Source organism: Trematomus bernacchii, unplaced genomic scaffold, assembly GCF_902827165.1.
Source record: "Trematomus bernacchii unplaced genomic scaffold, fTreBer1.1, whole genome shotgun sequence".
Classification (NCBI taxonomy): Eukaryota; Metazoa; Chordata; class Actinopteri; order Perciformes; family Nototheniidae; genus Trematomus; species Trematomus bernacchii.
Window position 1 is genome coordinate 2,463,812 of NW_022987720.1, and position 144,179 is coordinate 2,607,990.

General features: G+C 39.6%; 6 protein-coding genes across 8 annotated transcripts; 4 read left to right on the forward strand and 2 right to left on the reverse strand.

Annotated features, from left to right (window-relative positions):
• The first annotated feature begins 11,843 nt into the window (after window positions 1-11,843).
• Window positions 11,844-18,582, forward strand: eif2b4 (eukaryotic translation initiation factor 2B, subunit 4 delta). Of its 2 annotated transcripts, XM_034144200.1 has the most exons (14): window positions 11,844-11,903; window positions 12,380-12,417; window positions 12,513-12,675; window positions 13,238-13,432; window positions 13,522-13,604; window positions 14,304-14,336; window positions 14,867-14,958; window positions 15,071-15,185; window positions 15,566-15,642; window positions 15,772-15,874; window positions 16,024-16,151; window positions 16,391-16,568; window positions 16,674-16,854; window positions 17,876-18,582. In XM_034144200.1, exons 1-14 carry the CDS (start codon window positions 11,882-11,884, stop codon window positions 18,073-18,075), a joined length of 1,608 nt encoding a protein of 535 aa, XP_034000091.1. In that variant the 5' UTR covers window positions 11,844-11,881; the 3' UTR covers window positions 18,076-18,582. The 2 variants fall into 2 exon arrangements, with proteins under 2 accessions (XP_034000091.1, XP_034000092.1); XM_034144201.1 differs by lacking the exon at window positions 14,304-14,336.
• Window positions 18,583-19,349: 767 nt separating this feature from the next.
• atraid (all-trans retinoic acid-induced differentiation factor) lies at window positions 19,350-22,815 on the reverse strand. Its single transcript, XM_034144202.1, has 7 exons — window positions 22,683-22,815; window positions 22,392-22,525; window positions 22,024-22,092; window positions 20,638-20,709; window positions 20,425-20,546; window positions 20,234-20,334; window positions 19,350-20,148 (listed from the first exon to the last, which is right to left on the reverse strand). Exons 1-7 carry the CDS (start codon window positions 22,779-22,781, stop codon window positions 20,044-20,046), a joined length of 702 nt encoding a protein of 233 aa, XP_034000093.1. The 5' UTR covers window positions 22,782-22,815; the 3' UTR covers window positions 19,350-20,043.
• Window positions 22,816-23,482: 667 nt separating this feature from the next.
• Window positions 23,483-49,763, forward strand: snx17 (sorting nexin 17). The gene is made up of 15 exons (XM_034144203.1): window positions 23,483-24,240; window positions 28,693-28,767; window positions 30,513-30,630; window positions 32,010-32,074; window positions 34,525-34,635; window positions 36,982-37,072; window positions 39,567-39,654; window positions 42,565-42,634; window positions 43,207-43,299; window positions 43,547-43,750; window positions 46,148-46,276; window positions 46,835-46,912; window positions 47,266-47,340; window positions 47,433-47,474; window positions 47,608-49,763. Exons 1-15 carry the CDS (start codon window positions 24,181-24,183, stop codon window positions 47,725-47,727), a joined length of 1,419 nt encoding a protein of 472 aa, XP_034000094.1. The 5' UTR covers window positions 23,483-24,180; the 3' UTR covers window positions 47,728-49,763.
• Window positions 49,764-56,018: 6,255 nt separating this feature from the next.
• On the forward strand, window positions 56,019-60,416 carry batf (basic leucine zipper transcription factor, ATF-like). Its single transcript, XM_034142320.1, has 3 exons — window positions 56,019-56,247; window positions 57,137-57,241; window positions 59,572-60,416. Exons 1-3 carry the CDS (start codon window positions 56,185-56,187, stop codon window positions 59,776-59,778), a joined length of 375 nt encoding a protein of 124 aa, XP_033998211.1. The 5' UTR covers window positions 56,019-56,184; the 3' UTR covers window positions 59,779-60,416.
• Window positions 60,417-60,912: 496 nt separating this feature from the next.
• Window positions 60,913-89,965, forward strand: flvcr2b (FLVCR heme transporter 2b). Of its 2 annotated transcripts, XR_004556962.1 has the most exons (11): window positions 60,913-61,951; window positions 74,271-74,412; window positions 77,807-77,947; window positions 79,644-79,711; window positions 80,247-80,350; window positions 81,380-81,490; window positions 83,438-83,543; window positions 85,024-85,135; window positions 86,127-86,182; window positions 87,509-87,657; window positions 89,108-89,197. XR_004556962.1 is itself a non-coding variant. In XM_034143879.1 (10 exons), exons 1-10 carry the CDS (start codon window positions 61,373-61,375, stop codon window positions 89,171-89,173), a joined length of 1,485 nt encoding a protein of 494 aa, XP_033999770.1. In that variant the 5' UTR covers window positions 60,913-61,372; the 3' UTR covers window positions 89,174-89,965. The 2 variants fall into 2 exon arrangements, 1 of the variants encoding a protein (XP_033999770.1); XM_034143879.1 differs by lacking the exon at window positions 87,509-87,657 and having other exon boundaries at window positions 89,108-89,965.
• A 33,809-nt stretch (window positions 89,966-123,774) lies between these two features.
• On the reverse strand, window positions 123,775-135,026 carry LOC117493459 (transforming growth factor beta-3 proprotein-like). Its single transcript, XM_034144021.1, is given in 8 exon segments — window positions 123,775-126,047; window positions 126,436-126,589; window positions 126,855-126,925; window positions 126,927-127,021; window positions 127,526-127,633; window positions 127,763-127,892; window positions 129,462-129,625; window positions 134,232-135,026. Coding segments are annotated over 8 exon segments (1,227 nt in total). The 5' UTR covers window positions 134,578-135,026; the 3' UTR covers window positions 123,775-125,888.
• Window positions 135,027-144,179: the final 9,153 nt, after the last annotated feature.

Genomic DNA, 144,179 nt, shown 5'->3' on the forward strand with positions numbered 1-144,179 from the left:
TAAGTATAGTGAAATGTAAATGTAGTTAATGGCTGAACATTTGATGAGTAGTTACTCTCTATAAGCTGACAGTCTCTTGGGAGAGACCGCAACACGACAGCTACATGCCGGGAATGTGATCAATGTGAGAGATCAGACATACAGTATGAGTTATAAACAGGGAGCACATTCCAGCAATGCAAAATGGCCACGCCCTTGAAGAGAGGAGGTTGTGAGTGCGTGTGGGGTTTGACATTCAGACAGAGAGAGAATAGGGGGGAAGAAAGGGGGGATGCTTGTCCCACATAGGTCTCTCCCACCTGCCCATGTCATGTGACTTGGGGTGACACCACAGCTGTTACCGCCCATGAGGGGGAGGACAGGGCAAGAGGAGGTGTTGGGCGGGAGAGGGGTTGAATGGATATAGCATTACAACCTATATACAAACTTTGTACTTAATAATGTCTTGTATTATTATAATTAAACACTGTGCAGTTGTTATCAGGAGTGGAAGTACTCGGGTCATTTACTTAAGTTAAAATAGCACAATGTGGAAATAAAAGTTAAACTCTTGTAATAATAATCCCTATTATTATTAGTAGAAGTAGTAGTAGTAGTAGTAGAAGTAGTAGAACTATTATTTATTTGTTTATTATTCATTTTGATGATCTTTTTTGCATAATACATTGATAACAAAAGAAGTGAGGACAAGTACAGGAACATATAACGAGCCAAAAGAGAGTACACAAAATATACTTTATTTATTTAAACAGTTATTTAAATGAAAACATTTGAAAGAGTTACATGTACATGTACATGAAAGAGAAGATACATGTACGTCACATAAAGCTCAACAAGCTCAACATTTTCTAAACACTTTTTTCATCTACAATTGTAAATGTCCCCTCTGTGGGACGAATAAAGTTATTCTGATTCTACTAAACTATGTGTTAAGCTCCTAATGTGGAATTTGAACCTGAAAGTAACTATGCCTTTGACTCTAATGTAGCAAAGCACTACATCCAGATAACAATGTTCCCTGTATTTAACAAATACCCCAGGATGAAATGCCATGACTTTCATAATTTCTCTGTGTGATTTAGACATTTTTGAGCTCCTCTACATCCTTCTTTACTGAAAAAGTTAAAGGAGTTTCAATGTAAAAATGTTTTGAAAATGTATCTAGGAACTTTAAATTCATCAATGCTCCTTTCTCTTCAAATGTAATGTAGATAAAGGATGAGGGATCAAGTTTTAGAGCCTAAAGAGACTAAAGCCATGTCTTGTTGAATGAGTATGAACAGGTTTCAGGATGGAACAGAGACCCTCGTTGATCACGCCTGACTCTTTCTTCAAACATCCTCAGCTGATTCAGCTGATCCCCCGCTCTCTGCCCGCCATAAACCCCATCTCTGGTTTTATATCGCTGTCACTGCTGCTGCTGCTGCTGCTGCTGCTGTTAGCGCTGCCTCCCTGCAGTTGTCGTTCCTTTTGGTGGGAGTCGGGCAGCTGACTGTCGACCCCCCCCACACACACACACACACACACACACATGTGCCTGGGTGTCCGCAGGCTGCTCCACATTCATCCATCCAGCTTCATGGTGAAGGATCATGTAATAATATGTTCCATTCAGTAAAAGAGAGAACATTAAAAAACTATTAAAGATAAGAGAAAAGTTGTATGATATAAAACTGTATTTAGCTTTAATTGATGATAATGTATAAGATATATCTTTTCTCACAAAGGTGTGACCGGAATGTCACCACTTAACAAAACTTTGACTTTATTTTCCTTAGATAGTAACAAATACTTCATATTTAGAAGGACATTTTCTAAGAAATGATCAGGAAAATGACAACCTGTGAGAAAAGAGTCATCACATGTTGTTATATATGATCTTACACAGTAAGACTTTGAGCGGATGGATACAGATTTCCATCCGCTGTGACGTGTCCATCCGCTGTGACGTCATAGCGGCGGCGGACCCACAGAAAGTTGCTATCAGAAACAATGCCTGACGTGTTTTGGACGTAATCTCATCTTTGTTTACATTAGCAAGCCTCGCTAACACTCAGAGCTAACCAGAGGCCTGTACTACGGAGCTGGTTCAACCTAACCTGGATATGTTTGAGTTAGCCGGTTGGCCTAATCCAAAACATACGCGCTGGCGCTAAACTGTACTACGACGCTGGATATCAAGTGGATCGCTCAAGCCGCCGTGTCCTATCTAGTTAGGTGCGCGTTCACATGAAAGGGGTGGTATTTGGAGCATTCGACCAATCTTAAACATGGACAAGCGTACTGACAGCGCAGCGTCATACTTCCTGAATGAAAAGTGAACTTTAATATTAGTCAAATATGAAGAAGTTAAACTTTAAACATCCATGACTTAAACACTTTATCCAGGATAAAAGTCACCTAGCTGCACCTGCAAGGTGAATACAGCTGGTAAAAGAAAAAGTGTTTGAATGCGTACATTAACAGGTTTATGAAATCACTGCCCCGTTAAGACACGAGTGGATCTGACTTTAATTACATTTGACTCGAGTGTTTCGTCAACTTAATGTGTTGCTTAAAATAATACTTCTGCATACAGTATGTGACACTGTAAGTGTTGCACGGCCAGATACGGCTCAAGAAGCTGACTCAAATAAGGAAATATATGATACATTATGATGTGATATGATATGAATGATAATGGGACACATCGACGTCTGCACTCACAGTGCCGCGGACTGTACTTAATGTTACTCTGATCCAGTTACTTATGTTGTGGCAGATATTTAAGTAAGCTTTCTTAACGCTAATGTTATAATAGTCAGATTGCTCTGAAGATGGGAGGGGATATTCTATTAATTTTCACGTTCACACAGTCAGTTGATTTTTGCCGGCCGTCTTTCCTGCAACGGCAGTTTTTCTGTATTTCCTCTATCCTGTAATATGACTTGATCGCTTTAAACTCCGCACACGGAGCTCTGATTGGTCAGCAGGCGGTGCTTTCACTGAGTTGATCTCTTAGCCTGCAACCTAACCTCCTCCCGAGGAGGTTAGCCGCTCAGCATAAGTTACCATGGAGATCTAGCCCGCTAAAAAGAGAACCAGCGTCGTAGGACCGGATACCCAGAGTTTTCCCTGAAGTTAGCCCGCTAAGCGAAAATCCTGCTTCGTAGTACAGGCCTCTGTACTGAAGAGCACATGTGTTTAAAAAGCAGGAAATAAAAAAGAACTCACCTTGTGATAAACCTGCAAGAGAAAAAGCATTTGAGCTCCATACTATTTCAGAAATAATCCTTGACGTGGTTTAAACAGGATGGCGTTTTATCACAACCGAATTTAACTTTATCTCCGGTAGAATTCTGATCAGGCATTAGCTCCGCCTCCTCTTCTTTTCTTTTTTTTCAAGCGAAGGACCCAAAATCTGCGTTTCTCTAACAGGGCTGCAAAAGAGGGGTTTGAGCAGTATGATGGCTACAATGGGTGAACTGTTTGGTATTTTGAAAAAAAAACTTCACAGACATGTTTTATATAGGTATGGCCCTATAATATATTTTTCAAATATAGCATGATAGGTCCACTTTAAGTTAAAGTAAAAATGTCTAATAAAAGATCAAATCAAAATAGAATTCAATAATTTCTATAAACTAAAAAGTTATAATAATATTACATATTAAAGTAGTTTTACAATTTACTCAGTGTTGTATTAGTATACATACATTATTAATGCTGAGTTACATTTTTACAAGGATTAGAATGGATCGACCATTGTTTATAAAAACATAGAGCTTTTGTCCTTGTTTGTGGGCCTGTGGTACCCTTTTGTTCAATTAAGGGAATTATGATTAAACTTGATTCATCATAACATTTAAAACATTCTCTTTCTCATAGATTTTATACAAGGGCTACCTATTTTGTGAGAAAACACACACGTTTGACCTGTATTCTTTGGTTAACAGGGATCCCTCACATTGCATCTCACCTGTCCCCCGGTCACTCAGGGGCCGCCTGACTATTACAACAGGGCCATCTAAAGGGGGACACGGGCCCCTGTGGGACACCCAGAACTCTTTTATGTCCTTAATTGTTTGGTTGGTGAGAAAAAAGTGACGTGTTTCCTGCTGTAACACCTTTAGATGCAAAGTAACAGATCAGAGCCTAACAGGAAATCTATATAAATGAACCCTAAATGTAATCAAGGGGGGTTACCTTTTGTTCAAAATGGCAAATAAGGCTTTACAATGTGTTTTTATCATCATCACAATATCAACTTAAGCGACAAACTTATTTATATTCTGTTTTGTTTTGAGTTAATTGAAAGACAGTATCAGCAGAGACTAATCTAAAAGATGTAAACTTCATTCTTTGTGTACTCATTAGTGCGTTTTGAATTCACTTCAATGTTTAAATTGTCCACAAATTATGTTGGGAATAATTTCCTTGATTGTTTTTATTATACAAGTAGTTTGTTGTATTTGTACAAAATTAAGCAGCAATGAGCACACTTTCAAATCTATTTATTTACCGCACGTAATATTGATTTTGTGATTTTCAACAATGTTTTTGAATATTTTCCTCATATCCTGATGGCCAATGTGGAATTCTATATTAAATAGTTACAAAACATGAAAACAATGTAATCAGATCTGCACTTTATCATTAGAACAATTTGTTTTTACCAGTCTTTCATCCTTAAAAATACTAAACCCCCTCTGACTCCTCTGTGAATCATGGGAGTGAGTCGCCTTCACCTCTCCATCACCTGTTCTCTCTTTTAGCCTAAATGCCTGTGACCTTTGACCTTTGTGCTCTGCTGCCTCACAACACGGGAGCAGGCTCTCTGCAGCAGCTGTGTCAACCCCAGCCCCGACAACTGGCCCAGGGAAGGACAGAGTGGCATTAATGTCCGATCACGTAATGAGTCAGCATCGTGGTATCAGGATCAAGCAGTTTACTTTCACAGGTTGGGTTTTTCATTGAAGCATTGTTTTCATTTAACAGTCTTACATTTTAAAGTTTACTTCTACAAAATACACCTTATACTTTATAATCTACAGTCTCTCTCTCATCGTTTTACCTTTATATTCATTGTTAAACAACTATTCAAAAGCTGAGACATAATGGTGAAAGTATACACTTGAAGTTTATACTCAAGTGAAAGTAGAAATACGACACTTTGGAAGTATTTTTGTTTTGTTAAAGCCCTGCATTAAAAAGTACTCAAAGTATAAAAGTATTGCCATCAAGGTGTACAGTACTTAAATGACAACCAAAAAGTACTATTTGTGCTCAACAGCTAATTTCCGAATAATATATGGTTATGAATTATGCTTAATGATGTCACTTTTATTAACTGGTAAATGAGAAGCTTATTGTTTTACTTAAGGGACCAAAAACATCTATCTTAACCTTCAATATGTTATATTATTTGTTGATGACGTTTTGTATTTTCTTAACTCGAAAGCAATGAGATATATGTGGTGGTATAAAACATTGGCTGTTAATTGTATAGACATACTAAAGTAAAGTATAAATACCTCAAAATTGTACTTAAGTACAGTGATTGCATATAAGGACTTAGTTACCTTTACATCACTGGGAACATAACCTTACCCTCTAACATTTCCAAACTATTTGTCAGTCATACTTCACTTAAAAATCCACCTCAATCAAACAGGATATGTTCTATAATGGACGATTTTACTCAAATTTCAAGTGAAACGTAAGGTTAACTCTCCACTCCCCAGAGGGAGTTTCCTCCCAAGACCAGGGGTTAATCTGCGAGGTTGTCCCATCCTGTGCATGTGCAGGACCTGATCTGGTGTCAGCTGCCGGTTTATTTATACCAATAGACATCCATGCTATCCACTGCTGAAGGAACTGCTCTGGGGTTAGTCAGTCCAACTCCTACCTGCTGTCCCGAGGGAAATTATTTCCTCCTGCCAAGAGAAGTGTGTTGTGACCTCCCCAGAAGCAGTGGGACACTGGCAGCGGGGTAGATGGCTATTGCAGAGGGGAACAAAGTGATTAGCAAACGGGGGCCCCGGTATGTGAACACGGGTTAAAAATAACCCCACTGACCCAATTTGTAGATAACATGCAACACAACCGCTGATCCCCCGCCGTCTTCTTCCCAATTTGGCTTAATTGTTCTTGAAAGTCAACTTTGAAAGGAGTGCAATGTTAACGGTGAATCACATTTATACTCTAGATGTGTTTTGTGAGAGTTTTAACAGGAATCAATATATCTATTGATGACAACCAGATCATGATGATTGTCGCTTAAATACATTAAAGAGGAGGGGTTGACAGATAGGGGAAAAATCACAGAGTAAGAGGAGATCTTCTGCATGACACATGATGAAAGAGAAACAGATGATTAGACTTTGTTTGTCGGCCTCTGAGCCAGTATGTGACAGTGATCAGCTGTCCAGTGAAGAGGAACAGCAGGATTATTATTTAAGTCTTAACCATTGTGTCCGGTGTGAGCGACCAAGAATTCACTCAACAACAAAAGTGCTCGGATATTCCTAGCTCCCCAGATATATCGGGCAGAGACTTGGCGCATAGCTGACATTAGTGGAAATGTTGCATTTGTGATACACTCTGGCTTTGGGCCATGGGAAATATTAAGCAACTGTCGAATTTAGACAACATCCTGTGGCGTAGAGCAAAAACGGGAGCTACAAAGATGCGATGGGGTGGCTATTTGTGGACGGCGAGTGCCTCGAAAATAGCGAGAGTTTTAAGTTTCAATATAAGCCCTCCTCTCTGAGCTGGAGCTTTCTGTGAATGAGGCCCAGGTTCCTATCACACCCAACCCCAGCGCTGGTTTTAGAACACAGGTGTTGACCTTAGAGAGCGGCTTGTGCTTGCAGCAGAGGAAAATGAACCCCTGAGCTCGGCCTGTTTCCCTCTACAGTATCTGTAATCACCGTGGGGCCACACATATAAGGATCTACACATTCTATACGATCATTAAGAAGATAATTAGCAAGTGCGATGAAAAAAAAGCTGAAACTTGTGGTTCATAATGGCTGATGAGAAAGTGTTGCCTTTTAATTTAAAACTTTTAGTTACGTACTCTAGTTAACAATTTCTTTAATTTGGCCTCTTCACAAACACATCTTATATTACATCAGTGTTTTCCTTCTAAGTGTCATGGCGGCAAGATGGTCACCTTGGGGCCACCGGAGAATTTATTGCTTGTTTTATGGTGGCACAAGAGCACCCATAAAACATATTCACACTCCTCACATATCATTACGTGTGCTTCATTATCAGAGGCTTACGTTACAGTTAAAGGACACACCACATTTGGTTGATTTGTCTTGTATTTGCCTCACAAAGGTCATCACATGAAAAATGTAAGAGATGCTTTTGACACAACAGTCACTTTTCCTTCTCTGAAAAGGATACAATGAAACTAGAGGGAAGCGCAGTAACCGAACTGGGATGAAACTCAAGCTAGTGTTCAGCTGTGACCTGCTGTAACTGCTGTTCTGACTGTACCCCCAAACCTAATAAAACACGCCCATCGTGCAGTTGCTTCCTTGTTTCTCTGTATCCCCCTTTCTCCCCTTTTTTTTTTGGTCCATTTTTTTTGAAAAATCGAGGCTGGGTGGGGGGTGGGAGGGGGTGTGTTGGGGGGCTGAACAGAGGAACGGCAGGGGTGTAGGGTGTCTCGAGCCCAGTGCGAACAGCTGAGAGGTGTGATTTCACAGGCTGGCTCCCCCCTGTCAGGGTCCTGATTGGGCCGGACAGGAGGCGCAGGAGAGGCCCGGGCTTCTAAAGGACACCAACAGGTGGGAGGCCGCTTTGGAGGGGGGCGCTCCTGGCGGGATAGAAAAGGCCGGTCTGCCAGGCCTGTAGTGAGCACAATCCACCGGGCCAGATATGGAGGAGGATGGTTGATCGCAGGAGGTGAAGAGAGGCGAAGGCAGTAGGAAGCTCAGGCAGAGATGAGTTTTGGCTTCAAATGGTGGAAAGGGCAGCTTCAGGGACAAGGAGTAAAGTTGGTCTCAGGGTTTGGTGGGTTTTTTTATGTCTTTCTGCTTTTAGTTTTCCTTTTAAACCCAGCTTTTGGACAACTTTTTCTACCAACCTTTACTTTTTTGGTTTAGTGTAAAAGGTTAATATTTGACAGCCACATAATGGATAGTGACATCTGTTGAGTCAAGGGTCTTCCAGATTGAGATGTTGCAGACTTTTTCGTCCTTAGTTTCCATGATCTGCAGCACCATGTGGGTGAAATCAGGCGTCAAAGCAAATGTTTCTTGTAAGATTTACGATAGACTCACGGTGGCAGAGCCTGACACCTCTGTCAGGTTAGGGGAAGCTGAGGTGTGATACAGGAAAGAATCAGGAAATTATCATCACAGTTTAATCAGAGTAGAAGTTTGGCTTTCTAATGGCCATTTTGGTCAGATTGAAATAGCAGCATGTAGATATATTGAGGAAGTCACCAGTAGACAGAGAAGGAGAATCAGGCTGAACCCAAAGTGGCCTCAAGCTCAACTCCAGCTGCAGAAAACCACAAGAGGAGACGCAGCAGAATTAAATAAAGGTGAGTACGAATGCATTTCAAATGTGAGCCATTTTAACATTGCTTTCTTATTATTTATGTTCCTACAAAAGGACTTAATTACACAGTTGTTGGGATCAACATAACTTGGCATGACATAATGTTTTAGGAGATAGCACAGATTTTGACCTTTGCCTGCTGGAAGTCAGAATTTGCTTCACCCTCCAGAGTTATTTAAACACAAGGGAGTTCAGCATCATCGCTTTGGCCTACCCATAAAGGAGATGTGTTATTTAGCAGTATCAATCTAATATATAATACTTTCAGGGACAAACAAAGTAGGTAATATGTCTCTTTCTGTATCAGAAGGTCCTGCTTTTTGCTAGAAGATAACATCTGGAAAATGAACCTTAAATAGGCCACAATTTAACAAAATGTAAAAAGTAATTTTTTGTCAAACCACACTTTGAATGTCTAATAAATCTGTGGCGCAGATGATCGAGTCACGTGTCTGTAGCTCTGTCACAGTTAACCATTGTTAAGCCGGTTGTTCCTGCTACTCTGCAACTGTGACTATATGAAAGGGTGCTTTGTGTCCGAGGAGAATCCAGTTGTTGCCCCTTGTGAGGACATGCTTCCTTATATCGCCATATTCATTCACCACTTATGGAATGTAAGGAAGTGTGTGGTTTCAATGGGACTTGAGCGCCAACCCCACTGAGAAGAAGAGCCACGCTGATTTCATTTTGCACATATTTATTTAAGTGAATGGTAGAAAATGTCAGTTTTCATTCAGCATGAGTGTGCCTTTGTCTGTTTTATGAGATGAGGGAGGGGGGCTGGGGGGTGTCAGAGTTCATGAGCATGTGTGTAAGTGTGTGGCAGGGCAACAGGTGAAAGGCCTTTTCCCTCCTTCAGCTCAGACACATGCTCAGTTAGAATTACTCAGTGCTGATGATCGGGTCTCAGGGACTTCTTGAAAAAATTCCTGCCCTGCCCCAACGGCTGACAGTCAAGGAGGATTGACAGACCACAGCTGTCACCCATTATAGCAACCACAGGACTCTCAAAAAAGGAAGAGGGGAGGGATGTCACTGAGAGTGAAGGTTTGCTCCTGCAGGCTGGATTTGGAAGGAAATGGGGCGCTGTCAGGGTTCCCAAACCTCTAAATACCTATCTGCTCGGTAACACTTGTTTCTGTTGTGTATATTTCAGTGCTAATGATGTTCCTTTTCTCTCTGTTTCATCAGGTAAGGCTGAAGAGAACATGATGACCACGCAGAAGATGTCCAACTTCCATTTCCTCTCCTATCCTTGTATTTCTACGTCTTCGACCCCCTGTGACCTCTCCTCCTGCTCTCACTGCCCTTTGCAGCTGAAGCAACACACCTTGCTGTGGCTGGTCAAACGGAACCAAGTCAGGTGTTTCTGTGAGGTTTGGTCCCCTTCAACCAGCTACTGCGTCGTGAATTCAGTCAGCGTGGAGTCAAAGACAGAGTGTGGTGTATGCTGCTTTTTACAGATGTGGTAGTTTATTGACAGTGATGTTATTTATTTGTTTCTGTAGTTTAGTGTTGGTTGTTCTCTGCATGGTCATTTATGTTTGAAAAAGTAAATAAAGATTTCTGATAACATCAAGTGGTGAATTACAATTTATCCTGAATGTATAAAGTTTTAAAAGTGGTTACCAAATGTGAAATATAGTTTCATAGAGTAAAATGTCCCAATACAAGCCCATTTGAAACTTTTTTTTGTGTATGTTGGTAAGGGTTTTCTTCTGTTTTATTAGTTATAGAGTGGTATAAAATCTGTTGCCTTTGTCCAAGTATTACTACAAATAAGTCATTATGTACAGTCAATGTCTGATAATAACACTCTGCATTGTATACAACATTTCAAATAAAATGTGATTCTTACAGTATTTGCAATTCATTGTTTAGCATAAAAAGCCCCCTCCAAAAAGTGAATGAGACTCAATATTACTTACTGTAATAATACAAATATTGTTAAGAATAGCTAATTTTCTAGCCCTTTTTAAAGGATAGTTTTGGGAGAAGCTGTGGTCGTTGTTATATGTTCTTCAGTATATTCAAAAAGGCAGTAGAAAATAATGGTGTGTTTGTAAATGGAATTGGCAATTATGAAACAGAGCATTCTATAATTTGTTCTCACAACCAAAGAATAAGAATAATTGTTGGTCTGATTATAAATGCTAATTTAGTTTTTGTTAACTTTGCACTAATTTCCAATGATAATCTATGAAACACTTAAGACACATATTCTTTAAAATAATTTATGGTTCTGTGTCATTCTCTTTCAAAATGGCTATTACAACAGAAAATGAATGCTTGCAGGATTCAATAGAATTAGTTAGGACCACTTTCTTTTAGATCTATAGTATCCCCCCACATTTTTAAATATTAACATTTGAACATTTAGACTGAAGGGATGCTTGTAATTACAAAACACATTTTTCATAAGGATTCAATCAACAATAAGAATCAGATGGATTGAGGGGGCATATACTCAAATCCTACTGTAGAAGATGACAACATGGATGTCATGCGTTGCAGCAAGATTTGCTGCTAAATATATAAAGATAATAAATTGTGTAGAATATTGCACATAACTATGTATGGTTTGTGAGAAAAAAATTGCTAAAACATTTAATATAAATATAAGGGGCTGATCTTTGAGCAGATAGTCATTGTGAAAGTGTGCATACTGCTTTCATCCAGTGGTGGACTGTAACTAAGTAGATGTACTCAAGTACTGTAGGTAAACAATTGAGGAACTATTTTCACAGTATGCCACTTTATACTATTTTCTCCACTACATTTATTTTAAAGAAGTAGTTACTAGTACCTTTGGAGATTTAGATTAGTAATACACAATCAGTAATTCAAATAAACCCCACTTTTACCAATTGAATCATTGAAATTATGAACACATTTGGCATCAATAATACATTCATTTGAAATATATGGCGCCTAAATTGGCCCTTCCGCATAACGACTACTTTTACTTTTGGTACTTAAAGTATATTTTGATGCTAATACTTAAATACAATTTTCAATGCAGGATTTTTACTTGTAACAGAGTATTTTGACACTGTATTGCTACTTTTACTTGATTAAATAATCTGAGTACTTCTTCCGTCTCTGCTTTAATCCCTGAGTGAGATACGATAGTCGTTAAAGCTTACAAATAAAAAATCTTTAAAACAAAATAACGAATGTAAAGAAATAAAAAAAGCTAACTATAATAACAAATACATTTACAGGAAACACTTTAGTTAAATGTTTATCCACCAGGGGGCGATACAATATTTCCAGGCGTTAGTTTGTGCAGCAGCAGAGGAAGTTCAGCAGCAGCGTAAACATGGCTGACAGTGGAGTGACAGGTGAGTTCGTGAGAGTGTAACAGCTGGACTTTATAACTGTTCCCAGGTATTTTTGATGACTTTACCGTGGGTGCGACGACAACATGTCTTCCACTTACATTCCACGTTTAAAGGTGTTTTGGTTTGGCTTGTAGCAAAGTTAATTTCCCTCTATGCTAGTGCTGCTAACGTTAGCATTTCAAGCAAGCCAGTTTAACGGTGTTGTGATGATATTGCATCAGCCTCTCATCATGTTATTTTCTAATGAACAGAACAACTTAAATGGCTGTTTTAAGTTGTCATTGTAGCAGGAAATAATAGCCAACCAGTTCTATGACTGAGGTCGTTAGCATAAAGCTAGTGTCTGCTAACAGCATCACCTAAACCAAAGACCTGGTAGAAGGCTGGTGCAGGTATTGGAGCTTCCATGCATTAACGAGTACATAAATACTGATGAACTTATTTAATGTCATCATGTATTGTTCTTTTTTTTACAGATGGAGCTGTCGGAAAAGATGGTATACAACAAGCAAAGGTTAGTATGTTCTCAACATGTGGCACAGTCTAGTTTAAGGCTTCCTAAGATGTAATGTTTTCATGGACTCATTTATTGACATGCTTGCTTTACAGATTGAAGGCAAAGAGCTGACCAAAGACGAGAAGCAGCGGCTGAGGAAAGAGAAGAAACAGCAGAAGAAAAACAAAGAGAAAAATGATGAAAATGCTTCAAAGGAAAGCGAAGAGAAGCCTGTCAGTGCGGCTGCTCCAACTCCAACACAACCCTCACAGAAGGGTAAACATAATGTAGACAGCACCAGAGATTGTTGTAGTCTAAGGCCCCTCAATGTGTTACATGAGGCATGTTTCACTTTGTTCATCTATTGCTAGCAGTTACAAGTGGATAACATCTGAGATATTTGTGAAGGAAATGTTCTTTCAAACTGTGATCTATTGCTATATTTAATCTCAAGATTCAAGGCTTTATTGTCATTTGTACATTAGCTACAGTGTAGATATATCAATGACAAACTTAGGTCACAGGCTCCTCCAACAGTGCAACATATATATATAGGACATAGAACAAATAAAACAGATAAAATAGAATAGAAATAGTGCAAGAAGAGTCTATATACAAGTACATGGAATACGATATATTAGATAAATAATTTGTAAGATGCAAACAGATGAATGTTTATGGATGTTCTTTCCAAAGTTCAGGTGTTTAATAGTCTTATGGCCTGTGGGATCATGAAACTGTCCCTGAGTCTGGTGGTTTTTAGACCTGACTGTTTGTTGCTGGGGCGATCGGGGGGGGTCTTTTGTTCTCCACCCTGACCCCACTGCTTCTCCCTCAGCTCCTTCAGCAGTGCCCGCTCCTGCATCACTTCCTGTGCCTGCCTCAGAACCTCAGCCCGCTAAGAGTAAAGCAGACATGAAAGCTGGGAGGAGAGCAAGGCAAGAGTCTGAGAGGGCGTCCAAAAAGAAGGGAGATGCGGGTCAGCCGGCTGCTACGGGTAAAGCTAAAGCAGCACCCAGTGAGCTGCAGCCAGGTACTGTAGCGGCCCGGAGGTCAGCATGTGTGGTGACCATCTGAAGTTATACCTTTTAAACAAATGTCACGCTTTTTATGTTTTTCCAGTGGTGAAGAGGCTCCCAGAACATGTCCAAGTGGACAACCCAGATGTTTTAAAGAAACTGGCAAAGAAGTTGGAGAAACAACAGGTTAGAAACGTTATGCTTCATCTCTAAAAACCATGACTGATAAGCCTGTTTGAAATAATGAGCATAAGTGTTAGCTTTTTAGTTAAATCTTGAGCATTAACTACTAAATAAAAGAGTTGACAAAATGTACAACACACAAAATGTATCAAGGAATACGGTTGACTAAATGAATACAGCCACCTGTTGCAAATAACATACTATATCATGTATTTATTTTATTATTTAAACTTCAAGATTTGGTTATTTATTTTGACTGATCAATAATAACAAGCATTATATTATTTTGTATATACTATTCATAAACTAAATATTGCTTATTCTGGATTTTATGCTGTTTTAGTCCAGTTTTATAGGTCTTCGTAGGTATCTAGACTTTACAGAGGAACTCCTAAAACAGAAAGGTTCAGCTAAGAAAATAAGTAAAATACAATATGATGTCTGCTGCAGGCGTTTTGTGAAAGTGATCTATTCAGTTACATTTAATAATGCCTGAGTCATCTAGTAACTTTTCATTACAGATTGCCTCATGTTAGGATATCTTACAACAATAACTGTTTTTGGAGCATCACCAACAACAACCCTAAAACAACCCTAAAATACTCTTCATAAATATTGCAGTGTGTGCTCATCCTGTTCCATCACTCGTTGCATGAGATAATAACTATAACTGCATGTGATCATACCTAACTTTTCTTTCAGACGCCAGGGTGCAATGCTGCTGCAAATTTTGAGGTCTGCCTTCCTTACATGTGAATGCGTGACATTGACATTTGTCTAGTTTTGTTTGCTAACCTGTAATCGTTTTCGTACACCAGCACCGCTCAGAAATGAAAGATGAAACGTATTGTATGATCCGTTAAGACAGAGGTCTTTGGGATACGTTTGTTTGAAAATGTGTTACATGTTAATGTACATTTTGTTCTTGTGTGTTTAACTCAACACCGAGCTGTTTGCTGTGCTGGATTGTGGTTGTGCTGCTCTGTTTGTTTGGAGAGTATTTAAAAAAACGTACATAACACAAAGATGTTTGTCTGTTGCCAAGGTCAAACACGAACATGTCTCAGTACATTTTATTTGAAAGTAACCTCCCATTAATATGAAATACATTTTGCTCTAAAGCAACTTTAGTTTTTTCCTCTGGTCAACTGAGTTTGATTGTTTATGTATGTGTGCTGTGACTCCGTTATAACCTTATGATCTCAGATGTAACCTCTAAATGACTGGAGAACAAAGCCAATGCTTTTTAATCTGTTTTATTTCAGATCCCCCTCCGGTTAGACTACGGCCACAAAGTCAGCCTGTTTTCTCATCTCCACCAGTACAGTCGCAGAGCCCCTCTAACACAGCAAATTGGGTAAGCTGAAAATATACCTTTTATAGTCGTTTGATTTTAATCGCGGCAATTTGTTTTAATCCCTTTACAATTACTTTAAATCTCATGTATTGACTGTTGTTGTGTGTTGCAGCATTCCCTCCACAGTGATTCATCCTGCTATTGTCCGCCTGGGTCTCCAGTACTCACAGGGCATTGTGGCGGGGTCCAACGCCCGCTCTGTGGCCCTGCTGCATGCTTTCAAACAGGTACAGAGCACACTCTTTAGTCTTTACCATCCCATTGTCGTTCCTATACAGCATTTTAGACCATAACAGCTACAAAAAGCAAGGCTTCACTCGTTCGGTTCTGTTGGTTCAGACACACTCCTCCTCGCCTAAATGTTGTTGCACTGATGCTGTAACTGATTCATACTCCATCCACTGATCCTCATGCAAAGCTAAACCAGCAATAGAGTTCAGTTTCCATCTTATCACTCAATACAATTTAGCATTCGACTCCCAGGATCAGGTTTTCAGGAGCGAGCAATCCAGCTTCTTCAGAAATGACCTTCTTCTTTGATGATTGTTATTACTAAGGACCAAATAAATGTCAACAACTAAAGGCAATGTTTGTTCCTCTGCTTTAGGTAATAAGGGACTATACAACACCTCCAAATGAAGAGCTATCTAGAGACTTGGTCAACAAGTTGAAACCTTATATCAGGTATGAAAACGCATATCAGATTTTGTTTATCATCGGTATAAGTTTTATAACTAACTCTTTTCTTAATGTCTTAAATTAAAATATACAGCTTTGCACATATATAATGTTCCTCCCCTATTTTCCTTGCAGTTTTCTGAATCAATGTCGCCCCCTGTCAGCCAGCATGGGTAATGCGATCAAATACATCAAGAAAGAGATCTCCAATATTCCTAGTCAATGCAGAGAAGAAGAAGTAAGTGTCACATGATGCAATCCTCATACAATGTAGCCAGAGACCATTAGCTTAAGCCTTAAGTTGTTGTAGCAAACATATTCCACAAAGACAGAAGCGTTAATGTGACTGATTTACCGTTATCCTTCTTTTCCACATTTCCTCTTTAGGCGAAGAGCAAGCTGCTGAGCTGTATCGAGCGTTACATCGATGAGAATATCATCCTCGCTGCTAAAGCTATCGCTAAGTCCTCCATAGAAAAGATCAGTGATGGAGACGTCATCCTAGTTTATGGATGGTAAGCCTCTCAAAGCTTACTTGAAGGAAAACAAATTGGGTGTCTGGTTTAGTGTGAGAATCTGCAGTTTCCTGTTTCCAAGCATTGCTTAATTGGTTGTCAAGCAAAATGAATGCAACACTCACGTATCCAACCCTAAGTCCTGCTTTTCACACTTTCTCTTCCTTTTTTCTGTCTTGCCCATTACACTCCCGACTTCCTTCCACATTTTCCCTCAAACTACTTATTTCCTCGCTCAGCTCGTCGCTGGTCAACCACATCTTGTGCGAGGCCTTTGAGAAGAAGAGGAAGTTCCGTGTGATCGTGGTGGACAGCCGGCCTCGTCTGGAGGGCCGCGAGGCTCTGAGGCGCCTCGTCCAGAGAGGCATCAGCTGCACCTACGTCCTCATCTCCGCTGTCTCCTACATTCTCCCAGAGGTACATTCACACTTTCCAGCTTCCATAGATAATAAATCAATGAGTAGCCAAAGCATCTCAAATGTATTAACTCTGTCTTTATGCCTTGAACGTGGCCTTCCGCAGGTATCGAAGGTGTTCCTCGGTGCTCACGCTCTGCTGGCCAACGGTTACGTGATGTCTCGCGTGGGGACGTCACAGATCGCTCTGGTGGCCAAAGCCTTCAACGTGCCTGTGCTGGTGTGTTGTGAGACATACAAGTTCTGTGAGAGGGTGCAGACAGACTCCTTCGTGTCCAATGAACTAGGTATGGAAGCCAGTGGATTGCTAAAATGTACCATAAGTGTTTGTTTATTTTAAGTTATTTTATTTGTGTTCCTGTCACTTCAAATTTAGAGGTTTTAATCACAAATGTCATCATAATAATCAAATCAAGTTTTATTTATAAAGCACATTTAAAAGCGATTTTTGGTCGAGGCAAAGTGCTGTACATGTAATAAAAACACATTACTACAATCACAATAATTTACAACAGAAATATAAAAAACAAAAACACAGGGAATAGTCAGGTGTCATGCTCCGCTCTGACTAGAAGGCCAGAGAGAAGAAGTGTGTTTTTAGTGAGGATTTAATGTCTGGGCCGACCTCACATGGAGGGGCAGACTATTCCAGAGCCTAGGGCCAGCTGCTGCGAAGGCTCGGTGCCCTCGGGTTTTGAGCCTGGTCTTGGGCACTACCAGCAGCAGCTGGTCAGCAGACCTTAAAGCTCTGGCTGGGGTGTAGCGATGGAGGAGTTCGGCTATATAGGCCGGAGCCAGCCCATTTAGGGCTTTGAAAACAAATAATAGGATTTTAAAATCAATTCGGAACTGATTTGGAAGCCAGTGTAATAATAATACACTGTCACATCAATCGTTTTGGTAACTATACCATATTTGCTGATATCAAAAGTCTACTTTAATTCAATTCAAGGGATTGCAACAGATAGGAGACGTGTCATGACCATTTTACACAGTGACGTTCAATCCAACTAACACGTATAAAATATGATTTTAAAACTGTATTGCTGGGCTCTTTCAGACATTTAAATGCAAAACAATATATTCATTTGAATAGAAATAATAAAAAAATACCTTGTTTCTATAAAGTGCCCCATTTCTCGTTTTTATTAAATAAAAAAGAGGAATGCAGATAATATTTCCTCTTTGATCATTGAATCAATATCAATAGATCTATGTATATTGATAACCTTACTTAAATAGCTACTGTCTCATTGATTGAAATTCCTTCCAAACATTAGATAATTTATCTTCTTCTGTGCTTTCCAGATGACCCTGACGACCTCATTGTGACGCGTAAGGGGAGGACCCAGCTGGAGCACTGGCAGGAAGTGCCCTCTCTCGGCCTGCTGAACCTGGTGTACGACGTGACGCCGCCTGACTTCGTGGACTTGGTCATCACAGATCTGGGAATGATCCCTTGCACCTCGGTCCCTGTGGTGCTGCGAGTGAAGAACGTGGACCAGTGAACGACAGTCTGAGCTCAGAGGCTGTTTCTCTGTGTTCTCCATGGTTTGAGCTTGAATGCTTGCACACAACACAAAACACCATGCTCTGAGCATGCAATAAATATATATGAAATGGCATATGCTTTTTAAACAGAGTCCATGTGTGTTTTATGAATGAATTGGATAACTACCAGGGTTTGTTTCCCTTTAGGAGGGTAGTTCTGTTTTAGTTTTTTTTATACATTTGGTATAGGCAAGATGTTTACATGGATCCACGTTGAGAATGGTTTATTTACAACAGAACATTTAATTGCCAGTATTTGGAGCAGAACCGTTCCAATGCGGTTGAAAACATGCACTCGTTGTCAACCACAGCATGCCATTTCAAACCAGCCAGAAATGGTTCCCTAATTACAGTCGGAGCTGCAGTATCTGTGAAGAGTTTGTGAGCCATAAAATCCCTCTGCCTAGTTTTTAATGACCATCGATTCATTGAACAGAATAAAAAGAGTGAGACATAAACTAGGATTTCTTGGCAAAGGAACTGAGTTTGTTTATTGTTATGTCCAGAAATTCAACGCATGACACTAGCGTGCGTCAAATCTCATATTGACTTGGTATTTTATGGGACCTATCATGCAAAATGCACTTTTGTACGTCTTTTATACATGAATATGTGTCCCCGGTGTTCCAGGGAACTCACCAAGTGTCAGAAAACACAACCCTCTCTATTTTCCTCCATACCCAAATCTCTAAAAAAGGGGCTGCAACGGATCTGATCAAAACTGATCCAGATTTGAACACTGTCCTGACGTCAGGACGGTGGCGCTACGGCTATTGGGCCAACTCCACCAATCAGGAGGAGACAACCACAGCATTGCCGTTCGAAAGCGCTGGAGACGCTGTAGTACATATGCCAGGCCTGTAGGTGGTGCTGTTGCTCACAGAATCAACCCTTGCTAAAACAGATCTAAAAAATGTCAAATTGAGCAAAATGAGGCATGGCTAAAATGCATGATGTTTGGTATTTAGAAAAAAAAAAAGTATAAATATGCCTTGTATAGGTATGGTCCTACACTATATTATTCAAATATAGCATGATAGGTCCACTTTAAGGAGGGAATCCAAAGTTATAATAAGCTGCATTTTATTCCCAACTAACATGGTCCTTTTCTACTATTAATTCCATTTATGCAATAGTTTATATTCAGTCATCTTCTGGCTCTTTATTTATTAACTTCTACGAGTACTTATGGCAATTACATGATAAATAATAATTTCATCCAAGCAATATGTACTGTTCTTAATATTTTATTAGAACTTTATATTAAAACTCTCAATCTCATTGTGAAGAAGCATCAAAACCACTTTCCCATCAACATATTTCACATTTGACTAAACACATTTGATCAGATACATTCAGATGTGTTCAGATTAAGATGTGCTAAAAGCAGGTGAAGACTAGATAGTGTGCTGTAGTAGTTCAACTCAATGACTCACTTTTAAAATGTAACTTTATACAGTAAAAAAATCGAAACATTTTTGATCAGGACTTGGTTTTGCTGTGAGTGAAGCACATGTTCAACATGCAGCAACACTTTGTGAAATTAGTAGTTCCATCGTGTAAACTCACACACATTCAGTGCACGTTCGGCACAGATAATATCAAGCAAAGCCTCAGAATGCTCTTTAATATAACTTGCTCATTAATATCTTGAGTCATTTAAAAAATATAATTAAATTGGTAACATTGGTATTATTGACAAAAGGTAGAAATATTTAAAATGTTCAATTTACTTTCTTCCTAAAATTGCACTGATGAAAATGTCAGTTTTTAAAATGTACGTAAATTAAATAAAGCTGACACGCAGTAATACAAAATGTCGTTTTAAAAAAAAAGCCTGGGGTCACCTCAGACTTTGTGTCAGCATTTTCCCTTTCGACTATAGCTCAGTAGATCATCAGGGATTAAAGAAAGTTGAGTGCAGTTCAGAGTGGCTCGGCCTTACGTCTCTGGGTGAGCCACAGCAGGAGAGAGATGACAAATGTAGACACTCCAAGAGGCGCAAACACCTGCAGAAGAGGGAACTCCCCCTGTAGAAAATAATAAATAAATACTTAGCTGTAAAAAATGAAGTACCAAACGAAATTATTCAGATAAAGCTGCTCCAAAACATACCTCTCGCAGACACTTGTATCCATGATAGGCGTCAGCACAGCTACACTCGAAGAAGCTCGGGCCGTAGGGCGCGCAGAGGGAGTTCTCCGGGCAGTTCATGGCTGAGGATTGTTAATAATTATAAGACAGTTGTCATATTTTACCAGAAAGCTACTGCAGGTTTATGTGAAGTGTATTAGATGGTAACTTACACAGCTGTCCGGTCTGGTTGCACGTATCTTTTTGGCCTTCACAGAAACGATTTCCCTCTTTGACCTCTACCTTTTCCCAAGAAGTGTTGCCCCCTGGGCAAAATATGTCTTGTGGTAAAATCCTATAGACTCACAAAAATAGAGTTATGAAGAATTAAAATGTTATACTCGTGAGCTGCTGTCATATTTGAGTTTCTGTAACAGAATACTTACATGTAATTTAACTCAATAAATCCTTGGAAGGCTGCTTCACTGATGTTGACAATTGGATTGAGTGAGAGGTCTCTGAAAAGCAACAGTTTGTAGGCCTATGGTGAAAAATCGTTTAAAAGACAAATGGTTCCATAAAAATACAAGTGAATAAGACGTGCATTCATAAGTCGAGTTTGGTTCCTTGCTAGAATGAAAGCTAGGATTAAAAAAAGTTCACGTCTCCTACTGCCTTAGAATTGTATCAATATTACAAATATATAGAGCATTTGCCCATGTACATTTCTATGTGTGTGGCAATTGTAAATAACAATTTATAATGCGGAACGTGCATCATGTGTGAAAATGATCATGCAGAATCAACATGTTCCTCAGTGATGTAACTTCTTCTTTGCATTAAGAATAACCATGGACTTCACTATGGAAGTGTCCAACAAAGTACATTACATTACATTGCATTTAGCTGACGCTTTTATCCAAAGCGACTTACAATAAATGCATTCGACCAAGAAGATACAAACTTGAAGAAAACAGAATCATATAAGTATTGAGTTATTTTATCTGTACCCTATATCAGGGGTTCCCAACCTTTTTTCCCAAGAGCCCCCCCAAATGACTCCTGTTGGAAGGTGCGCCCCCCCCCCCCCCCCCACACACACACAAGGGGGTGGGGGGGAATGGTGGGGGGCGCACAGCAGTAATTAAAGTTTAAAAGTCTCAAAAATGCTACAACTACTGTCCCAAACTGGATGAATGTGAAGTATTTTGTTAAAGGAGGATGAAAGCGTAATTAAGGAGCACTATTGGAGTGACTTTGATGGTTATTGGACTCAGGATTAATTCATTTGGATTCCCGCTGTATGAAGAAATTAAAGGACGGCGCAAGTGGAAACAATTCACATGCTCAAAGTAAGCCGGATTTTGCCGATGTGTTTATGTGGATTCAAAAGTCGTAAATAATCTACAAAATGGAGGAGACCGATCTGATCGGAGCAACTGTGACAAATAATCTGAAACCGGCATGGACAATGACTGTTTTAAAAATGCGCTTATCCAGAAAAGCCTGGTTTGGACACTTTACGGGCAGAAGAAACATTTCTATTAAAGAAAGAATTATACATTTCTGTCTTGTTATGCCTATAATAGCTACTAGCTTGAATTTTTATTCAAATTAATTAATCAATTATTTTTATTTTTTTATTGTAATGTAGAGACAAGGCTTTTAGTGACAATCATGTATTGCGTTACAATTATATGTAAAAAAAAGTCTAAATATGATATTTGGCCTCAAATCATCTGAGGCCTGGCGCCCCCCCCTGCGATCTTTGGCGCCCCCCAGGTTGGGAACCACTGCCCTATATTGTATGACATTGTAGTAACTGTACATACATCATTAATGCTGTTGATGCTCTCTGGAGATCCTCCACATGAGTTAGTGAACAATTGGACAGATCCAACCTGACACAAACAAAAAACATGGTTGAAACATTTACAAAACAAACATTATTTTGTAAATCTAACTTTTAAGTGTGGAAGCAGAGTAAAGTTCATATTTTTCAACTGGGGGAAAAGGATACATCATTAGCACTGGCAGCTTTTATTAAAGACTGTTGTTTACAAAGTTTAACTTATCTATTTATACTAGTCTCCTGTTACTCCTGTATAATATTTGTCTTCCTCCACTTTCAACATACGTCATTTATAACTGAAATCTTCACATTTCCGACGGACCCTGAGGGCGACATAAAAAGTCCTACCCGATGATGTGTTCAGGGTCACTTGTGTTGTCATTTCTCAAGCAGCATCGTCCTTCTATCCGACCAGCGGATGAGGAGCAGAACCGGCCCACTGCAGTGCCATTAAGGACAGCACCGCTGCAGAGCTCACATACCTGCAGTTACAGATCATGAGGAAGGAGAAAACAGGTTGTAAACAACAACATTCCCGGTCACCCTCCCTGGCACCAACAGCTAAGTTACATTAAACACGCTGTTGTGTGGTTACCGGTAACAAACTGCAGATATTACAATATCAAATCCAAGTCTTACCTGCAGATCGGTTACTTGATAACTTCCATAAAAACATAAATTAAAGACCAAAATAAGCACTGCAGGTTTAAGCTGGCTGCACCCAGCTTTCATTTTCATCGACTAAAGTCATATGATCCTACTGTAGCGTACACGTGACAGGAAGCTGGTCCAACACTTTATCCACAAATCCAACTTCATTTTGCGCTAAAATTGCGCATACACTCAATTTGCAGCAATTCGTGTACAATAATAGAATACACAGCAGCTACTGAATACATAAAGGAAACATCTGTTTTATTTTATTTTTGCTGAACAATTTAAACGTATTCAAAGAATATTTTTTGTAGGTAAAAAAGCCTTCGCTTTAATTTAATTGTATTGCAAGTTATAAATTATGTATATAATACCTTCTAAACCTTCGACCATTGTACCTTCATTTTAAGTCTACAACAAGTCAATATAGATTATAATATTAACAGACCTATTTCATTACATTTCTCAAATTGTTGACAAAATGTAGACGCATTTTTTCTGACTAATGAATTTTGACTGCGCTTTCACTGTCACTTTGGGATGCACCAAATACAATTGGGACTTCTAGTAAGAATATTTTTACGAGATTCAAAATAAATAATAAAACATGTTTTTTATATTTAAAACGTTATATTATACAGGTATTTCATCAATTGTAAAATATGTGTTGGAAATTATGCTAGTGTGCTCTTTATTCCTTACCCGCGTAATATGAACCACCCCCGGCTGAAACCGAGATGGTTTCGCCCATAAGGATTGTTGCAATGCCTCTTGATGGGCCACTAGATACACTGAACACATAATGGCTTGACGGCCCTGGTACATCTGCTTTCTCTGCGATTTTATCACATTTTATCTATGAGTTTCCTCCCTCGTCGCATTGATTTTTCATCAGCAAATATAGGAGGCAGAAAAAGCAAGCCAAACCACAAAAGTGCAACTGTCTCCCCTCATATTTGGAGAGGTTTTGCCATCGGCTCTGCGACGCTGTGAGGTTTGCAGGAAGCAACTGCACCTTTTATCCCGAAACTTCATCTGGTTACGCTCATGAAAACAGTTACCTGTACACGTTGAAACTCAAATATTACAGTAGGTGGTTTTAAGCTATCAAACATTTTTTTTAAACTAGGGAAGAGGATATTTTAACGCCAAAAACGGAGGTGCAATTACTTAACACTTGCAACATGGCTGCTGCGGGGACAGCAGTGGGAAAAGTTTGACACTGACGTGGGAGAAGTTTTATGCGAATGCTAGTTGGTACATGAGTTGTTGGACAGATATTAACTCAGCAGCCTCCTCCAGCCTGGCAGCTCTTTACGGACTTACAAACAAGTGGATAAACCGTGTGAAGCCTCCTCCTCCTCTGTAGTCACCGCCGACAGTCACTGCAGAGACTTTGTGGGGAACTGTGGTGTCTTCTTCTCCATCGGAAAGCTGCAGTGGCGTTCAAGGACTCAGGCAGCAGGCTGTGTTTCGAGCTAAAATGCATTTTTCCATACCCGAAACGGAGGTTCGCTCGGGAGAAAATGGATCAACCTATGTGGTGAGCATGATAATATGTGGTTTTGTTTTACCTGCTTTCACCTAGCTGTAAACGCTGGCCACAGGTTGGGCTAATGTCAATGCAGCAAGAGTGCTGATGTTTACTGTTGTAAAATATATCATAGTATCAACACTGGTGCATCACCACCGGCCAAACCACTGCCAGTGTCTAATGCAGTAAAAACATGATTTCCCTTTTAAATCATCTATAGTTAGACTACAAAATGCTTATTTGTTTCATAAATACAATTACTGTGTTTCATAAGTATACTCCCCAGACACTTGTTTTAGAGATTTAAAGGGAAAGGGTTTTAAAAGAAGTTGAGTAAAAGTATTTTCCACCTCTTATACATTCTTCCTAGATGAAATGTGATTATGTGAGGCCATTGAATGTATCATTAGGACAGTAACCCCTGTTCTTCATCATGATTCAACACTATTGTTGGTATTTATCTGGTTGATGTTGTAATGTGGCTCCATAATGTTGATTGCTATGTTGTTGGCCATAATTGACATGTTGTCATTTAGTTTCAAAACCACCTGAAGAGACTCTGGTTCATCACCTCAGACACAAGAGTCCTTTTTTTTTTTTACAGGTTTGAGTCATGATAAATCCTCTCAGAGATTTGACAAATGCCCCCATTACATCATATCATAACCTCCTTCTTGTTTACTGCCACAATTCTTTAACATTATTGTCAAGTCCCCAAACTAACAGCATAGAGTTGTTGCGCAGCAGGCTCCCATTGTGTGTTTCTTTCATTTGATTCTCTTGCCATTGTGTTTAAAAGGTCCTAGTTTCATTGCCTTGGGACATTGGCAGACATGCCTTGTTATGTTCTGAGAGTATAAGTTATTAAGGTTGTGTAATGATTGCTGTGGTGAAGCATCATAGATCTAAAACAGTGTAAAGTTGTGTTTATCTATCTAACAGATATAACACTTTAATACCAGTCACAGTAAGTCAGGATCTTTTTACAGTCTACGGTCAGGATAAACTGCCCATGCTTGGCATTCTTTTTTAAAACAATTTCTCACAAGTCAAAATATTATCTTATTTTCTTGTGTTGCTTGAATGTTAGCTCAGTTGTTCTAAACCTTAGGTCAGAGGACCCCCATGACTTATTTGAAGAGTTCCAGGGGTCCCTAGAAAATAGACAATCATTGATTTTCTTTATTTAATGCCCTATAGAAGTGAGGAGAGTGACTTTTGTGGTCGTAGGTTTTCACTCAACTGTAGTTAATGCTGATCAAGCAAGTTAAGCTAAATATAGAACTCTGGTCTTAATCATATCTAACAAACAAAGTCTTTTCACATGGCGGTCTCTAAAGCTTAATCTTATCAAATCCAGGTCTGTGGCGCTAAAAAGTTGGTGTCCGTGTGTATATTCCTATAAACTAGACCTGAACAAAAGTCATTACGTTGCCAGGAAACAGCTTGGACGGCTTGGGATCAAGTGCATTTCCTGTCAATTATTGATATAATATGAACAACCACTACAAAAACAAATCATCTTAGATCCGTTTTTGAATATAAGGTCCACAATTACATTAAAAAATCAATTGTATCAGAGGTTTTATAGAATGCACAAACTCTGATATTCACCAGATGGTTTGAAATAACATCTGTAGCATCTGATTTCCATGTGACATCACACAGGCTGCTCTCAGTTTGCTCTAAAGAGGAAACTAAAATTTGAATTATTATTGAACGTGTCGGTGTGTTCAGTGTCCCTGCTGCTTCACGAAAGTCAAAATTAGCTTTGGATAAAAACAAAGTTATATCTATTGTCTCGAAGTATTAAAAAAACAGATTTTATATCCCAAAATATAATTTAAAGTAATATAATTCATGTTTCATCCATACTGTATTGTTCTGCAAAAAAACAAAAACATTTGTATTTAAAATCTCAACTAATAGATGCCAAAATTAAAATGTCATGGTGCCATTTTCTACATGTTGACCCTGTGCCGCAGTGGGAACTTAAAATCAAAACAATTTGTGTTCACCTCTGCTGGCAGCCCTGTGACTCTCACAGCGACCTTCCTGTCCCCAGCAGACAGGAAGGGACTTTGCTTGATTATAATGCTGAGAGATGGGATATGTACCTTGGAACCAGTAAGCCACAGAATCTGCCGAGTTTGCACACTGCCTTTTTGCAATAACAAGTGCTGCAGATTTTTTAAACATGGTGCAAGCACAGACATATCTTTTAAATGTTTCAGTGCTCATACTTCCTCTTGTATCTTCCTCTGTGGTTCACATAGTGTTTGTGGGTGTGTAAAATAGACTTTGGTGCAGCTTGAAGTGGTCATGACTCATTTACTTTGGACGAGGAGCAGGTCAGGACTCAGATTAACAAGTTTATTTGCCCCCTTTTAAATGTTTGTAATATTTGGAGTTTATACTCAACAGCATGCGATATAAACTGAGTGACTCAGAGGTTATTCTTAAAAAGTGTCAAATAAACATGTATTAGAATTCCTTTGACTGAAATAGCTTTCCCCCACACGTACCGTATGTTGTTATATTTTGTGAAAGGCACTAGTGTAGACACTTGCAATCACGAAAAGAGTAAGGCTTGTGAAGTAACTCCAGACTACAAAGCTAGAAGTAGACCTATTGAATATCTTTATCAGGTCAAAAACGTAAAGCCCTGTTGAATTCTAGTTTTGTTTTTCAATAAAAAATGTCTTTGGCCTCACAAAGAGATTTAGACTGGGATTAAAAAGTGTACGAAAGAGCAATAGATAATAGTGTTTGTATTGTCCCTGAGCTAAACTGCTTGCGATTCACAAAAAACGTAGGGATATTTTGTTCTGTTATCAAAGAGAGCCAAAAACATTCTGCATACTCATTCTTCCTTCCTGCCTGGATACTGCCTACACACACATCTTTCAGTGAATTTGTTGGCCTCCCTCCAGATCCTTCAGCTATCCTCTTTCCCTCTAGAAGTTTCACTTTGCACTTTGTTTAGCTGCCGATTGGTTTTGTAGGTCAGCAACAGCAAGTGCCTGCAACAGTTTGTTCAGTAATGTTTCTCAGGAAGCTGATGTCTCTGGAAATGAAAGAGCAAGTATTATTGTAAATAACAAAATAGCAGTTTTATTTACTGTAGCCGGAGGCACTATGTTTTCTGATTGTCCGTACGTTCTTCCCATTCTTGTGAACCCTATCACTTAGGAACGCATGCAGGGAATTTCTTCACATTTTTTTTACCACTTGGACTTTAGGAAGAACCTAAATAAGGTCACTGTGACCTCGCATCCATCTTATTCTTGTGAAGATAATATATCAGAAGTGCCTTGTTGGAATTTCCTTACATCTGGCACATTTATTTTGGACGGACACGGATGTAAACTGCAACTGAATGCTTGTCAGAGCCTTACAACCACAAGACAATATTAGTTTATTTCTATTTCTTCCATAAAAAAATCAGCAATATGTACTTATAACAAGCAAAAAGAAGAAAATAGGATTAATCATCTTCAGGAGGCGATAGCAGCCACTGATTGTTTTCAATCACAATATGTTTACCGAAGCCCTCTTGGCAGGCTTTCTGCATGAGTTATCGTCAATAGATTCTGCGGTGGAGGCATTTCTGTTTCATGTTTCTTTTTAGGGATTTTATCAGAAAAAGGGAAGAGGAATAACAGTTAACAGGCTTGTGGTACCTTGTGAAACTCACAACATTCTTTTAGAGTTCAAGAGTTCTGTTCTGTAAGCGATCCTGTGTTTGGGGATATTTCTCTCTTCCCGAGGACATAACTGAAGTATCACTTTGTTATTTGTGTAGGATAGTATCATTTTCAGAGCTTATTGAGGCATCTGACGTTGGAAACACAATGGCAAGCAGATATTTCAACTCCTGATTCGAAGTAGTGGTTTTTGGCGGAGGACTTTTCAGAGATTTCCGCTTTCTCTGTCTGTAAAAACAAACAAAGGGGTGTCTAAGGGAAAGGATTAAAGATTCCCCATGTGATCTTCGCTCAGCGTCTGCAGTATGAAGAGAAACTGTTTTGATTGTAAAGTCAGTAGGGTTTAATATAATCCTATTCACACTTCATTTATTAGCTCAATGAAATGATAAATTGAAAAAGGAAGAGTGAGAAAACAGAGAGATGAAATGGATTAAGATTGAGTTGTGAGGGAACTTATCTTGTGTTCAAGGTATAGGAAGTTAACTGTTTTATGGTTGGTTTTATTTCTGCAATGACTTTATAACCTGGGAAATGCCTCTGAATAAAGTACAGTCACTTTGGCGTGATGCAATGACAAGTTTTATATTTATTTAACCCCATATTCAAAGACAATGTAATATCTATATTTCCTTTTTAAGTCAATCAACGCCTATCTCTATATAGTTTATTGTTTTGCCAAGCTTTTCAGACGGGTCGACACCAGATTTTTGTCCAGTCTCTCTTCTCACATTTGACTTTCTCTATCCCACAGGCCTACAACATCCATGTGAACGGCGTGCTGCACTGTCGGGTACGCTACAGTCAACTTCTGGGCCTCCACGAACAGGTAAGGCCTCAGCCATCACAAGAAACCCAGCGATGTTAGTGTGCGTCAGACCAGAAGAGACTAGTCTGCTTGTGTGGACGCTGTTTAAATGCCAACACATCCACCCTGTGTGACCTTTCTCTCGTCTTTTGTAGCGCTCGGTCGATACTCCGGCCTCCCGTCACTTTGAATCACGACCACGGTGGCTTGAAGTCTTTTGCTGTTATTACTTGGGTCCAAACTATTGCATGTAAATAGGCAGCATTGTGGAAGGAGGTTAGAGGGGGCGGGCGACATGGAAGGAATGTCCCTGGCCTTTCTCTTGGTTCACCTGCTCGGAAAAGCAACTTAATCTGAGAGAGAAATGTTGTTGGACAGTGTTGAGTTGCCTGCTCTGAAGCATTTTATAGTCTCTGCCTCAGGGAAGCCTCACAGAGAGCTGGAGCTATTTGTCAGTGCTGTTATTCATCAAGGAGTTCAGCATCCACTTGTTGTGTGTAATGCTTTAATTGAAAATTGACTGACTTGTGAAATTGCTTGACTTGAGAGAAATATTCACATTTCTGTAAGAGATGGATTTATTTGCTGGACTTCTAGCTGACTTCCTGTGAGCTCTCTGTATGCCACAGCATATACTGCATTATAGAAGTGCCCAGTGTCCTGTTTTCATACATTAATAAATAAGCAAAGGCCAAACTTTGCTATCTCTGTCCTCAAGTCGTTGCTATCTAGTCTGACAGTTGCCGTTGCCTGGCAACAGGGTGGTAAGAAGTCACACTCAAATCGACCCAGGGGGGCTTCCTGTGGAGCACGCAAGACCCCAAAACTATCTGGTGATTACCCAGTTAATGCTGAAAAGAATTGAATGTAGATTGTTGTAACTGTTGTTTTCTGTTATATAAAGATCTGTAACAAGGTCACACTTCTACCAGAGCTTAAAAGAAACAGTGAAAACAAGAAGAGTTCTGCTAAAAAGAAGCCGTACGAGTGCTTATTCATTTCAAATGTTGGTAATCTGACTCATCTGTAACCGTTGCTTTGTTTCTGTGGCTATGAGAGCTGATTTGTATGTGTGACTGGTGCTCGCTCTGGTGTACTGAAAATACAAAGGGCAGTATGAAGGGATCAAAATCACCTCTCCTCCTCCAGCACCCGCTGTGCAGCCCCCCCCCCCCCCACCATCCCATAAGTGCAGGACCTGAAGGTTTTATAGCGAGAGAAAAATATGTCTTTGTGAATTCTTAATGATGAGTGGAGCTTTCGCATGCAGTGACATACAGGTTCAATTGAAACCTCATTGAATGTGTGATTTTTAGATCTGACTGTGAGGGCTCAGTTAAAGACTTACTCGGTTCAAAGCTACCAGCTCTAGGATGATTTTTTTTTTTAAATGGGAAGAAATGAGTCAAGAAGCTGGAAGACAAAGTCAACTTGGAAGACGTTCAGGGTTCCAGATGTGTCCGTCTGTGTGTGTTTGTGAGTGTGTATTGCACGGAAACTCCACCAGCTAGTCATTGAAACGGGGCTTAAAATAAACCTGTGATTCATATCAAACAGCATGGATGTACCTCCTGGAAAAATGAATCCAAGACTCTTTCATTTAAGAGACTGCTGCTCTCCACTGAAGTTTAATCATATAAACTCTTCACACATGGTCTCAATTCAAATACAAATGAACTCAACCATCTTGACTCTTCACAAAAATAGAGAAAAAGCTCAGGTTGTATAGCCACCCTCACCTCCAAACGTGTGTTTTGTACCAACAGATAAAGAAAGAATATGGCAGCAACGTGGTACCTGCTTTCCCTCCAAAGAAGATCTTCACTCTGACTCCTGCTGAGGTGGAACAGAGACGAGAGCAGCTGGAGAAATACATGCAGGCTGGTAAGTTATTCATGCAGAATGGACTTCTTACAGATGGCTTGTATTGCATTTCACTTCATTTCTGGTGGAATTTAAATTCCAGCTACAATGTGGTTGTTTTCGTCAGTTTTTAATTCAGCTACCATTCTTTTCTTCATTGCAGTACACAGCACAAACACAGCACAAACACAATGTCATTGAAATGTTTGTGTCTGAGTAGGTTAGCTCTGTAGCTGCGGGGAATCCAGCCATATCGTGGTCTTTTAACGCCACATAAAAGCATTAACGTGTTTCACTAAAGAGCTGAGGATCGGAGCCAAAGCCTCACTAGACAGAGCTATGCTGACACACCTGAAGGAAAAAAATCCCCCACTCAGGATTTCAGACCTTTTAGAGTTTTTAAAAGTTTAATGGGTTTGGATTCTCCAGTGTTGATGTGCCACCTCCAGGGATACATACTTAGCTTCTCTGTGAATTGTAGTTTAGAACGAATAATTGTATCATGAGACTAGTTATTATGTTTTGTAAACATTCCTTTTGACAGCTTTAAAGCTTTCCTTGTGAAAGCCTTACACGTTCCAGAGCCCAATTGGAGTTATTTTTATCCTGATCTGTGAGGTTTCTCAGCATATTTCCTCAATTTTGTAAACAGGTCAAAGGGTGAACTTATGCATAAACACACACAAATAAATGGAACTGGCAGCAGATGCAGAGGGTTAGTTTTAATCCTCTCAAGCACTGGCCGTTACAGCAGAACAAGGAAGCGTTGTTCAAGTGTGTATTTGCTCATAGTCTGGGAGCATACGCACACAGGGTGTTCTTGGCCACCACTTCACTTGGTTACATCATGGCTTCTAACATAGTTATGGAAAATGAACTGCCACAAACACAATCTGCTGTGACGCAGATGGCTCAGATCTCTGACATTGTGTCAAAGGGTTGGACTAATTTGCTTTTATAAAAAGGACACACACACACACACACACACACACACACACACACACCCACACCCACACACAGTCATTTTATAGTCTTACAGTGTCATACAAATGTAATGCTCCCTCAATAGCGAACTAAAATACATGAGCATGAGTTCAGATAAGTGGTTCATTTCGTCTTTTGTGTACCAAATCTGAGGAATACATTACTTGCTTTTAATCATTAACAGTTCATTTAACCTGAGCCAGAAAGAAAAAAAAAGTAATCTGTATTTAAGCTAAATTGCCTTGGTAAGTGTTTTGAAAGGCCAAACCCATTTCAAAGGAACATAATAAAGGTGTGTGATAAGAATTGGGAAATTGCTTCCCCTGAGGAGATTCATGATAACAAAGCTGCGTTATCAATTAAAACCATAAATATCCCTTCATAATAATTATTATGTTTTATGTGCTTTTTTACAGTGCGTCAGGATCCCTTGCTCGGAGCCAGTGAATTGTTCAACAGTTTCTTAAGGAAAGCCCAGCAGGTTAGTGTTTCTTCTCTACTTGCATTACTGTGAAGCAACTCTACGTGTTGCTTCACTGTGGTCAACAGGCTGTGTCAGGGCGTGCTCCTTAAACCAAAAGGATGATGCAGTTATTTCTGCATGACTAGTCATTGCTTTTGGTAATGCGGTGGAGTGAGGTAGCTGTGTTCTTACCGTTTGACGCCGTTACAGGCAGCATGTTGTACTCTTATCTCGGGTTGTGTAAGATCTTCTCAAGCGCTTCGAGATTTGTCTTGGCAGATGAGAAGCGCTATATAAATTACATTTATTATTATTATTCTCGTAAAGCAAGTTGGTTCGATGTGTCAGATTCAGTTTGTCAGAGATGAAAAGGAAGGCCCAAATATAAACAGAGTGTGTGGGCGCTGGATCCTTTGGAGAGATTATATCATAAAAAATAAGCCATCTAATGAGTCAGCCCCCCAGATTTGCCAAAAAGCTTTTTCTGCTGTTCTAACAAGACTAAAGTGGACGATGCTGTAAGACACAAGCTTTATGGTCTTACTTGCCAGCATTGTGAACCCGGAAATGTACCCCAAAGTTTTATGATAGAAATGTAAACATAAATTGCATTAATTAGCATCAACTAGCAGATGAGGACAATAGCTAGCAAATGGCTTGGCCAATTTGGACAATTTTGGGGTGGTTTTTGAGAAAATTCAGGATGTTGAAGGACATTTTTAGGATCCAAAATGAAAGAAATCGACCCAAACTTCATCTTAATCAGCCCACCAGGAATACAAAATTGTCACTTTCGGGTTAAAACAGCCATTTTTTTTATCCTGGAAATGTCCGAAACTGATTCAACATCCTGAAAAACCTCCAAAACCACTCCATAATTGTCCAAATCGGCCAAGCAATTTTAAAAATATTGTCTGCATATGCTAATTTTTATGCTAGTTTAGCAAATTGTCCAAGATATGCAAGTTAGCATCCGGCAGTTTCTATGTGCTCGGGACTCGTACTATACATTTCTAACAAAAAACGTTGGGGTACTCAACATTTCCGGGTTCACAATAGGTCTATGAGCTGGCAGATAGACTATTATTGGCTGCCTGATGGAAGGATTATTTCAGTGTGTCAATTAATTATTCAGAATTGGTAGCCAGGCGAGTTCGTCATCATTCAAGCTGTGACCCGCATCGCCAGGAGGATTTTAATCCAATAACCTTCATGGCCACACTCATCTGTCAGCAGCCACGTCACACCCTCTCTGTTCTTCCTCCCCTGTCCTCCTCTCTCATTAGAGTCTGTGTTTGACTCTCTCTCTCCCCCCCCCAGCCTCATGTACAGCAGGTGCAGAATAATAGATGAGTAGATGAGTTACCTCCCGGTGTTGTCGTTTCATCGCACCTTTAGAGGCAGGGATGTACTTGGAAGACCCCCCGCTGAGGGAACAGGGAAGATGAGAGATGATTTTGCAGTGGTGGTGGTGGGGACAGAAGCTGGGTCATCCATTTCTTATGATCAGCTCAGAAGCTGTTATTTAGAGTCTTGAAATATTCATAGGGTTTGCCGGTTTATTTTTCTTGCTTTGTTATTCATTGATTTTGTGTTTTTTTCATTGTCGGCCTTGTTCAGTTAAAGAATGAACACACACTAACGCACACACAGATACAGATACACAGACAGCAGCAGCAACTAATGAATACACTCGTTAATTTCTGTGTGAGCTGAGAGGAGTGAATAAAGAGACTGCAATAATATGTTGATTATTTAATTGGTTAATATAGACTTAAAATGTATCTGAAGCAATCATGATAGTCTTCAAAACGTTTTGGCCCTCTTTCCGTTTTTCAGTGTCCAGCTTATAAAATGTCCTTGTTTTTTTTTTTAATTGTAAAATAAATGTCTCTGGTATTGAACTGTTGGTTAGAAAAAAACAAGACATCATTTGGTCCCTGAGAAATGGGGATAATCTTTTTAGACAATTAATCAAGATAGTAATCTGCAAAATAATGGAATTAATTAAATGATAATAGTTCCGGCTCCAGGGATGACACTGAGGACGTGAATACAAAATTGCAAAAGCCTTAGCACGAACCCTTTTCATCAAAGTGCTAATTATTTGATTATGCGTCAAATCACCAACTAACTGCACCAATCAACAGTCAGACCTGATTTGCGTGCTGCTAAAAAGGGGTTTTATACGGTAGACCATCTCTTATTTTGTGTATTCCCTGTCTGACTGAAATCAAACATACTTTTATATTCCTGTTTTGCGCTTGAATTAACTTTTCTCTATGAAAACGATTGACTGGGCAGATCATCTCGTTGGTTTTTATCTCCACTGGAAAATGGTCTCGTCTTTGAACAGTCCGTATTTCTTCCGACTCAGTGTGATTTTGTTGTCGACTGACAGGAATGAAAACACGTAGATGACCCGTGAAGCTGAAGGAAAGCCTGTTTGTTTTGTGTGGTTCCCACAGGAGACGCAGCAGATTCCCACAGAAGAAGTCGCTCTAGACATCTGCCTCTCCAACGGTCAGAAGGTCACAGTCAACATTCTGACCTCAGATCAGACGGAGGACGTCCTGGATGTGAGTGTCTGAGTGTACTCTGTTTAAGAAAACTGTTTTCAGCCAGCACTCCACACGGTTTATAATTTGTAGAGATTGAAAATAAATAAGAAAACAAGTGTGTTAAAGGTGGGGTAGGTAAGTTTGAGAAACCGGCTCGAGATACACTTTTTGTTATATTCCATGGAATGCTCTTAACATCCCGATAGCAATGAATATCTTAAGTGCTTTGACAAAGAATCCATAAAGAAATGTCATCTGTGGAAGCCGTAGTACTGTAAAAAGCACGACCAATCATTTTAGCCGGCCCGGCTAAAATAACTGGATGGCCTACCTGCCTGTCAGCCTTCCATCTGTGCACAAACTTATCTCGTGCCCTCATTGGTCATGTGCGCGTTCGTGTGTGTTGGAGGAGGGGCTCTATAAGGAAGTGGCAGATTTTCTCCGGTTGTGTATTTTCAAATTCTAGCGATCTCGAGCCGGTTTCTCAAACTTACCTACCCTACCTTTAAAGGTGCGGCCAAAGTGCAACATGGCCCAATGTTTCTATCCAGTTCTATAAACAGATGAACCCCTTTTTAAAGGGATAGTTCAGGTGTCTTGAGGTGTAATTGTATAAGGTAGCTATCTATAGCTATTGAATTATCTACATTTAATAAGAGTCAGCATGCCTAAGTTTGGAGAGGTACAAAGGAAATACTGCACAGAACTGAAGCAATGTACTGCTGTGTATGGTGACATCAGCTAAATATATTGTATCTGCCTAAAAGAAGCCAACCTACTGTAAGTAAAATGTATATAAGTCTAAGTTTACAGTATCTTTCATTATTTTACAGCTTTACATTCTAGACCGACAGCCCTTTGCTACGAGTAGGGAAGATACTATTTAAGCTCTGGCCAAATCAACCAAACACCATTGGGGAAAACCCGGTGTTTGCTGCTGTACTGAAATAATAAATAACTAATACATTTATACAGCACACTTTAAAAACAACGTCATCTCAAGGTGCTTCACAATGCTATAAGGAGCAAATAATAAAACAAATCAAATAAAAAGTTGAAAGAGGGATCAGTCTGTTTTCCAAAACTGGGGGCGAGCCAACTGACATCTACTCTAGATAAGGCCCTGACTAATATGGATAAATACCTCTTCTAAACATCTCAACCGTCCCTTTAGTATAAAAGAGGAACGTGTATATATAGTAAATACTTGTCTTTAGTACATAGAGATACCATAATAATGTTTATTTTGTGCTGACATCTTGACAAGGGAACATCATGTGAAACTTTAAACACTGTGTGTTATCTACCTTTGCAGTTTGATCTCTGCTGTTTGTAACAGTGCTCACAGACAAAGTCGTCAAAAATCACAACACTAAGTCAGGGTGTACAAACAAAAGAGAAGCAGACACCAGTTCCAATTCCTTAAATTTCTTCTTTTTTTAGGTCAGATAGTGACGATGACCAACTTTTTTGTACTTCCTCTTCAACTCTGCTCTTTATTGACCAAAATAAACACACACAGAACAGCAGGCACAGTAAACAAGCTGCTGTTTTATCAGGATGTCCTTTTTCTGCTCTTGGCTGTAAACCTAGTGTGTTTTTAAAGTGCTCTAGTGAAAGTGTAACTACAGTTTACATCTGTTTACCACAGCATGGCTCTTAACACACTTCTGTAGAGTTTCTCAATGGTTGACAGTGTGTGTTTTATAACCAGAGATGTCAGTTTGTTGCACTGTGTGTTGTCATGAAACAGTTTCACTTTTATTTTGCAACATTTACTTTTTGCGGTGGACCTGCAGAAGTTGAAAAAGGGGTCGAAGCATAAAAAGGACTGTAATCACAAACCAGAAGAAATAATACAATTACAACTCAACATCATAACACTCAAAATATGATTGTAAATGTTTTGTTTATTATTTGTTGTGTATTTTTTAAACCAAAGGCTCTGGATGAATGGACTTGTTTTACATTGCAACACACTGTTCCCTTAATCTTCATTCATTTCAAATCTTTGACTATAGAGTTGCTTGGTTGTATAATAGAAGGACATATACAGACTGCTTTGAAAGGATCAATCTGATTGGCCAAAACAAATGATGAGGAGTAGGACATTGAATTGAAACCCTTATTATCATGACTGTTAATTTATTTATTAAAAAGGGCTAACACTTTCACAAAATAGACAGAGGGTGTAGAAAAGTACGAGGGAGTTGCTTGATATTTTTTTAAGATGGCAAAGTATGATTCTGTTTTATTTCAGTTTTGTATCTACTGAATACTGAGCTTAAATCCTATCTGTCTTCAAACACTTTCACCTTCATGTTTTAATTCTCTCTCTTCCCTCTCTGTGGTATGTTTCTGCAGGCTGTTGCAACTAAGCTCGACCTTCCAGAAGACCTTGTTGGTTACTTCAGTCTCTTCCTCGTCCGTGAGGGTGTGGATGGAGGGTTAACATGTAAGTCTCAACAAAGGTTTCAAGGAAACATTTGATCATCCGTTGATTATTTAGAGTCACCCTGGAATTTATTTTCACAAATGACTGAAAAGGCATCTCAAGGGCTTCAGGTTTTCTTTTCTTTTTTGCACACTACAGCTGGAAACCAAATCTTGCTTATCAAAGTAAACTAAATGTGCTTTGATAAACAAGATTTGGTAAATAATGAAGGTTTTAACTACCTTATCAGCCGAGCCAAGGACCACTCTCAGAAGACTCACCAAACACACCGTAGTATTCTTACAGAGAAACAGGAACTAGGACATAGAATAAAAAGCTATTCCATGTTATAGGTTGAACTGAAAAACAACTTATTGGTTAACCAAAGGGAATTATGTGCTGTATTGTCATGCTGTTGATGTTAGTGTTTTTTCTCTCTAAATTCTTCAAAATAAGACGTTAAGATTTAGCTCTGGCAACAATCCAGCAGCTCCGTTTATCCGTCTCACAGTTTGGATTTAAACTGTAGTTTAATTAAAAAGGAAGCGGCTTTGCCCAGAGTGGCTTCCTGTATCGGAGTTCCTTCTCTATCTCTCACTTGAATACATCATTTATTTATGAACTCTTCAGAGGCTCAGTGAGAGCTTACCAGGCTGTGTGCAGTGTTTGCAGACTAACTTCTACTAAATTAAGTCATTTTTACAAAAATACTCTATGAGGGTTCAACAATTTTAGCAACGTTTGCACTACAAACATTAAAGTGTAAGAACCAAATGTTATCCTTGATTTATTTCCACCAAAACGTGTGCTACCACAGTCTTGTGCCATTAAGAATGTAAGTATTGCATAAAAACATAGAGGCGGACAGAAAAAATAGATAGTTAGATACTTTATGAATGCCTTTGGGTAACTTCAATGCTACAGCAACAGAATCAAAAACCAAACAACTTAGGGAGGCTCAAATGGGTTGATGAAAAATAAATACTATTTGGTTGTATGACACCCACCTGTATTTGCTTACTCTTTAAATGCCCATTTTATACAACATCTGAAGCATCTTGTTTTTGGCAATGCAGTCCAGCTGGCCACGTGTTACCATTATTTTTAACTTGTTCCAAACTTCCGGACTTAGTTCAACTTTGCTCTTTGTCTGCCAGTGTCCCAGCTAGAAAGGTGAAGAATACTTAACATCTTCAAGCACCATTTGTGGTCTCAAGTCACTTTCTATCATGTCATCTTCTGTGCCAATTGAATTACACCCTCCTAACTCTTCATTCCAGCATTCAGAAGCTGCTGACATATGTGTTGGTATGCACTTGCTTTTAACTGTGTGAATGCAAATCATAGTAGTAACATCTGCATTTGTTGTCAAAAGCAACATCACAGTAGCACAGGCACAAAGCTTTCCACTTCAGAATATTTCACTTTCCAATCCCTTTTTTTCCATTTCATCACAACCCTGTCAGGTCAAATCTCCCCCCCCCCCCCCCCCCCCCCCCCCCCCCCAAGTCCCAAAGAGTCTCCTCTCTCGTCCTTCATCTGCCAAATCCTTCCCCTCTCCTCACGCCAAATCCATTGCAGGCTGAGAAATGGTGCCAGGTGAACTTGGAGGAATCTGTAAATATTGCAGGCATGTTGTATTGTCTTGGCACAGTATAAATCCGAAACTCTTGAGTGGTATAAGAAAACGGCCCATGTGTTGAATACGACGCGACTACCAGAATAAATCCGGAACAGCAGGCTGCGGATCAAACAAAACTGCCAGTGGGTGTGTTGACATAACAGGATGGCGAGAATAATTCAATTCCTCTCTGACAGGCATTCATTCTCCAGACATCTGTGGGCAAATCAATGTGTCCTGTAAAATATGCATAGACATGTCAAGAAGAACCAGCATGCGGTCTGAAATCACAGTCTTCTTATCTGCATTTTAGGGTTGTTTTGACGATTTAGTCCGCCTGCCAATGTTCCAAAAACATTTTAAGCATTCAGTTTGTATCTGTTTTTTTTTTTTATTCCTACAGAGATATCCAACATCAAACCAACCAGCATATGTTTCTGTTCCTGTACACAACATCTCTGCCCATAAAGGAGTAAACAGACTTTTACACCCTAATGGCAAATTAAAGTGCTGTTTAGTCATCAGATTTGTGGTGTTTTGCACATTTATTGATGCCTGAACACACAGCAGCAGCATTAGAAAGTACCTGAGATCTCCTTCACTCTCCTCAGGGAACAGGCCGCACTGAAACAGCTGCAGATTAGACACACACACACACACACACACACACACACACACACACACACACTTACAGGCTGTTACTTTTTTTCCTTCACATTTGAATACTCAAACACACACTTACACACACTAAGTTTGTTTCCCTCTGGGACCTATCCAGATGGAGTTCTCCAATCCCTCGTTGTTTGTTGTTACCATCATTATCAGAATGTCCTTGGAGCTGCACTTCCTTACTCTCTCTCTTTCTTTCTTTCTTCCTGTTTTGTTCCCTCTCAGTTGTGCGGAAGCTGCAGGAGTTTGAGCTGCCTTATGTATCCATTACCAGCTTGCGGAGCTCTGAGTTTCACATACTCCTACGGAAAAGGTACCCACCACCTGCTCGCATGTTCTTCCCAGAGCACTGTCCTGTAATGATAGCAGTGATTCATTGTCCCCATGTGTTATTTATCTAATCCTGAAAAGAAGCAGGGCAGATATTTCTGTTTTGGTAAGCAGCACATTACCACATCTGCTGACTTGGTATAATTTGAATCAGTCAACCAGTCTATTTGAATTCTGGGTGTTTCTTATTTCAGTCCTTATCTGCAGTGAGGCACTCGTTCCTAATGTCTCAGAGCAACAGCCACGGGAAGCTTATCTAACTTCACCGTCTTCTACAAAGTGGCAGCTAATTTGCAAAAGAGACTGGAGTTTACAATTTATTTTGCCAAGGATAATAGTCAGCATGAAAAGAAAGGTGGTGCATTTGCAAAGTCAGGCTTAAATCTGCTGTTACTGCAGCAAAGTAGTTGACAATACACATACTTTTTCATCTTAATTGCAATCTAAGTGTACTCTCATTGCAATCTTCAATTACTGTCTGTAAACTGACAATAGCCTACAATAACCAGAAGTTTAACCAACAAACAAAAAAGCTATCTGCCAAGTATCAGTAAACTGGAAAGAAAAAACAGGAAAGTTAATGGATAATAAACGTCACTTACTGATGTAAAAATGGGTTTGTACTTACATTTAGTCATGAGGATTTATCTAGCTAGAGATTTTGGCTAATATCGTTCAGCTTATAGCTTCTTTATTTGTCATCCTTTTATCAGTTGACTAATTTACTCCCATTATATTTAAACGTTTCTTCAATGATCTTTGACAGATAAACAGCCTAAAAAATATCAGATATGTTTGATGACTCGACATAGCTTGAAAGAGTGAAGAGAAATGAACAGCCTCAAAAATTCCCATGAAATTCAACCACCACCAAATTTAACATCCGATATAGTCTCTTAACAAATGTAAACATTAAACAATGTAAAAAGTATTTCTTTCATGAGGACTGTTCAGTGTTGAAAATGGATTTGAAGGTGGCTACAATGGAGCAAGGAGGGTGGGTGGCGCCATCAAGACTTGAGAACTGTTTTAAAACCTTTGTTTCACACACAAAGCATCCCAAGTTGTATGAAACATGACTCATTCTTTACATTTCAGTATTAAACTAACCAACTAACCACCAGCAGAGCACACATGGTGTATTTAAACAACCGTTTCTTAGGTCTTACAGTAAAATCCCCTCCTTGTTTTTTTTATGGTTCATTTATTTATTTTAGGAAAAGCTTTACAGTTACAGTACAGATGAAAATGCACTCCTTTGCCTGGAAATGGGCTTCTGTCATCAAGAGCTCCGTGTCACACAAAATACAGGATATGAAAAATGTTCCTGGGTGGGCCACCCACACAAACACTGCATGGTAATGTAGCCTGAAGTTAGTGGCTGCTCCCCTCCTCAACATAACATTTTTCTACTTCCTTGTGTGTCTGTTCTTTCGTCACCATGTCTCCCGCTGACTGAGGTACACAGGATGTTTACTTTCTTTCTGCCTCAAGGAAAGTCTGAGTACTCCTGACCTAGTTTCTGTGCAGAGTGTAGAGCAGCAGGGAATTGTAGAACTAACAAGTGGAGGTGGAGGAAAAGCAGACTCCCAGTGTATGAGGTCCAGGGGAGGATCAGGTCAAAATGAATTAAAAAGCCCTTCTTGGCTAAAAGTGCACGCTTGAAATGAATTTTCCAGTGAATTTACATAACTTGTGCGCATGTGTAAGTATTTATGAAATAAAAGCAGGCATATGAATAGTAGTGGCCTTTTTTTTTTTTTTTTAAGGTCAGGTGTAATATGTGCTTGTACATTTATAATGCATGAGGTTGGGCTAATGAACATTAAGGGAATTTAAAATAATGAACTTATTTCTTAGCAGGGGCTTAACTGAAACTAAAGCAGCAATATAAAATTGCTTATCTCCAACACATCTTTCACTTCTACCCCCCCCCCCCCCCCCCCCTTTCTCTCTTGTTACCTACTTTAAATGGCTGATGTTGTCAGGCAGCATGCTTCACATCCACTTGAATAACTTCTCCATCCACTCACAGCCCCTTTGTCATGCAATTACCACAAGTTAAATTGATCAATGCAATGCGATTCTAGCCAGCTAACTTGGACAACAATCATTTTAAATGCATGTATGAAACCACTGTTAGTTAAATAAAGGCATTTCCCTTACAGGGTTTAAGATATAATAAGCAACAGCATCGAAAGCCAAAGTATCTTGAATTGCAAAATATAGCCTGAATATATGTTTCTCAGATTTGGGTCATTTACACTCATGTTCTCAGTTCTAAGCCCTCTCCATGAACTAAATTCATGCATTGCGTTCAACGTCACGCTCTACTCAGGCTGCCCTCCGCTGCTCACACCTCTCCATGCATAGAAGTGCCAGCAGGAGCCCCCTGCCCTATAAACTCTATACAATCTCACTGGGAGACCGACTGTCCTTCAACATCTATAGGAAATAGGCTTTGAATTAAATGCTCTTAAAATGCTATCGTATGTCACTGACATTAAGTGACTTGAATTTAGTCTACTCACTTCACAGATTAAATTATATTATTTTATTTTTTTCCGGATACACTACAGGAGTAGTAAGTAAACAAGAAAAAAGGATATGTGAAAATGCATTGTGACAAAGCTGAAAGTAGACCTTTTTTTATTCAACCAAAAGAAGTAAGAAATGTTTTATTTTGTATTGTTTTCACAGGACATGTGCAGACAGAATCACATGTTACTATATGTTACTTGTGGTAAATAACCAAATATGATTGTATTTTCATGGAGTCAGACTCTTTAAGTCACTCTAACAAATCTGCAATTTTCCCTCTGCCACTTTGTAATTACTCATTTAAATTAGAAAATAGATTTGTAATGCGTGACGGTGCCTTTTCTTCCTGCAGCTACTGGGACATGTCGTACGACGCCGACGTCATGGACAACAGAGTCGGCCTGAATTTGCTATACGCCCAGGTAAGAGGTTTCAGAATGTCCGTAAACCAGACACAACTCCAGCTGCAGAAAGGCTCTTAAAAATTATGTTTTTATGACATTTTGAGACCAAACAGAACATTTATATTATATGTGATTGGATTTGTTTCCATCTTTCATCTGATATGTTTTATTGAGCTTGTCTGTTGCCAGCATCACACCAGGAAAACAAAATCAAGCACAGCTTCATCCTGGGCTGCCAAAAGCTTTTGTCCCTCCCCCGGGTCCCTCCATTATCTGATTGTGATGTCAGCTTGTTTTGACTTTGCAAAAGACCTCCAACCCTGTACCTCTTAGCTTTTCTCTGATCCTTTTAAGAGCGTATTCCCTTTTCCGCGGCAACCTGTTCTGTTGTATTAAGCATTTTTGGGGGCTGAGTGTAGCAGACGAAATCAATGAGACATAAATAGTGTTTCTGTGTTACCTGCACTGTTTACGTGAAAGGATTAGGGTTTGGTTTCTCCCATGTGTACAAAAGGAAACTCAAAACCCTGCTATGTTTAGTGCATCTGAACAGAAATATGAACTTTAGTTGTTTGTTTTTGCTTCACCAGACAGTGTCTGACATTGAGCGAGGCTGGATACTCGTCAACAAGGATCAGCACAGGCAGCTGAAATCACTGCAGGAGAAAGGATCCAAGAAAGAAGTAAGCCTCTCCGTGGTTCTGCCTCACTTCAGTCCTGCTAATACTCATCAATATCTTCGTCCAAGCATACATCTTTAGACCGTAGATAATAATGCGTCTAGTCATTCTGTCATGCAGTTGGCATAGTTCGTCCCCTGATATGAATGTTTAATCACACCAATCCAGAGAACTCATTTTCTCAAGAGAATTGGTTTCTTTAGAAAAGTTAGTCATCTAAAAATGGTTTTGTATGTTTTTGTCCCCTCAGTTCATCCATCTAGGCCAGACTCTCAAATATTACGGCTATATCAAGTTCGACCCGTGCATCACAGACTTCCCGGAGAAGGGCTGCCAGGTCATCGTCAGTGCGGGCAACAACGAGCTCAACTTCCACGTCAAGCTGCCCAACGAACAGATGAAGGAGGGAAGCTTCAAGGTCACGCGCATGAGGTGTTGGCGAGTCACGTCTTCTGTAAGTGGCATTGTCTGTGCGTGACAGTGAGGAGGAGGGAATTCACCTTCAAGCGGGCCTGTATCTCCGAATTGGAATCCCTCCCATGTTATTAGGAGACTACGAGCTGGCAGAGTAGAGAAGCAGCAGCTTTGGCTGGAGTCCATTTCAAACCAACAAGCGTCTCCTGTCCCTGTTTACAAACTTCCTCTCACCACTGCAGCAGAAACAAATGTCTTGAGTCCTGCCAAGCATTCGTTTTTTACTCCTACGGCTCTCTAAAAGTGCTGACCTCCACACCATTCATCTTCATCAGTCCAATTACCCGAACACGCAGCCCACACAAGGAGAGCGCTGCATCGATCGGCAGCCACACACACACACACACACACACACACACACACACACACACACACACACACACACACACACACACACACACACACACACACACACAGCAGCATCCTCCAGTCTAACTGATAACAGTCCATTGAGAGAAGGGAGTGTGATGGCCTGCAGGAGGGAAAAAAACCTACCCATTTATACATCTGTACATCTCCACTAACAGCAAGAAATGAACAGACTCTTGCAAATAAAACCTTTAGAGATTTTGGGGGAAAGAAAAGATAGTTGTTTCACATGAGAAGTCTTATGTTTGACGCATTTGGCTACTTTAGAGGGTCACCTAGTAACTGTAATGATTAGTAAACAAGAGATGAGGTCTGGACCTGTCACGCTCGACTCAGCAGATGACAGTGATTGATTGAAGGGGTCTACACATCATAGGTTCGACAGAGTGATTAATCAATACAGTTTTTTTAATTTCATAAACATTTCATAAACGGTAGACTTAATTAGTTAGACAGCCAGGCATTTGTTTGCGAAAAACTGATGAGGTTTCAAATGAACGCATTTCCCCAATTTCAGATGTTTCAGATCATTTCCCTCATCATGGGGAGTACTACGCAGAAATACATTTATAATGTCCTCTGGGCTTTTAAATTCTGAGAAAATAACTGTGATGTGTTCAAGGTTATCTCAGCTTGGACTTTAAACTACATTAGTTGTCTACAAAGTCAGTGTTAAAAAGTGGTGCTGTGGGTTTTGAAGTGAACATATCTTACACACACTTTAACGAGTCCCTAACCCTTACAGAAGTGCGTTATTGAATCACTGGATTACCCTTTTAAATTGATAATGTTTCTAAGTGACAGAGTAATTTAACTCTAAGATTGCAGTTTTAGACTATCTGTTTATTATAAGTGTAGCTGATGTGAAATCTAGAGCAAATTCCTTGTCTAATAAATGGAAATATCCCTAATGGCCAACTACAAACGGCTCAAATTCACACCATAATGCCCCACAGAGTTGATCCGTCTTGAATTTCTTTTCCGCTTTCACCCAGACAAGTCGTCTTGAGAACAGACAGTTCCTTCGAAGTCTGAACAATGTATTTTCACTTCTGTAAATCGCTGAGGAAGGCATTACATGCAGCTCTACACATTAATTCAGCCAGCGTTTGAAAGACGAGCATTTACAGACGCTAGAGAGAACTCATTTACATGGAGATGGGGAAAATAGTTCACTTTTGTATTGCATTACTGTTGGAGCGGCACAGTCATTACATTTATCACAGAAGCGTTTATGAGTCTCCGGAAGTTCATTTGCTCAGAGATCATGGCAACACATTTCAAATTTCAAATCCATCGTGGCTCGTGTGATCGCTGTCCAGTTGATTCCTGAGTTTATTCTCAAAGTCATTTTAATGAGCCCTTTCCTTTCCAACAAACTCTTCAAACCAACCCCCCTCGCAGTTGATTCTTCATCCGGAAGAGCATGTATAAACAGTTAGCGTGTGTGTGTTATCTTCTGTGTGTGTGTGGACAGTATGGGAGGTACAGCTAGTTTCTGGCCCGGAGGGAATCTTTTCCGTAAAGAGAACAGGCTCCATGAATGAGGAATGAGGGCTTGTCTCCAGGGAAACTGTATGCCTCTATGAACTTTTCGTGCTCCTTCAGGATTGAAAGATTCTGTGATTCTTCATATTTCTTTCTTTCTTTCTTTGCGCCCCTGTTAAGCCTTTAGCTTGCATCTTCTTAAGATTTGTCTGACTGCCATTGGTAATGACACGATCTTAAAAAAAGGCATTTAACGAGAGAGATGGAGGATAGAAAATGTGATTCAGCTGTGTTTGTACTTTAGTCTTGTAGTAGAATCACATTCCTATCCTCCACTTAAGATTGCAAGTGGAATATCTGGGAAGAAATATATTTTCTTTATTTCCTTTTCATGCACTTTAAACTCAAGAAGACTAACTTGAATACTGAAGTTGTGTTTCAATAGATATGTTTGCAGGAGGATGATGATACCACACAAACACCAAGTCATAACTCTCTATCTTTCTGTTCAAATCTGCAGCAAGTCCCGATAGCCAACGGCACCACCACTCCCTGCAGCTCGTCCAAATGTGACGTCAAACTGGAGCTCGCCTTCGAGTATCTGATGAGCAAGGACCGCCTGCAGTGGGTCACCATCACCAGTCAGCAGGTACGAACTGACGGGGTCAACGTGGAGGCAACAACCAGAGAGTACAGCATTACATTGGTGTGATTAGTATGACCAGAGAGAATTTGTGTTGCTGTTTAAGAAAATATTTTGTGTACATGAAGGGACAGTTAAAAATGTGGTATTTTTACACTGCTATTTCTCATTAACACTGTTTTGGTGGGAGTGCTGAAGATATCGGTTTGACTTCTCTCCAATATAAAGGAACTAGAAAATCTGATAAAGTTTGCGTCTACTCGTGGTCAAGAGGCTTGTGACTGACATAAATAAGAATGTCTTCCTCAATATCTGAGATATAATCTTATATAGTCATTTAAAATGGTTTCTACATAAGAATGCTCATAATTTTAGGAAAGAGAAATTGCTTGTTATATTTTCTTTGGTGCAATTTAAGCACACAATCTGAGTGCCACACTCTAGATTGATAAATAGCTCTACAGGTAATATCAAAAATATCTATGTTGAATTTTGGGTGAACTGTCCCTTTTTTAATTTGGTTTAATTTTTCCAGATTGTATTAACATTTGTTTGTGTTTTCAGGCTATCATGATGAGTATCTGCCTTCAGTCTATGGTGGACGAGTTAATGGTGAAGAAGTCGGGCGGCAGTATTAAAAAGGTTTGTGTTAAGATTATAATATACTGTACTTCACAACTGCACTCGTTTCCTTATAAATCAACATGACCACATCATTTTCAATTTGATTACATTAATGTACACATAGATTTGCATTTGATATAAACTCACCTTTCCTAAATATGACATGATCTTTAACATTATAAAAACACTTTATTTAGCATCTGTATGGTAGTTAAATTAGGTTTACTTTACTTGCTGTTTTTTTTTGGCAATTGTGGAGATTATAGGTCATTGGATTGCAGTGCTGTAATCACAACATGTAAACAGAAAGCAAACTTTGTGATGTAAACATTCACTAATATCTGTATTCTTCACTTCTGCTGTCCATCCAGATGCTGAGGAAACGACACAACGGCTCCATCCACCGTTCAGAGAGCCAGCAAAATGTGAAATCTCCCCCTCTACTGGTGAGCACTGGGATAGCGTGCCATGAGTTTGAATTTGCACCTTGTGTAGATTTCAAGATCATTTGTTTATGATGTTGTTTTTTTATCTGCAGGACTCCCCTGACCCGAACCGGGAACAAATCGTCAAACTCTCAGTGAGTATTTTCTACCTTTTTTGTTGTGAAGTATAGCACAGAACATGCAGAGAATGTATTCCCAGAACCTTAAACCGTTTCGAATAAATCAATGTCAGACCAGTGTTAATTAAACTTTTATTATTCCATTTAGACCAAGCTGAACTCTGTGTCTCTCCGGGGGATCAGCGCCTCAAACTCGGCAAATGATATCAGCGGCAATGATTTCCATGGCAACTATGCTTTCGAGGGAATCGGGGATGACGACCTGTAACCCCCGACTCCCCCTCCTCCCCTCGTCGCTCCACCGTCAGCGACCCGGAGGACAAAGATTACAAGCTGAGCTGAGCCGAGCCAAGCGGGCCACACACGCCTCCGATTCTGCAAGATTGTAGCTTCTTCCTGGAGAAAAATTGCCGCCTTAAGCTCTCATTTAATCTGTGTCCTTTTCTTTTAGACTCTTAAATCTTGATTTGTATTTTTAGTTACATCAGCATATTCAATTGACACTCTGTCCCTATCTATAAGACATGTGGCAACATACAGTAAATAGCATGTGAAGCTACAGGTACGCAATAGGTATGTTTTTTTCATATGTTACTGACCAATTCTTTTTCATTCACATGGATAACTGTTTCATAGACGGTGTGTGTAAAGTTCTTTTAATGCAGTTTAATTCATGAGGTACAAAGTAAATTAATATATTATAAACTACATGAGGAAATACCTGCTAGATTTTGGATCATTCCCCAGGTGGCTGCATGTTCCTTTCCAACCCGAGAGCCAAATGTTTAGTTAGACCTGGCACTAGTGATAATAATACAGCAGAACTGGACATGGAGAGTTCTCAAAATGACCGGGATACCCGTGAATGTGTTGAATTTGACCTGTAGACTATTCAACTGCTTACTTATATGATGATGATTATCAATGTTAGGCTTGGCTATATACCAAAATGTCATGTTTTTATACTGTTAGAGTGTTCCTCTGTGTTTCATGCTACTCATGTGCCAAGTCAGTAAATCTCTTAGCAGGATACCAGCGGTGTTTCCAGCTTCCGTTTTGAGGCACAGTCGCTCATACTGCCTTCAGAAATAATCTGATGCCTTCATTTTTACTTTTTTTTTTTAGCCTCGTGGGTTAACTCGACATTGGTTGAAGCTTCAGATATTGTCAGCCGGTGTTACCTAGAATCATGCAGAACTTGATAGATGGTTGATTTGGCCGAGCTGCTTGCACTTGCTGAACCCATCACTTTTGCACAGTATTAGGTATAGAGGAATGTTTGAGTGGAAGCTTGAGCACGACTTCAAACATTGTGTGGAGATTTTATTTTATTTCCAAGGGGCTCTGTAAATCCATATATGATTTTCTTTTTTTTAAACAATTGTTTTAAGGTTTCTCATAAATGCCAAATTATAGTTTACTAAAGCATTTTGCACAAAATAAACATAAACAATTATGACGATGTCACTTTTTATATTATGTACATGAAATTAAGTATTCTGAACATTTACTAATATTCTTTATCTTCAATAGCCTATTGTAATCAAATAGATCAAATGTAATCTACGCTGTATAGAACAAAAGTTGAAATGGACTAACATTTATCATTGTTTACATAATGTTTAGTGGACTTTGTTAGTTAATATGTAAAGTGTTTACACATTTCTCATCTGATTTTCTTCATGTTCTTTATTGGGGCTTCAGTTCTCTGTAATCTGTGTGTACAATGTGCCAACTCAGTGGCTCTATTAGAAAAGGTGCTTTGGTGAAGTGGCTAATGTGATCACAATTGCTCGGGTGAACAAAGTTCATGCAGAGCAGGAAATTAATGAACATATCCCGCTGTTTTAAAAAACGTCATTCCAGTTTTGTATTGCTTTTAGCGTCTGTTAAGTGGCATTACAATGTGTTTCGAAGCCTCTAAGTGTAAATCCCTTCCAACCTGTCGACAGCTTTACTATCACTGGTAGCAAGAACTGTAAAAAACAATGTTCCATAAATGTCTTGTTCGTCACTGCTGTGCTTCTTCTCTCTCGTCAGTTGCATTTACAGAAAGGGGCTGAGGTCCCCATTATTCCTTTTTAGATTCTTTATTTCTGTCTATCACGTACAAGAAGCTGCAAGCTCCTGGGTGTTAATAACTGTAGGTGCCAAATGAAAGTGCATTTATCATCAGCATCACTTTTACAGAACATGTCATATTTCATGATGATTGTATTGACCTGATTCATTCCACTACTTTTCCTTTTGATTTTAGTTGTCAGTAACAACTGTCATGATGCTAAAATAAACTCTTTAGGTGATCTTGTGGTTTTCATTTGTCTGTCAATGGTCCACTTTAGTTATTATGTATCATTCTTCATCAGCAGCATGAACTGCTGACATGTACTATGCCAAGATTTTTACTCAGTATATTGCACCTCAGTAATGTTAACCCAACACTAGTCATTATTTATTGATTAACATCACAATTGATTAGTCTTATAACAAAACATCATCATATACTGTTATTGCATTTAAAACAACACAAGCAAGATATGAACTGTTTGGGACAGTACACATACATAGCCTTCATTTGAACATTGTAAATAGATGGGGCGGATGTGAAACTTTGAATGTCTTTACTGTCTTATCAGACTGACCAATACATCAGTAGGGCTCTACATGCCTTCATCTGTTCTGCAATATGACATTTACTGTCATTTCAGTATGAATCTATAAACGCCTGATATTTTCTTTGCATAGATACAGGCAGACACTTTTGTCATTTAGAAACAGGAGCTAAACTGATAGAGAATACACTTCTTATAAACATTCAAAGAGGTTTTTTCCCTAAGGGATCTCTGAATGTGATTTCTTCATTATAAACTTCACAGAATGTGGACATTTTTTACCATATACATTTTCAGATAACCTTTAACTGAATGTGTGGTAACCTATTTGATAAGGTTGTGCTACAAGAATAAATAGAATGGCATTAGGACAAATACAAATATATACAAATGAATATATGAATGAATAGATGAAGTTCGATATCCAGAACTTTAACAAACTCAGCCTTCATCTCTTTAGCAGCTGCAGTGTTATTTCTCGCCACTAGATGCCACTCCAGTTTGCTGCTTGATGACGTCACGTTTGTCCAAGTCAAAAGCCCTATGAGCGAGACTATTTCTCGCCGGGTGCGGTGGCGCGCGCCTGTAATCCAAGTTACTGGGAGGCTGAGGCTGGCGAAGCGTTTGAGCTCAGGAGATCTGAGCTGCAGCGGACTATGCCGATCGGGTGTCCGCACTAAGTTCGGTATCGATATGGTGCTCCTGGGGGAGCTCGGGACCACCAGGTCGTCTAAGGAGGGGTGCACCGGCCAAGGCCGGAAACGGAGCAGGCCAAAGCCCCCGTGCCGCTCAGTAGTGGGATCGCGCCTGTGAATAGACGTTGCAGAGCAGCCTGTGTAATACAGCGGGACCCAGTCTTTTTAACTCAAAAATAAAATACTACAACAACTCAGACACTCAAACATTATATTTTTCCAACACACAGCAGCTTCATCACTGCCTTTTTATCTTCTTGTTCTCATGAAAAACACTCACGAAGCTGCTGATCTGCGTGTCCTACACTGCCTCCACCTGGAGGAAACCTGAAACTACATCAACAACACTGAATATAAACTAATAAGAGTCTCATAGTAAAACTGTAAATTCAAATATGCTGCAGCAGGACATACTTAAGACTTTATCATTGCTTACATATTGGTGGTTTATTATAGTGAAATGTGGCACTGTAACGACTATAGTCTGTGGTTTACATTTAAAAAGCACCATTAAAAAAATTAAACTTATGTCCAGGCTATGGGTACCAGCAGGGGGGACCGATTTAAAAAAAAAAACAATACAACAGCTTTTAATGAAGGAGAAATATATCGAAACATATTATCAGCCTTACTTATTTTAATTTAAAGTTTTTTTTTCTTGTTTTGGCATAAAGTAAACAGCCAGATAGTTCATATTGCCCAACCACCCCCTCTATTTACATGAAATGGTTCGGTCCTACCAAAAAAAACAGGTGCGAAAGGTATTTGGTAGCAGAGTGAGGAAACATGAGAGAAAATAAATGGCGATAAATGTCACCCAATTTTTCACATAGAAAGTTAGCTGTAGTTCCTGAGTGGTTCAAAGTACTACCTGTAAGCTCAGTCCTCAGTTACACAGGCAACGTGTGCTCGCCTAACATTAGCTAACTTATGTCTATATATATATATATATATATATATATGTATATCTATATGTTTCGGGTTCCTTCTTCCTTCTTTTCGCAATGTAAGCAATAGAAACACTTTTAGCCTGCTGGTCCTAGGATACTAAAATATTTCCCCTGCCTGTTACACATAAGTATTTTACTGATGCTCAGCAGTCCTGTCCCATACTACAAAAACCCCTACCAATGAATCAGGCCTCTTCCAAACTGAAGAAAAAGGTGAGCGGGCCGAGGCAGATAATTGGACTTGCTTTTTACAGTGCCACAGCTTCCACAGATGACATATTTGTATATATTTATTGTCAAAGCATTTAATTTATTCATTGCTATCGGGATGTTGAGAGCATTCCATGGAATATAACAAAAAGTGTTTCTGAAGTAAATTACCTACCCCACCTTTAAGGTGATGAAACCTGAATAGCCTCAATTTGAGCACTTCAAAGGTTTGTGTTGTTCTTTTGAGTTTTTTCTACTAGAACATGTTTTCATGCTTTAAAGGTCCCATGTTTTGGCCATTTCTACTGATCATAATTCCATTGTTGAGGTCTACTAGAATAGATTTACATTGTTCAATGTTCCAAAATCACATTGGTTTTCTCATACAGCATCTCTGTATAGTATGCGTATTCACTCTGTCCTACACGCCTTGTTGGAGCTCCCTATGAGCCCACTGTGCTCTGATTGGTCAGCTTGCCCACTCTGTTCTGATTAGTCAACTACCATTACAGCTGAACATCAGTGTTTATGTGTTACAATGGCGTTTGTTAGCAACCAGGAAATGACACCAGTAATGACAAACAAATGAGAATACTGCGTGGGGTCTGGGTGCCGTGTTGGCGGGACGTTGTGGGGCTCGCTGGACAGTGTGAGGTGGATTACTGGTCTCGTTTCCTGGTTGCTGCGTGGGGTCTGCGTGCGGTCTATATCCAGCATCCAGGGAAACACAGCGGGAAATCCACCTCACACAGTCCGCTCCGGGGGCCTCGCAGGGCGGACTCCTGAGCTCCGTAATGTCCCGCTAACATGGCACTTAGTCTATATCCAGCATCCAGGGAAACACAGCGGGAAATCCACCTCACACTGTCCGCTCCAGGAGCCTCGCTGGGTGGACTCCTGAGCTGCTCGGGAGTCCACCCTGGCAGAGGGTGTGCCTATTGTTCTATAGCTGTGTGCCAATTGGTCCAGACTTAGTGACGTCAATAGGCCCCGGAAGAAAAAAATGGAAAAAGATCTACAACGAGGCGTTCTGGGGCAGCATAGACACGTCTTTTCTGTGTTAAAGTTTTACTCGCTACAGGGTGTACTTTGAGGGTTTGTGACTTTGCAGACCATTTACATGCAGAAAAAGTTATATAACACACAAGGGGACGGGTAATAACCAGAAAAGCATATGATGGGACCTGAAAAAACACCCCTGAAAAAACTGTGAAGGTAGTTCAAGTGCCATTGATGTAGATATTCAGTTGGAGGTTGTTTATGTAAATAGGCCTGCATTTTTTATGATAAAGGTCAACCACAAAAAATTGCCCTTGCTTTCCACTTCATTTGTATTTGATCACTTATTCAAATGTTTAAACCTTAATACTGAAACAATGTTTTTTTACTCACTGCTGCATTGCTTGGAATATAAATATGATTATTCATAATCAGAATGAGTAAAATAATCTTGATTAATTACTTAAGGATGTGTATTGCCAAAGTGATTCAGAGTTGTAAAGCTATTAGAGATTATAAAATGTATCATGTGTGGACCAAAGATTCAGAGATGTTCTTAGTTGATGTGGTTGTGTTGCCTGAAACTGATTCAACATGCGAACAATACAACATTTGGGAATATCTTGAGTGGCTTAAAAGTCAGAAATGTTCCTTTCTTAACTATCTTTAAAGAAAAAACAACCTTGAGTGGATTTCTTGAGCTAAGTATTATGTAAGAGTGGAAATGTACCCCCAGGTTGTTTTCCACATTAACACAGGGCCATATTATTTTGGTAAATGTCAAACAGGAGACATTTGTGGTCAACCAAAACACTATAAAAAAAATTGTAATTATTTTAATATGAATAATTATATTATTTTAAAAACCTCATGATTATAGCTTGCAAATTCTGACTTAATCAAGAATGGGCATCAACAACAAAAAGAGTCTGCTTTTTACAGAATGGACTTCACACTTGCACTTGCACACTACAATGACTCATAAATGGCCTTTGTTTTCAAGTGAATACTGTGTTCGGTTATTAAACTCTCAACACGGTATCAGTGTTATTTTTACGGTCATCAGCGTCTACGCAATTCTTCACTTTCCCCTCAATTATTCGTTGCTTATTAGAAACCTCCCACAGACATTTCCTAGGAAGAGAGACCACAAATGAGGGTATCTCACTTTGTAATCTAAATAAAGTGCCCTTTAGGGGGTTTTCCAAGTGAGAGAGACCTGAAGAGAGAGACTAATGTTGACAGTAGTTGCAAATAATAATTTAAACTACTAACCAGCTGTAACTTGTACTAAACTTCACTCTTGAACTCTGTTTGATATGGTTTTTTTGTTGTTGTTAGGTCTTCCTGCTTCTAAGAGCTTGAATGAGCACAAGTTGTCTTTGTTTAAGTAATCTCCACATGGAAAAGCTTACAAATAGGTAACTGAATAAAGATTACAAAACAACATGTGTACACATTTTAAATTATGAACATTTCAAAGACTTTAAATTAGAAAATGCAGTTTCTGAGGAGCATCTGCGATAAAATCCCTTGCACCTTAAGGGCATTAAGGCTTAGAAATCAACTTCAGTCACACTAAGTTAAATCCGTAACTTGTTTTTGTATCTCTATTTATTTGGTTTGTGCCCTTGATAAAGCAGATTTTCACTAATCATCTCCCTCCTCTTCCTTTTCTTTTTAACAGTCTCAACTCTTGTGGACAGCGTTAAATGCCAAGTATTAGAAATGTCTGGCCTTGCCCAAGCTCTTCAAAATTCCTGTGATGGTGGAACATGTTTTTGTGTGGGAGGGCTGTTCTGCCAAGCAAAGCTGTTTTGGTCCTGATCGTTTTTTTTTTTATCACAAGAAAATCTTGTTCTTGTATCACCAAATGCTGCCTCGTGATGGGGGTAAACAAGAAAATAATACAATAATTATCATATGCGACTCCACAGTCCACTTTCAACCGCCAATTTTGTTAGGCGTTTAAAATGCTGTGTCATACCGCCATGCTTTGTACATTCTGTGAATATTTAACCCCCTGAAACTGTACATTTTCTGGAACACTCCCCACACTTTATGTTTTAGTCATTTAGAGTAAGAGACAATGAGGGAATTCGATGTGGGGTTTTGGGGACCCCCAAGCCCTGCACAAAGCCTCACCTCATTGCAGCTGACTATCAAAAAAGCGCGGTACACTTTTGGAAATTACCATAAAGCATGTGTACATAATTCACAACTCAGTCATCCATGTGGGGTTTTAGGATGTGCTGTCTCTGGAGGGTTTGGTCGAAACGTATTCTAAGCAGTTACTAAAAAATGAGGAAGAGGGAATGCCCAAGATGTCGGTCTAACACATTTGCAATTATACATACGCCCCTACACCCACCCACACACACACACACACGCCCTGGCGACCGGACATATTCTTCATAAAACTAATCATATGGCGTAATAATCGGGCAGTTCGATGTGTTTTACCATAAGAAAGTATCTCGTGCCAACGAGAAAGTATGTCGTGCGAACGAGAAAGTGTATCGTGCGCACAAATTAATAAAGCGTGGCCTCGTTTTATTTAAAGTGGACCTATCATGCTATATTTGAATAATATATTGTAGGGCTAAAGTTATTATCTTGTATTTTAAGAGATAATTTTTTTATTATGCTGCTAACAAACATACATTATTATTTTGTCCATGACATTTCTTTATACATGTAAACAGGTAGGTAGGTAGTCATTTTTTTAACATGTAGTCGGCTAACTCATTTTTCTTTCAGAAACTGGTAATATATCGACTCATATTTATTCAGTCTGTAGCTTAAAGCCCCCAATATGTTATTTTTCTGGACTGTACAACATTACCATGTGTGCTTTAACTTACCATCAGACATGTGATTTCCAGTCTAATGCAACTTACCCAGATTCTTACCAGAAGCCACATCAGATGCAGCTAATTAGGTAGACAGCTAACCTCTCGGTGTATAAGTGTGTCAGAGAGAGAGAGAGAGAGAGAGAAAGAGAGAAAGGGGGGGAGAGTGAGAGAGAGATAAAGGAAGATGGTGCTAGCGAGAGAGTGAAAGAGAAGGAGGAGTGACAGAAAGGGAAAGAAAAGAGGGAAGAAAAAGACTCATTAAACCAAGTTGTTCTCAGCACTCGTTCTGCAACACAGACTCTCTCTCTCTTTCTTTCTCTCTCTCACACACACCACACACACTCGCTGTTAAACATAAAGCAGAAGTGGACACGAAGACACGCTTTCAGGCGCCGCGGTTGGCTATGGCTCAGGGCTCTGACAGCAATGACACAAGTTACAAGTCCCCATCACCTGGAAGCAGGCCGGTAAGTGTGCTCTTTATACTTTCTAATACTTGTTTATATCAAATTAACACTTGAGATGTATAGATTTAAAACTAATCCTGTGAATTCAACACTATATTTCCCCCTAAATCTGTGAGTGGATGAATATTTAGTGAGCAGCAACACAGCCTATCAAGGAGATACTTGTTCTGTCTTTTAAGGCTCTTTTCACAGTTTCCCAGAAGTGTTTCACAGGCACACATGGGCTGCAGGCATGACTCGCTTCAAGTGTAGGCTTTTGTGAATCGCAAAATGTATCACTGGAACAAGTCGTGGGAATCCTTTGTTTTAGCAAGTCTCTCAAACTGTGAATGATGGGACAGCTCTCAGGAACAGACAGCGTGTTAAATACAGTGTGTGCTTCTCTGCACCTGACACTTGTTTCACATGGGCCAGTCTCTTTCACATTAATGTCTGTTTTCTTGCTCAAAAGCACTCTGGAAATAAATCATTCAAAGGCTGTTTTTATATAAACTGGGGCCCACTTTATGTTGATAAATCAAGCAGTTGTTGTGGGGTTTTAAGCATTTTGAGTAACTGACTTTCCAGTAGACGTTAAACAATGAAAGTTATCTCTTTGATGTGCAACTGACTCAGCGTTTTGAAATTGATTAGTTATTACGATACTAAGAAAATCGAGTGTTAGGGATACGAAACAGGGTGTGTGTTATACTCAACCGAAGACTCAGCCACTCCCCGACCCTGCCCTTCACTTTAGGTGTAAAGTCTAACCCATCTTCTGTCAAACTGTCATTTAAAACTGTCGACATTTCCTGCTTTAACCCACCAGCGAGAGTCCTGCACGTCTTCACTTTCTCAGGTTTATGCTGTTGCCCACACATTAACGCATTCACATTTTGTATTTGGTCAGAGTTCTTCAGATGATGTGAAGAAAGTGATGCGGAGAGAGAAGAACCGGATCGCTGCTCAGAAGAGCAGGATGAGGCAAACTCAGAAAGCTGACAACCTGCACTTGGTGAGGAGATGCTTTATACTCAACACTCTGAAACAACGCAATTTAGCACTGACTCCTACTTCTAAAGACATTTCTCAGAGACACAAAAAGAAACTGAGAAAACAGCACATGGTGTTACTGTCAATTGACTGAATCTTGATAAAGTTCTACACAGCAAAGATGGATACATAAGGTTACTTTATAGCCCAAAAGCCATCATATTGTAGTAGCTAGATTAATAGATTAAACACCCTGAACGATATTTAGCAGATACAGCTTCAGTTAGGGTATCCTTCAGGAATATTTTATGTTTGTGCAGCATGAGGGCTCTTCCAACAGCGCTTGTACTATATTTACGAATCGCTACCTGACCATGTGGCGATGTGTCATGGCTTCTGTTGGGCTGCACACTTGGACACTGTACTGTGTATTTGCAGAAGCTTAAGGAATAAATTAGCACGTGTGGGCAATCACTGACAGAATCAGGCAGCAGAGATCACATTACAGCGCTGAATAAGATGACAGAAGGGTGTGCTTTGTTTGTTGCCCCCATTATCCTTTGATGAAGCTCATTGTGTGTGGTTCTTGGTAGTTAGTGTCAGCTGTTAATGGCACGATTTCTGGCAGAATGTATGGGGTTTAGTGTTTTTTTCAACTAAAACGTCCAAAAGACTTATTTCTCATCTAGATTTCAATCTTCAGATACTTGTGTGACACATATTACTCCTCCACTAATGATGCAACTATCTCATGGATCTTTTACAACCTACGTGTTATGTTATCACATCTTACAACTGCACACATTTCACCATGCTTAACCCATATCCACTATCTGTGTGACTTCCTCGTTCAAGTCAAGGTCATTTGTGCTGTTCTGTGCTCGGTAACCATGATGTTTTAGAAGCAACTTTTTATGTGAACTTCATCAGAAAGCTTTTAACCTTCAGAAAACCCAAAACTGTAGGCAGTAGTAGATCCAGCGATTTAAATGTATGAGAAACCTTCCCCTGAAGTATATCATCAATCTCTTTAAAGTGTGTCACAGAGAGAACACAGGGGGACCACAGAGTATATTCTGTGGTTTCTCTCTCATCGTCTCACTGGTAAACAGGAAGACACATTTTCCTTCTCTATGACACCGTGGCTTATTTCCTGTTTCTTCAGTAGTATTTTTTTCTTCTGTGTAAATCGTGTGTCGTGGGCAGGAGGGGAGAAAAAGGCAGTCACTTCTTGTAAAGCGCTGACAGCAGTGGGCTGTATTTGGCTAAGTGACGAAAGAACAGGGGTTTGCCCAAAGGTGCTGTGACCGTAAGGACCCACAGCTCTGTATTATCATCTTTCGGCCATGGTGTGATGACCTTTTAATTTACCAAGTGGAAGATTTTCTCCCCTGCTATTCCCACGCACAAAATGTTTTTTTTTTTCAATTGCTCGCGTATAGTTTGTTCTACTTATTTGCTCTTTGAAGATGATGATCAGACAGAAAGCTTGTTTTGGTAATACACATTTCAGACTGAGATAAGATGGTGGTGCTTAGTGAGCGGCAGACAGTTAACAAAGTGTTTAAATGAATAGGTATTCATACGTTTTTGAAGGTCAATCCACTTTTACAACTTTCTTTTAATACTTTATGGTAAAGAAGCTAAGGCCTGCATTATTGAAATGGTTTTCATTCATTGAAGTATAGAAAAAAAACAGGTTAAACAGGATAACATTTAGTTTTTCTCCCACTATGAAAATACTTGTATTACTTTAAAGTACAATATGTAATGTATGCCATTGTTTGGGCATGTCTCAGACAATTTAAAATGACATTTTAGCCTATACTGCTAACTTTACCTTTAGAGTTACACATTTTTTTAATACATTTTCCCTACAATAACTTTTCTTCACTAGGACAAACAATAAAATATTCTTTCACTTGAAAAAAAACAGTACACATAATGTCTAGGTTTACAGTTTTCTACGAGTTATACTGCAATAACAAGGGAATCGCAACCACAGGCATGCTAGCCGCTCTGTGAGGCCGCCATTTGGTTAAGGCCAAAAGCCAGCCTGCTTACATGCTAATACAAGCTAATACAAGTATTAGCATCTTGGCTAGTATGCTAAGATGCTAATACTTACCTGGCATTGTGTTTATTAGGTTCAAACTTGCTTATCTAGGTAAAATATACTTTAATGTGTGGTTAAAGCCAAAACAGACAGAAATAATTGTGTTGAAACAGGAAGTAATGCAGCAGATGATGCTTTTAGGTCATCCTATCTGACTTGTTCAAACCACTTATTAAAACCACATATATCTGTTATAATTGTTTCTCCTCAAACATACTGTACCTGTGTGTTTACAGGAGAGTGAGAACCTGCAGAAGGAGAACGCCGCCCTGAAGAAGGAGGTGAAGCAGCTGACGGAGGAGGCCAAGTATCTGTCCTCAGTGCTGAGCAGCCATGAGCCCCTGTGCACCGGCCTGGCCCCTCAGACCCCCGAGCTCCTCTACCCTCCTCACCACAGCAGCTACCACCACCAGCACATCACTGTACCACACTACCAGCACTGACCTGACGGAGGACGTGCTGCCAACAGAAGACTGACCTCAATGGAGAGAGAGACTGACTGGAGAAGTGTCTTTAAGTGTTATTCATTGTTCAAAACATGAACATTAACATGGCAGGCCATATTTATGTCGGACAAACAATGACAGTGCGGATCCCAAACTGTGACAAGCCGTGTTCAAAAATATTTATTTTGCTTGTGCTCATCTCTTTGCTTAAACCTGATAAATATCAGTGATCTGTGTGTTAACTGAAACGGCTCGATGTGTAGAATTATCAACCAGTATATGTTTACATTGGGAGTTCCTACTGTATGCTCAGGTGACTCAGAAGACACAGTATTTTTGTAAATGTTTTGTGTCATCCTGTCATGTTTTGAGTTTCTCGTGTTTTTATAATGTGTGTAAATGTAGATTGTTAATGCTCAGGAGATTTTGACAGATTTGATTGTGGACAAAGAGAATGTAAAGTCGAGATCCTAAAAAAAAGGCTCTGATGTACCAAAAGAAATTGTCTGGTAGTGAAGAATGGGCATTCTAAGGGTCTCGACATGTGTATTGCTGATAATGCTGATGTGGGAGAAGACCCAGCAAAATATATTTATTAAATGTGATACCTTTTAGGTGAACAATTCTGACCTCTACAGGGTTGTTTTTATTGACTTCATGTAGTGTTTTTCTTATTTGAAACAGCAGGGTGTGTGAAGTCTGCACTGGTGCTGATAATAATACAACTCGTGACCAAACCAAAATGTGTTGTTTCTCTAGGTGGCAGTGTTCACCAGTAGATAACTCATGATATACAGCACAAAAGTACCTTTTATAACCTGCCCTGTGTGGGTATGAATTAAGTTTTGTCCTTGAACACAACTAAGAGTTTCAAACTATTCCCCCTTTTATGAGTATTGTTACAAGGAAAGTGGACTACATTAAAACCTGATAGCTATAGTGTTTTTAAACTTAAAAGCCCTTTAAAAAGTGTCATAATGGGCATGTTTTACAAACTCCCAGACAGGCATGATTTTACAGACTAAGCAGCTGACATGACCGTTGCAAACTGTATGTGAGATTTCAGTGTAAAAGGCTGCACCACTACGAGTCGTTTTTAAACTCCGCCCTTGTGTCTGTGTTGACCGAGTGGTTACAAGATCGCGAGGGGGTTTAAGTCCGGGTAGAGGGTCACAGCAAGCGCTTCTACACGTGTGACACCACGGTAAACCTCTTACTGAAAGAACAATATTCATTCATTGAAAGTATCTGTAACTCTAATGTATTGAACGCGTGCAGGGAATTAAGCGTAAACTCGACTACTGAACTAACTTCAATCCCGGGGGAGGAAATGCCGCTCAAACTCGAGTTCTAGAGCCTACACCATCCGATTATTGACCAGTTTGGAGATTTTAAACCTATGACTAAGACTTTTTTAAGTGAAAATATAAAGTGATATACCTATCTGTCGTTCACAGAGCGACAAGTGCTTGGTGTTTGCCCATGAAACAGGGCGAAATCAGCCACTTTCAGCTTAGTTTACAGTGATTGAAACCACAGTGTTGACTGCCAACGTTATACTCCATGAGTATATTTAGCAGACTAGTTTAATATGATTGAGAAACAAGCGATAGGAGACACCGAACAAAACGAGGATGAGACCAAGGCAGACCTTGTCAAACTGGAGGGGGGTGACGCGGTGCTGAACGCCGAAGACCCGGGTCAGCTGGACGGACATGGAGCCGTGCAGCCCACCCGGCTGTACAAACGACGCTGGATGATCGTTCTCCTGTTCAGCTCATATTCACTATGCAACTCTTTCCAATGGATACAGTACGGCATCATCAACAACATATTTATGAAGTTCTACAGCGTGGAAGCCTTTACCATAGACTGGATGTCCATGATCTACATGCTGACATACATTCCCTTCATCTTCCCGGTTACCTGGCTGCTGGACAAAAAGGGGCTCCGGGTCATCGCGCTGGTGGCCACCGCGCTTAACTGTGCAGGCACATGGATCAAAGTGGCCAGCGTCAAACCCAACCTGTTCGCCGTCACCTTTCTGGGACAGTTCTGCTGCTCGTTTGCGCAGGTGTTCATCCTCGGTATGCCGTCCAGGATCGCCTCAGTGTGGTTCGGCTCAGAGGAAGTGTCCACCGCCTGCTCCATCGGAGTCTTCGGGAGTCAGGTAGGCTGTGACGACACAGGCTGGGCCCCTGGTCAGTTAGCATATCAAGTTAGCTCTTCACCTACTTAATCACTGATTTAAATAATGTGTTATTGTTCCACTAACTACCGATCATGCGGACACATTCCCAACATCTGTTTGGGCACGTTTGCGTAATTACGCACTCAGGTGACCACAGTGCAACCACTGTATGTTCAAGCCACAACATCTCTTGCTGAGAGTAAATTACAATAATAGTGGGAACCAGCATGCAAGAAAATACATATTAAACAACCACTATGTACCTTTTACATTTACAGTTTTAAGATAATACTCCGAGCATTTCCCTTCTTCTACTCCACTACATTTTAGAGGTTATTATTTGACGTTTTACTTTTTTTAATTTTTATTAAAATTAGATCTCCCTTTTCCAACTGCAACATTAATGCAATACAAATGATAATCCAGGAGTGTATATAAAATTAAAATAAAAAGGTTCCACTTTTGTCTAAATCTGTTTTATCAAAGTGATAGTTTACATTTAGGAAAGGAACCGTTTATAGTTAAACTACCCTGAAAAAAGTATGTTTTGAAGCTACAAGCAGATGCAGATGCTTCCTAGTTGTCTGGCAAAGTTGTTCCTCAAATGTTGGTCTTGGATAAAGGAATAACAAGAGACTTGGAAAACGCCAGGACCTAAAAGGGACATAAAATACCAGCATGTGTAGTATGTCTTCAAATAAGACTGTTAAACAACTGAACTGCTAAAACAATTTCATAACATTCATCTGCTACTTAGTAATTATCTATCTATTATCTAATATATCATTCCAATAACTTGTAGACTCATATTGCACTATTCCACTTTCTCACTTTTTTTAGAACTATTTTTCTTTTTGTATTACTTTGAATATAATATACTTTAATATTGCTTTAATATTGTCTGCTTATCTGTATTATTGTGTTGCATTGTTGGAGAAGCCTGTGAATAAGATTTTCAACGACATAATTACTCAGTAGCTATATTAGTTTGACAATAAAGAACCTTGAACCTTGAATATTGTGTGAGGAAACAATGGCAGAAACTTAAAGTCTCTCTATAGATTTACCAATAGCCAATGCCTGGACTTTGTGCAGGACAGTCTGCAGATTATTCACGTAAATTGAGGGAAAATGGCATTACAGCAGTTATTTTAAATACATACGGAAAGACATTGTTTTAAAAATGAAAAACACTTTATTACCTTTTGAAACTGCGGTACAGTATGACAATATCCATGGAAATTGTTTTCTTAATCTTTTTACTGAGTTGTAACTCACATAAACAAAACCCACTCGTGATGCTCATTTGACTTAATATGCTACTATTGTATTTTGTTTGTCGAAATTGGTGGCAGCAGGAACATTTTAAAATCAACAGCAGCAGCCAAATAACCAAAGAGAAGTGAAAAGATCAGCATCGTGCCCCATTGTAAGCTCTTAGCATTAGATTTAACACTTTGCAATGCTGAACAAACAACACTTGAGTCAACAAAACATCAACTTCAAGTAAAATGTCACTGAAAAGTCATCGCTTAGTGCTGGAAAACTAGCTGTGTGTAACCCAGAGCACAAACTGGCTTTTTTGGATGCTGTAATAAAAAACATTTGCTGGCCTTTTGATAGTCTTCTCATGAGCTTCTTATGTTTTATTAAATCTTGTATTTTAAACTTTCAAGCTTTGAGGCATTTGAGGCTTTGGTCGTCAGACAAGTTCCTACCCTATTCCTTGACAAACCTTCCTTCACGTCTTTTTCTGTTCACAGCCTTGACCCAAGATATCCTCCATGAAAATAAGCCTCAATTAATTTGCTTAGTTGGTTATTTTGTTGTAACCAATCTGCGTTTATATCAGCACATTACATGACATTGCACCAAAGTATGTCATCAAAGAAATAGCACTAGCCCTAAAAAGTTATACATCTATAAACAACATATAAGTGGTAAAATCTAAATGTATTATAACAAACCTGTATAACAAAATGATTGGAGGAAAATAGTTTTCTTGGCCTTATGCTTAATAGTACAGGGATCCATAGGTAATCAATAACAACGACTACAAACTAAAATATATAAATCTTCTGAATTCTTCATCTGAGTAAAATAAAGGATAGTAAAACCTGTACTCCTCCTTACAGAATACAGGTTCTGCAGGAGGAGTGGTTTAAGAAGATTTGGGAGATTTCCTATAGGGGTCACCAACCTTTTTTAGGATGAGAGCTACTTTCAAAAAATAAAACAAGTCGGGGGCTACTTTTACTCCTCTTTTTTTGTTTTTTGCAGTTTATATATTTAGCACATTTTAACATTATTCTATGCTGACCTTTAACCTTTGTGTGCTGTTTGGGTCTGTGGGACCCGTTTTCAGTGTTTACTAAAAGAAAATGTATGCAATTTAATTATTTTAACCTGCTTTATTTGGGGGTGGACCTCACATCCTCTCGGGGGGTCCGGGGGCATGCACCCCGGGAAGATGTTTTTTAAAATGTTGAAGTGAAATGCATCAATCTGCTGCACTTTGAGCACAAACTGAATTTATGGATACAGCTCTCAACACTCATATGAAAGAGAGCTGTATGCTTTTCAATGATCCAAACATCTTTAGAATATGATCACAAACGATAACAAATAATTTAAACTTGTTTATTCTTATCTTACCTAGTTAGCATTCTTTCTTTTTATTTATGCATATTTTACTAATCACTCCCCTTTTAAACTGTTTTTTGTTTTGTTTTACTGTCCTATAGTACACATTGGAATGATTTCTTACTTTATCTATATTAAATAGATAAAGGTGTGCTCTCTCTCTCTCTCTCTCCACTCTCCACTCTCCACTCTCCACTCTCCTCTCTCCACTCTCCACTCCACTCCTTATGAAGTGGTGAGCTGCCACATTGCTTTTCTTCCCGACTGCAACGCTGGTCCCGCAAATCAAGCAAGAACGTGATTGGTCGATATTCATTGTGGGTTAGGGTTAGAGGGGTGTTAGATAGATATAGAGTTGTAGTAAGTAGATTTTGCTATGATTTAGGTTTCGTTTATGCATAGAGTAGATTCTTTTAATTACATTTCCTTTTTTGTTTTGTGTATTTTATACATTTTGGATTCGCTTGGCGAGCTATTTTTAGAATATGCCCGGCGGGCGACTCACGTTGCCCCTGCGGGCGACTAAGCGCCCGCGGGCACCGTGTTGGCTACCCCTGTTCTATACTAACATCACATGCAGGGTTCGAGTTATGTGGGAGCCAATGGGAGCTGAGCTCCCACAAGGAGGGTCTGAGCTCCCACGGACGCAGTGAAATCATACATCTGTGGGGGTCGCTAATACATTACCAACAACCATTATTTTAATCACAAATAATTCATGTGTCCATCTAACGAGTATTATTTACGTTAATGAGGTAAATAGGCTAAAAGAAAAACATGTTTTCCAAAAGAACTACGCATCTCTTGAATGACAATATGCCTGCACTGCACCTCCAAGGTGCGCAATACATTATTGCGCAATCTATGCCTGTGAGCGTGCTGCGCGAGCCGAGATGATGTGTGTGTGTGCATAGTTGAACCAAGTTCATATTTAAGTTTGTAGCAAGTAGAGGGCTGCTGCTGAGTGTGTTTGTTTGTTTGTTTGTTTGTTTGTTTGTTTGTTTGTTTGTTTGTTTGTTTGTTTGTTTGTTTGTTTGTTTGTTTGTTTGTTTGTTTGTTTGTTTGTTTGTTTGTTTGTTTGTTTGTTTGTTTGTTTGTTTGTGTGTGTGTGTGTGTGTGTGTGTGTGTGTGTGTGTGTGTGTGTGTGTGTGTGTGTGTGTGTGTGTGTGTGTGTGTGTGTGTGTGTGTGTGTGTGTGTGTGTGTGTGTGTGTGTGTGTGTGTGTGTGTGTGTGTGTGTGCAGGCCCGGACTGGCCATCGGGAGGACCGGGAGGTTTCCCGTGGCGCGAGAGCGCGCGCGCACCGGTTACTTTTATTGTTGTTGTTAGCATCTGGTGCTAGTTAGCTACGCTAATGGATTTAGGGATATGTTTCAACAACAAGGTGGAGGGAGAGCTCTCTACTGTCAGACTGTGAGCCTCTGATAACTACAGCTCAGGTGAGGTTAAGGCAGGATTCTTACGGTCATTAAAAATCTGGAAAAGTCATGGAAATTCAAAATGCTAATTCTAGGCCCTGGAAAAGTTATGGAAAACAATATTTTTCACAAAGTTTTGGAAAGGTCATGGAAATGTAACTAAAGTTGCATCAAATATAATTTATATTTTATCAAATCGCCGAAATAGTAATACTATAATGAGAATAAATACTGTATCGTATAGTAATGAAACGTAAAATGGCATTTAACTGACGAGGTATTTTGCTGGTGAGAGATTTGAGTTGCTTTAGCGTGTAGAAGCTAGTAAGCCTATTTGATTTGGTTTAGATAGGCACAACATGTTTCATATGCAGACCTTATTTTCCTGTTCCATGTTAAAATAAACAATTTTCAGTGGTACCGCTGAGAGAGTAATTTTTTTGGTCATGGAAAATTAGGTAAAGGTCATGAAAATCATTGGTGAAAAAGTGTATGAACCCTGTTAAGGACTCTCTGAGTGTTTAGATAGTTAACTTAGTCAGTTATCTCAGTGGGTCTCTAACGGTTTGGTCACCATTTATGTAAACACATATTTCCATTTGAGGGGGGAGTGATTAGTAAAATATGCATGAATAAAAATAAAGAAAATGTTAACCTGTTAAGCCCTGAGCCTGTTTTTCAGGTCTCAGGCTCGAAAATGACATTCCCAGAACAAATGACCATATCTTCCCTTCTAAAAGGGTTACATTAATAATCTTTTTTCTCAAAGTAATGATAAACCTGTGAGTTGGATGTAGAAAAGTCAGAATCAATATAGATGTTTTTTATTTTAAAGAAAACTCAGATTTTACATAGTAAAAAACTGTAAATTATAGTGTCCGTCCAAAAATTCTTTTTCACTTATAGTGAAAACTACCCTTGGATGATGGTAAGGTAGACTAAAAGCTTTAATCCAAAGTACAACATATAATAAGTACCCTGTATCAAGATTGATGCAAAACAAGTGACATTTGACCTTTTTAGAGAGATTTAGCAAAAAGAAACCACTTCTGGGGTCATTTGGGTGGATTTTCCATATCTCTGGCCCCCCTTGCTCGATTTTGATGGTTGACACCTCTTTCTGACCGTCAGAGCCAATAGAATCGAAGGGGGAGTCCCCCACACACACTCATTGTGAAAAGAAAAGGTGGGGGCTTCGCGCATGCAGTTTTGCATTAGAGTGAAGCTACAGTCTAGCTGTGACATCTAGAAACGTAAAAGCATGGATTATCCGTCTGTTTGCTCATGGATTATCAGAAATCATTTCAAAGGGACACAGACACATTGGATTAACCTATGGATTAACTTCAGCAGCGTTTTTATCGTTTTAATGCCATTGAAGACCACTTTGGAGAGACTACAGAGCCAAGGTAAAAATGTTAGCATTTTTAGCTACCTAGCGTCACCTGTTTTGATGTCCGTTTTTGTTTATAACGTCGCAAATTCGTATAATTCAGTGATAGTGAGGGTACCCATAGATTCTGTGTCACCTCACAATGTGAATTGATGTCATGGATGTGGAGAAGAGATAAATAATAAGGTTTTGTGAGTGATTTTCGGTGCAGTCATCTGTTAGCATAGCTCGTTGCTAATTCAGAGGCTCAGTGTTAGCATTGTGGGTTTTCTTTTAAAAAAAAAAAAAAATGATCAGTTAGATGAGTTTCTTCCCGTTACATGGATATAAAACATTCATAGTTTATTAAATGAACATGCCCTCAGACACTGTTTCCTGCAAGATGTTGCGGCAGTGCCCCGGTACCGGGGTCTCTCGGGCTTAACAGGTTAACTAGGTGAAAAAAGGTAAGATACACTTTTAAAGTCTTTGCTGGTGCCTCGAAGAGGAGCAGGGGGAGAGGAGGGAGACAGGTGAGGCTGATTTAGGAGCCCAGACACACTCGCAACTTTAAATTAACCGAAAATAAATAAATAAACAAGTTTCAATGTTTTTAATATTGGATATGTTATGTTATTGGTTATGGCCATGTTCTTATGATTTTATGATTATTGAAATGTATACAGTTATGTTTCATATGGGTGTTTCCATAGATCTATCTCTTTATTTTCCCCTCAAAATGCACCAGATTGATGCATTTAACTCCAAAATTAAAAATAAATCTTACCGGGGGAGCATGCCCCCGGACCCCCCTAGAGGATTTGAGGCCCACCCCCACTTAAAATATGTCCACATGGATAGGTTCCTAAATACATTTGCAATTTTTTTTTAAATAGTAACCCATGTCCATATGTTTATTTGTGGGTAGTAGATTTAAACTATAGGGCTATCACTATGGGCAGCAATGCTGTAAATATTGACAAATAAATCCAGCAAAATGGCACAAAAGAAAACTGGTAGTGGCCTGGCTGAGTGTATAATGTTTGAGTGTGTGCGTGCGCACGAGTTAGTTTTAAAGACCCCCATAGAGCTCAGTTTATAACTCGAACCCTGATCACATGACCTAATGGTAATAAAAATGCAGGCATGTGGTATAGAGGCTCAATGCATTTAGTTGAAAATCAGGACACTAGTAAAGACAATAGTCCCTGTAGGGTCACTCTCTGGCAGTGTTGGGTGTAACGCGTTACAAAAGTAACGGAGTTACAGTAATGTATTACTTTTTGCTGTAACGAAGTAATGTAACGCATTACTAATTACATTTGGGTAATATTCTACCCGTTACAATTCTCAGTAACGCAGTTACAACTCATTTTAACCCGAAATGAAATGGTGTTTTGTTTTACCCTCCTGTTATATTCGTTTTTTGTAACAGCAATAATATTCGTGGGTCAATTTGACCCACTGCATGTTTAATTATCCAAAAATTGTCAGAAGCCCCAAAATCCATATTTTCTTTTGTACATAGTTTGTATCTTTTATTACTATCAATGAAATCAATATTTAGTACAATTGTGTTATTCACCTCTCACAGATCATGGTTCCATTAGAATAAGTCACTCGTTTTTCACAAAACATATACATTCAAACACGTTCTTTTTTCTTTTTTACATTGGAAAAACCTTGATATAAAAAATGTTTTGCATAACATAACATTTTTTAAATTACTTTTAAAATGTTCCAACTTTTTTTCCAATTGGTTGATAAAGGATAAATAGAGACGAGAAACCTCTTCTGTTCAGGGTCAAATTGACCCGTTCACTTAGTATCTAGCCAAATGAGTCATAACATAAGGATTGGTATTGAAAGTATTTTATTGTAACAGCAATTAAGAACGTGTGTGTGCGTGTGTGTGCGTGTGCGTGTGCGTGTGTGTGTGTGTCCCCTTCTAGCCTCCACTTTCACTGCCAGGTGCGGGGTGTCTGTCTCTGTCTGTCTGTCTGTCTCTCTCTGTCTGTCTGTCTGTCTCTCTCTCGCTCTGTCTGTGTGTGGAAAATTACGATATAGATACCGTATATCCCATTTGAGCCCTCTGACCCCTTCTAGCCTCCACTTTCACTGGTGTGTGTGTGTGTGTGTGTGTGTGTGTGTGTGTGTGTGTGTGTGTGTGTGTGTGTGTGTGTGTGTGTGTGTGTGTGTGTGTGTGTGTGTGTGTGTGTGTGTGTGTGTGTGTGTGTGTGTGTGTGTGTGTGTGTGTGTGTGTGTGTGTGTGTGTGTGTGGTGTGTGTGTGTGTGTGTGTGTGTGTGTGTGTGTGTGCGCGCATCCCTTTTAGCCTCCACTTTCACTGCCGGGTCAGATTGACCCGAATATCATCTCTGTGATATAGACATGTAAGGGGGGGTTCCAAATGCATGACATGAACCATTTTCATTTTACTTGTTTATTGCACTAATTAAGGTAAGGAGAAGAAGTTTCATACAAAAGAAATACTTGAAAGTATTTTTCGTAGATTTTCAAACAGGTCAATTTAACCCTGAATGTAACAGGAGGGTTAAGAATTCACTAACATTGCGAGACATTCCGACACCAGAGAAAAATGGTGCCGGTAAAATTGGTGTTTACGTAATCAGTAATGAAGGGTGTTCTTTTCCCCATAATCAGGGCCGGCCCGTAGCACTGGCGTTATAGATGTTTGCCTAGGGCGCCAGATCTGGGGAGGCGCTGCGCTGGGAGCTCTGGGAGGGAAAACTTTTTTTTTGACCGTTGGTGCTCATCCTATTTTTCGGCCTTGATGTAACAACATTCATAATTAAGTAAATGTAACACCCTTTTCACCCCGGTTACACTTTTCATTTGCCCTGTACGATGGGCGCTGTAAGTGATGAAAATGGGGGATGTTGGCTTATCAGGCGCCCGCAGTTCACAGCCAAAATGCGAGTGAGCGTGGGAGCGAGGGAGGGCGCACCGGTACCAGCGCTGTTGTTATTAGAATCTGGTGCTAGCTGCTCTAACGGATATAAGAAGAAGATGTTTCTACAATAATGTGGAGGGAGAGTCCTCCTCTCCAGTCAGACTGAGAGGCTGATAACTACAGCTCAGTGAGGTAAAGGACTCGGAGTGTTTAGATAGTTAACTATAAGTTATCTCAGTGGGTCTCAAACGTTTTGATCACAATTTATGTAAACACATATTTCCAAGGCACTCCTTTATAATTATTGGGATAAACAACAGGTTTGAAATCATTTCAATTGTATACTATAGGACAGTAAACCAAAAATATCGTTTAAAACTGGAGAGATAAAAAAAATGCATTACTAAATAAATGTTAACTAAAAAAAGATATGAATGAACAACAAAAATAAAATAAGTTACATTTATTTGTTATTGGCTATGGTAGGTTATTGGTTATGTTCACATACTTATTTGATTATTAAAATGTAAACCGATCTTTTTCATATGGGTGTTTTAGAGTTGTAGCCTACCCCCTAGATTTAGTAGTAATTCTGCTCAAAGTGCACCAGATTGAAGCATTTTAATTTAAAATGTTCAAACATTTCTTTCCGGGGGGCATACCCGCGGACCCCCCTAGAGGATGTGACATCCATCCCCCATTCTATTGCGTATTCCCAGTGGCGACTGGTCATTAGGGGGCAGGCACAGCCCCACCTAGTGTCAGCAGAAGGTATTACAAATAATGATTACAAAAAAATGCAAAAAATAAATAAAATATATTTTAAGATCATGTTTAATCATCTGATTCGTCTGTACATTGCTGTTTTAGTCTGTGTTCTTCTAATTAGTGTCTACAGTGTGTGCCTATTGAGCTGTTTAGAGCCATGTGGGACAAAACCCGATCATGCCCCTCCCTCTCACTGTCTAAGTGAATGGTGACTGTAAAAACTACACTGCGCATGCTCAGAGTATTTTCCTATTTAATGAGCTGCCATCCCCACCATACGTCATCTCACATAATTCAGAGCTGATTGGCTGTAAGTATGTGTGCCGCAAAAAGTGTGGTGTGTGAAGAGGAGACGAGAGAGCTGCAGTGATGCGTCCTAAAACCCGGAAGTAAGCTGCGCATCGACAAAAAAGCAATGAGATTTCTCCATAGGATTTTAGAAAATACCTCGAAATAAGATCTGTGGGAAACGTACCTGTTAGATAAATGCACGTTTTGTTCAGCCGGATAATATCCACATGTCTACCCTACTTTTATAATTTTCGAATCATAAATCTATCGATTAGATTTATGATTCGACTTTTGAAACTACAAGAAGATAAGGAGGATTTTTACAAAAAAGTAATAGAGATTTTTGTCCAGAAGCAAATGGACTTCATCTTCAAGTCAAGGTAAGACCGCAATTTTATTGAAAATGGGATCTTACTAACAATTCAATATTTAAATGATAAAATTACATTTTTTGGGTATCCTTTTGTTGAACTGTCTGTTTAAAATTAATCGAAGCATCAGACAAAAAAAGCTTTTGAAAATAATATTATATTTTGATTTAGGTCAAAATATAATATTTGTAAACCTGAAGAGTCAGTGCCAGTGCCTCACCAGCCATGAACCTCACTGCAGAAGCTTATATATAGACATCTACGTTTTTTGTGCCCCACCACTTTTGTACATATAAAAACGCCACTGCGTATTCCTTGGATACTCTATTGATCTTTATCTTTTCTATTGTACGATTCTCTGGCTGGGGGGCGCCAGCTAAAATCTCGCCTAGGGCAGCAAATTGTCTAGAGCCGGCCCTGCCCATAATGACCAAGTCACTGCACATTATCCCGCTTATTACATGGCCAGATACTAAACAAACTAAGGAATCGACACCCAATAGTAATTGAAATGATTTTATTGACTTAAAATGATCGTATTTCTTCCGCTAAGAAAAAAAAACTCCGTTCCACGGCGCACCAACGGCTGGAACTGCGACAACAACAACTTTACGGCAGCACTGTCCAACTCTGTTCACAGTTTCTGATCCACTAACAAGTCCTTAAACACTGCAGAGCCCATACCGTGTTCCTGTTAGTGTTGACTTCTTGTCTGTCTTCTTCTGTTCATTTATCTGACGTCCAGCGCTCCGTCTTTTACCCTCTTGTACTTTCTCTTTCTTGATCCTCCTTAGCAAAGGGATTGACCAATCAGAATCGAGTATTCAACTAAGCCTTGTAATAAAAGTTGTTAGTGGCCTACACAGTTGCTGCACTAAACTACATTTTAGCATTTAAAATACCTAGCCATTATTTTGTGGTTATTTTGGTGAAAGTAACTCAAAAGTAATATAAAAGTAGTGTAACTCATTACATTTCAGAGACAATAATATTGTAATGTTACTTATTACTTAAAAAAGACAGTAATAAGTAATATGTAATGTATTACATTTTGGAAGTAACTTGCCCAACACTGCTCTCTGGACTCTTTGAGGACGCCATCTTTCTACCACAGCCAGTTTGCACACTGGACAGCAAGCTGTTGGCACAGAAGCTCCGAAACCTGAAGACCTCTCACTTCTCACCTTTCACGCTCCAGGGGCCCACGTTGGGACATTTAAAATGCCACAAAACATTACTTCGAAAGACAACCATGCAAATTCTGAACTCGGTCTTGAAGAATGGTCGTGTTCCAAGGCTGGAATAGACAGCGCTTTGGGCCTCGCTACTTTGCAGTGGAATCCAGGACCTTTGGGTAGAGCCATCTCCAGTGGGTCACGGTTAGACATCCAGGCTTCACAGATTGAACGTGCAGAGCTGGTCCCAAAGACTGAGATTAAACTTTATCACCGTCGCTGGATCATGCTTTTTCTCTTCAGTGCCGTCTCAGCCAGCAATGCCTTCATGTGGCTTCAGTACGGCATTATAAGCAACATTTTCATGCGTTTCTACAACATTGACTCTTTTGCCATTGACTGGTTGGCCATGATCTACCTGCTCACTTACATTCCTCTCATTCTGCCCGTCCTGTGGCTCCTGAAACACAGGGGAATCCGGGACGTCATTCTGGTTGGGTCAGCCTTTAACTGCATTGGTGCTTGGATCAAAATTGGTAGTGTCAGTCCCAATCTGTTCCTACTCACATTTTTAGGCCAGTTTATGTGCTCGGTAGGCACTGTGTTCATCCTTGGTATTCCCTCTTACCTCGCCTCAGTGTGGTTTGGAGAGAAAGAGGTTTCCACTGCTTGTTCCATAGGAGTCGTGGGAAACCAGGTTTGTCTAAATATATGATCTAAAGTCAGAGACCACATAGTGAGGCAGCTGTCTGTAGATAATGCAGCTGCACTGGATTCCAGTGACACATAGGTCTTCTAGTGTCTTGGTGCGAGAGTCCAGAGAAAATTGAGTTAACTGTTTGCTGAAACCTCCACATTGTACTCAGTCTTCTTAGCTTTTGTAACGTTTAAACAATATTCTTGGCGGAATTAGTTAGACAACATAAATGTTCCTTCCAGACTAGGTGGTACTAAAAAAATATCATGGTTGTCTCATATTGTTTTCTGTTAGTTTGAAGGGGTATGTTTCAGTTGCCTTAAACATGAGCAACATTGATAACTCAAAAGAAAGTGTTTAACCGTTGATAATACTGACCCTATCTACTCTTAAAGATCAATTGGCTTAAGGTTATGAATTTACATTTACCATTACATATATATTTTTACCAATAATTCAAATAACATAAATATACATGTTAAGTGGTGTCAAACAAGCAAAAGTAACCTCTAAATACACATGTTGTGGTACCATTAAGTATGTATGAGATAAAGAAATGAAGTAGCAACAATGGCAAAGAAAATAAATAAAAACTCTCGATTGATATTACCAAGCAAACAATAATGTGTGTTGACTTTTATGCACTGTCTTAGCTGGGTATTGCCATCGGGTTCCTTGTGCCTCCCATCCTGGTGCCGAATGTGGACGACATGGACGAGCTGGCTCACCACATCAGCGTTATGTTCTACATCACAGCAGCAGTGGCCACCTTCCTCTTCATCCTTGTGGTCTGTGGTAAGAGTTGTCATGTAGCACATCAAGGGTCAGTCTGCATAACAAAAGTAGTGTTTTAAAAAAAACGTCCTATCTAGTGTTATCTCGCCATGCAGAAAGTCAGTTATCTTTAAACATCTCCAGATATAACGGAAACTTTCTGCATGTCTAGACATTCCGGAAGCGTATCCATTTCGGTTAGCAAATATACACAAAATGGAATGTAGACTAAAATGCTATTTTAAAACCATATGTCTTACCGTGTAAGTAACGATTTTGTTGGTGAATAAATAGAAAGTCTAAGTGGTCTAAGGTGACATCACCCCCGTCACTCATCTTGTCCTTTTCCCTCAGAAACACACGCAGACTTTTTCATGTGTTTTGTTCGGGCCATTTCTCGCTCAGGCCGGTGGGATTTTCTCATTCAGTGGCTCCACGTGATGATGGTTTTAATTTACAGCGGACTTCTACTCTGAAAAGAAGCATCATTCAGTAGACAAGAAAAGTGCTGACATGCATGTACGAACCAACACAAAACCATCCCTTAAGGGGAGATTCATAAAAAAGAGCCTTTGTGTTACAAGTCAGGAAAGGTCAGGAGAAATGTTGAACAGGCAGAGAAGTACTTGAACAAACTGAACAGTATAGTTTGTTTAAAGCTATTTGTCATAGAGAACTAGAGGATGCATCATCACAAAATGACACTTTCTCATAAAGGGAAGTGGCGTGACTTCATGTGACATACAGGATATGAGTTGGTAGGAAAAGGCTAAGCTGTAAGCATATTATCTGACTTTTGTCCCACTCTCTTATGAAGACATCGCATGGTTTATTCTAATTACTAGAATCATAAGAAGGGAGTTTACAACCTGAAGGGATTAGTCAGAATAACACATGAGGCTGTTGTCCTGTGAGGATGGGGGAGGGCGGGGGTGCTCGTACTGTAAGCATTCTGCATTCAGAAACACAAAAGGATGCTTGTGAAGGCATTCCATAGTGGCACCATGTACAACATTCAGACTGACGATCAGTGTTGTTGGTATAAAGATGAAGAAAGATATAGAGGAGAAATGCTGAGGACAACGTTTCACTGTCTTAAGAATAACCAGTGATAGGACGTACAGGCTTTCCTCCATGTGATTGATTCATTTGGGCAGTGGATGTGACTCTTGGTCATTCCAGCAAGATAAGTCACAGCTAGTTGGCTACAGTAGTTTCATGATATGACACATAAACTCACACACACATAGCACACCCTCACACACACACATGCAAGATGCCATGTGTGAGGGCTGTCCTGCTGGCAGGGCCATCTGTAGCCCGGCAACAGGCCTGTGAGTCAGCAGGGCAGACAGCGGCCCAGCATTTAGAGATTTGCATAAACTGTGTGGAAAGAGAGGTGGGTGAAGGAGTTTGGCTGCTGCCGTCCTCTGACCGAATCGACGGCCAAAGGTCACCACAGTGAAAGGCAAGGCAAGGCAAGGCAAGGCAAGTTTATTTATATAGCACCTTTCAAGGCAATTCAAAGTGCTTTACAAAAATGGAAGACATTATGAAAATGGCATTTAAAATCAGTCATTAAAAAGAAAAGATAATAAAATAAACATTAAAAGAAAAAATACATGGATAAAAGTTAAAAGTTACAGTGCAGTTTAAGATGTGAATAGTTCAATTAAAAGCAGCGGCAAAAAGAAAAGTCTTCAGCCTGGATTTAAAAGTAGTAAGAGTTGCAGCGGACCTGCAGGTTTCTGGGAGTTTGTTCCAGATATTTGGAGCATAATAACTGAATGCTGCTTCTCCATGTTTAGTTCTGACTCTGGGGACAGAACGCTGACCAGTCCCTGAAGACCTGAGAGATCTGGATGGTTCATAATTTAGCAGTAGGTCAGACATGTATTTTGGGCCTAAACCATTCAAAGCTTTATAAACCAGCAGCAGTATAGTGGAAATGCACAAATGCAGTGAAAGTGGAAATAGGCATGTGCAAATAATTTCATGTGCCGTTTTTAAAGAAACTTTCAATTTCTATGAATTACAATGACACTGTTGTAACAGAGCGGCTGTTTCAAAGACAAGGTTGGTTTCACAGGATTAGTTAGAGCAGGTTACTGAACACAAACCCTCAGGTCTGGTTTGCTGGGGGGGAGAAAACGCTGGCTCAGCTTCAAGAACAACAAAGACAGACATCTGTGTTTTCCCATAAAGCCTACAGGCACGTGCTTTTAATGTACTTAAACCAGTCTGAACCAGGTCTCATCACAGTTGTCGCCCTTAAAGTGTTGGCCCTCACGAGGTCAGAGACTTGCTGACTGTTTCTTTAGGCTGTAAAATGCTCAGAGGAAGAAAGTGTGGGGGTGTGTGGACCTGTGCAGCTGTTTCTGAATGTGCATGCCCCCTCACATTTAGGAAGTGAGTAGCCCTCTTGCCTCATATAAAGAGCTTATAATACTGTCCAATAGTAACCTTTCGTTGGCTTAAAGCATGTAAACAATCACGCGAGAGAGTTCCCACTTTAGCAGCTTTAGAGTAGTACAAATATAGTGAGAGAGATTTTCCGAGGGAAATTTGAAACATTGTACATTTCCAATGGACAGAGTTGTTCGCACAGATTCAGATAAATTGGCTGTGTACTCCCAAACATTCCTAAACTATACAACATTCACAGCCATAGGAAAGGTTTTAATTGTTGCTGTATCATAATGTGTTTCTGTGGATACTCCTTGTTGTGGGTACCATATAATGATATGCTCTGTAGGTTTGAGAAAATTAATTAGGACAACATGGCAGTAAGAAATGGCCAACACACTCAAAAAACCGTCCATTTTAATATATGAATCATGTTTGACATTAAAGGTGGGGTAGGTAAGTTTGAGAAACCGGCTCGAGATCGCTAGAATTTGAAAATACACAACCGGAGAAAATCTGCCACTTCCTTACAGAGCCCCTCCTCCAACACACACGAACGCGCACATGACCAATGAGGGCACGAGATAAGTTTGTGCACAGATGGAAGGCTGACAGGCAGGTAGGCCATCCAGTTATTTTAGCAGGGCCGGCTAAAATGATTGGTCGTACTTTTTACAGTATTACGGCTTCCACAGATGACATTTTTTAATGGATTTTTTGTCAAAGCACTTACGATATTCATTGCTATCGGGATGTTAAGAGCATTCCATGGAATATAACAAAAAGTGTATCTCGAGCCGGTTTCTCAAACTTACCTACCCCACCTTTAATACACCAGAACATAGAATATATGTTATATCACATCTATGAATTACAGTATGTGTTCTTGACTGACTCTCCCAGTTCACCTGTGACCTGCATTGTAATCTGTGTGTCTGAGAGTCCGCTGCTCTTCTCTGTGTTTACTGTGATTAATATTGATTGATATTTTGGTCTCTCCATGTGTCAGTCTTCCAGGAGCGACCTAAACTTCCTCCGACTCAGGCCCAGGCCACAGCTCGCAACATCCCCCCTGAGCAGTACTCATACTCAGCCTCGGTCCTCAGGCTGCTCCGCAACCGGCCCTTCATCCTCCTCATCATCACTTATGGTCAGTGTAAAACAAGAAAAACAACCACAGGCAGGGCTTTGGTTTTTCTTTGTATTTGTTTAACTGAAAAATGTGTCATTGATTTTGTCAGTACAATCTCTCACTGTAATCATTTAACAACTGTTTTCCTTGGCCACTTGTTGTGAACAGTACCTCGACATATGATAACCGTTTGAATCAATATAGCAAAGTTGTTAGCAAACACATTACACACCCAGCAATTACAGATAAACATAATCATTTCATTGGAGTAAAGGTCATATGATGACTCTCAGTCCAATTTCTACTCCCTTTTAGATCTGTGTTGGTCTCCACCATCTTCAATTGGAAATATCTGTATCTTCAGCTGCTAATAGGTTACTTTTATAAATATATCCAGTTCAATTGACCAATCCAACTGAAATTTGCTACCAGATTCAGGTATTCCCCGGACACATCACCATACCTACCCTGCCCCACGTGGGTTCCTAAATCTGCTTAGAATTGGTCGGAAACCACTCCCTGATTGTAAAACAAGCCCTGACATGATATACTTTTAAACCAGGTTTATCTTTTCGTGTGTCATAAAAATGAACACATCCTCAGATAATCATCAAGACACGATATTTATTGTGCCCTATTGACGTTCAAAGTTTGGTTTAAGTCTGACGATGTTTAACAAATGATCGAACAGCTGTGAGCATTTTATAGGAACCCTTGACCTCACTGTGTTATTTCCACAGTTCATGCAACTATTATTAGTGTCTCTGGGTGTTTCTCAATCTCGAGTAAAGCTGCTCCAGAGCCACTATTTCAAGCATACTACGTCATCGAGTGCCGCCGAAGGACTGTTCCAATGTCCAGCATACTTGGAATTCTACCGAGCCCGGCGTACTTCGTAGCGAGAAATTTCGAGGCTGCACATGTGTAGACTCCGCGGTCTTAAAATCCCCACAATGCTTTGCGCACGGACCAATTTCCCCAAATCTGTGGCGGAAAATGTAAGGCGGGGCCTCTCATATGACGCACACCTGCACAGTTGCTCGCCTGTTCCACTCTGCGTTTTCCAAATGCCAGGAAGTATTCTTGCCTCGCTTCTGAAGCAAGTGACTCGGAAGACATGTGCTACCAAGCAAGCGTACTCGACATTGAGAAACACCCTCTGTTGTCCTTTTGACTCTTTGCATATGACCTTTAGTCACATGGTCTCAGATTTACCTGAGATTGTCACTCTCTGTTCTGCAGGCCAGCTGTCCCTGTCTGTTACACTGAGCTGTGATCCTAAATAAACAGTTATATTTACATGACAGGCTTATTTACACAGTACTATTTGCAAATAGTATAGAAATATATATAATCAGTTTCTTTTTTTAAATGTTATTAGAGTTTATAATCATCCTCTCAACAATTTGCATCCAAAATTGTTAATTAGCGTAGTGTTTTTTTTTTAGGTTTATGTTCCTGAGCATGTCAGAGCTTTTGTTCGTGAAAAAACACACGACACGCAGACTTGTCCATTTATAGAAATCCTTGTTTTGGTTTGGCTCTCTGTTTTGGAAACCTGCCTGATCAGGTTCATTGGACACAACTGCAAACTCTTCAACTGTTCACATTAAACTGCTTTGTAGTTGCTTAAGGAAGTTGGCACAATGTTCAATTTTCAGGTTTCATAAAAAATGTTTTTGCTATATTTTTTGACAATATTTCTCTAAAACAGGTTTGAATGTGGGATGTTTCTATGCTGTCGGCACCCTGCTGAACCGCATGATCACCGAGCATTACCCTGTAAGTCCTGCATTCTGTGTCTGGTCTTCCCCCAAACTCTTTTTACACTTCCCATAGTTTGATATGTCAGGAATTGAGAAGCTGATTCAGTTGTTATATTTTGCATTGCAAGAACACTTCACACATTGTCATCAACTGTAACATTTAATACCCAGAAATAATGCAGCACAGCATGATTGCAAAAGTTGTACTCTTAAGTTTGAATATATCATTTCCTGTAGACGGTGTAGTAATGTCCTTAATTACATTTCACTTTCATAAAGAGGAAGTAGGCTTTTCTCTATTTAAAGTATATCAACAGGCTGCTGTTATAAGATATTGATAGAATGGAAGGATGTTGCCTGCTGACCTGTTTTATTCAGTTTTACTCAGTCAGTAAGAGATGTGGATGAAGGATTGATGTGACCCCAGATGAATGTAGAAACTCACTCCAATTCCCCATAACTCTCTTATAATTATGTCTGCCTCACTTTTCCTTTGGTATGTAATGTAGGTAAGGTCACTAATCTATGTTCTATCTTGCTTGACCTTGTAGGGAGAAGAGGTGAATGCTGGGAGAATTGGCCTCACCATTGTCATTGCGGGGATGGTTGGCTCCCTGATTTGTGGCATTTGGTTGGACAAAACCAAAACCTACAAGTAAGGCGAAAAAAAAGAAAGTAAAATGACAGTTTGTTCCAAGTGTTGGGAATGAAATAGAACATTAGCCAGCCTTTTTTCTGTTCTGTTTATTGTCATTCCGCTTCTCATCTCGCTGTAGTTCTTGTTTAGTGTTTATGTGTTGCTCTGTGTCTATTTATCCAGGTGCTGCATGCTGCTCTCACAGTCATATTAATGACCCCATGGGCCTTTTGGCTGTGTAGTGACAGCAGTGTCCTCCCTGTGGGGGGTTACAGTCGGCCCCCCGCTGTTTGAGAGATTTGTTTTGCAAATGGGGGAAATGCTAGTGCGTCACACACGCAGGGTCTCTTTCAGTCCCAACTGTCTCCACTGTCTTCCCTTGCCTTATCTCTCATACATATTTTGATTATAATTTAGTTGCCCATTCTTTGTTGCAGATCATCTGTTAATTTGAACATTTTACTAATATAATATATATTTTGGGATCCTAAAACGCACCCCTTATTGAGTTGTTAAATATTTGATATTAATAAGATATTTTTTTCTATCAAAGGCAGTTTCTTTTTAATAAATGTATGTTGTTCTTTCTTTAATTAACCATTATATTTTGATATATTTGATTACATTTGACTGCATTTTTGTTAATCTTGTCCTCACTGTGACCAATACTATTTTGGTGACAGTTGCACATTTATTCGTATTTCTTTCTATGCATGTGTCATAGTTCAACATTAAGTAGTAATAATCGCATGAATTTTTAAGATTCCCTATGGATCCTGGGGCACAAACAAAACAACCCATTAAAAACTGCTCCAAAGCTCTACTAGCGGTCAAAAACTCTTAACTTTGATGTTACATTACACTGCTTTTTAAAATCTGAATAATTGTTTTCATCCCTTGAGAAGCTACAATGGTCTACTACTACACCCACTTTAAAGTAACGAGTTCACACAAACACATAAATAATGCAGCAGAACTACTAAAATGTATAATTATAATGATGATTATAGTGTTCAAGGTTGTTTATTTGTTTCTGTGTTTTTCCAGACAGACAACCCTTGCTGTGTACTTCATGTCTCTGGTGGGGATGATCGTCTATGCTGCCACACTCAATCTGGGACACCTCTGGGTGGTCTTCATCACTGCTGGAGCGCTCGGGTATTCTTTTGTTTTTGAGTACAGTTATGTTTTTGCTAAACACTTAATTGGTTAAGTCAAAGGTTAAAACAACTTGAAATTATATTATATATATTACATGTCACTTGTTAGACGCTTTTATCCAAAGCGACTTACATACTCAATACTGTGGGCAATCCCCACAGGAGCAATTTGTGGTGAAGTGTCTTGCCCAGGGACACAACGACATGCTGACTGCAGTGGGGTTTGACCCCCTGATCCGAACACCAACGCACAACCCACTGCACCCCACGCCTCCCTTATATGAACAAATAATTATATAAATCAAAATACCTGAAAACTTGTTCAACCCTCTTGCACAATTTGTGGCAACTACTTTTCTGTTGACATTTGCAACAATAATTTACAGCTGTGTTTATTCAGAAGTCAACTTTAGATTGATAATCATTTGCAAATCCACCCACAGTAGGATATAGGTTCAAATGTTCCTCTGTACAAACAGACACTGTACTATAAATCAGGATAAAGAGCAGAGGTGATCCTGTTTCTAGGAAAATGCAAGCGTAGGGATACAGGCTACAGTTGAGCTGAATGATCCTGAACAGTTAGATTATATTACTTTACTGCATCATGATAATTCAATTTGTATTAAAACTGCATTGTAGAGAGTCCTAGAACATGGTTAATATCCAAAACTAACAAAAATGGACCAACACATTTCAAACAGTACTAATAGAATCAGAATCAGAATCAAGTTTATTGCCACACATACAAGGAATTTGCTTTGGTATCTGGTGGTGCGAACATAAACAATCTAAAAAAAGAAGTTGCAAAGTAGGTAAAAATAGTCAGGTGGTATTCAAGATGGTCTCATATTTTAAATATCACAGTAACAGTGCTTTAAAATAAAGCTTTTAGAGCCACCATGAATTATATCTTCACAATATATGTATTTTTTTTGTAAATAATACCAGATCTCGTAGCCAGCAGTACTTTTACATCCAGTTTTGACCTTTCTGTTTATGGTGTGAAAACATCACACCTCTTCAGCAGCACAGATTGACTCTCCAGCTTGGGCTCGCCCTCTCTGTGGAGGCACGCGTACATCATATACATACCATACGTGCGCACATAGTGTACATGCCAGCCAGTGGACATGATTAATGTGACTCAGGCTGACTGGTCAAATAACTCACTGAGAGCTTCATTCGTCAATGGAGATGAAATTAGCTCAAGCTAGCTTTAAATTCCTGCTTGAATTCGTGGTATTCTATTGATCAAATTAACTTTTCTTTTACCTAGTGTGTACAACCATTGTCCCTAATATTTTAACCCATCTAAGAATGTAGAAGTGCTTCGACAAAAAATCCATTAAAAAATGTCATCTGTGGAAGCCGTAATACTGTAAAAAGCACGACCAATCATTTTAGCCGGCCCTGCTAAAATAACTGGATGGCCTACCTGCCTGTCAGCCTTCCATCTGTGCACAAACTTATCTCGTGCCCTCATTGGTCATGTGCGCGTTCGTGTGTGTTGGAGGAGGGGCTCTGTAAGGAAGTGGCAGATTTTTTCCGGCTGTTTATTTTCAAATTCTAGCGATCTCGAGCTGGTCTCTCCAAAATGACCTACCCCACCTTTAAGCCTTTCCCTAAACATACTAGTTTCTGGAAGAACAACATGGTTCTAGTACCTGTCACAACCTGTAAAACATCACCACGTCTAAGTCAAAAACAAGGGTGTTTGCATTTCTTAATAAAGCAGGAGAGGAAAAAACACACCACTGTATAAAGTAGGTGGAAGGTGTGTTTCTGCATTACCCATAAATACATTATCCAAGCTGTATAATTGGAATTAAGGTCAAATAAATGGCAGAATTATTCATATTTAAGCTACAATCAAATCAACTTGTGATTCTCTTTGTTAACTGTATGTCTCTATGCTTCTCTGTGTGTGTTTGTGTGTGTCCAGGTTCTTCATGACTGGCTACCTGCCGCTGGGCTTTGAGTTTGCGGTCGAGCTGACGTACCCAGAGTGTGAAGGAACCTCATCCGGACTGCTCAACTGTTCAGCACAGGTACGATAAAACTTTATTGTCAGATCAAATGTAAAATGTTCTCGCATCACAGCAGCTCCTTTCACAACATCAGCAAGGTCAAATATTAAGGACAAGAAACAAGGAAACAGACATTTAATATAACATCACGATCACTGAAGATCACATTTGATCAGGGATTTCACTTTAATTGGAGGAATGACTGGTGCACAAAAGAGTTCTTCAGTCAAGGTGTGGTTTAGAATAGAATAAATAATAGATCCGCAAAGCCCAAAGAGATAGCGTGAGAACATCTGCTTATGTTGTTCCTAGTTGTACAAAAAGAAAGTGAGTAAGTTGCTTCTTTCCACACAACAATCAGTATCAGTGCCGATTCCAAGAAGAACTGGATACAAATATTCAAACAAAAATAATACAGTTAACTCGAAGGGCCGTTTCCATAAGTGAAAATCAGATCCGCTCCTAAATGATATGATTTCTTCCTTGGCCCATGCTACACATGTCCCCCAGGTTTCATGAAAACTAGCCAGTATTTTTTCATTATCCTGCTGACAAACAGAGAAACAAACCAAACTGAAAACATACCCTCTTGGAATTTTCTACTATCCTGATTTGACCTTGCATTCGAAAGTATGCAGAGGAGTTAGGTCTTTGCAGACCTTGGAACTGTTCTATCATATGTGCAACAAACAACATGCTTGCAAACTATGTATCACCATGTGAAAAACGTACAAAATGTTGCTGTGTGCTTGTTTTGTTTTGGCTTCCTTGATAGTTTTTTTTTTGCCATTTGATATCAATACCACTAGACCTGAGTTGCTGAGCATTTGTTCAGCATCTGTTATGGTTGTGAGGGTGCTTGTGTGCATGTTAGCACCCACGTTATTTCTTACTCCTACATGTTTTGTCTCTGGTGGGGATGATCGTCTATGCTGCCACACTCAATCTGGGACACCTCTGGGTGGTCTTCATCACTGCTGGAGCGCTCGGGTATTCTTTTGTTTTTGAGTACAGTTATGTTTTTGCTAAACACTTAATTGGTTAAGTCAAAGGTTAAAACAACTTGAAATTATATTATATATATTACATGTCACTTGTTAGACGCTTTTATCCAAAGCGACTTACATACTCAATACTGTGGGCAATCCCCACAGGAGCAATTTGGGGTGAAGTGTCTTGCCCAGGGACACAACGACATCCTGACTGCAGTGGGGTTTGACCCCCTGATCCGAACACCAACGCACAACCCACTGCACCCCACGCCTCCCTTATATGAACAAATAATTATATAAATCAAAATAACAAACCAAACTGAAAACATACCCTCTTGGAATTTTCTACTATCCTGATTTGACCTTGCATTCGAAAGTATGCAGAGGAGTTAGGTCTTTGCAGACCTTGGAACTGTTCTATCATATGTGCAACAAACAACATGCTTGCAAACTATGTATCACCATGTGAAAAACGTTATTTCTTACTCCTACATGTTTTGCACGCCCAGGTGTTCGGCATTATCTTCACCATCAGCCAGGGGAAGATCATGGACAGATTCGGCACTCTGGCAGGAAACATCTTCCTCTGTGTTTTTCTTCTAATCGGCACAGTAATGACAGGTAAGACCTTTCTGACTGTGAAACATATGCTGTGTGGAGTCAAAGCAAAGTACATATTGTATGTCACGCACAGCAATGCTAGGAATGTATTTGTTTGTTACTGTTTTTGTTGAATCCTAAGAATGTAAATGATGGTTACTGTTTTTTTTTGGAAGATCTGTTTAAGGGTTAAAAGTTAATATCCACATACAGTAGAACAGAAAAGCAAATGTGTTTTTATTATTGCGTACACTTACAAAAAAATATTACTTGCAAGAATTGTAGTTGAAGCTCCTCCTGGTTTATAGTACCTTTTCCCTTACTTAAAACGAGTTACATAAAACAGAGGGTAAATACTTAGGCAGAGCGAGTGTGTTACCACTGGTATTTTGTTTTTCGCTCAGTCCTATACTCAAAGTATATGTTTTTAATTAAGTAAAGCCCAGAGCAGATACAAAAGTCAGAGGATGGAACCATAAACATGTTGTTGTTCATTGACTAAGTAATGGAAAACTCTTACTCTGAAGGTCATTAACATACTGTGTGAGACGCTGCACATGCACACTGAAATACATAGAACCGGTTGCAGCTTATTTTCAGGTGTTACATGTGAGACTTCATGCTTCAGTGAAAACAAAGCTATTTTTTTGAAGGGCTAATTGAGGGCCAATGTATAACTTTTGCTCAATGCGAAGGCTACTGAAGCGCTTCAAATGTTGCACACTAGAAAAATACTGCAAGACTATTTAATGAGACCTTTCTGCTATCAAAGGTCATCCGAGTTACTCATTGTACTTTTCCCATCATTTCAGACATGAGTAGACTTCATGTTGTGTCATCACACAAGAAAAGGAACATATTTGTGAACCTGAAAAGAGCCAGTAAAACATTTATGTGCACAAGAGCCCCCTACGGGATGCTTACTCGTATTACATCATGTCCTTCAACTACACTTGTTGTGCTATAATGACCTCATACAGGCTTGACTTGCTCTGTGTCTTTTTCTCTGTAGGCCTAATCAAGTCTGATCTGCGGAGACAAAAGGCAAACATGTTGGCCAAAGCAGCAGTAAGTGTTAAAGATATAAAAAAAGGTGTTGGGGATATAATGTCGTGGAGCAATGGTAGTTGTAATATGGTTTGGTATAATCCTTTTTTTCATGGAAGATGTTTTGACAGTAGAAGCACAGACGTAGAGAACAAAATGAAGTCAAAAATATCTGCCGTGAAAAAAAGACCTATGTGTTATTTGTTTGCTTGTCATAAGTTTGCATGGAAGGCATGCGGTCAAAAGTCACATGTGTGTCTTGTGTTGCTCCAGAAATAACTAGCCTATTGTGTCTGTCTACTTTTGTCTTGGCCTGCATGTTTGTGTCTGTTCAAATATTTTGATACGTGATTACTGTCTCTCTACGGCACTATGTCTGTCATAAATCATGTCTTTCTTCTGTTTAACCTCGATGTTACCTGCCAACCTCTGGTAGCATTGCTTTGAGTATGTTGTTTGGGAAATAACCTGATTTAAAAAAAAAAAAAAAAGTGAAAAAACCGACATATTACCTCCAATAAAACAAGAGCAACATTTTGAAAATGTTTGAATTCGACCTGAATGCAACCAAAGCAATGCTACTCTAAGGAGGTGACAGGACTACAGAAAAAAATCATTGTTGATGTCTGAGTGAGTCTATAAGCTCCAAGGTGAAGTTACTGGTGACAGGAAATAAGTCAAATTCCTCACAAATGATGCAAACATGTAATGAACAGAAAAAGCTAAAAATGTTATTGGAAATTCAATTGATGGTGGAGAGCCACATGAGACAATCGATACAACGCTCATAACTTTTAAATACAAGGCTGAAGCCAGGAGACGATTAGCTTAGCAAAGCACAAAGACAGGAAACAGGCTGATCTTGGAACAAAACCTACTAAACAACTACTTAACCAATTATAGCTTGTTTGTTAAATCAGTACAACAATTCAACATTTGATGTTGGTTTACATGCCAAAAATATTTTCTGTCTAGAAGCTGAACTAAGCTAAGTTAGACTAAGCAAAGCTAAGCTAATCAAAGCTAAGTTAAGCTAAGAGTCTTACAGTTAATATACAGATATGTGAACGTGATATCTCCTGACTTAAAAGTCAGTGAACAATTACTTTGTACTAATACTTTAGCATGTTCAATACCTCTCAGGCTTCAGCTATACAAAAATGGAAGCATTAAAACCTTAAAGAGTGTTACAATCTCAATCAGTAGTTGGGGACAAGCAAGAATTGACTGGGGTTAATGACAAAACTGCCTGATGGATCAGATTGTGTCGCAGAAACTTCATCCTGGACTGGAGACTCACTCCTCTATAAACTCTGAATAAGAAGTGATTAGTAGCTGTTGTTTTAGGCGGCGAAGCAGATGTCAGGACAAGACTACGGAACCACAGCGCTAATCTCCAATCCACTGACCCCCCCTTCACAAGCCTGATCAATGTACCTTTCTTCTTCCACAAAAATATCTTCTCAAATCTTAGCTCGACATGCAGATACACTAAGGTAGGAGCTCAACAATCAGCACACACTGCCGTAAATCACAATCCTGTTCACCCTGCTCGTTCTGTCCCTTTGTTTCCAACTACTCTAAATCAAATTCACAATATCATGTAAATATGAAACCTTTTATTTTCTCACTAATCCTGTTCTAGATTATTATATTCGATGATACCAAGGAGACATGCATGTCCATACAAAACCATTTTAGCTCATTTATGATAGCTTTGTTAATGAAACTATGGCCTTATATTTATTTATGTGTGATTTTATTATGTATTCATATACAGGCGTTTTTCTGAAAGACATGTTGGCACAGGTTTTAATTATTTAATTATTAGTGGCTGAATTCCACTTGGCTGCTTCAGCTGGGGTCTCTGGTTCAGACAGAGTGAGATGTGTTCTCATGCAGGGGGTAGAAAACAAATGGTAGGGATTAAAAGCTTATGAGAAAATCAACAAGTGAAGTTGTTTTTGTGCCTTTAAAACTCTGAGAAGGAAATCTCTCGGCTAGCTCAGATTTGCAGGATTAACTCCAGTGAGCCAGTCAGAGTGATATATTTTATAAAGTGTACGGATGGCTTTCACTGAAACTACAGGAAACAATGCACTTTTACTGTGTGTGTAAAGCCATTCCATGAAGACAATGTTATTACATTAATGTTAATATCCCGTGCTTGCTACGACATGCCAAAATGTCTAATGTGACAAGGGCCAATTTATGTGCTTTTGTTTATCCATTTGTGTGTTTTTCATCTGGCATGTTTTCTGTAACTTGCGCTGTTTTTCATCAAGATCTTTCAATTAAAACATAGTTCAAATAACTACACAGAAGCAATCCTATTTCTGAAGCTAACGAAGCAGCTTACATTGTTTTGTTCTTTGTTAAGAGTGTATGAGTCATTTTGCACCCATTCCGACCTAAAGGGATAGTTCACCCCTAAATAAAACAAAACAAGTTATTCTTTTCTAACTTTAGTAATTGTTGTATCTCCTGACCCAGTTACTTAGGATAATGTGCAGAACTTGTTGTGAGTAGTTTATTTTTACGATATCACCGTACAGAAGGAACTCGAATATACTCATGGACGAGATTCTTTCTGAGAGCTAAGATTACATTTCAGCAGAGAAGGACGCCATTAATGTTTACATTTCGCTCTGTCACATGGTTTTTCCCGTGAGCAGATTCACGCCTTCTTCACAGTGATTCATTTGGAGGTGTAGTCCAGCAGAAATATATGACATTTATTTTGGTGCTTGGAGAACCAACGCTCAGTGCCATTACATTCTAGATAAAATGTCTCCAAAAATCAAACTCACATCAAGACAATCTAAATAAATAACTGTGTTCTTTGTTTAGGGGTGAACTTCCCTTACCTACCTAAAATCTACAGAGAAAAACAACAACTTCTGTGTTGAATCCATAACTCTGTTGACTTATTGTTTTGATTGATAGGGACCTTCCGACTATCCCAATGGGAGCGTGGCTGCATCGCCTATCATCGAAGAAGCCAAGCTTTAGAGGCCAAACACACACACACACACACATTTGAATACTTTATTTGGTTCCACAAATTATATTACATAAGACAGGGAATCAAATATATTGGGGCTAAGCAGCACAGAACACTTAGGGGAACACATAGCATCTCATTCTCCACATGGCTAAGCAGCAGCCTTAAGGGAAGCTTTAGAGGCCAAACACACACACACACACACACACACACACACACACACACTAAAGTAAAAGCCTTGAAAAGGACCATGATCTCCTTTCCTGTTACAGTGTAACATACTGAGATATATCAACTCAATTAGGAAGTATTGAATCCCACTTCCCTTCTAAGAAGAGTTAGATGTACAATGTTGTATTAACTATTTATAAATAAAAAAAATGTTGAATTAAATTGGATATTTAATGCTCAATTTCAGCATATAAAATCCACTGTTATTGTTATTTTTAAGTGTTACTTGAATTCTCTCACTAAATCTGCAAGACAAATCTGTGACTTGTTTGTTTGTGCCTTGACAATTTTACCTGTCAGTATTTTAAAAGGTGTACACTTGATTGTGTATAGGTTGTATAGGTACATTTTCTATAAAGAAGTGACTAATGTAATTATTGCATAAACAATTAATCATGTAAATACAGTGTCCAGGTATTCATTAGTGATTTTGATAGATATTTGTGATTCAATAATTCACACAGTCAAAAGTAAGGGATACAATTCATGACAGACAGCTGAGTAATATTATTTGTAAAACCATGCATGTTTACTTATTTCATGTGAAATAAAACTGTTTTATAAAATTATTTTTTGTCATTTGGTGTCATGCTGTGTGTCACATACTCACATTGTATACATCTCAAGGTGAGACAACCTGATAAAAGGCTATTATGATAAAGGATAGGTACTGTATCTGTAAAATCTGTAAAATACCGGTGAATGGTACCAAAGTACATTCACATAAATATTTATTTAAGTACATTGAGGTAATTGTAGTTATGTTTTAGAAAATACTTCTAATAAACTTCATCTCCAAGGAAAATAATTTTGTCATTAACTTTATTTGACAGCCGCATTTACCATTCACCATTGAAAATAGGATGTTAAAGTGTAAAAGAACACAGGATTCAATACAACATCCCTTACGATTTAGATGTGTATACGTTCTTGGGAGTTACATTAAAGGCTGAAGTTTCCCTCTAAGTGTTTCTTCTTTCTTCCCCCACTTAAATTATCTTTTCAACTTGGGAGGGAGGGGCCCAACCCTTATACATTCTATAGGAGGGGCCCAACCCTTATACAGTCTATGGGCCTGACCCAGTTTGGCAACCTCTGACCTACATTTGATACAGTAAAGTCTTTATGAGGGTTGAAATAGCACATTTCCTTTACTTAATAAGTAACTTATACAAATATGTTTTTCTAGGAAGGTCGGCTTGTGTTTATTTATGTTTAACTAGGCTATGGTAAGGCAAGCATTGTAGGAGACTTTGTAGAGACTATAGGCTATTTTTTAGCTCATGCAATATATAGCTATTAAAGTGGACCTATTATGCTATATTGGACAAATATATTATAGGGCCATACCTATGAAGTTTTTTGCTTAAAATACCAAACAGGGATTTTGGGTCCTCACCTCCTCTAGGGGGGTCCGGGGGCATGCTCCCCCAGGAAGATTTTTTAAATATTGAAGTTAAAAGCATCAATCTGGTGCACTTTGAGAGCAAAATTAAGAGATATGGATACATCTTTCAACACCCATATGAAACAGAACTGTAAACAGATTTACTTTTTCTTTATGGATATTTTACAAATCACTCCCCTGTGACTGTATAATGTAAGGTAGCTTCGAGCTTCATGTCGAACACTGACAGTAAGTCAACATTTCCCAGAGGATTTTTAGAACTCACCAGGTAACGCTAAAAAACATAACATTTATATTGTATGACAAAGTGTTAATGTAATATCTCTGGCTAGCTATAGCTACTTGCTAACGGTTTAGCTTACCCGCACGATTCAAAGTAACGTCAACAACGTAGCTGTAATTTATGCTTTGCTTACATGTTCGCATAACTTGGAAGTTTACTGACATTTACATACCTTGTTTACCTGGCGCAAGTGGTGGCTCTGGGGTTGTTGTGTGAGCCGCCACTTGAGAATTGTCATCTTTTTTAAGAAAATATGTTCTTATGTCCATCTTCAAAAACTCTGAGTCCGACTGACAGTTTAAACATTGTCACAGAATAGGTACCTGTCAGCCAATAAGACACGTTTATTTCCATGCAACTCTCTGGTGATTGGTCTGGTGTCTTGCCTCTGTTGCATTCACTGAACACGGGAAATTACAATCCTGCCGTCCTCTCTAGTGTCATGATGAGGTTCAGGTAAAGCACGGTTAATGTATTATATTATTGAGGGAGAATTGTCCGGGGCTAAAGAAAAAACATCAGGGGCTTGGCTCCACTAGCACCCCCCGTCCCCGTTGACGCTCGCGAAACAGAGGGCCTCATCATATAACTTTGCATGGGGCCTCATGTTGGCCAGGGACGGCCCTCACAGTACAGGTTAGCTCTGAGTGTTAGCAAGGCTTGCTAATGTAAACGAAGACGAGATTACGTCGAAAACACGTCAGGCATTGTTTCTGATAGCAACTTTCTGTGGGTCCGTCGCCGATTTGACGTCATATCGGCAGCAAATCTGTATCCGCTCGTTGTACCCCCGTTTTTAAAAGATTTGGGTATGGAGGAAAAGAGAAAGGGTTTTATTTTCTGACGCTGCGTGAGTTCCCTGACACACCGGGGACACATATTTATGTATAAAAGACATAAAACAGTGCATTTTGCATGATAGGTCCCCTTTAAAAGAAATCATTACGGATTAAGGTTAATTATTTTTGTTCCTCGGCATAGTTTAAAAAGTAAAACAAGTAGCATTTACCTATATTTATCACTTAATGCCCCGCCCGACGAGCACGCTAAGTGACACAAATCAAACACACCTACGACGTTGTGACAAACAGCCTTCTGGGTGTGGTTATTCTAAAATGCTAATTATCAACGTGATAGGGTCCCCAGTTAATCAGGAACTTTTACCTTCAGTGTGTGAGGACTTTCTGCTGTTGCTAAGCCTCATAAACTCAACATGTTGTTAAAACTAAAGGTGGAACAGAGAGGCCATGTGGACGGATTACATTATTTAAAGATGATTCATCAGAGAAACTCAAATCTGGAGCAGATTGGGGGGGAGGACGTATTGGTGCATGAAGATCAAGATGCTGTATTACGAGGTGAGGACAACACACGAGTCTATCCAATAGAGTCTATTGGATAAATAATTACAGGAATTTAAATACCTCTTTTGGCCACAAGGTGGTAGCATTGTTATACATAACCCAGCATGAATCAGGAGAGGGGCAAAGGAGGCACAAATCATAATCAAATTCCTATTGTTAATATCATTTGTGGTCTCATGTTTTAATTCAACCAACCTTAGAATTCAGTACCTGCTAATAAGTGCCGGTTAGAATAAATGACTACATTAAGCTTCCTATTGGCACAGAGATACAGTGGCCTCTGAGCAGCCCTGATATGAGATCATCCTGACTTTTGGCCAGTACTCTGAGAGCAGCTCCCATTTGTCTGATTCTCTGATGATCTCATTGTTCTCCACTGATGACCGATCCTTGGCATAGATTGGTTGTTGTAAAGTTCCTGTCATGACTTTGTCTGGTACTACAGCTTCATTTGCACGTGGATCAGTGAAAATACCATCCATTAAAACAAAATCCAGCTGTGATGATGGCATAACTGTAGCACTCTCTGCAATCATATATACCTCACTTCATTCTAACAAATTAGTTCTACAGCAGTTGTGAATTGAATGCTACTTTTATTATTTTACACTTAAGTTCTGACAAGAAGAAAGATGCAACAGAATAGTTTTTGATTGTATCAGGAAGGCATGAGCTGACATCATACCCATGCACAGGCTTTTACTGTTTCAACACTATTTAAACAGCATGCCACACTGCAGAGGTTCTTTCTTTTTATGACATTAATTAATGTGGATTATATGAACTGTAAACAGTAAGGTCACAGAAGGACGAGCAGGGGGGAGGGGAGCTTGGCCTCACTGGGGAATCTCCTGCTCACCCACATGTAGAGGTGGATATTTGAATAAGACTCCTTGAATGCATTTGGCATTTTAGCGCCTGGAAGAACTTATTGTAAAGTGCGACAGTGAGAAGTCTAGCGCGTGTTCGTTGACAGTTCTTTGTCAAGTTCTTTGCTTCATTTGTTTGCTTTGAAACCAGAAGGAAGGTCCCAAAATAGTTTTAACTTATTATTGGTCACTTTGAGAAAAACTTGTATTTCAAAACCACACATTTTCGTCTCTACACTTCTGTTTGTGTACAGATTAAACAGTCTCTATTATAAGTGAGGTTGAGAGCTGTTAGATAGTCTTTATCTGCTATCAGAACCAGGATAGATGGTTCTCCCTCCAGTTTGTATGCTACGCTAATCGCCTCCTGGCTCACGTTACTGACTTAGCGCACAGGCATGAGAGTGGTATCAATCTTCTCATCTTACTCTTGGCAAGAGCTAGACTAGGGGCATATTCAAAAATGATTATTTTTAAAGGATATCTTACTTTTGGCCTTGAAGAAATGGTAATGTACCAGATTACCAGCATCACCACAGGATGGGTGTGATGGTGTTCCTCACTGTCATGGCACGCAATACTGAATACTGTGAGAAGGCACAACGCTTCATTCTGCAGTGGTGTTGCATGATGGTAAAGTACGTCATTGCCCTGAGGGTGGCTGATCCTATCTGCCTGCTTCTGGCGCTTCACAGATATTATCAATTCTCACCATGATCCATTCTGCACCCGCAAACCCGAGACCTAAAATACACATACAATTACAAACACTATTTTAAGTTTGTTTAGAGAAGTAAGAGGAAAACAGCATTGTGCTTCAGTTGGATGTTGTTTATGTCAAGTGAGGTTTGCAGACTAGATTGAAGGCCTTCTCACAACTAGTTAGAAACTAGAATTAAACCATGGCTGCCAACAATGCAGCTAGTTGGTGTGGGAGTGCAGATATAGCCCTCAGACACATGAACCATGAGCTGGAGGGAGGCATGTGGAGGAGGGAGGCTGATGGAGCATGATGCAGTGCTTCTTGTTTGTGTTGCCTGTTTTAAAACGGCTACGGAGATGGATGGTGCTGGCTTTGTACAGTACAAGTAGTAAAGAGGAAGCCTCTTAGTAAGAACAATTAATAATGCGTAAAGCCTTTATTAGCATTATATAGAAATTATAAGATCAGAAACAGTCGGTACTTGTCAAGGATGACATCAAAACAATTGCAAAGATACTTCCAAAATAGGGAGATAAAAGTATGCGTAGCTGTGAAGTGAGTGCAGTGAAGACTGTGTCACACACAGATGGCTTAACGAGCACCTCATCCATGCACATTCTGGAGAAATATAACTCACAGATGGACTGCGGAGAAGGGAGGTGCTCAAACTGTAAACTGATTCTTGATATTCGGCGGTGGCGAGGCGCCAGAGGAGCTGTGCTTGGTACCAGAGTTTTATTTTTTCTTCCTCACTCCACAGAGGATATGAAGGCGTCCCCGCTTCTAAGTGTAGTCACTCTTTCATTTATGTTTGTGTTTGTGTGTGGCTTCCTTTAGTCACTAGATAATGAATGTTTGAAATGCTAAACAAATCCATTACATTTATGCTTGTTTTTTTACATTCTGATAATACAAAAACACAGAATGTATCTGTTGGGTCTTCTTGGTGTTTGTTAATGATGCAGATTCTAGGTAGGGCAGGAAATGAAGACAACAAAACACCTGTGAACATGAAGAGGCCATATATCTTATGATTGTTGTAATATTACATCACAGTCTCATACAGATGATTTAGATTTTATGCAGACTTCCCTTGTCAAAACTACTGAAATTCATTAAATCAGTACTTTTTCGGCAGCATTCAAACAATGTCATTAAACATCCCTCCTCTTTAATGATCTAAAAGTTAAAATAACTTGATGTCATGTAGAGTGTGGTTTACCATGATTACATCACAAAAACTTTGGGTGCCACACACTCAACACGGTCACACAGAAGGGCGTCGTGGTGTGTGTTGTGGCTGTGTTAATTAGCTACTGAAGTTGGGGACTAATTTCTTCCAGTGTTCCCCAAGTCTTATGTGTTGTTGTCATTTTATTGTTCATGGGAAAAATGTGTCAGCTGGTAAAAATGGAACAATCCCTTAGTTTTCCCTCCACTGCCCAGCTACTGTTTTGGCTTTATAGCGAACTACTCCGCCCACGCAGCTGTTCAGAGACTGGGTCTCCATTAAATGGTTTATATGGGCATGTAGAGGTAAAGGTGCCACCAAATCCTGTCCGGGACACTTTACGATTACCAACAGTACTCTAGGAAAATGTTTATACTGTAAAAACACTTAATGTCAAGCAAGGTATTCATGCAATAATTCTGCAGGAAAAACTTACCTTGATTTACCTTTTTTAAATATTTCTTCTAAAGACATGAAAGTCCAGGGTCGTAGATTTTGGAGGAGGTTTCTCTGGTCGCTTCAGGTTACAAAGCTGGCACGCTGATCAGAGCGCAGAGGGTTTGTGAGCCTTGGCACCCGCACAGCACCAGGCTTTGAGGGCCAGATTAACCTGCACAGTAGTAAAATAAACACACATCCATGCGTGGCTGCATGAATGGACGTTTCATCACCGCTTGCTACATTTCCGTGATCGTACTGGTGTCACACCCTACTGCACTCCATGATGCAATTAAAAATAACAGTCGAAACACTAAAACATATGTGGAGTTTGACTGGCAGAGAAGTGTTAGTATAGTGGGCACTCCAGTGAAAACTCCCTAAATGAACCCCTTGACTTTTGCAGCATTTCTCCATGATTTTTATCGCAGGATTTTGTTTAGGTGTTTGTCAGTTGTAAGCTGATTCCTGTGTTCGCTGATCAAGCCTTGCATTGTGCACATTGGTCCTAGTAAAATTGCCTCAAGACCAAATTGAGTCTGTGGCAGAGTGGGGGCTGACTTGCTGACAACTGAAGGACGGGAGCTTAGTGGGGTGTGAGGTAACCCCCATGGCGACGGCTCGTGTTAAAACAGCAGAGGCCGGAGGGGACGCAGGGCTTGTGTTTGTACACAGGGAACCCCGGGCTGCTCAGTAAAAAGAGCTTTATTATTTAGGCGTCTGCCAAGCAGAGATCAGGGTGGAAAATACACAGGATCCCCGGCGCCAAGTCCCCTGCTCTTGGAAAATCCGCCCCAGAAGCGTCCAAGCTAAGGGCCTGGATTTAATCACCCACTGCGGCATTTACCCTCAGTCTGTAGAAAGAAAAGCTACAATCAATCTACATTAATGTGGCTCTCAATCCTTCTACCAGCAATCATATCAAAAAGACACGTTTCGATTAAGTGAGTATTCCTCAATTTAGATTCTGGACATAGCTTCATAAATCACTCTCTGTCAGTAGAAACGGGAAAATTATTACTTGTTTTTACAAAAATGTTGTACTTCATACCATTGATACACATTGCGTCATAATGACATAATATTTAGAATACCTAATATGACGAATTGTATCTTGCAAAATGATGTCATGCCGCGTGAAGTTCATTCATTATCTTAAGTGCCTTCTGCCCAACAATATTGATTTTGATTACTTGTTTTTTTTCTCCTTTTTTTCTTTGGAAATATAGCAGAAGCATTTTGACATTGTTTTGAACTTTTATGAACCAGAAGGACACGTAATGTTGAAATGGCTCTCAGGCTCACTGGATCTGTCCCTTTTCCCATTTGCTTTTAGAAAAATCCAATAAGAGAACATTCACTTAGTGCCAAATTACTCATATGTACACAGAAACCTTTAGGCATTTAAAAAAATTCAATACACTATGGTGACGTACAGTACATATAAAAATGATCAATCGATTGATCTGTGGCAACAAGCCATATCAGAAGTGTTTGTTTGGGGTTATGGGTTTGTTTGGCCATGGAAATGTCCACACCATCCGACTGACACTGCTTTCAGTTTTCATCTGACAACTCTTATCCATCCACCTCCAAAGTCCAACAATAAAATGAAAAAGTGCGGGAAATAAAATCCAAGAAGTGTCAAATGTAGAGTTGATGGTTTGGTCATTTTTACCAACCATTGAGCTCTACCTGGGTTGACAACTACTTCACTCTGACTTTCCTTCTTAATAGCATCATCACTTAAGTATTAAGATTTTTAAGGAGAAAAACATGGGGACAAATGTGAGGCCTTACAGAGGAAATCCATAAAGTCCACTCTGCTGTTGTACTTGTTTTCCTGCTTCCTCTCACACCCTGCCCACAGGCAAAGTCCTATCTGTTTCAAATCATCCAACTTCAGTCTTCTGCCCAGAAAAGTCAAGGTTGCCTGCGTCCCTGACTACAAGCCAGAGATGATGACCTCAGACCTAATGAAGACCAGCAAGTTCCTGGGTTTATCCATGGCCAAATCTATCACACACCCAACATAACTTGATTTCTTTCACTTTGCCTGCACGTAGAGTCATCATGTGTCCTGGAACATCTGCACACCTTGGTTAAAAAGACTATGGTTATTGCTCTTTTTTCACAGTTGACTTTGACAGATGCTCTTTAATGCAAAGCTGTTAATATGCCAAGGCAAAAGAATAATAACGTTGGAAACATAGGAAAGATCACAGTTTGGTTTTTAGGATTTCCTAAAGGATTTCCTGTCTTAAAGGACAGTTCCTTGCACCACCTTACCAAAGACATCACATGCGTCATGATGGAGGGCAAGATTTAATGGTCAGGTACCATCTTGTCGTTTGTCATGACTCAGCAAAGGGACGGCAAGTAACTGTGTAATAGCCTTATCTGACACAGTGACCATTTTAACAGACAAAACATTTGGTGGTCTGAACCAGGCATTAGTTTCGATAGTCAGTAACTCAACAAGAGATACAGTACAGCAAACAGAGTTTCAGCCAAACCGGTTGAAAATTATAGTCCGTTTAGACTGGAAGACTTTTTTTTAAGTATCTGTGCTTTTTGCTTTGTGGCTGAAATTGTGAAAACCGTCATCTTGGCAGGTCAAGAAAGAGGAGGATACAAGCTGTACAGTTCACGGTAAAGTGGCTCGTGGCGTAGGTGCTGGACATACTGAGTACCTAACCTGTGTGAAAAACCAACATGATTAATAATACAAAAATTAGATTATGGTTGTAATAAACTAGAAATCTCCTAAAGCTGACATACCTGTTTAAGAGATGTTGGATCATGGGCAGTCAACTTTTCTGTGTATTATTGTACTAGTCCCTACGCAGCATATCTCCAACCTCTTCGCCAAATTAGCTTCTAAACACATCTCTACAAGCTATAATAACCCAATCCCATATTTATTTAATAATCAGTACAACTGCATCATACTTTACCGTTCCAAAGCACTGCTGGACACGGACGTCCACCAACATGTGTTTAAAGAGTTACTCTTCTAAGTCAAATGCTGAGATCAATCATCTGCCATAAAAAGGGAAAATCTCGCTACATCATTTCCACATCCACTTTGATCCATCAAACATGTTCTGAGATCACAAGGAAAGTGAATTCTTTAACTGACAATCATCTGGATAAAGATGTTAGGAAGTGAAGGCAGAGAGTTAAGCACACCCTGTTTGTGATTCACCAAACAAACACAGCTGCTGTTGGCCTCTAGTGTCCAGGCGTCCGTCCAGCTTAACACTGTAGCAAGTACAGTATGTTCGCCATTGACAATGCACAATATATTTTCTTATCTCAACTTTTCCTATGTAATTTCAAAGCCAATAAACCATGATATTAATAACGGATGACAATTAAGTATATTGCCGTGTGGGGTTTTCAATGATATCATACTTGAAATAAGTTGTTCCTAACTTAACTGGCATACATGTAGTGCTTAGAGACTCTCATAGCATCAAAAACAATGCAGAAACACTTCTCCAGATGTCTGCTTTGTGTTTGCTGTGACAATAGTTTGCTAATATGTGCTCTTTAAAAACGTTATACGGTCATAATATATCAGTGATAGCCAGATTTTAAAGTTCGTAACGCTGCCCTGAAGTGGCTGAAAAAATCAAGTAATGCATATTCTGACATGTCACTGTAGGTCAATTGTACATTAAATCATAAAATGAATGATGGCTGCTTCATTTTTCGGGTCCTGCTGTAGTTCAAGATGGGACACGATCACACAGTGACAGTGGCTTATCGGGACTCTTGAATAAAACAGATCTGTTGTTAATCTTATTAGTAACAGCTGTGCTTTTCCTACTCCATTCAAAATGTTAAAATAACATGTTATGGTGAAACCGAAAAAGATGACATCACCCCAACATGTAAATCAAAATAGGGCAGCAGCTTGAAGTGGAGATCAGTCACTGCGTTAACTGTTACCTATTTATCGGACTGTCTGCTTACTTATTATATTTGTCGGTAACAAGTATGTAAATCAAGAAGAACAAGGAAGATTCACTGAAATACATTTTAGGGGCACCTGCTTTTATGGACCATGGTGCATAATCGTTGTCCTCTTTGATTTACTCAGCGTCAAAAACCTGCTGTTGAGTCATTGTTTGGCCCCCTTAGAATAAACTTGCTCCAGGGTCCTTTGGCCGACTCTCATTTGTTCATCTCACTGTTGGACAAAGCAGGTGTGTGAATCACCAAACACATCTCTGATTTGCTGCATCAGCTGTCTGTCTGTTTGCCTTTTTACCCTTCTGGCGGAAAATCTTGTACATTTTTTATGTTTGGTTTTTAGCGAGGTAAAAAACCGCCATTCCTCTGGAGTTGGTCCCTTGGCAAGAAAAAGGTCAACTGTGAATGTGATCACAGAGTGAAAGGGAAAGTTAGCCCTCCACTAAGCCAGGTCAGTGAATTATGATCAGTCACAGTCAAAGACTTCCACAAAGCCCAATGAATGTGTGGCAACAGCAAAAGCTGGTTTTGGCTTGTTTAGGTCAACTACTGAACCCACCGCATCAACAGCCTTGAATTTACTCAAAGAATTGATCAAGAAAGACATATTTCAAACACACCCAGTGCACAGAGGGATCTATGTTTCACTTAACTGCATTACACTTTGGTTGAGTGAATATCTTCTTATTGTGGGTTGGTACAGTACATGTGTCTGCATCATTCTTGTGTTTGTTAAATCTACCAATAAATACAGAATAGGAGCTTACAGGGTCAAACAGACTCCTGGCAGCTAAAAGACTCTTGAATTTCCCCTTTATCCCAATTCACTGCCTCACCATAAGGGAAGTTACTGAAGTTATTTGTTCTTAATCCCACGCAGCAATTAGCCCTTTCTCTTGTGTTGGCCTTCTGTATTCCCTTCAAAACATCAGTCATCACACAAAAATGAAAAGTGATGCAACAGATATCCTTTTTAAAGAAATACAGGCTGATGACAAATCCGCTGGAAGCTTAACTGAAGTTAATCACAAGCCAAAATGAAGCTTTAATGATCCATGAGGGGAACTTTGGTTGCACTATCAGCAAGTAGCAAAAGGATATGAAAGACAAATAAGTGAATGGGAATGGTCTGCACTTATTTCTAGCAGGACAAAGGAACTCATATCTAAGAGGTTGGATGTATCGTATCAAATATTAACTATAGTGAAACCATGTGATTCTATGAAAATGTACCCCCCAAACAAAAGAGGGATAGGGGAAGCAAGCAAGACATGTTAAAGGTCCCCTATTATGCTGTTTTTCATCAATATATTATAGGTCTCAGATATATACAAAACATGTCTCTGAAGTGTTTGGCTCGAAATACCAAACAGATCGTGCATTGTAGCATCCCATAATCCCCTCTGTTTCAGCCCTGTTTCAAAAGTGCTGATTCTCTGTCTGTTACTTTAGATGAAAATAAGGAGCCACTCCCCACGCCCCTCTGAGAGATATTTGGTTAAAAAGAACACACTGGTACTCTAGGAGGAGATTCAGGTGATATGGTGGGGGTGGGGGGGGGGTTACCTTGGTTGGTGATTGGCTAATGGTTACACAAGCCAAACAAACGTTATGACATCATAAAGTTGACAAAATCTGATCAACTCATTTTCAGACAGGTTTTTATATAAATGGATCAGGACAAAAAGTGAGTGAATCTTTTTTCCTGAAACTTTCAGAATCTCTTTACACAGAGGGGACACATGTTTATGTATAAAAGACATGAAAAAGTGGATTTCGCACAATAGGTGACCTTTAACTTTCAAGTCCACTTTCAGTCACTTTGATTAAACTTGAACTAGAGACCATATTGCAAAGTGATCCCACTCTTCACAACGCCAAATCAGGCCAGGAGCGTAAATTGCATTTACTTCACTTCATGCCACCGTTCTTCCCTCCCCCGTGCTTAGACCACACCATCTTGGAACTCTGTGTTCATTTTGATTGCAACTACAACACACACGTTTTGTGGCTGCTCAAAAGAATCGCAATGATCAAATCTGTCCCCCACAGACAGAAAGATAAACACCTGGTGTAGTACTCAAAACAGCTTCTGTGGTTGTTCCCGCTACAGTAGGTGTCTCCAGGAATACATTTAGCCACGATGACACACACAGACTAACAGGGTGAAAACCATTCCGCTGTCCCTGTACACAAAGTTCCTATGTGAATACACAATGTTATAAACTACAGCTATTTATATTGGGTTGGCGTTATACTGAGTTTATGTTCATTTCATTGCTTTTCCAACTATAAAAAAGACAGTGTTGAAGAAATACGATTTTCTACGGAGTATAATCAATAACATAGTATAGTATAGTTATTAAGCATAACACAATTTAAAGCTCCCAAGGACAGTTTTTCCTGAGCCTCTAGTATAACAAATTCACATTTATATGGTTATTTTGGCACACGTATTAAATCCTTCCTGTGACTCCATTTCCTGCAGTCGGCCACCATTGCTCTCTTGAGATGACGTAGTTTGAAATGCTTTGCAGGTTAAAAACTAATATTGTTGTATGGGATTTGCAAGGAAATTAGGGTTTTGCTTGAAGCCTAAAGGGCCATTCGGCAAGCTGTACCCAGTGAAAAGTGATCTGACGGGGGGCTCCAATCAGCTTTACGATGAACTCTAGTTTGCTTTCCATAAAAAAGAGATTGCTAGTTTTTAGTGATGATTTAGGTTTCTCATAAGTAAGTAAATGTCCAGATAATCAGATTATGATTGATGCTAAAACAACATTTCTTTGCTGAGTATATCGACAAATGAGATGTGAGTCACAGTGCAGATTGCTGTGATTTTCTGCTGATATACGGAGTCAGCGTGGAGTCACTAGTGGTTATATTGCTCATTTGCTTCCAAAACCAGGCATTATGGAGTGGCTGCTACTTGCACAGATTCCTAGTGTCTGTTTTTGCAACGGCACAAAAAAAAACCCAGTCCTGCCACGATCTCTCACTCTACTCTCCACATCAATCCCTAGTGTGGACTGCAGATGCCTTTCACTCCCCATATGACTCTTATTAGCTTGATATGAAACCCGGCTTCTTCTTTATTCTCAAGGTTCGAGAGCCTTTCTCACACTCTGTGATTTTCAACTTCCCATCTGCTGCCTCAAATCAGTCCCTGACCAGCAGGCCACTAAAAGACTTATTTGTTTTGGATTTACAGTAGAGCGCTTTTTTGCACAACCCTGAAGATTAAATGACGCCTGTTTCAGAATTACACTGTGACTCCTGGATTTGATTTATGCTACCATTGCAATAGGAAATGGACATGTTAGAAGTTATTTACATTCAAGCCGATGCCCTTTTTGTTCTGGGTCAATATTAACATTTTATTACAGCTATGTATCAATGAAAGAATTGCATCATATGGTTTATACTTGAACTCTTTTGAAGTGTTTGTTGAATTAGGAGCTGCTCAAGGAGCCATTGGTGAGGAGGTTTTTGTATAAGGTGTCTTTGCACTGTCAACACTTACGAGAAATAAAAGCCTCCTCATCCTTTCCTGTGTGAAACGCCCTCATGTTTTCAATTTCCCAGCAACTGGTGGACTTTTGACTCTTTTTCACAATACTTTTCACACTTAAAAAAAAAAAGCCCCTAATGTAGGAGTCTCGGGCGGTGTATAAAAGCCTGCAGAGCTGCTGACATGTGCCTCAGCTTAAGCTTTCACAGCTAACGTCATCCCGCTATGGCTAGTACTTTTTCTAGCAGCAGGGGTGAAACACCACTGTGGGAGCATCTCTGCCGTGTGTTATCTGCCGGTAATTAGAGGCTGGTGGTGTTTTTTAAGTATCAAATGATTGAGGACGGCTACACTTTTTTTCCTGTATACATAGTTATTGTCGAGTAACCAAACAGAGTGGTTTTGATTTAAATGGTGGATCTGAATGTGGAGTTCTCTTTGTAAAGAATGGTTTTCACTTTTCATAAATGATAATATAATGTTGCCAAATGGACTGGAATGGACCAAAATATCACTTTGGGGTGTTTTTAAAAAGAAAAGCCCACACTATAATTTAGTTGCATTCATTTGTGTGCAAATTCCTCCCAAAGTACCCAGTAATATTAGCTAGTCTTAAACCAGTGATTTACCATTGCACCATGAAGATCAGTTGCAAAGAAACTTCTGTTGTGCCGTCCAATCAGGACCAACTAACAGGAAGTCACTCTAGCTCAAACGAAACCTGACTTGGCAGAAAGTCTACCTTAACCATCCTTTTGGAAATGTAGTTATGCCTTTGTTTTATTTATAGATGAGTAATCCGGTAGAAAATGCCTAAATATAAACACATACAGACTGCATCAGTCCTGCTGTAGATGACTTAAGTCAACAGGGGGCGTAGTTTCATCCTCTCTCTGAGCTATGTGCTTGCAAAGAGGTCAAGGGGCGCCTCGAAATGACAGAAAGTTCAACATAATGTGCTGTTTTGCTAAGGATTGCTGCTGGCTGTTGGCACGGGTAGGAATATTGATTGATAATCGTCTGTCGTTTGGGAAATATTTACGACAAGATGTTGGTTAAATGTTAAATATATTTCTTTGCTGAGTTTAGTTTTATTTCTGTGGTGCAATTTATTTGAGTGGGGCATACATTTTCATGATCAATAAACTAGCCTAAGTTCGAACATATGAACAGCTGGAGCGACTCCTGATGCAAACTGCATTGCATTGTGGTCTATTAATGCTACCGTCAGAGAATAAATCAGTATTTTCTTCTGATTATTAAGGGTTGGCGCCAACTGGTGAATCTCTTGCCCATTCTTTCAAAAGAAAAGTGGTTAATGATGTTTTGTAAAGGAATATTCAAAATTCTACCTCCATTCAATTTACTTTGGAAATGTTTGAGCAAGCTATCCTGCCATCCGGATTTGTCCAACAATCTGCAGGAATACAAACACAATATGTATTACACTTGTTTATCAGGGAAGAATAATACATTCCGTGCTTGTGGCATGCTTTATTTTTTGTCTCTTGTGCAAACACATGCAAACGCACACACCAAGAGCCAACGCAACGTCTTCATCTTGTGGTTTTGCCTCATGCAGACTCGACTTATTAGCTGCACGTTGCTCCCTCCTTAGCATGAATGGTGTCATCCACCCACATCTACTCCACACTTCAATATGTAATCTGTACAGCTTCTCAGCTTCACAAGGACCACATGGCGGCTGCTGTGTGATATGTGTGTTGCAGTTAAAGCTGACCATATGAAGATTCCTCTATATCTGAACCAGATGGGACTGAGCCAGGCGATGCCGACTTCATGGCTGTCAACTTCACTTGCATGTGATTTGCTAGTGAGACATTTCAAAATGAAAATGATGGATGTGTTTTCCCTGCTGATGCTTCATGTGACACTAAAACAGTCAGGCAGAATCTCTCTGGTGGTTACTTCACTACATGGAGTTACAGAAGATACTGTAGAGAGAAGAATGTAGTCTTTAGGCTGATGCTGTCACCTCCCACGTGGTTGATATCTAATTTAAGAACACTTAGTCAAAGAGGGCAGAGGAGGACGTAGGGAGCATGCAAATGAGGGAAAAAGTCAGTGCAAGGAAAAAGGTGATGCTGAAAGGTGACTCTGTGTGTGGTCTTCCCGTATCAGATGCCCTACAGAGAGACATGCACGCACCATGTTGATATTCAAAAGCCTTGGATGTTTGTTTTAAGTGAGTAATTGATACTTGCCACTGGAAGAATTTCCCCCAATTTGGCACAGAGTGTGAGAACAAGGGGAGTCCAGTGTGCCATGTCTGCCTGCTGTCGGCCTGTGTTATGCTACGGGAAATACTCTGGCCCTGGTCCTCCTGCTTCTTTGGAGTTCACAGCAATGGCAGCACCAGACCACACATACTGCCACTTTTATGGTTTTTTCGGCGGAGGATTCCTACTTTCGCTGCCAAATTGCCTATCATTGAAACTTTCAATAAACAAGCAAAGAAATGTAATGCCTTTGTTTGGTTTGGAGCTACAGTTGAAACACTTTAGGAGCTGTTTAAAGGACACTAAAGAATGAACTATTTGAGAAGGAAGACCTCTCAAATTGAACATATGAGCTCTTTCTGGAAGGCCCTGGAAGATTTGTAGCATTCCCATGAAAAGCTTCCTAACTGAATTACATTCTGCTGCCGCTGCTCTGCAGACGCTAAGTGTCTTTCCTGGCCATTGAGAATTTGTTGATCATTGCTCCATTTAAAGAAAAGTTAAAGTGGCCACAGCTTCTTTCACCTGAGCCTCTTTGACACCTTAAAACATGGCATGAAAAAGTGCACAAAGAGGCTTCGCGGCGGCAGGATTCCACCTCAGCTGTTATCTTTGCAGGCATGGCATAGCCTCTGAAATAGGAGGATCTTTGCATTTTGTTTTGATTGCCGCTACTTACACCGCCCGCATCTCCTCTCATGCGCAAAATGGTGCTTGAATTTCATTTTGATCATTTCATTCTTCTCCTTTCAGCTGCCCTCATTCTTGTGTCAGTACAAAGTGTGGGCCTTAATCCTTTAATGAATGTCTTCTTCTGGAGCCGAGCTTCACATGGAAGCACATTCCAACCTCAGGACGGTGAACATCTGGATGAGCGCAGCACACCGTGTTTTATTTAGCCCCGCATTGTCAGGTGTTCATGTCTTGCAAAGCACAGCTTTAGAGTTTTTTGCAGTTCGGGTGTGACTTAAAAGATATTTGACAGTTTAATGTGAGTGGATAGGCCTTTATGTGAAGATTTGGTTCTATTAATGCAGGCATTGATGGAAAAGAAAAGCACCATCGTATTTTACTCAACTTGAATAATTGCTTCCCCAGTTATATGGACACAAGTCAGGGTAAAAGTCATTGCCTAGAACAGTGCTGCAATAAATGTAAATCTTTTCTGTAAAATGTTGCTTTTTTCTATTGGAAGCCTCACTAGCTGACACTTCAGCAGCCACAAATCGTATTGGGGTCAACATGACCGTTTTTAAACATTTGAGCATAACATTTCTATTTTCAAATGACCATGATGACCCATAAAAGGGCTTTACTTAATGTCAAATCTCACTGTAATAACTGTTGGAAAATACAAGAATATAATTTAATGTTCTGAGAAAAACAAAAGTACATAGTTTAATTTATATTCATCACACCCTTTAAACTGAGCTACAGGTATGTCTGTGTATACATGGAGGAATTTCCTCTCAAATCATGAAGCAGTGATTTACTGAGAGCTTTCCCGAGTCCTGATGCGATCGTATCTCCGAGTCTCCGACGTGGCATCCAACCAACATTTTATGTCCGTTCTCGGCACACAGGTGCAAAAACAAACAATGGTTGCTGGAAGATGTTTTTTCCACATTTTTCTCATTCTTATGCACACTGCAACCCTAAAATTAGTGGTCGTCAAGGTCATTTAACCTGTGAAAACCAGCTATTACCTTTTCATTACCTTCCCAACCGTCTTCTGTATTTATTGCCCATTCATACAATATGTGTCCATGACCTAAATATACTGCAGCTTGCCTCTGCAGAGTCGGATACAGGGATACAACGGCAATTAATTACATCATCCTCACAGGCTGATAATTGTCCCCTCACTGCTGAATTTCAGCGCAATAATAACTCCCAAGGTAGGGTTAGTGATGCCAAATAACACGAACTCAGACTCTCACAGTCCTGAGGGCCACGCGATTCTTGTTTGTTCAGTTTCGGTTGTAGATAAGACGGTGGGAAAGTAATTGTTCATGGACGTTGTTCGAATTAGAGCAGATTGATTATGGCAGTCATCCCTAGTGTTTAATAAAGACTCTTCTGAAAGACAATAGCCTGACACACACTGAAGACTTTCTGCTGGTCATTTCTGCAACACATAATATAACAACATGTCAAACATATAGAGCACATTTCTAATAAAGGCTAAAAGATTCAGTATCCTTGAAATGTCACCATGGTGTCAGCCGACGTCTAAAAAGGTGTTCACACCTGCTCGGGAACACTGCTTCTTCTTGTTCACGTCTTTGTAGTCTCAATACAATTAATCGTACAATTTGGGATAATGGCCGATACTTTTGGGCAATTTCTTTATGAGGGTTCTGATTGTGTTGCTCTCCAATGTGCGCAGGAAAAGTGGGAGTCATTTCCTGTGTTGGAAAATTGCAAAAGCTGAAGTCTAATGTCAGGAAAGTGAAGGGGGAGGTGCGGTTCAGACGGTGTCAGACATCTTGAATTAAGCGTACTCAGGACCTTAAATGAACAGAAGAAATACTTTTCATCCTCATGATTATGATATTATTATAATGACATATTTTACACCACTTCACTTGCTGTTTTATCTACCTCGGAAAGTTCCCTGAAACTGCCATATAACAACCAGCTGGCTTTAATGTTTTCTACAGTTACAACTTTAAAGGTTTTTTTGAGGGACTGGAAATCTCACTCCCCTCATTGTACGCAGTATCAAGTATACGGTGTCTTTAATTTGTTTTTAGGAACTCCTCATCTGACTCGTATTGTACATTTGTTAGATTGTAGGTCTCTTGACTGTAGTGTAGGTTTTATGTGCCCCTCGAGTGTGGCTTAATGTACTACCTTTTTAATAATACTCGTTGGTATTTATTCAGGCTTTAATGATGTACAATTAAAGCTAGTCTCCTTGGACATCTCCGTACACTATATTGACAAAAATCTATCTTAATCTTATGTCGATGAGTGCATAGGGTTTAGGTAAATACTTGTTCTAAAAGATCTAAGTAAAATAATCTGCACCTAAAATCACTATCCCTTTGCTACCTAATGCACTGTATTGACATTACAACATTTTCTTTGAGTGCCTAAATTCTAAATGTATGCCACAAAGTCATTGGAGGCGTCCAGAAGCTCAATTTACCTCTAACTAAAGAAGTATAAATACTATAAAGTATTTATAGGAAGTCAGTTTTAGGTCATTTTCAACCCATTCACAAAGAGGCATTTTATTTAAATGTCAAAGCATTTGGCAGGGATTATCTGGATTATCTGGATTGTTGTTGGATATTATGGGGCCAATCCACGTTAACTTGGAAAGAGAAAATAAACGGCAACAGCTGAGTTGTTGCCAATAATCTTAAATCTTAAGTACATTTTAATGTAGTTTATGTGGTGAAAACTGCAGCAAAAGTCATACTGGCTTTGTTTAAATGCTTGATATATAAAAACAACTGTTCACCATTTTCACAGTAATATCTTCACAAACTATGACGTTTTATGTGTTCAACCTGCACTATTGGCTCTATAAAAATGTAAATGTTGGACAAGGGAGTAGTGAATAGGCTTTAATTTAAACCTTTGATCCTCAGAAGCACAATGAATCCATACCGGCTAGACACTAAACTCCTACAGCTTCTGTTAAAGTCTGTGGTTCGAATGTGCTCTATCAAAATATAGTATGGCTTCAGAAATACAAAGCATTTATTTGCAGTAAAACGATAATGGAGAGAACAGAAGTACATGCTCCATCTCTTCCGTTATCAATCTGTCATCCACCTTTCATTGTCCTCCAGCAACCGTGTCTTTACCAGTTATCCATGGAGTCATTTTTCCCCCGGTGAATTATTGCTTTACATTTACTGTGTGGTATCTTGGAGGCTCTTGAGAGCGAGGAAGGCATTGCGATCTCATGGAAACTTTCTCCTGAAGCCAACAGGGAAGAAAGGGTTAGAGAGAGGGAGACAATTTTACGGCTGGTCAGAGAAGATTGCCTTTACTAAGACATTTTAAGAAGCATGTCTCCTAATCTTATACGCACAAGTCTACAATGGCAAGCCATTCCCAGAGTGCTGTATCCTCTTTGGATTAGCTAAAAGATATTTCCTAAATCCAAAAGCCAGCTATGAGAAATGCAGACTCGTAGCAGCAGAATTGCAATGCCGAAGTATTATAATCCATTTGGCTGATTATGCTGATAGTAAGGGCAGTAGTGGTAAAGGCAAACTCTCCTCTGCTCTGATGTTGTGAAATGAAAAAGTACTTTGGGCTGACATCCATGATAAGATATGATTCAACACACGGGCACACATGCTCTTATTGATGTCATGTTACTGAAAATATATCTTCTCTGCGCTTTAAGCCAAGCACGGATCATCACTTGGGCCAATGTTTTCTTTGCTTTTCAGGCTGGCAGCCAACATAATGTAGTCTGATGCCAGTGAGTTGCTAGGCAGGCATCTTAATGACCTTGCATAATGGGATTCATTCTTGAGGAAAGACAGACTGAGCATCAAAGCAAAAAAAGGCCCTCTCTCTTGTATCCTCTCCATGTGGAATGAAGTTGAAAGCGGTGTGTTTTTCGGTGTGTTTGTGGTTATGGCCACAACCCTGCAGCTTCCTGGACTGAAATTGTATCTTTACAGAGTTAGCCACAATAATGACCTCTCCCTGTGAGCCTGTTCGGAGATTTCTATACCCCAGTAGGGACGCCAACATTTAACTGGCAAATTAACAATGGGAAGATCAACTTTCCTTGTAATTAATTTCTGTGGCATTTTTATGGGCACTTACCTTGGGGTATTGGGTCACATTAGTAAAACTTAAAAGTAAGTGTAATTGTCTCAGAGGGGTCTTTAGCGAGGGGAAAAAACTGATATAATCATTGGAAATGGAAAATATTTTAAATGTTGCACAGCTTCTTGGTTCTGTTTGTTTCTTTCATGAGCTTTTCCTCAACAGAGCTTTCCAAAATGTGGACTCTGAACCCCTATTTACACTTGCATTTCAGGTATTTATCTGGTCATTCGATCTACCACAACTTGCAACCAGCAGAATAAGCTTAAAATTGCAGATTGCAAAGTATTACAGGCAGTAAATGGCATGCAGTGCAGAGAGCCCATAATAGATGTAAAACATATTACGTGGTTCTAGGAATGAATATTAGATTGAAAGGAATAACAATCAGAGCAAAAGAACAGAAAAAACTGAAAATGTGGGATGTGACTTTGGCATGTATTTGTGGGTAATATTATGACAGTACAAACATTGTAATAAAAAAAGTGCAGTAAATCCAGTATAAGATGTCGGATTGAAGTTCGCCCATTGTAATGAAACCCATAAATAAATGCAATATCAGTTTTTTCTCGTACCTGTGTATTTAAAAACGTTGTCGTTAACATTTTAAAACCACTTTTCTCTCAGTGCCTTTATTGAATTTATAACCTTCACTTTTACCGAGTAGTAGGAAAAGGTATGACTCAAACTGAGTTCAGGTTGAACTTACAAAATTGTTACACCCATAACAAATCTGCCGTTTTGGCAACATTCCTGCTATTCATTTACTGTACAGCAATGAGTGCTTTTGCAGACCAAGCTCTCCAATGAACCTGTAGATACTTATGACCAGACCAAGTAAAAGGCTTATACCACAGAAAACAAATAAGTTAGGCAGGTAAGTCTTAAAATAATAGTATGACTGTTTCTTGATATGCACTTATTAGCTTTCATGCTGAGAGTTTGGGGAACAACATTGCTCTTGTGTTTGTACTCTATGAAGATAGCCAAGCTAGCTTCGAAGACGAGAGAAACGGCTAGCCTGGCTACGTCCAAAGTTCAAACTCCTGCCAGCAAGTCTTATACTATTGTTTTTACATTTTTGTTTCACACATACGTTTTCTTTTAACTATTGAGAAACAATTGAGGGTCAGGCTAGGTGTATCCCCTGCTTCCAGTCTTTATGCTAAGCTAACTGACTCTTCTAGCAATGCTTCAGTTACTGCACAAGCATGGTTCGCCCCAATATGGTAAAGTCTGTATGTATTATTGCATCTCTTTCTTCTAGTGTTAAGATTAACATCTAATCTGATTTGAGCCAAAGAATCCCAACACAAGTCTGTTCTCCATCCATATCTGTAGATATACTTGATCATAATATGAGGCTTCAATGGATTTGCCATATGAAGCTAACCAACAACATACCTGATCAAACTCCACATTTCCCTGCTGTCTATTTTTAACTCGCACCGCTTGCTGGATGTGCTTCTGCAAAAAAGTAATTTTTGCAACATATGGTACATTTTAGAAGGGGAATCATAAGATCAGTTCAAAAATCAGAGAGCAATCACAACATCTTGTCTGTAGCATAACATACTTTTAATGCTGTTTTTTGTATCCATCAAAGGTTCATATGTGTAAAGAACATTACAAATAAAGATACTGAGTGAGGGGCCCGGCTCAGATATTGATCAAATAAGAACATTGGATAATATCTCATAAGGTTATTTTTAGTACTTTAAAGCAATACATTCATCATGTGTTCTGTCCATAGACTGTATATATGGTTCTGTCACATAATCTTGTACAGTTGACTCTAATATACAGTAATAGATCTTTCAGAAGATGAAAGCCGGACTTGTAATTGAATTCCTTTTCCTTTTTCTTTGTTGTAAATTATTGGCTTTAAGTGGTGATTAAATTGGCAATTGCATGGTTGAGTTCATGCAACCTCCTTTTAAGTAAAAGCGTCCAAAACGCTGACAGTCTAAGAAAGCAAATTTAGAACTAAAATGAGAAGCTTTCTTCTCCCCCCCCCCCCCCCCCCCCCCCCCCCTTTTAAAAAAAGGGGTCAAGGAAAAAACTCTTTAACCTTCATATGTGTAAATCAGAGCCATATGAGGGGCTATGCAAACCTGATCCCCTGAGGTAAGACTGCTCTGCTTAGGGCTAGCAGCTACATGCTAATGAGCGTCCAGTGATACTGCTAGTTGGCCTCCAGGGGCCATTATTCCAGGCGGACATAAACCTGCACATTCACTGTCTTTCGGGCTTGGCAACAGCTTTTGCCAGAATATATTCCTTACTAAATTCTCTTCCCAGCAGCTCTGGCGCTGTGCTCCGTAATTGTCAATGTTTCAGTCTGAATTTTCAATCTTTATGTGGGATTCACTCCCAGTCACATTTGAATAGCTGTGATTGATCAATGCTGAGGGGCTGTGATTATGTAAGACCGTGGTTTTATTTTCTTTGATACTTTAGATCGTATTAGCATGATGACACATTTTTGACTCGAACATATCAGTAAAACCACAACATGTTTGCTTTTGATTGCCTCCAAGCATAGCACTCTCTGTGGGAGGCCGAGCTTTTGGAAGGGGTGTCGCGCCTTGGGATCAATTTATCAAATACATCTGATAAAAGTTGTTTGATAGCAACAGTAAGCAAACTATCAGTTACCCAGCAGATGCCTGAATGTCACTGCCACCCAGAACATACGGGACACCAACCACTGCTGGGAACTTCATCACGGATATTGTTTACTTTCTGACTCATGCTTTTTAATGTGGGGTGGGGTGCACTCTGAATTTGGTTGACTTTGGGGCTATAGATTATAGAGTTAAAATAAACTGGTTTTCTTTAAGACGGGGCCTGGGTCTATCTTTCATGAAATAACAGATTGATTTAAGGTTGCCAGTCAGCTTGAAAAATCTATTTTCTTTTGTTTCTTGGACTGTACAGTAAGACGATCATTTTCTTGCTGTTTGATGGTTGACCTGCTGGCTCAATAGTTCATTTAAAAAGGCTCAGCACAGTGTGTGTTGGGGGCTATTTGTGGAGGCCTGAAACCCACATTAAAACATTATGTCATTAAAAGTCAAAAATGATAACAGATGTTCTTGAAAACCCCCAAAGACAGCAGCACTGAACACTGTTCATATTACAATAATACAGGCTGGTGAAATAGTTCAAACGGAGAAATCAATTTAGCTATAAAGTCCCAACACTTATTCTAAGGAATAGCAGACTTCAGTGACAAGATGTGGACATCTTATCTTAAAGCATTTCTTGGCAAAGAACAGAGGTTTGTAGGATAAGATAAAGGGGAAGGCGGATTCTTCTCTGGAAATTCCCTGATACGTTTCACAGTCAACCCAAGGGTCTCTGGACAGTTTTACTTCCTGAAAAGAGGGAGGATTGCTCTTAGATCTCAATCTTTTGTTTAGTTGCCATGATTTCTTATCAGATTGTAATGGATCGAGGGAAATCTAAGCCAGAAGTAGAGATGATGGCCGTCTTGGGAATTGAAAATAGTCCGACCCTGTAGTTTCTGCCTTCATTTAAAGCATGATGAAAGAGCTGAGCCCATTATGACCAATTTCACGTAATCAAGGGAGACGAGGTGTAATTGTCGAAGCTGAAAAGAAAACCAAATCCTCGTCAAGCATATATTTGTTACTGAAATGTTGCTAGAGAATGAAAAGTAAAGTTGTCCTTAAAATGTATTCATGGATATAATTACCCGAACTGAAAGAAAAGCCAAGAAGCGGAAGCTTTGGGCAAAGTTAATTGAAAGTGTACAGTAAACCATGTATAATGCTGGATTAACAAAAACAGAGGCCATGTAAAACCGTGCTGTGTAATGGCAGGTTTTAAGATGTTTGGAGATTACAGAGGTTAAAGTGTCACCCTGAACTACCGTGAACTCCCATCATTACTGACTGAATGCAGCATATTTGGAAATGTTTTGCAGAGGGTGCTGAGGAAGTTTGAAGAAAATATTTTCTGAATTCCCATTCATATTTTAATCAGTAATTACCAAAAGAATTCAACTCAGATTTGTGCCGTCTGTCCTTCTATGCCCTCCAAAGTGATTTATTTTATAGTGTGATTTATACCAAGTTGGCAAATATACAGTTTTTAAAAAGATACCTAATGCTTCTTTACATACGTAAGCATGCTGACAACAAACTACCAGTGGTTACAATGGACTTTTTCCAACCTAAATGAATTGAAGTTCACTCTACTGTTTGACTTTCTGTGACAAGTGTTGCTTATCTTCAGCTGTGTACGTGATGGCATATATTTTCTCTTTGACGCCTCTCGTTCAAACTAAAATTAGCACTGCTGACACCATAAATATACTGTAGAGGAGGAGAGGGAGAAAGCAGAGTGACTGCTGTGGTTCAACTGAATGTACTCTGGAGCCTTGTGAGCCAGTTCGGTGAATCATTCTGGAAATTTGGATAAACCAAACTAATATACATAACAATTCTAAATGCTAAAGTCACGGCAGCCCACTAATAAAGTGCCTGCCTGGCTTGGCAAGATATACTGCTTTGGATATTAGTTAGGAGTTTTAAATATTGTTTCTGATTCACAATTCTTTTATAAATTAGCAATCTGTCATTGGGGTACGGAGCCCCTAAAGGGACATGAAAAAAAAAAAAAAAGAGAGAGAAAAAAAAAAGTCGGGATAACGGGTTAGTATCTCGTGCGCACGAGAACGTTTCTCGTGAGCACGAGTAACTAACCCGTTATCCCGACTTTTTTTTAGTTTTTTTTTTAGAAAGTTACCGGTGTGCCAAGGAGGAAGTGGAGCACACAGGAGACAACAATTTCATTGCAGACTGTTATGTTTATGTGGGGAAATGACAGTGCATACATTATTTGAGATATATTTCATACTCGGAGTGTGGTTAAAACGTAGCAGCGGTCACTCCAGGAGGCAGCGGGACGTGTAACTCAGACTCTGAGAAGAGCAGCACCAGCGCGCGAAGAGCTTTTACGCACACTACACTGTGTTTACCTTCATTCGAACAGCTAAAGAGTGACCGCAGGCTGCTACGTTTTAACCACACACACCTCTACACACACACACACACACCTCTACACACATCGAACTGCCCGATTACTCCCCCTTTCATTAGTTTTATGAAGGAGATGTCCGGTCACCAAGGCGCATGATGTGTGTGTGTGTGCTCTGCTCAGCTCCGCTCTGTGCAGGGGCGGACTGGGACTAAAAATCAGCCCGGGAATCTCACCCAGCCCAGCCCACGTAAACTGTCAACGGGGGGGGAGCCTCGCTGCGGGGAAACGGTGGACCTAGTGGCCCATCGGGATTCGTCCCGAACGTCCCGATGGCCAGTCCGCCACTGGCTCTGTGTGTATGTGTTCTGAGTGTTTGTTTCCCTATAAAACAGCTGCGGGCAGCAGGTACTCTGAGAGTCATGGACATTAATTCATAGATCAGAGCAGACTGGTTTACAGACTCTCCTGTTTTGCCAATCCGGTGCTTAAACAAATAGCTCTACACCCCTGGCCGAAATGTCCTTAAAATTAAGTCTGAGTTCGAAACATATCTCAAATAATGTATGCACTGTCATTTCCCCACGTAAACATAACAGTCTGCAATGAAATGGTTGTCTCCTGTGGGCTCCACTTCCTCCTTGGCGCACCGGTAACTTTCGAAAAAAAAGAAAAAAAAAGTTGGGATAACGGGTTAGTTTCTCGTGCGCACGAGATACTAACCCGTTATCCCGACTTTTTTTTTCTCTCTTTTTTTTTTTTTTTCCATGTCCCTTTAGGGGCTCCGTAATACGGTGGATTCGTGAAATTTGAATAAAAAAGACAGGGATAGGAAAAATGAACTAGAACCTTGAAAAGCTTCCACTATTAAATGACCTCCTTACATTTTACAAGTTTGAATAAGATGAATCATGTTTAACCAAATATATCTTTACTTCTCAAAGTGCTGACATTAGCGTTCCCTGCTGTCTTCATGCATATTTAAGTACGGATTCATTACCGTGGTCACACTGATGAGGCAGTTTAAAAGTCAAAACAAGAACAACCTGGAAAATATGTATCGATTTGGAGGGACCCACTCAGTTGGTGCCTATCAAAAAAGGGTTCAAATTAGAGTTGAGTCCTTTGCAACACTGGGTCTTTGTTGCAGCAATAATTATCTCAGTGATTTCCTGATGGGTGTGCAGGCCCCCCAAGTGTCTTTACGTGAAGGAACAGAGAGGAGGAGAAAGGAGTTTTGGGTAATCATAGAGTAGGTTAGCTCACAGATTTGCACCAACATGTTCATAGTTGTATATATTATATTATCAGTCCTGTGCATGAACCAACCACTGAATATTACTAGAAGGATATCCAACAGCATCAAACCAATCCAAAATAGATATGCTAGTTCCAAAATTAGCAAATTAACTCCGACTGGAAAGTACTTATCTGAAATTGGACATGACCATTTGGATTGGATGGATAATGGTGAAGCAAAGTCTATTCATACAAATGTATTTTTAACAGACAGTTGCGTGAAAGGAGCAATAATGGTATTCAAATGATGCTGGTATTGGCACATACTCAAGGAATCGGAAATAAAAAGATGGTATTTAGCCATCCCTGCTGGAAAAAAAACACATGTCCTGCTGCTAGACAAATCTATTGTACTGCTACTGTCATTGATCAATATGAGCATGATGTTGCTGTTAGCAAAAATACTTATTTATCAATTTGCTAAGCAGGTTTGCAGTGTTTCTGTGGCTGACTTTCGAGGTTAATGGATACTATTTAAATATGCCAAAGAGTAAGTGAAAACATTATGCTGCAAAAATAGAATTACTGAATTGTGAAATCTATTAAAATAGCTGAATAATTCAATATGTTTCTCAAGTGAAAACGTTATTTGTTATTCCATATTTAGAAATGTTAATAGTTAAATGATTTTTTATAATGCAGGGTGGGTTTCTGTTTCCCATTATACTGATTATGTTTGCGGTGCTGAATAGATAAAAATAAATTCAAAAGTAATCCGTGTAATAGAAGAAACATGTTCGTCACTGTGCTGCAGAAGCGGACCGTTGGACGGACTGCAGCTTGACTACGAGGATGTTTGTTGTTTGCCGTTTTGCAAACATAACAGAACACAGCTGATCAGCTCCGTTTACAGCCACAAGGAAACCGCTATTTTATTTGGAAGGAAAAACAAAGAGGAATGGCATTGGGGTCTGGGGTGAAGAGCAGTGACAGAGGAAGAAGACATCTTATTTTGTATGTTTACAGATTCCATTTAGCCATCTGGACAAATCAGATTATCTGTGCATCAGAGAACAGAGGAAGTTTGTTTAGAGGCATTACATTTCACAGGACACACCTTCATAGGACATAGAATCACTCCTTGTGAGGCCATCAGGACATCAGTGACTGCATTTAAGAGGGCAACCTGCCAAGTCCAAATCTTATTGTGGTGTGTTGGAGCATGTAGTGGGAATGTGAGAGGGGGCTGCCCATATTAGTTTATGTTTACAGTGATGACAGGATGTGGCTTGAAAACTATGCAATGTTTGTTTAAATATCATTGTAAGTTACAGATTATAAATCCTACAGGAGTAAGTCAGAAGGTCCCTCACACTCTGGCGATTTTATCTGATTTTGCTCCCACATGATGTACAAACACCTCCAGTGGGCCTACTGTTCTGGTGTCAAAGTGTAAATGATAGTGTAAAGCGGGTTGTAGGCAGAAGTAGACAAGCGGATACTGCCATGGTACCGTAAACCTGGTTATAACACTTTTATATATGTTAAGTATTTTATTTTTTGAGGGCCTTTGCTAGAAATACTATCCAGCTGAAAATATATAGAGCAAATGCCATTAGAAGAAATGCCATTAACTAAAAAAACAAAATGTTTTATTCCATTTACAGACAACCAGAGGTACTTTCTGACAGCAGGTTTTTACAATAAACATTTTGGCAAACACACCTAATAAAAAAGCCAAGTGTTGGTAGCCATGGTGACCTGCCATGGTAGCTTGGTAATATGTTTCTCTTCTAAAATTCAACTTTTACAGAATCATATGTTTACAATTTCTTTATTAAATGAGGCTTTTCTTCTGATTATAATGCAAGGAATCATGGATTTTGATGATTAGCGTAAATCACACGCTAGCAAGTCATTCCTGCTACTTTAGGTTTAATTAGCTTCTCCACATCAGACTGTTGAGGTCGGACAGAAGCGGTATGTTAATGTTTTCCCAAAGCCTGTGCCATAATTCATTTCAGACCAGCGTTTTGAAACATGTATGTTACCAATACAAGTAGCTTTTGACATGAAGAATAGAGTTATTGTAGCAAAGAAGTCTGCCTTAGTTTGGGATGTGGGTCCTATAAATGAAACCGAAGCTTTTTATTTATGAAGGCCTAAACCCTAATATAGCCTACAAACCTCCATGGAGAGTTTTAGGCCTGCTGTACATTACAACACACAAACACGCACACACATTGTGTGAGACAGCCTGTCGCCTATGGAGCATTGCCAGCCAAAGGAGTCATGAGGTCTTGTGCAGATTAATGGGGAGGCACAAACCAAACATGTTTCTCATTGACTTTGTGGACGAACAGCATGTCTTTGCTTCTGCTGGTTACTCGGCAACACCAAGGCTGAAATATCTTGTTACTAATAGGAGAGTAATTACAGCGCTATTAAGATGTAAAAATGTGGCTTTTTCCACATTTATTGAGTAATGTTGGCATTAGGTTGAGCATTTTAATGGACACAACCCCAACAGTGTAGTGTTCTGTATCCACAATCTGTTTGAACAGTTAAGTTATTGTTCAAACTGAAATACTTTTAATACTTTATTTTGTCAAAGTGTAAAAAAATAGAAACACTTTCTGATGGCTCGCATCACTGGCAGGCTGATGCCTGAACAACCTGTTATTGTTCACTGGTTTGTTAAAGGCCATATTCTTAGTCGATGTAAAACGCTAACTGTGACATAGTCCTACTGCAGCCCGTGTTGTAAAATGCATATGGTCCAAATGTAAATACAGTTCGCCTGGAAAAAGCATTTTATACCAATTTAAACTGCAGCTGGATAATATAATGCATATTATATATTTCATTACTAAGGCGTAGAACATAAAGTGGTAAAAAAAAAGTCTGCTATGGACACCTGTTTAAAGATGATTGTTTTTTTAGAAAATGCCTAGTTTTCATTTGTTCGCTTATATCCAAACTCTACAGTTTATGAAACACCTGCATGGAACCAAGTCCATTTTAATGACCTACTGTACACAAAGTGCAGCACTACACTGTACCTCTGTTTGGCTTGTTGATATTTTCATTATTTTGGAGGGAAGTTAGCATGAAGAAAGTACATCTGCTGAGGCCTCATATAGCTCATTGACTTGATGACCTTTGCTCTTTATATTCGTTAGCGTTTAACCAAGTGGTTTGAATCTGGGGTTGACCTTGAATTCAGACATTTAGTCCACTATCAGTCATATGATGTAGTGAAGTTGTTGGTTTCATCAACAAATCTGTAAAACTGAAACATGAGCAAAAGCACCGCTCTAAATATTGTGTTTACCAGAGATGTGCTCATTAGTTTCTTGGAAACAGTCATTTGGAATGAGAAAAAGCAAGAAATATCACCAGTTTGATTCCTATTATCTGTAAGAACAAACTGTACAGTATACCCAGACAGGCAGCAGAGAGATAATAAACGTATTGAACCCGCTGAGTCCTGGTTTTGGAGCAGTAGAAAGCGCCCTGCTGGCTCGGTCTCCATTACCTGTCTGAGTGGGGGCAGCTGTATAAGAGGCTGTTAAGGATATGACTTCCCTCATCAATCTGATTTGCACTTCTGGGATGAAGATGGAGCAGAAAGCCGGTGTTATCATTACCTGGAGGGTAATCTGACAACAACCAACGCCCAGGTGTCCATGTGATTTAAGGTTCTGTCCTTCTCACAACCTATAGGCCATATGTGTGTGTATGAGCACAGAGACACAGCCGCCCAGCTGAACACACACACACTGGATGCTTTATCGTCGCTCCTCATGTTTCTCTGAGGGTTTATAAAGCAGTAGGTAAAGCATCAGGGCCTATAACTTGATGTAAATGGAGAAGGTGTTTACAGCTACAGAGAGACAAAATAAAGGAGCGAGAGGAAACTTAAACTGTACTGCTGGCAGAGTTACACAGATTCTTTAAACAAAGGAGTCCTTTTTATCGTTTTATTGTGCAGTTTGACTGTTTGTATATGTTACTGTCTTCCTGTGTGTCACATGAGTGAATACCGACATTCTTTTAAGATCTTTCTTTTGATATTAAAGCTGTTTAAGTGCAATTTTTTATGTTTTATGTAATGTCATAGATCAAACTTGAAGAAAGACCACTTTATGTTCCTTATGTTGAGAGGTCACACAACCCTGCCTCCCAGAAACTACATTTATATAATACTAAACTTACAAAATGCAGGCTATGTATCACATGTGGTTAGGTTGGGGCCACAAAAAGTATTTGCAAAGGTTAGAAAATGATGGTGTTTTTATTAAAATATTGAAAAAGTGAACATTGTTTCATTCAGTCAGTCTTGACCTATTTCTATTATTTAATCAAAATCACAATGTTTCTCTCACCTTAAAGAAGCGCTGACTGTCTCAACATCGCCCTAACCATCACCATAAGCAGCTGTTCAAACCACAGTAAGGATTAACAAAATATGAGAAAAAAACACTTAGTGACTGATTAATATATTTAATTAAATGTTTAAATTAAAGGCATATTGGACGGCAAAAAAGGAAAACAGAACAAGCTTGTAGGTAAATGTGGGTTTGCGTGTGTTTGATTGAGCAATGTTCAACTTTTGGGTGGACAGTCCTGCGTTTCTCTGGGCGGAGCCCCCTGTGTTGGCAGCCCCACTCTGTCACTGGACTTTCTCAATTCAAATTAAAGTTTTTTCAAACGGGGCTTAAGTCAGACCTAACGTGACCAAAGCACCTTGACTTGAATTGAGCAAAACTACTGTTGCCAAAACATTTTGAGATGACTTTTCATTTCTTGGATTGTATTTCTATTTTTTTCAAAAGTTTCTGGCATTTATGAAGGGTGCAAATAAAACGTTCTGTCCACAGGCCAAATGGATAGTGAATGGCAGCCTCTCAATAGATAACTATTGTACATAATTCTGGTAAATGGTGCCAGTGTTGTGCCCTGATTGTATGTCATTAAAACTTGCAAGCTTGACTTGTTTCCTTCCAATTTAATACATTTTACACAATGGCCTATTCCGATTTAAAGGGTGCCCAAATCTCACACTGTCTCTATCTCTTTCCCTTTCTCACCGAGGGTCTCTTCTCTCCCTCTCTCATCGCGCGCACACCATCCTCTGTCACGGAAACACACACTCTGCTGTAATATAATGCTGTAGTTTGATCCAGACCTCCCATTCATTTGTTTAGCGAAAGGTCTATGAAGTTGATATATGTTTACATATTTGTTCACCCCTCCACTCTTTTCCAGTAACTATGGCCGCCGGCTTGACTTGTATATGTACAGTGTGTGTGTGCGTGTGTGTGTGTGTGTTTGTACGTGCTCTCCCTATTGCTAAATTACACAAATCTTTCCACCCTGGGGCCTGAGAACTGGTCTTATGTGACCTGATGATTTTATTGCAGCAACAGTCCCTCTCTCTCTCTCTCTCTCTCTCTCGTGTACACACACACACACACTTTCCCAGTCTGTGTCTGTCTCTCACTTCCCCCTCTAAATTCCCCCCCCCCCCCTCCACATCTGTTAATCTGCTCAGGGAATAGCAGCAGACGCAGTTTTCCAAACCTCTGTGCATTTACGTGTCATGCAATTCATCATTGGTAAGTCGTGGAAGAGCACAAGTTCTGAGAAAGTCAGACTCCAACCCAGAAACGGACCCTGAACTCAGATCAGATTATGGCTCTTCCAGTAGCCCGGAGCTAGAAATAGCTTTACAGCAGGTTAGAGGTTGAGGTGGTCAACTTGCCCCCAGAAGGAGCAAACAGTGTCTGCATCTTCAAACAATCCTTGAGTGTCTTTTTGCTCTCAATCAAAGCCAAGATCAAGAAAGAAGTGTGCAATTAAAGAAGAGCGGCAGGAGGAGATACAATTACTTGGATTAAGGTTTCGCAAGAGATTCAAGAACCACCTTCTTGTCATATTGCGAAGTGTGCCTCCTTGATGAAAGCAAATCATAAATATTAAGACAACACCTCCGTCTCTCATTTAATGAGCACATCCCATCAGCTTGACTGTGTGTCCCTCACTGTGAGCGTTTCACTGACTGTGTTGTGTTTTGCTGAACAATGTGGCTAGCCAGTGAGCGAAAATGATTCCTTGCAAGAATAGAAAGACCAAAGCCAAGCTGCTGCCTGTGTTAAGAAAGGCCTTTCCATGGCTAACCCCTCAGCCTGCTATCATTTCAGACATCAGAAAAAGATATTCTGGAAGTATTTGATTTATTATTTTACTCTTACTGCGATTCCACCCACTGAAACCGAGTTGTGGTTGCCGTTACTGACATAATGAAGTATTAGGTCAGACCTAATGAAGTATTAGGTCAGTGAAAGCAACCAGTGAAATTTAACTCAGAGCAGTTATGTAATACTAATCTTGAGAGATCGTTCCTTGGTTTTATTACTGGATATTTGAGGACTTAGGTGTAAGTAAGTGGCATGACTTTTTCTGAAGGTTAAAAGTAAATCATGCATGAGCTATGGCTGCTCTTTACCAGTAATGTGTTTGTTTGTACAGGGCGGTCTGCAAAGCCATTAAAGCCCGACCCCTGTTTTTAGACCTCGTCATGCCCTCTGGTCTTTGTATCTTCATCATGGTTCATCTCTGATTGATTGTGACAGGGAACAATAACGGGCACACAGAGAAAGGGAATTCTCTCTGGCTATGTGTCAGTCCATATTAGCTCAAACCAGCGCCACCCAAAAATCTGTGCACTGATTGCCAGTCCACTAGAGAAGATGATATTAAAATGTGTGCTGTCAGCCACCCTTAGTAATGCTTTATTAATGCTAAATAGACCCATAATTAACTATTATTAAGAGCAATATTTGGGTTACGGTTTGGCAGGGCCAGAGAATTTTTCACCTTCATAAAAAAAACTAATGCCTCTAACATTCAACATCAATTATATGAATTAAATCACAAAGGGTCATGAGTTTCTAACTTTCAAAATAGGAGTAAGTTTTGAGTTCAGATGCATTGAGTTTAACTAATACTTTTAATTGGTCCAGATGCTCAGCAGCTCTTTTGCAAAGGTCAAAGGGTTAATCGGAATGGTCTTCCTGATGAATTATAGTGTGTCAGTGAAGTGGTACCAAATGAAAAATACATTTGTCAGGTTTATTTAAGATTTATAGTAATAACCATTTAATGAACAATAAGGAACGAAAGAGACTTTTGCGCATTAATATGCACTGTAAATAAGAGTAATTGCTTTTTGCCTGGGAAAGCAGTTAAGTAACAATCCCATAGAAAGAGAAATTGTAATTTATTGCTCTGGTAAAAAAAAAAAAAAAAAAGCCTCTGCATGCGCCTGCAGGAAACAGGTGGGACTGGTGAGATTCAAGTGAGAAGAATTATGTTCGTTGGAACCAAAACATTATGAGAAAATAGCATTTTAAATGGCATTTCAACATGGCAGACAGGACCAGTGGGTAAATTCATCAGTTCCCAAGTTGTTAAATGTTTGAACAGATCCATTACATTTGATTATATCATTAATGGGATGCAAAGCTGGAGGGATTCCTAAGATTTAAAAATGGCTCATACAGGTTATGCATGGTGTGTTTTTAATAACAATCACGATCAACAAGTCAATCAAACAACATTACTGTCAAAAACGTCACTTAAATGTCATCTAAAGGTAAGATGGCTCTGAGTGGGCAAACAGAACAGGGATTTAGGATCGTTCTCCTGCCTCTGAGAAAAATCGACTGTACATCAAGCCATGTAAAGACTTATTTTCCCCTCCCTCTTCATTTTTTGTTCCATTAGGGCTTTACACTGTTAAAGAGCACCAAAACAAACAGAGACGGAGCAGAGGGAATGAAAGACTGCAGTGTTTCTGGTCCTGACTTCACATGTGATTCCTTGACGCTGGCTGGAGTGACAGGTGAGTTGATAGTTGAGTATCATTTTTTTTTAAATGGCTGCATGCCATTTCCTATTATTGCCAGAGAAAAAGGGCTCCTATTAAACTTTCTGGCAATAGTCATAGAGACTTTGGGCAGATATATACTGGATCACAGACAAACATAGACAAAAAGCTTCTAAATCACAAGGAAATGAAACGATACCCTATTATATAAGTATTTCCACCAATGGAGATACACGTGAATTGTTGCCCCAGTTAGTGAAACAATCACTATATGACAAGTGAAATAACAGACCAAATCTGCTATTAATGTAAAAGAAATCCCATAAAAACCTGTTGCATAACACATGTTCTTTTCCAGTATATTCTTTGATGTCCCATAAATAATTTGAACCTGTTAGAGATGAGAACTTCCAGTGAATGGCAGAGTGCTCATGGCTTGTTTCCATCACAGTTCTTCTCTTCCTCACAGGTCTCCTCCTCCTTCTCTTCTTCTTCCATCCATTCTAATACTGTAGATGCACCGCAAAAAAAAAAAAATAGGCCATTGCTGCTGGCTGGCCAAAATAAGAAAAGCTTGGCTCAACTTCTTTGTTCATTCACTTTCCATTGCAAATCCAGCAGGCATTCTCTCAGCTCTCCTTTTCCCTGACCACAGCTATGGCTTTGGATACAGCAGCAAGTCTGTCCTTTCTCCTTTTGTGTTTGAAGATAATGTTCACTGTTTGAAGGGAAGGGAACTCAAGGCAAAGTCAAGGTAAAATCCAGCCTGAAGGGACTTTTCAACCGTTCAGTAGAGCACAATCTTTATTTGTGACTATAAACTATATCATCCGAAGTCTAAAGGCATGAAAGCTGCTTTACTGAAAATGTAGAGACTAAAGCTGTTTGCAATACTTGCTTGAACTCTGAAGCAGAGAATATATCACAAAATGAGTCTTGTTCATCCATTATCCAGGAAGCAGCTCCCTTTAGGATTATGTTGTCCACCCTCAAAAATCTAGAAGAAAATATTTGACGTTTTAATTTTAAAGATTTAGACAACTATCAATGCCAAATGAGGTAACCAATGGCGATCGAGCCCTTGCATTTGCAGTATTAGAATCTGGGTTTTATGGCTACATTTCTGGGGCAAATAATTACTGGCAATTTCTGTAAGTGATCAAAAAAAAGACCACTAAATATCATAGGTGCGGCCAGAAGAAACAAAAAGATGTTTGTTATTCTGACTTGAACTAAATGAAATTCTTAATTGCAAGATGGCATTTGTTTTGGAGTTCTTAAGATAAAAATATCTACTTATTATCACCTCCCAAAAAAAAAGGAAAGAAGTGATGACCTCAAGTTTTTAGGAATATCTGCATCCTGTGTGACCTCCAGTGGTGTTCAGATCTAAGCCATGATGCCACAGGGTCAGTTTAAGTATTTGTCACAGCTAAGAGTCCAAAAGTCAACGAGCATGGGTTTCTTTCGTCAGTTCCTGGTAAAATCGTGCCACACTACCTCGCCTTTCACGTCTTCTCAGCTACACTTGCAAGACTTGACGATCATGTTGGAAAGCTGCTCCACTTTGGGGGTCCGTCCAGAGTAGTAGAGTATTGTGAGGGGCTCCAGGTCCTGAGGGACACAGCATGGGGAGGCCGATGCCTCGGGGTTTAGAGTGTTGTACAGGCTCAGCATCTATTGTAAAGACCACAGGAGAGATTGCATTATATGAACTATCTCATGAGTAATGGAGTCTTCAAAATATGTTGGCTAGTTACACTCAACTCTCAATATCTGTAAATACTGAGATACATCACTGAGAATTCATCAAGAAGACTTAATAATGACCAAATAAACAAATTAGCTAATTTTAATATCAATTATTTTTAACATTTTCTGGGAGATTGCGTCTTCAAACTGCTGTCTACTTGTCTAAAGGTGCTTGTTTGAAATATAGGAACTATTTGTTTAGTCCTCATAAGACCTATAGATGGAGGCAGATAAATTAGAACTATCTGCATGGTTATTCACAGCTATAATGAAATGTTTCCTATTTACTTAATCCCATATCGATGTTTCATACCGAGCTGTGTGTTGTATCGGAGCTCCTCAGGTATGGGCAGGGCCCGGAGCAGTAGTTGGCATCGTAACCACTCGGCTCATGGATCCACTTCCAGTCCAAGTCACGCCGGAAATCAATGTAGAGCTTACGTACACAGCAGTTCTCCTCCGTGTTTCTGTGAAAAGGTTGCACAATAATAGCGTAGTTAATCACCAAATGTATTGTCGTAATGGTGCTCATCATATCTTCTTGGCTATTTGTATGGGCTACCAGTTACAGTATGTCTCAGCGTATATAGCAGCATATATTTGGGATATAAAGTGTTTAAGTACAAAAATCATTATCACAAGCTATTCCTATAAACAATTTCACAGGAAGTTACATAAACTGGCTTCAGACTAAATTCTCACTATTGCTTAAAATGATGTACGTATCCTTACGAGAAACAGTAGTTTGTGTCCAGCGCTCTCTTGCGTCGGCGTGTGGTCTGAGTTTCCAGGCGGTGGGGGGGGGATCATCATGAGGATAAGGTGAGGCAGGTACCGGTCCTTTTTCTTCTTCAGGTGATCCAGATCCAAGCGACTCTGCTCGTCATCTCCATCCACGCCTTAATTATAGATATCATGTACTTAAAATAACACATGTACTGTAGTGGCTTTTTTTCCTTCGTCATTTCCCTGAATCCGAGCATACAATTTTGCGAAATTATTGACTATAAAGCTGTCATTCTTTTACACAATGTAGAAATGAAAACATTGAGAAAAAAACTGCCTTTTTTCCAATATATTTTCATTGCAGGTTTATTCTAAAGCCACTGAGGGGAAAGTTGACCAAGGCAACAACATAAAGACAATCATCAACCTTACCTCTAATTATACCATACTGTACCAAGCTCCCCAAAGTGAGAAAAATACAAATTATCTGGGATTATGTACCAGAATAAGTGCATATTTAAAACGTGTAAATTGTAAGGCTAAGAACCACATACATATCCATTGCTTCTTTAGGATGGTATGATAGCAAGAACACATTAAAATGTACAGACATTGGATCAAAAGACAGACAAACACAACGCATACAAATAATTACATGAACAGTTGTTCAAGCTCACCTTTGAACTTCACCTCCAGCACCTCGTTCTCGTTGTCAATGATGTCACCATTTGGGTTGAAGGTGTGGCAGGGACAGTGCACACTGATTTCCAAACCAAGATTGCTTCCTGATGGCAAACAAAGGAAAGTCAAGTCTCCCTTTTTAAAACTCAAAACCCACAATTCAAAACATGGGTTAGTCATTAGGATTACTGATAGCTTTAAGAAACAACACATGACAGTGACCTCAGTCTCACCTCTGTTTGTCAACCACTCCCGCACGGTTTCAGTCACATCAAAGGAGACCCACTCTGGAGTTCCTTTGGTCAGCACGTTCTTGGCTGCAATGTACCGTTGTTTCCTAATGTGTTCGTTTGGCCTCACGATCTGTAAAGCAATTATAATAATATGTTAACTTTGCTTTTCGGTAGATGCAAACATCAGCCTGCTAATATGCTCATCATTATTATGCTATCATACTGTGTGCATGTTGGAACCTGACCGACAGAAAATACATCCCTTAAGGTAAGAACTACTACTGAATATATAGAGCTTTTTTGCGATGCATAATAAGGGTTTGTAGATAAATTGTTTGGTTGTCTCAGACAGAGCTTGATTGATATATCCCTTACTCAACTGCTAGCTTTGTTGCACCTGTTTGGGTGGGACAGGTTAAACCCTTATCCTTCTGATTGGTTAATGGAATCAGATGATCGTATACTCCACCCACCTTCAACCTAGCAGAGGACTGATTAGCAAAAATAATTCTAAACACCCAGGAGATAGGCTGAGCTTTTAAATCTGGCAGGTTTTTTCCTGCTTGCGCACAGACTGCCTGACTTACATGTTAGCATGTTTGGAAGCCACTGCCTACGTACACATTCTGCAGAAAAAAGCTTCACTAGCATTGAATTGGAGTCATGTTTGTATCCACCTGATGAATGTAAGTCCAATGTTCAGTCTTCTTTTTGCTCTGTTTGTCTTTCCTTGGGGAGAATACTGTATCTGGCTTAGCTTACTAGCAACTTTCTTCTCTAGCTAGCTAACTAAATGCTAGTATTGTCTCTGTTTAATGCTGTTTCTTTGCCAGGTAGGGCATTGTTAGTTTTTCAAAGCTTGTTTACAAAACAAATAGCTGCCTTCTGTTGGTTAACCCAGGTTTGTCGAAAAACAGCTATATTTAATCATACAGTCAATTTCAAATAAGAACAAACGATTAGTTAAAAGCATTACAAAATCACATTACAAAAAAAGATCATAGATATCATAATGGTGGTTGTTCTGTGTGTTCTCTCAAATGTGATTTTGTATTTTGCTTGGTCCAAATGTTGCTGTTTAAGTTAATGTTGGCAGTTGCCTTTGGCATAATTCTGTGTTTGGCATTATCTTGACATCACTCCTGACCAGAGTGTCTGTAAGTGGTGCCTGGTTGTATTTTATCTCAGTATTTTTCTTTGAATTGGCTACTTAATGCCGGGGATATTACTACTAAAGAACAGGGACGTGACGACATTGGCTACAACTTGTAGAGAGTGTATCATTTTATCACTCGACAGACCAGGGCCTTTTTTTAACAGCTTAATGAACGTTTCAAACGGTTTTGTGGTTTGATGGTAAAGACCTCTACATAACCAAAATGAGAACTGTATTAGATCTGGGCAGCCAGCGCTGAGTTAAGAGTACCCCTGTCTCGGTTTTACTAACATTGTGCAGGCCTGTTGAGCATTTTGGCTTTTGTTCTCATTATAGTTGGCTCTGTTTGTTTATAAGGGCCTGAAATCGTGGTTAACAACTAACCAGCTTACGTAATATATGTAACAGACAAAATAATATTATTAACTAGTTAGTAACAAAGATCACATTTCAGGAAAAATAGATTTTGAAGCTCCTTGTTGCCTGTACTGAGCTTGGCCTTTTATCTTGGTAGAAGGACAAGGAAACGGTACCTTTACGCACCTGGTAGAGCTCGATCCGCTGTTCGTTCCTCTTGGAGCTTGAGTTTGGCACCCTCAGAGCTCGAAACTCCGCTCTGAAGAGGTTGGTAGAGTTCCTTTCCATGGCAGAGACGTTGAAGCGGAAAACCTTAGAGGTGATGCCTTTTGGGCAGTAAAGAAGATCGTCTGGAACAAAGAGAACAAATTATAAGGTGTGTGTGAGAGATCAGGCTTGTAAATTCTCGTCAAGGCCTGTGCAATAAAAAGCAGTTGATGTCCTAAACACAGAACCCAAATGCTATATGACCTCTGGACAGCATAATCACATATTTGCGTTATGAGCTTGAATTAAAAGTTTTCATGTAGGAGAAAAGCATAGCAGACATTTTGAGAGGCAGATTTGACAAAAACATTCACAATGGATTAGAGTGTTCCAGTAAACTGTAATAGTGAGCCAGCATGCACTGAACTAGAACCCTGAAACCTAAGCAATTCAGCCATCCTTCATTTTTTGGTTTAAATATGTAATTTCTCCTCCATACAATAATTACTTATCCTTAGGGAGAATGTGCGACCATAAAACAAAAAAGTTGTATTATTAATCTGCCAGCTATTTTCTCTATTAAATTACTTTTTCATTTGATCTATTATATATTATTATATGTCAGAAAGTAGAGACAATATGCCTTTCCAAATTTCAAGCCTGGGATGAAATAAATTATTTTCATCAACACTCCAAAGCCGAAGCATATCAATAGCAAACATACATAGCAACATAGAGCATTCCTCAAAATTAAGGAGCTCAAACTTGAACAATTATTTGGTTATTTTTTGATCGGCTTATTTATTAATTCACCACTATTTATAGCTTAATTTAATAACTCTCACTGTTAAAGCCTTTCTCCATCCACAACGCACAATTGAAGAACACTTAAGTGGCTGAGTAATGTTTTTGGCAATGGTTGGTTTATTCCCTTCTTGACTTGATCAAATTGCTTCAGAAATAAGCCAGTCTTTAGTATGAAAATAATGACATGGATTCTCAATAGAAAATGTAATGTATCAAGGATTTATATACTCCTTCACACCTAAAATATGATATTGGGACTCTTTAATGGCTGGCACAAAGTTTATCAGCCCACAATGAATGCCTGCCTTATCAAAATTCCTCAACGTTTCTCTAAAACATTTTGTCTATTTTTGGTGGAAATATAAATGTTGTAATTGAAAAAGCTATATTTTTGAGCTGAGCATAACTTCACGTCCCTGCGTATCAAAAACCCTGCTGTCCTCTGGGCCACTGACAACATGTTGGCCCCAAACCCCTTTCTGACCATGATGACTTCTCCACAACCCAACCTCCGTCATTGACATATGCCAGATTCTGTATGCGTGCCATGCTATAAAAGGAAATCTTTCCGATGATTGCAGTCCAGCTTCTCAATGTAGTAATTTGCCAGTCTGCCAACAGCTTTCTGCTTCATTTGCACCTGTCACGGATTTATGTTGGTCCACAGAACTGCCTCAGATCCACTACAGGTCAACAGTTTATGATTAAAAACCATCAAAAGTGAGTGTGTGTTAGCCCACAATAACAAAGGGAAAGAGACTGATGTCACTGGCTCAAAGTCAAACTTTATCCCACAGAGCTAGACTTCAGGTCCTGTCATGCCATAAGGGACAACAAACTAAATTGTCTGTGTCTTTATAACACTTCCAGACTACTGTTTCTACCGGATCTTAAAGGAAAAGTTCAAAACGTTCTTGTAGAGTTAGAGGAGAACATTGATAGCACTAATGTCTGTACAATAAATATAAAGCTAGAGCCATCAGCCTGTTAGCATAAGCTCAGTGCAAAGAATGACCCTTGACCTAACCCTAAACCAATGCTTCTCAAAGTGTGGTCCGCGGACCACTGGTGGTCCGTGAGCGCCCCCTAGTGGTTCGTGAGTATATTGGTAACATTTCACATTTGAAATAAATAAATACATTTAAGTTTTCCAAACTCTCGCGGGAATATCTTCGCAATGGAGCGAGCTTAAGTTTCACTTTCGATTGCATGATATAGCCCAGCGCAACACCTTCATCACACATGTTGCCACTTGTTTGTACCATTTCCAGGCGATTTGTAATCTGTTCTAGAAAAACGATGTGATTTTGGATATCTGTGGAGTTAGGTGGTCCGCGAGTGTTTTTTTATTGGTTAAGTGGTCCTTGGTATGAAAAAGTTTGAAAAACAGTGCCCTAAACCCATCAGCCATGTTAATTATGATGGGGGCAAAATGGGAGGAGAAATGGTTGGTGTGGAAGGATGTGTCAATAAATCATCCATTTCTAACACGGTAGACAATTAAAGAGTGCCATGATTGTAAAGACAATGTTGGACAAGACAAGGCATGACATTGATCAATCTCTTGACCAATGTGTTTATTATTGTCACTGTGACAAACAAGCTTTACTAACGTAAATGAAGTAGGTATTATTGATCAAGTCAAAATTCACACTTAATCAAAAAAGTCAATATTATAAATCCAAACCATGATATTTCCCTAATTCCACCAAACTGATTTAACAACATTTGAATACAGTAAATGATATCTGAACATTATTTGACATGGGGCTGTTGATGCGAACAACAGTTCTGAAAGCAGCATTTAAAAAGAAAATAAGGAAGAAAAAAACACCAGGGTAAAATAGGAGTTTAACACAACAACGAAAAACTCTTGAACTCTAAACGGTTCCTCTTTCCTGCTCCTACACATGAAAATCACATTAACCAGCATCAGTGAGTAGTTTGTGTATGCATGTAGATATACAGGGTATTGACAACATGCATATTTCCAAGTATGAGATCATATAAGACACGTAAAAAATACACACTGCCATGCCAATACCACAGTTTTAGGATTAAGTCAAAATTGGAGAATATTAATAGCTGGTCTACATTTTAAGTATCTGAGAAGTATATAGTGAGTAATGCACACACATTCAGACACGTATGTCAGCTCAGCACTTACGCAGATATATTGACGATTTTGCCTTTTTTTCTATTTGTTTTTCTGCAGGCATGAAGGACTTAATATTAATATAAAAGCAAACTACAATCTTTACCCAACTGCTAGAAAAAGGTAGTTGAATGCAGATATTTCTTGCGTTATAAAACCCATCTGTGACTGAATCCAGGAATGAAACCACCACATCAACTCTGGGCACTGCCTGCCATTTTTTTCAGCACTATTTTGTGAGATTCAAAACAGAACATTGCTGAGGGAAAATAGGTCTTTTGAGAAGCACCTGTTGATTTCAAAGGGACTGTGATGCAATGGTCTTGGCTTTGCTCTGAACCAAGAGGCCCTCTTTGGCTTTTACTCACGCACAGAATTTATCCTATTCTACTTTCTCCGTAATCCAAACTCAGTCGGACCACATGCTGTATGAATCTGCTTCAAGTGCTGACACATGTCCCCCTCGGCAAAGGTTTTCCACTTCCAGTTCCTGGCTTTTATTTCTATAGGAGGAAATAGTTGTGCCAAATAAAGTTTAGCACAAATCACAAGAATGTGAATCTCACAGGCCTTTACTAAATAGTTCATAAACAAAAATAAATCACATTTTTAACCAAGCAGTGAAATGCGGCACAGTGGAATTATTCAGGTTTAAGAGGATGGATGCCAGTCAGTTTCACACTCAATTTAGCAACGTTAGACCTGAGCAGGGTAGTAAGTGATCTCATGCTCATGGGCCACCCATGTGGGTTATTCACTGGTCAAGACAGGAAGTGGGGTCACTTTAATCTCCATCTCGATTGGGAGGTGGGTGGTAGTGACGTGTCAGAGTATGGGACCCCTTTCCTGCCGTACAGAGACTCCAGACTAATGGGGAGGTCCTTCCATCATCTCAATTTTCTTTCCTGTCCACCTCTGTTAACTTTTCCTACTCATTCTCCTACAGGCATCCCCATCAGCCTGGGCAGATGTCCCTCTCATTTGGGACTGACTGGAAAGGAAGTGGGAACATATGGGGAGAAGGACAGAGTCCACGGAGGGAAAAAAAACAGGAGGAAGAGGGGAGTGAGGAGGAGGAGAGCCACTTTCCTGGAACAGTGGAGTTAAAACAGGTTGGTGAGCACTGCAGTAACAATGCACATCCTCCAACAAGTTCAACTTTCAGTATCAAAAACCGTCTTCTGTTTTTTTAAAGAGAATGTAGGTTCATTATTCATCAGGTCCCACTCCCTATTGTTTCCTCACCTGGATGCCTGAGCTGCAGGATGATTTATGTACAGAGTTTGACGATAACATTCAACTTCACATTCATCAAGTCTGAGTTGAACACGTGTAACTACAAGATGTGTGACATCACAACTAGTCTGGAAAGGTCTACTCTGCAACTCCCACGCCTGTGATGTGGAACTTTGAAGGCTCGATTATATTGAAAATAAACGTAACATTTAGTAGAAAACATCTCCTCTCGAAGAGTTAAACTTTTTAAATGAAGACTGTTTGCACCTTTTGTAAATCTGGATAGTTTATATACTTTTATGATTTTAAATGGATAATTGAACTTTATGTGGAAAAACATAAACACACAAATATTTTTTTTTGGACCTTATGGATAGGGGGTCTTTAGGGTGCAGCATTAAACTCAGCCATTCATATTTATGCTTGGCAGCAACTTTTTGAGATGGCTTTAATTTGGCGCGTAATTACGCACTACATTCACGTTGATTACTGTCATTAAAAAAGAAAGTGATACAATCATAACTTCCTCATACTTATATCGTCGTACTTACTGCTTTCTGGCGGTCCGTAGACCATGTTGAATTTGTATATCTCCTTGGCATAGTACTCTGTCTCTGTGTTGTCCTGACCGCAGCTCTGCTGCCGGTCCCTCCGCAGCTCCTCCAGAAGCTCCTTGGTGCTGTTATACAACGCTTGGATCTGATAAGGGACGTCACTCGGTCCGAGGGAGTGTGGAGGACTTGTCAGTCGGAGTTTGCTCAAAATCTGACCTCGTATCGCCTCGACCCTCTTCCTTTTTACGTGGTCGATATCCACAGTGGCACAAGTTGAAAGAGATGAGCTCAAAGTCGCGCAGTTGAGGAGGAGGACAAACAGCAAAGCCTTTCCCAAATGCATCTTTCTCTCTGCATTTGGTTCGCCCGGTAATGAAAATATGCAGATAAACAAACTGCCAATGTCAGTGTAAATACGTCGTAAAGTTAAACCCAAATGCCCGTTTGATGTTAGTTTCAACTTTCTTTGGAACTAATGATGAAAAAAATCCTCACTTAATTCGTTTTCTTGCGGCAGTTCCCTTTGTTATAAGCAGAAATCCAAGTGTGTGTTTGCCCATTAGGCATTACTCAATTCAAAGTCCCGAACAACAGAAACTATCCCGCATATATGAATGTATCCGGCACAAATGTATGTGTAGAAACACACACAGTTTTATTTGCATTCTATTGCTCAATCCACTAGATTTAAGTCGTCCCACGGCTTGGCATATTTCTCCTCTTTTCTGTCTCATTAAAATGTAGTGCCGCGTTATTGTGTGTGCGTGCGGAGGCAGACCGCAGGCTGTCAGGTTCACGGGGTAAAGCGACTCTGAGCGCTTGCTGTGGCCTCACGTGTTTTATACCGCTACTTTCTGACGTTTGATGGAGGAGGGACCGCAGGGGGAGCCCAGATCATAACTGCGCTCAGTGGGATGCACCACACATCAGCTGTGAAACTATAAACATGTATACTCGTTGTGTTTCCTGATCGCGTCAATCATATGAGCACTTCTCTATGATGTTGGAAAGACTTGGCTTTAATATTCTCACCAGTTGTTCCTTCATTAAGGCATCTAAAGTGGAGACATAGCTGGTATGGTGTCTTCGTTGGTGTTTGTTGTTGAAAAATGTGTTTTATATATCAGATGGGATTATTAGTGATTTTAGAGATCTCAAATCAGTTGGTCTTTCTGGTTACTTCAGCCTGGGTCGTGCACCCTCTAGTGGGGAAGTGTAGTAATAGCAGGTGTCTACATTCACTGACCTTATCTAAGAAATGCACCTTCTCTATTAAATAGTTGTCTAATAGTATCATATTTTAATACACGTTTGAATCCCCTTAGCATCTGGAAAACAGTAAAATTGTATATTTACTTTTGATTGTCCTCCCACAGGCCGACTGATTCAAAGACAATTGTCTTATAAAGTAATATACTGTAAAGACCAACACAATAGTCAAATGTAGGACATGAAGTTTATACATAATTGCTATGTTTATCAATATGGAAATTGTGCCTAACACTTGCCTGGGGAAAAAATAAAAGTATCTGTGTAAGCAACCATAACACTTGAAAAATAACGGTGTTTTGTGGACAATACAAATATACATACCATAAAAGAAAAAAATCAACCTTTTTGCCTGCTGTTGCTGCTTGCCTGGTCTCATCTTGAAAAGAACCGCACATTACCGGACATTTTGTCAAATTACAGGACCCCTTTCAGATTCATTCTGCTAACATGATTGCATTACCATTCAGAATAACTGTAAATCTGTCAGTGCAGATTTTCCCATGCCCTCTGCAAACCGCACACCATTCATTTTCATGCTCTGAAGGTTTATTTGCAGACCCTTAAGTTATTTTATCTTCTTGATTTTCCCCCCCTCCGTAGTCTGTTTTATCTCTATTCATGGAGCATATCCACATTCTCAGACCTATTTTAGGTCAAAGCTCACTCAACCGCTGGAGGCCCCGTACCCAAACATGGGGTCTGGTATTTCACTATGTTTCTTTTGCCCACCAGTTTGCATAGCAAGAATAATTTTGTACAATGTCCAAACTTGGTAAATATTTGGCTTTAAGTCAGACGCCCAGGTGACTGTGTTTACTTATGCAAACTTTCTTGATTCATTATGCTGGAGATGAATATGAAGTTTTTTACACATTAAGTTAGAATAACGTCGTCCCTGCCTAAACTCACCATTATACTCGAATGAATACATAATTCATGTTAATGCACCCTCCCATGCTCTCACCTCCTGTCTTTCTTTTATTTTCCTCTTATAGTCAGTTGTCGCTGTGGAAAAGCCGCATGCAATTCATTTTAACGTCACTTTATCTGTGAAAGAGGGAATTATTTAGGTTTTACATAAAAGTGGGCTTGATTCAGCCCTTGTTGTAAATATGAGTTTCAATAAAGCTCCATAGTGCTGTTCAAGCAGATGTACCGTAAAAGGCCCATGTATGTTAATGATAAAGCTCCTCAGTATCTGTTGTCCAAGCAGAACCAAGCTCTGACTGCAATGTCTTCATTCATACATTTGTCACAGTGATGTTAGAACGATCCAAACCCTAAATGGCTGTTTGGGCTTCTCCATGATCCAATAAGGCAATGAGATGTCTTTATAGCTATTGTGAAACTATTTTAGGACAAGGGCTAGTCGCTGAGCCGTCAAACACTTTCCCACAGTCCTTCATGGTGACTCTGTTGCATTGCATTCTAGCTTATCTCAAAAGTCAAGTTAAGGAAAACTGAGATAAAACAGTCATTTTTAATAGTTTTTTTTACCAAGTGACTCGTCACCTCTTTAAAAAAAAAGTCCAGTGTGTGTGTGACACAACTTAGTGATTACAACTTTAACTTAATTTGGTATATTTAAGTTTACTTTCTACCTTTCAAGTGAAGATTTTGTTGTTCTCTTGTCATTAAGGATCTGTTCTGTTTTTATGTTGCTACCGCTTTACTCTTATCTTTTGGTAATTACTGTAATATTGGCAGTTCTCCATTAAGCCAGCAGGTGATGCTGCATAACAAACAATGTCTGCTCCCCATTGACTGAATATCAACACAAGCAGCAACACTCAACATCTTATACATTTCCAGAAGATCATGGTAAATAAAAATGTACACATTATAAGAGACTCATGTGCAATCCAATAAGAAAGTGTGTTTAGTTTGGATTAAAATGGTTAAATAGTTGTACATTTAACTATGTAGCTGTGGTGTTGAACTGGACTTATGGTCGTACCAAATAAAGCGACCAGGCCGTGTATATTTAATGCTCAAGGAAAGTCCAGGAAGTCTTGAGTTCAGATTTCTAATTGTCAATTCATCATTCCTCAGATTTTCTTTGGTGACACATTTAGTTGGATTACTATTTCTTCAAAATGAATGAATGACTTTTTGGGGGTTGAGCATCTATTTCCATTTACCCTATCAAGGTTGTGTGGAGAGACTCTGTAATGGGTTGTGGGTCTTTTATGAGGAGGCCGAACACAAACCACCACATGGACTGGACTGGTGAACAGGAATTATGTCATCCCACGCATACTTATCGCACTATTCCACACTGTCTGGGGATTCCTAGACATGATCCCAACCATCACCATCAAAGTTCACTTTTACTCCAAGCTTCCTCCAGTGGTTAGCTCAGTGCTGGGTCAGGTTTTAGTGAGTCATTCTCCGGCAATCTCTCCGTCTCGCACAACACACGGGAAAGGAATGCAGCTACAGACCAAAGGATGAAAACAAAAACACATGCTGGTAGCAATCCGGAGGAATATGTCCTCTTTGTCCAGTAATGTGGGTTACATTCCTGCCTGCTGTTTCTGTCACAGTAGAACGTGCAATTGTAGTGGTAAACCTCTTCTAGACGAGCAGGGATCGGGAGACTGTTGTTTTTACCAAACACCATTTCTGTTTATTTAAGATTTTATCATGGTTCCTCTGAGTTGACAGAGTTGACCATTTGACCACATACTCATACACTCAGAATCCCACTGCTTAGGACTGGCTAGACGAGTCGGACAAACCCCAGATACCAAGCAGCATCGCACCAGATTTCCCTGCTACAGCATAAAGACAAGCCAGCGCACTAACGTCTGCGTTTTTTGGGGGTAACAAGCCTGTGAGTCATACTTGGGGAGTCGGTGGGATGGTAATGCCAACAGGAGACCCCTTAAACACACACCAGCGGAGACAATGATGTGTATATGTCATAGCTTTACAACTCAAATGACTCATTTGATTGGTCCACCATCTGTTAGTCATCGGTTTTCTCAATACATGTACATAGGAAAAGGAATACCACACCGGCTAGACGATGACTTACGGTGAGGTCAGCCAAAGCTTGTCCGTCGTTGTTGTGGCTGAGGTTTATAACTTTATCTTATGGCAGTCTTCCATCCAATAAGTACAACGCTTAAATTGATTACACTGAAATTGACTTTTGGGCAACATTTGGACGTTAGTCTGCTCAAAGGTGTGCTCAGGTTTTTTATTTCACCACTCCTGCTCCTAGTAGAGAGACTCTGGTGCTCCCTTCATGTTCTGTTCAAACCCTGAACCCCAGCATGACCTTTGTGCTCTCTGGCCAAATGGCTTTTCCTTTAGTTTGTTTACTACCAATACCGTAATAACTTGGCAAACCACAGTACAGCAAGGCTATGTAACTGTTGAAAAGAAAAAGCACAGTAAAATGTTTAATTTATTATCAATACATTAAAATCACATACACCACATCTCAATTATTGAACAGGTATGCTTGGTCTTGTATGACCAGTATCAAATGTTGGCATATTTAGCTTGATATCGCTCTATAAGGGATAAGGTGGTTTATTGACATTATGATACTGCAAGTTGTAGCATGAACCATTATCCTGTACTTATCACTTTATGGCAACAGTATTTACTGTAAAAAAAAGTGTATTATTTTTAAATCATTGTACTGAATCACCGAAGCATTTCAAACTTTAACTTCTTATGTTTACAAAACCTTTTTTTTTGTATTCTACATTGTGCAGCTGTCCCAAACCTAATATCCCCTTGGGGAAATCAAAAGTATTCTGCTATTAAAGATTCTGAAAACCTTTTTGTTTAAGCTCTTGTTTTATGGTAGAAGTTTATTGCACTTATTGAAAGTCACTCTTGACAAAAGCATCTGCTATATTAACCATAGTAATTGCTTTTATTTGACATATGCGGCCTTCCAGTGTTGACAAATCAATTTTAACGTATTTTACCAGGGGGCTGAAGACCTTCAAACCAGCCGCGAGGAACATCAACATGGCGGCTTACGTGTTCGAGACATTAAGGAACGCCAACATCCAATTTGAGTCGTGGTTCCCGATGAATGTAAGTCCAATATTCAGTTTTTGTTTGATATATTTGTATTTCCACCCAGTCCTATGGAGAATATCAGAATCTAAGCAGTTTAACTGTCTTCACCAGCTACTAACTTTGTCTGTACGCTTTTTGATGCTGCTCATAATCAGAGTTGTTTGCTTATTAAAGCAAATAGGAGGTTGACCTAATGAGTTGACTGTATGACAATCATAATAAAGCTATGTAGAGCTACAAGATCATTCCCAATTCTGCAGGAGACCCTTTCACATTTCATATCATTAGATTATATAAAACAAACTTTTAACAGAGTTTTTAAGAAAAGTGCTGCAAAAATACTTTACGCCCCAAATACTTGCATTTAGTTATTGCCATTTCTTCCTTAAAAACCTCACCTTTTGTAATTTGTGTGTTTTTTTGTGTGGCTTTTTGGCTGCAATAGTCGTAGTCGGGGACTTTGGCAGGCCTCAGTGACGGCTTGCTCCCATAAGACGGCATATTGTGGCGGTCTGATGTCACAGAGGTGAAGACTGTTCACTTTGCATCTGGGTCTACGAGGGAGGTGATCTGCTGAGTTAAGGCCTTTTGGAAAGCAGAGGACAAGGTGTCATTGGGCCTCTGCATGAATATGAAATAGCGACGGTCATGATGTTGATTCACACTCCAGACAAATACTGTCAAAGCTAAGGCTAAACACACTTAGCATTTTTTGATTAGCACTCAGTGTGAGTCAGACGGCAGAAAGTTGCTGTGCTCAGTGTCGGTTGTTGTGATTACTAATGGCAGGGTTTGTGGAAATGATCGATGGCAAGAAGCTGTCAGCAATTCCAGTTGTGATTCAGCTCAGTTTAATCGTGTTACCAAACTGTGAGGGATTATTTTTCAGTGACCACACTTTTTTCATCGTCAGTGTTGTGTTTATGCTGTTTTGGCTAAAGCATACAGCAACCATATGTGCTGTTATTAAGCTGATCAGCTGTTTTAGGAAGGACCGAGAAAAAGGAAAAGAAACAAGAACCTTTCAGTTGTTCTCTTGCTCATCTTTGCTCTCTGCATGGAATTTCAGAGAGAAAAACATCAGGCCTTTTTCCTTTTCTCTCCAACTTTAACCCTCCACTCCCCCACCTCTCTATTCCCGTAAGTTGTATAATGAGAAAAATGACTTTTGGAATCCCAGTAGCATTGGCACATGTGGCAAACAAATTGTCAAAAGAAAAGAAAAAACTAAAAAGCTTTACTGGAAGCACTCCATTTAAAAAAACAAGTATTGGACAGTAGATATAGGAGGGCAAAGGTTAATGTCTGTTATACATTTTGGACATGCACAGTGATGGTGTGCAAACTCTCTTTCCCTGTAAGACAAAGGCATAATGTAGGTTCACGCTCGCACATTATTTGGTAGCATGCACACACAATGGTAATGCTCATGTATTCACTCTCATACACACACTCACTGCACCGGCCAGTGTAGCGCTGGCCTCCTCATGCAGAGTCTAGACAGGAAGCTGGTCCATGCCAGATTAGGGATTTTCTCCCTCACACCAATACACACACACATGCACACACACTGTTACAGTGCTTCTTTCAATATGTCCGTGTTTATTGTGTGTTTGAGTGAAAAAGAAAGAGAGGGAGGGAAAAACAGCGACTTGGTGACAGAGCCATGTGTGTGTAGTTGTGTGTGTGTGCTTGTCAATCTTTGAACAATTCTCAATATAAAAAAACACTTAGCTAAAGAGAAACAGATTCTGTGTCAATGGCTTTATTATTGTATACTCTCATTTTTCCTCAACTTTCCACCCATTGAATGAGTGTGAGGCACAGTGTGAAAAGTTCAACTTGTCCTTCCCAGGTACAGCGGCGCTCTGCATCCTGTAGTGCTTAGCTAAATTAAACCGAGCCCCTACTGTTCTCATCTGCTCACCTGTAGCCCCTGCCAGGCCCGGCCATGACCTCTGAACCCACACAGATGGGTCTGCATAATAAGACACGGGCACACACGGCTAAGTGCCATCTCGGACATGTTTGATGGGTAGCTATATACAACCAGGACAGTCTGAATACTGTCCGTACTGGAATGCTAATGTGATGACCTTACCGGGCAGGTGAGGGCGTGTGTGTGTTTGTTTCTATATTTCTCTGTGTGAGTTCCACTGAGCTTTTGAGTGTAAATACAGATACTTGAAAAGTGTGTGCCTACTATTCACTATCTTTGTCCCTCTGTGCGTTGTTGGCCTGAGGCCAATGGCCCCTGTGCCCTGTGTATGGCAGGCTGAGCTGTACTTTTCACTCTCACTGTATGAATATGCATGGCCTCCTGGCTTGTGAGACGCAGCAGTATATACATAGATTATAAAGAGCTATCTTAAAATGCTACATAAAACGGAAAAAGTTTTGAGAAAAATACACCTGTCCTCAACATTTTTGGGAAAATACATACTTTTCAAATAAAAAATACTTGTATTTCCCTCTAAGGAACAGTTCAGTTTGAGGTGATTTTGATTTGTTTCTACCAGATACCTTTTCATGACCTAGTGCTCAGTTTATATGAACTAAGTCTGATCCCATAGATGTCTATGAATTCAAATGAGCAAATGTACACAGACATTATAAAATTATATTAGAACGAAACAAAACAGGAAAAAAAGTAACCCTAACCCTTCAGTCTGTCGATTCGGAAGATCTTTGCTGTAAAGAAAAAATAAATAAATATAGTTTATTATATTTTCTTATTCACTTTCATTCCACCTAGCACATGACATATTTGATGTTGACGAAAAGCCATCCAAATACTTTATTGTTATCTAAGGTTCAAAGTGCTATTTTTAGAAAGCAGTCCTCTCCACCTAAGTCCTTCTGTTGGACACCTCCTTAATATATGAGCATATTTACACCTTGTCTTGGGGAATATATGACATATGTGCACTGGCCACTGCTGCGTTACGTTATATTTCATCCACTGCTTGGTTCCGTCTGTGAAATGGTCCTCTTCATTTCCCACATGAGTGGTTTTCTTATCATCCAGGCCCCCTCTCGCCTGCCCCAGGGGCTGAGTTAAAGTCGATAAAACACCCAAATATTCTGTTAAACATGGACGGCCTCTGCCTTGTGGCCGCTCCCTGCAATGCCTCCTGGGTAATTATGGTAATAACTCAACCGTTGGAGGCGAGGCCAGAGGCCCCCGGGATGACGAGGTCAGACCGGAGAGCCTGGGACGAGGAGCGGTGGCGGCTGAAGGGGGGCGGTGGGGTCAAGGTGAAGCGGGCCGGGCTCTCGCGTTGCTATCCCATAAACCCTTGCTGTCACATCAGAGGCCGCTGGATGTATGTGGACATTCCCACTAATCTGTCCTCCTCGACAATCAAGATGCTGATGAGCGATGATGACAAGTGTTTTAGTAGCGCCGTTATTTGTGCGGCCTTGACTGACAGACGCCTGGTCGCCGGTCGGTAGGAAGGTCACCTGTTCCTCTGTTTGGGCTTTTGAAATTCGAGATGGCTAATTGTTGTGAGGCATTCTACTGCAAGGGAAAATGGTGATGTTTTGAAAAGCAGATTGGGAGCTCCACTATATAACTATGTATTTATTTTTTCTTTATTGAGACGGTCAGAAAATCGAGAAAGGCAAAGGACAAAATGTTCTGGCAGAATCTGATCCATTATGGGTACATGTGCTCCCAGACGGAGGTGTACCGTCACTTTCCCAAATTACAATCGACTTCTTTGTATTCTCTGTATCGTCTGACCGCGTGCCGGCTGACGACAGTCTCTCGTATGATGAATAACTGAGAAAGAAACAGAACTACTCAACTTCTGGACATTCTTGCAGAAGATTGATTTGTTTCAATAGAATAATCTGGTCATGTTTTTTACACACGTATCTTCATTGAGTCATTTATATTTAATTTACCTTTTAGTTTTATATTCAGACATTGAACTGTTATCATTATTTAATTTAAAGGTCAATACAAGTTACAGTAAAGCCGTGTATTCCTACGTGTTAAGGTCATTCTCAGTTTCTTTAATGTATTTATAAAATGTAAATATTACATAACAGAAAATACAAACACAATAGTTATGTCACTGCAATAATTTAGCATTTTAAGATCATTTCAAATCTATCTATCTATCTATATGTAATATCAGAAGACATTTTTAAATGTAGAATTATTAAAAACATTACAAAGCAAAGGCAGGCAGTGCGTTTCTGTGCGTGTACACCCGAGCCTCTCTTGCATGACCTATATTTAGACTGAAAGTTATGCTTGACGAACAACGACAGAAACAAAACATTCCCCCATATTCTGTCCAGATTCTGGTCAGGGGAGACACCATAGGAAAGTGTTACCATTCAAATCACCATTTTGGCTTCCTCAGCATTTCTTCGTTTCCTTGAACCTTAAAGTTTCCCTTCTGGTGCTACTCCTTCCTGATCCGAGCCAAGCTTCGTCTAGGTCATTCCAGTCTCTTAGCATAGAAATATCCTTTCTTAAGTATAAATGTGAAAGGAAGTGAAGTGAATTGACAAGTGTAATCATTTCCAGTGACACACATCTCCATTCAGACTGAAGTTTAATGTAGAAGTGATCAGCGCCAGAGCTATTATCACAGGCATCCAGATGTC

Excerpts from the sequence above, each read along its gene's own strand:
- flvcr2b (XM_034143879.1), top strand. The coding sequence starts at position 61,373 with ATGATTGAGAAACAAGCGATAGGAGACACCGAACAAAACGAGGATGAG. Across the intron at positions 77,948-79,643 it reads CCTCCTCATCATCACTTATG|GTTTGAATGTGGGATGTTTC; the intron begins GTCAGTGTAAAA and ends TCTCTAAAACAG. Across the intron at positions 86,183-89,107 it reads ACATGTTGGCCAAAGCAGCA|GGACCTTCCGACTATCCCAA; the intron begins GTAAGTGTTAAA and ends TTTGATTGATAG.
- atraid (XM_034144202.1), bottom strand. The coding sequence starts at position 22,781 with ATGAAAATGAAAGCTGGGTGCAGCCAGCTTAAACCTGCAGTGCTTATT. Across the intron at positions 22,093-22,391 it reads GACCCTGAACACATCATCGG|GTTGGATCTGTCCAATTGTT; the intron begins GTAGGACTTTTT and ends TGTTTGTGTCAG. Across the intron at positions 20,149-20,233 it reads GATACAAGTGTCTGCGAGAG|GGGGAGTTCCCTCTTCTGCA; the intron begins GTATGTTTTGGA and ends TATTTTCTACAG.
- batf (XM_034142320.1), top strand. The coding sequence starts at position 56,185 with ATGGCTCAGGGCTCTGACAGCAATGACACAAGTTACAAGTCCCCATCA. Across the intron at positions 56,248-57,136 it reads CATCACCTGGAAGCAGGCCG|AGTTCTTCAGATGATGTGAA; the intron begins GTAAGTGTGCTC and ends GTATTTGGTCAG. Across the intron at positions 57,242-59,571 it reads AAGCTGACAACCTGCACTTG|GAGAGTGAGAACCTGCAGAA; the intron begins GTGAGGAGATGC and ends GTGTGTTTACAG.
- snx17 (XM_034144203.1), top strand. The coding sequence starts at position 24,181 with ATGCATTTTTCCATACCCGAAACGGAGGTTCGCTCGGGAGAAAATGGA. Across the intron at positions 43,751-46,147 it reads GTTGGCGAGTCACGTCTTCT|CAAGTCCCGATAGCCAACGG; the intron begins GTAAGTGGCATT and ends TCAAATCTGCAG. Across the intron at positions 47,475-47,607 it reads AACAAATCGTCAAACTCTCA|ACCAAGCTGAACTCTGTGTC; the intron begins GTGAGTATTTTC and ends TATTCCATTTAG.
- eif2b4 (XM_034144200.1), top strand. The coding sequence starts at position 11,882 with ATGGCTGACAGTGGAGTGACAG. Across the intron at positions 12,418-12,512 it reads ATGGTATACAACAAGCAAAG|ATTGAAGGCAAAGAGCTGAC; the intron begins GTTAGTATGTTC and ends CTTGCTTTACAG. Across the intron at positions 13,605-14,303 it reads AGAAGTTGGAGAAACAACAG|ACGCCAGGGTGCAATGCTGC; the intron begins GTTAGAAACGTT and ends CTTTTCTTTCAG.